The sequence below is a fragment of the Fundulus heteroclitus genome, unplaced genomic scaffold (assembly GCF_011125445.2).
Source record: "Fundulus heteroclitus isolate FHET01 unplaced genomic scaffold, MU-UCD_Fhet_4.1 scaffold_77, whole genome shotgun sequence".
Classification (NCBI taxonomy): Eukaryota; Metazoa; Chordata; class Actinopteri; order Cyprinodontiformes; family Fundulidae; genus Fundulus; species Fundulus heteroclitus.
The window spans coordinates 910,433-1,037,442 of record NW_023397219.1 but is presented as its reverse complement, the minus strand read 5'-3'; the positions used below and the strand labels follow the sequence as shown (position 1 = coordinate 1,037,442).

Genomic DNA, 127,010 nt, shown 5'->3' with positions numbered 1-127,010 from the left:
TATATATATATATATATATATATATTAGTGCTGTCAGTTAAACGCGTTATTAACGGCGTTAATGTAAACCCATTTTAACGCCGACAACTTTTTTGTCGCCGTTAATCGCGCGTCAAAACACACACACTGTTCCCTAATGTTTTTTCCCCCGCCGCGCTCTCCGGACTGTGTTTCTTTTACCCTCGGCGCTTTCCGTAGTTTCAAGAGTGCTAGAAAACTGTAGCAAAACACACCCGCCCCGAAGGGTTTCTTTTACCCTCGGACACATGCGACTTTGGGCTTCTTTTTTCTAAAAGCGCTTCTAAATTTCATGAGTTACGGGTTGCGTTTGTTTTGGGCAGGTTTCTGAAAGTGAAATCGCTTATTTGGGCTCTAAAGTAAGTGACGAAACAGGGTTATTATGAGACCTGCCTGCACTACATTTGAGTGTATCCAGCTGAAATCTCCCTCCGCCATAGGAGGTGACGGTAATAAAGGCAGACAGAGCAACTCTGCCCGTATTTTCTGCAGTTTACGGTGCAATAACCGGTGATAACTGCTGAAAGTAGATTACTTGGTGCAGAATACCATGTCTATCTTTGTTTAAGAGGCAAAAAAATATATATTAGCATGAAAACAGGTATTTATTTACACAATTGTTTACACACTGTGTAAACATCAGGGCGTCATGATTACTCATATAGCCATTATAGTCCAGAGTTTAACATTTGGCACCAGGATGTTTTCATTCCAATTCTGAAAAGTGCTTGAAAAATAACAAAATAAAAATATTTTTTGTACAAGCATGTATTTTATTAGTGTCATTTATTGCAAAATTGCATATTAAAATGCCCAAACAGACTATTACACTTTCAGAAATAAAAGGATAAAATATGCGATTAATTTGCGATTAATCTCGAGTTACCTATCGACATTATGCGATTAATCGCGATTAAAAATTTTAATCGTTTGACAGCACTAATATATATATATATATATATATATATATATATATATATATATATATATAAAATACAAGCTGAGAAAAGGGAATATTATATATATATATATATATATATATATATATATATATATATATATATATAATATTCCCTTTTCTCAGCTTGTATTTTATAATAAAACAAGGTATGACATGAAACAAACATGTTGAAATTATGTTTCAGAGAACTTCAAATGTAAGACAATAAAAGTTAAGAATTACTGCAAATACATTTGAACTTTAAGATTATTCTTTTAAATAGTAATTAAATTGCAGAACTCTGGGAGCTAAATAATTGTGCACAGAAATATCTTGAATGTGAATATGCTTGGAGGATGTTTTTAATAAATGACACATGAATGGGGGTTTTGATAAGAATACTAATTACACCTTGTTTCTGTTCCCCAGTAGAAACAAGGACTCGTGACCATCTTCACAAAGTGTTTTATTAGGGAGAAATGCAAAATAAAATGTTAATTACCCAATCCAGAACTGAGCAATCATTACAATTCAGCTCAATTTTCCAGCCTGCGAGGGAAAACCAAGAAGACTGGGGATGAAGAAGCAAGAGAACTCTGATTTCTTATTCTTCAATGGTACGAGTTGCCTGATGATACCCTTTGCGCCATTAGATTAATTTCTCCCTTGTGCCCTGAATGGACTGAAGGCTTACTTAACTTTGCGTTCTATATTTTTCAGACTCTTTTCACATAGTGTTACTGTTTGTTTATCTGCTCTGTTCAACTGACATGTTTGATTTTTTTGTGTTATGACATCTATACTGTAATGTACTATATATCACAATGGTTTTATGATAAAGAATGGAAACTGTTTGCTTCAGACACACAAAGACCTAAGGTTTATGCAATTCTTGATTTCATATAGGAAGAACCAGGATCAAATTGGCTCTAAAGATCCTTTAATATTAGCTGCTAATGGTAACTCCTACTTTTAATAGAGGTACTTCTCGCTCAAATTGGTCGAGAGTGGGATGTCCCCTGGGGTCACATCAGTTTTTATCATCCTTTAGAAAGGATGAGTTTTTCTGATGAATAAAGGCCTTTCTGCCCTCTGATATCCCACACTGGTGCTCCTGGGTTTCTAAGGTATGAAATTGATGGATGTTTATCTATGAGAATGGAGAACCAAGTGGGGTTTGACAGGGTTGGGGGAAGAGTAGACGGATTCGACCTTGGTTACTAAACAGGTTTAGCTTACCTAGTCTAATATAAATTTAAAATAATGTGCGCATAGGTACCTAAAACAGGCCATACTTAATTACATGAACCCTAAATTGTAGTTAAAAGTTAAACCTTTGATCTTGTGTGATAAAACTCTATGAAGCATTCATGTTGATCTGTACTAAAAGTTCCAGCACTGCCCGGTTCCAACACGGGAACCTTTTGGGTCCCACTTTACAAGTTTACAGAAATGGGTCCTTTGTGTTTTGTTCACATTTTCATGTGATGGGTCATCTTGTTTTGTGTGTGATCACACAGATCCTGCCGATGACACCGTCATTAAAAAAAAGAGAGGAATGTTGTAAGAAATATTATTGTCTATGATAGAGTTTCTTTGTGCAAGACAGGCAGAGGGTGCGATTACTTTCCATCTATGTGATCTCTGCTCTGTTTTTCAATAAAAGTGCTGGAACCTCATCACGGACGTCTCTTCATTTAGTAAAGATTGGAATTATATTATTGTTTAGAATTCCATCCACATAATTGTAAGGGTGTAATGTGTGGTTATAAGATGCTGCAATCATGTGACATAAAACAAGGTTTTACTTTCTTGACCGAAATTAATTTAAATCTTAAGACATGGGAATGTATTTTACATAAAATATGAATAAAATTACTTTATAGTTTAAACATTGTCAGGATTTTTCTTCAAAGAACTCAGAACTACACATGGAGCTAAAATTGAGAGTTTATTGAAAAGTAGATAGTGGTGGATGATGAAAGCAGAGAGTCAGGACTGAACTGGAATGGGAGTACATGAGAGCAGGAGCTGAGGCAGGATGGATACTTGTGGGCCCAGATGACAGCAGGATATGAGATAGGCAGGATGAATAGTTGCAGGCCAGAATGTCAACAGGATATCAGCTCCACCTGAAGTCCACAGGTAATACGGATTAAACCCAGCAGTATGCAGAGACCAACAAATTAAACCTGAGGCAGGAAACAACAGCTAGCAAAAGCAGACGGGAGAGGAGTAACTAAAACCCTAACTAGGAGGAAGAACTGAAAACTAATAGTAAAAAAAGCCAAGACAAAACTAAACCCTGACAAACATTAGTATACCAATGTAATCCAGCTTCTTGTGAAAAGTTAACAAAACCTTTTTAGTTATTTAAAGTTTTTATTTCATGTGTTTAAGGGTTTTGTTTCTTGCATTAAGACGGCTTTTATGAAAGTTTGACAGCTAAATTGGTGGATACACACCCAAAAGTAATGTAAATCGTAACACTTTAGCGGTTGGAATATTGCTGTGTTACTTTTGCAATATTCCACATGTGTATGTTGTGTACCAACTTTCATAATCCTTGCTCAAAGCATGGCTTGGGGCTGATCATTTAAAGTATTCTTTTGATGCCACAGATAAGCAGTTACTGATACACTTGAAGCATTAATGCACACCGGCGGACATCCTTTAATATCCAACTAATACAGTCCATCAGATCTTTGTGTTCCCTATTCCATGAAAACTTCCATCCTCGCCATGTATGTGGCACCAAGATTTTTTAAACTGCACTGTATTTCTTTTTCTTGTAGCAGCTCCCACTGAAAAAAGATTTCCAGACTACTTCAGAAAGTATAACACATCATACTTTGTGTCAGGTTTTGCATCACTTATTTTGAAGGTCATGTTTAATTTAACAATGCCAAATCCTTGAACTTCCACCACCCTGCCATCACCCAGTTTTACAGACTGTTTTTTAGTTTTGAAGAATTTCTTTGTCACAGGTCGTGTTTTGATGCTCGAAAATCAATCAACCACTCATTTTGTCCTGTTCCCTCAGTTAGATTTGCATTTACTGCAACAAAGGCACTCTCATAGGGGTCTTCTTAATTTTCACATACCACATTTTTGGCTTTGTGATTTTTCATTTGTTTTTTCCAGCTTGGACAGTTACGCTTTATGTCTGCTTCTTTGCCACACTTGTAACATCTCCATGAACTCTGTCTTTCTGCATTTCTCTTTGAACTTGTGTGTACACAGCTGATGCACCACCTGATGCAGCAGTTCTGTAGTCATCATTAACATAGACTCTCTTTTGCTCTTCATTGATTAATGCTTGCTGAACAAACTGCAATGTCAAATTCTCCATCTTTGTTTTTAAGAGCCGTGACAAACGTAGCATAGCTTGGAGTGTTACAATCTGATCTTCCTCTTCAATTATAGCACCTATTGCTCTTAGCTGATCAGTCAGTTCCTTCATTCGTTTTAAATTGTCTTTTAAACTGTCCTTTTCTTTCATTTCACATCTGAAATATTTCTCCTTCAAGAACAGTTTATTTGCTAAAGCTTCTCTCTCAAAATGTCCTTTTAGCATGTCCCAGGCCTCTTTTGGAGTTTGATAGCTTGTTATTAAATACAGCTCGGCTGTACTCACATTTAGCACTAACATGGAAAATGCTTTTTGTCTCCCTCTCTTGAATTCTGCCTGAGCTTGTGCTTTAGTGTCCGGAGCTAGCACATCCATCTCCATTAGCATGCCCCATAGTCCTTTAGCTTTTAGCAAATGCTCCATCTGAAACTTCCACGTTGGCCAGTTCTCTGTTCTGCTCAGATTGTCAATAAACATCTTATCATCCCCACAATTCCATTGGGCCCATAACCTGAGGAGAACAGGCATTTTAACGTGCTTAGCGTACGTTTTCATTTTTTTCTTCAGAACCATACAGTACAACTGCAGTACTTAGAAAACACACCAGATGGCACCATCTACCTCTCAAACCTCTTCTTTAATATCCATTGAACAAATTACTGCTTCAAATTTCAACAGCCTAAGTGATCATTTGACCATTGGATATTATAGAAGACCCGATGATGATCAATCACAGAAAGGTTGGTGCCTCTGTGTGTGTCTGTGTAGGAGATATAACAGTTTTGTGTTTCATGACGAGTAGGTGAACTTTGACCCCTGCTAACCCCCCTTCAAAATGCTCAAAAACTCACCGTTTTGATAACTTTTAATTGGGCATGCCTTATGATCAGACTGACGGAGTTTCAAGCCGATCACTCGAAATCCCTAGGAGTAGTTCGATCAAATACCAATGCTGTAAACGTAAGAAATGAGGTCAAAGTACGACCTTCAATCTAAAATGGCCAACTTCCTGTGATACTTGCACTATGACATTAATTGTAAATTCTGAGCGTCTTGTTGAGTTCTACAACTATACCAAATTTCATGTCTCTACGATGAAGTAAGTGAATAGCAAAGGGTCCTTTGAAAATTGCTAGGTGGCGCCGTTGAGGCATTAGATCACGCCCACCAAAGTTTGTTATGGATTCCTGTTGGGGGCTAGATAAGGATGCATCCAAGTGAGTTTTAAGCAGCTCGGCCCAAAAATGTGGAATTCAGAGCCAAACGTATGGCAGCGGCGTTTGAGGTGACTTCACCACGCCGCCACGCTCCCCTGCTCCATCGAATCCACTTGGGGCTGGAATCCACAACACAACAACATGTCTTCTGTCTCTGGACACAGTTTCATATTGATTAGTTCAGAGGGGTAACATAGCGACCGTTTACAGCAAAACATGACACTTCCTGTTGTCAGGGGGCGTGGCCTAAGCATAGTCATCATTTGACCATTGGATATTGTAGAAGACCCAATGTTGATCAATCACAGAAAGTTTGGTGCCTCTGTGTGTTTCTGTGTAGGAGATATAACACTTTTATTTTTTGTGGCGAGTAGGTGAACTTTGACCCCTGCTAACGCCCCTTCAGCATGCTCAAAAACTCACCGTTTTGATAACTTTTAATTGGCCATGCCTTATGATCAGACTGACCGAGTTTCAAGCCGCTCGCTCGAAATCCCTAGGAGGAGTTCGATCAAGTACCAATGCTGTAAACGTCAAAATTGAGGTCAAAATCAGACCTTCAATCTAAAATGGCCGACTTCCTGTGATATTTACACTATGACATTAATTGTAAATTCTGAGCGTCTTGGTGAGCTCTACCACTGTACCAAATTTCATGTCTCTACGATGAAGTAAGTGAATAGCAAAGGGTCTTTTGAAAATTGCTAGGTGGCGCCGTTGAGGCATTTTTGTTTTGATTTTTGTGACGACCTTAAAATACAAAATTTTTAAACAGTCTTCTTGCATCCGCCAAGTTTGGTGAGTTTTTGAGTATGATAAAGCCCCCAAAAAGGCCCCTCTTTGGGGTGGCAGATTAATAATAATAATAATTAAAGCCGCAAGCGGCGATGAGCGGCCCTCGCAGCCAAGCACCGCTGGGGTACGCGCACCGCCTGCCGCCAGCCTCCGCAGAAGCTGTCACGCATTTTACGCGCACGTCCACCGGGCAATTCACACGAACCCGTTCGGCAGTGAAATCAGGTGCAGATCGGTTGATGCAGCAAGGAGATACAGCCGTTGAATAATGATATTGCATTTGGCCACCAGGCCGGACCAAATCGTTCGGCGGGCCGTACGTTTGATACCCCTGGTTTAAACATTAGTTTACTGGTTGAAATGCAGTTCAAAGTCTTCAGCTGATCCAAAATGCTGCAGCAAGAGTTATGGAGATAGTTTCCTGCCAAAAGGTTGTAAACAGAAAAGGTGTTGCACACAAATAAAACTTGTTTTGCACACAAAAAGATGTGTTTCACACAAAAGAAATTGTTTTGCAAACTGTCCGCCAACCTTGCACTCAAAATATCATTTATAAGTTTTCCTCCAGTACAAAATGGTCTCTGCACACACAAAACAGCCTCTGCTCGACTAAGAAACAATCCCACCCACGCTGCGGTAAATTTGTGCCAAAAGTCACGTGATGCATTAAGAGTTGTTGTTCAGACTTCCCGACATTGAGAAGAATTCAGTTATCTCTAAACTATTGGGCTAATTTACTAAATGATTGCATTATTAGGTGCTGTAGAATGGATTGAGGAGGTGAGACCATTAAGAGCTGTCATATGTTCAGATTCAAGTTCATCATTGATCAGTTTAAAAAGAAGTCATTCAGAAAGCCGTCCAGATATCTTATTAGTAATTCAACAAATATTATATCATATTCAGATGATGGGGTTATCAGCTGTGTTTCTTTGGGTTCCTGCACATATAGGAGTGAAAGGTAATTAAATGGCTGATAAGAAAGCTAAAGAGTCGATAAATAAAAGTAAGAGTGATTAAGAATAGACATGGGTAAATCAGAGGTTCAAAGTATTATGCTGCCATCTTGTGGTCAAAAATAATACCCGTTTTTATGACAAAATGACATCTTTGATGAAAATTAATTGACTTTTACATTCCTGCAGTGAAAAAGAAGGTTCATAATAAGTCATTTGGTTGGACAATTATTCAGAAAGCAAGAGAATTAGGATTAAATCATTGAAATATTAGTCCAACAGTACCATTATCAATAACACCACCATGGATCTTACCTGAATCAATAGTAGATTTAACAATATTGGAAAAGAAAAATAGAGATAAAATGTATATATGTAATTCTTTAATAGTGGAGGAATATATAGAACAGTTTTATAATTATGTAAAAATGTATACGGATGAATCAAAAAAATCAATTAGGACAAACTGGAGTAGGTGTAATAATTCCAGAGTTTAAACTGCATATAGGGAAGAAATTAAATGAAGGAATATCTGTTTATACGGCAGAAATGATTGCATTATTAGGTGCTGTAGAATGGATAGAGGAAGTGAGACCATTAAGAGCTGTCATATGTTCAGATTCAAGTTCATCATTGATCAGTTTAAAAAGAAATCATTCAGAAAGCCGTCCAGATATCTTATTAGTAATTCAACAAATATTATATCATATTCAGATGATGGGGTTATCAGCTGTGTTTCTTTGGGTTCCTGCACATATAGGAGTGAAAGGTAATTAAATGGCTGATAAGACAGCTAAACAGTCGATAAATAAAAGTAAGAGTGATTAAGAATAGACATGGGTAAATCAGAGGTTCAAAGTATTATGCTGCCATCTTGTGGTCAAAAATAATACCCGTTTTTATGACAAAATGACATCTTTGATGAAAATTAATTGACTTTCTTTAGGGTTTACACAATTGGTCCAAGAGACTTTTTTGTAGGGACTGAGAAGTTACATCTGCTTACCAAGTTTCATAATTCTCAGACAAAGCATGGCTTGGGGCTTACTGATTTAATGCGTTTTTAATGGTTTTCCACAAACCTGATTTTTGCAATGTGACAGCTCAGGCAAATATGCATATTTCATAAAACCTTTGATAACTTTTAACCCTCAAGGTCTCATCTCCACGCTGAAAAAATTTGAAAGTGATAGCTTAAAATGCCTAGGACTAGTTCGTTAAAGTTTGAGGCAAAAACCGTCAATATTTTACCCTTTGACCCAAAATGGCAGGCTTCCTGTGGGTTTTAGAGCATACCCACAATAGACTTTTTTTCATAACTTTAAGAAAGCTACCTAGGTAAAAAATTTCAGCTTTCTACGTGTTACGGTTTGGCCCAACTCACTCTAGTTGGCGCTGTTGAGCGGGTTTGCCACGCCCGCTTTCAATTACACTAAAATCATGCGATTTCTCACGGGGGACAATTTTGGGCAAAGTTTGGTGAGTTTTCATGCATGTTTAGGCCTCCAAAAAGCCGTTTCAAAAGTCCCAAGAATAAATAATAATAATAATAATAATAATAATAATAAAATCTGCAGTTACAATAGGCCTTCGCAGCGCTTAGCTGCTCGGGCCTAATTAAAACCGCAAGCGGTGATGAGCGGCCCTCGCAGCAAAGCGCCGCTCTGGCCTATTGGCCACCGCTGGGATTTGCGCACCGCCGCCCGCCCGCCACCGCAGATGCTGTCACGCATTTTGCCCGCCCGTCCACTGGGCGATTCACACGAACGTGTTCGGCAGCGCTCCCCCACAACTCACAAAAAATCTGGTGCAGATCGCTCGATGCAGCGAGGAGATACAGCCGTTGAATAATGATAATGCATTTGGCCATCGGACCGGACTAAATCGTTCGGCGGGCCGAATTCGGCCCGCGGGCCGTAGCTTTGACACCCCTGGTTTAAACATTAGTATACCAATTTAATCAAAGGTATCTTACTAGCTGTTAATCCAGCTTAATGTGAAAAGTTAACAAAACCATTTTAGTTTTTTAAAGTTACTTGCTATTTCATGTGTCTAAGGGTTTTGTTTCTTCAGCTTCTCTGGGGGAATCCCAAGGCGTTCGCAGGCCAGCCGAGAGACATAGTCCCTCCAGCGTGTCCTGGGTCTTCCCCTGGGCCTCCTCCCAGTGGGACGTGCCCAGAACACTTCACCAGGGAGGCATCCAGGAGACATCCTAACCAGATGCACAAGCCACCTCAACTGGCTCCTCTCGACATGAAGAAGCAGTGGCTCTACTCTGAGTCCTCCCCGGATGACTGAGCTCCTCACCTTATCTCTAAGGGAGAGCTCACACACACTATGGAGAAAACTCATTTCGGGATGTTGTATCCGGGATCTCGTTCTTTCGGTCACGACCCAAAGGTCGTGACCATAGATGAGGGTAGGAACGTAGATCGACCGGTAAATCGAGAGCTTCGCTTTTTGGCTCAGCTCTCTCTTCACCACAACGGACCAGTACAGCGCCCGCTTCACAGCAGATGCTGCACCAATCCGCCTGTCGATCTCCCGCTCCATCTTCCCCTCATTCATAAACAAGACCCCAAGATACTTGAACTTCTCCACTAGAAGCTGGCTCTTTGGACTTTCCTTTTTTAAAAAGCTTATAGTTAGAGTGGCTCATGTTACCCTGAGCTACCTCTATAGTTATGCTGCTATACGTTTAGGCTACTGCATGACATCAGGATCTATTGTTCTTCAATTTTGAATGACTGTTGTCATTTCAGCTTTTAACCTTTTGATTTTTCTTTTTTCTTCATAGTAGGCACACCTGGTCTGGCGTTCTGTTAGCTGTGGCTTCATCCAGGGAAGACAGATCACCCGCTACTACGATCTAATTTAGAACTTCTGTGCTTTTTTTGTCTCTCTTGTTGTGTCTCTGCTCTGTCTTCTGTAACCCCCAGTCTGTCGAGGCAGATGACCGTTCATACTGAGCCCGGTTCTGCTGGAGGTTTTTCCTTCCTGTTAATGGGGAGTTTTTTCCCCGCTGTTGCTTCATGCTTGCTCAGTAGGTAGGATTGCTGCAAAGCCATGGAAACAGTGTAGACGACTCTCCCTGTGGCTCTACGCTTCTTCAAGAGAGAATGCTACTTGTCAAGACTTTGATGGAATGAACTGGTTCCCTTATATAGGAATTTTTTTGACCAATGTGTATAATCTGACCCAATCTGTATAATCTGATTGATTTTGACTTTGTAAAGTGCCTTGAGATGATATATTTCATTAATTGGCGCTATATAAATAACATTGAATTGAATCATCCCTTTAGACCAAGTAAACTATCACATTTTATGAGACAGTTATCTCATTTTAAAGATATAATCATCTAACGTTATTACTCTTAGCAAGTTAAAGCTCCATAAAAATTTTAGACCAGCTTTTAGTTCCACTCTTTTATTATGCACATCTAGGCTACCTATAAATATAAAGTATGGCATGCCAAAAAACATTTTCAAGAAAAGGCAATTTTAGTAATTGCCTTGCAATTTTATATCTAAGCATTAAAAATTATAATATTTCACCAATTTTCACAGCAAGATGGAAATAACAACTATCCAACATTTTAAGATTTTGTAAAAACTTTTTTCCTCTTTTACCTACCTTTTGAAATTAATACTTGTTTCTACTTCTCCAAAATTATACTTCAAGAAAACTATTGTGCTGTCCTGGGGCCATATGCAGCTAGACAGCTAGGACAAAAGTTCCCCACACAAAGCTTCCTTTTCTTGCGTTGTCTGAATAACCTTTGTTCCCAAATCTGGCTTTAAACATTCTTTTTGTAAAAAGACGAATATTTTCCAAAGCAGAAGCGTGTAGAACAAATTCAACTTCAACATTAGCAGTTTCCCTAGCTTCATAGCTGAAAAGCAGCTTTTACCAGAGCAAAATACGTCAAAGATCTTGTATTTAAGGTGAGAGCACTCACTAGCTCACGTGATTCACATAGAGATCTAACAAAGTTGTGATGTCTCACTCTGATTAAATATGAACCCAAAACGTTTCTAACTGTTTTTACCATGGATTTCCTCTGACTAATAATTAATTTATATCTTATTTATGTAATGTATTCACGACATGAATTCCTTGCTGTCTTAACAAAAGGCAGAACAACTATAGCGTTACTTTCTATAATTATTACAGGTTCTGCTGAGATGTCAAATTCTGGAGAGTGCTTAGACACCCTGACACACAAATATGGATTAACTTCATTTCATGTGCACTCGTGAACTTGTTTTAGTTGATTTAGTTTTCTTGATGTACTGTAGAGCGTGATGAGGTCTGTTGTGGTATTGTGTGCCTGGGGACAGTGCCTGGGGACAGTGTGATTGAGGGGACAGTTGGTGTTGTCTGTCAAACCCAATCTTCTTAAGCTGCAAATTCAGTAAAGTTACAAGTTTTCTTGCAACCTCTCATATGGAACTAGTCTAAAAAATAAATAAACTGATAATTAGAAGATCAGTTTGTACATCCACACCAACTCTAGAACCAAAGCCGTATTCAGCTGGAACTTATCCTGACAAAATGTCCCAATTCAGCCAAATAAACTCCAAAAGCTTAGAGGAGATCATTCAGTAGCTAAGTTCCTCCTCATGCTGTCTTGATGCTCTACCTACAGTTTTCCTTAAGAAAGTTTTGCCTGTCATAGCGTCTGATTTGACTCAGATAATAAACACGTCCCTTCTGTCAGGTGTTTTCCCCCCAGTCCCTGAAAACAGCAATTATCAAACCACTGTTAAAAAAGAACAATTTAGACAAACTACTACTCCAGAACTACAGGCCCATCTCAAACCTCCCCTTTATCAGTAAGATTATTGAAAAAGCTGTGTTTCAACAATTAAACACCTTCTTAACAACGACCAGCCGCTTTGACGTTTTCCAGTCTGGCTTCCGTGCTCACCACAGTACAGAGACCGCCCTTATCAAGGTGTTTAATGACACCTATATAAATACAGACTGTGGAAGAACCACCGTGCTCGTTCTATTGGACCTCAGAACCACCGTGCTGGTTCTGTTGGACATCAGTGCAGCATTTGATACTGTTGATCACTCCATTCTGTTAGAGCGCCTGGAGAACTGGGTCGGCCTCTGTGGTACAGCTCTCCACTGGTTTAAATCCTACTTAAAGGACAGGGACTTTTTTGTATCAGTAGGTAACTTTACATCGAAGATTACAAAAATCACATGTGGGGTTCCCCAAGGGTCCATCCTGGGTCCCCTCCTATTCAATATCTACATGCTCCTCTAGCTCAGATCATAAGAAACAACAACATCAGCTACCATAACTATGCAGACGACACACAGATCTACATCACCATGTCACCAGGTGACTATGAACCAGTTCAAGCACTGAGTAAATGCCTAGAAGAAATCAATACGTGGATGTGCCAAAATTTTCTTCAGTTGAATAAAAACAAAACAGAACTAATCCATGCATTTATAATTAGTAGAATTGATTACTGCAACGGTGTTTTTACAGGTCTGCCTAAAAAGTGGATCAGACAGCTGCAGCTGATCCAGAACGCTGCTCCCCGCATCCTCACTAAGACTAAGAAAGTAGAGCACATAACCCCAGTTCTAAAGTCCTTCCATGGCTCCCTGTATATCAGAGAATAGACTTTAAAAACTTCTGTTCGTCTATAAATCCCTGAATTGCTTAGCACCTAAATACATCAGACTTGTTATCCGTGTATCAACCATCCAGACCATTAAGGTCTTCTGGCTCTAGCCTACTCTGCATACCTAGAACCAGAACTAAACAAGGAGAAGCAGCATTTAGTTCCTATGCTCCACTGATCTGGAACAAACTTCCAGAAAACTGTAAAGGTGCGGAAAGCCTGAGTTCCTTTAAATCAAGATTAAAAACACATTTGTTTAGGATTGCCTTCAACTGTTCTAGTTAACTGAATCACCACTTTTTTGTTCTTTTTTCTATCTACATTTTATTCCTACTTGCTTTTATTCTGTTTTATTTTGCTATATTTTAATCATGTAAAGCACTTTGCATTGTCTTTGTACTGAATTGTGCTATATAAATAAATTTGCCTTGCCTTGCCTTACTGAACAAGACAACTAGGTTTGTGGTTTATTTGTGGTCTCTTGCTGCCACCTGGTGGACAGGTTTGAGCAAATAATGCTGTCAAAAGATTAAAAATATATGGTTTGATGTGACTTCCCCACGCCAGCACGCCGCCCTGCTCCATGGAATCCACTTGGGGCTGGAATCCACAACACACCAATATGTCTTCTGTCTCTTGACACAGTTTCATGTTGATTAGCTCAGAGGGGTAACATAGCGACCGCTTACAACAAAACATGACACTTCCTGTTGTCAGGGGGCGTGGCCTAAGCAATGTCATCATTTGACCATTGGATATTAAAGAAGACCTAGTGGTGATCAACTACTGAACGTTTGGTGGCTCTGTGAGTTTTGTGTATGAAATATAACAGTTTTGTGTTTCATGGCGAGTTGGTGAACTTTGACCCCTGCCAACGCCCCTTCAGCATGCTCAAAAACTCACCGTTTTGATAACTTTTAATTGGCCATGCCTTATGATCAGACTGACCGAGTTTCAAGCCGCTCGCTCAAAATCCCTAGGAGGAGTTCGATCAAATACCAATGCTGTAAACGTCAAAAATCGGGTCAAAATCAGACCTTCAATCTAAAATGGCCGACTTCCTGTGATATTTGCACTATGACATTAATTGTAAATTCTGAGCGTCTTGGTGAGCTCTAGCACTGTACCAAATCTCATGTCTCTACGATGAAGTAAGTGAATAGCAAAGGGTCCTTTGAAAATTGCTAGGTGGCGCCGTTGAGGCATTTTTCTTTTGATTTTTATGAGGACCTTAAAATACAAAATTTTTAAACAGTCTTCATGCATCCACCAAGTTTGGTGAGTTTTTGAGTATGATAAAGCCCCCAAAAAGGCCCCTCTTTAGGGGGGCAGAATAAAAATAATAATAATTAAAACCGCAAGCGGTGTTGATCGGCCCTCGCAGCCAAGCGCCGCTCTGGCCTATGGGCCACCGCTAGGGTACGCGCACCTCCCGCCGCCAGCCACCGCAGAAGCTGTCATGCATTTTCCTCACCCATCTACCATGCAAAACACACGTACGCGTTGGGCAGCGCTCCCCCACGACTCACAAAAAATATGGTGCAGATCGGTCGATGCACCGAGGAGACACAGCCGTTGAATAATGAAAATGCATTTGGCCACCGGGCCGGACTAAATCGTTTGGTGGGCCAGATCCGGCCCGCAGGCCGTACATTTGACACCCCTGGTTTAAACACTAGTATACAAATTTAATCAAAGGTATCTTACTAGCTGTTAATCCAGCTTCATGTGAAAAGTTAACAAAACCTTTTTAGTTATTTAAAGTTAATTATTTCATGTGTTTAAGGGTTTCATTTCTTGCATTAAGACAGCTTTTATGAAAGTTTGACAGTTAAATTGGTGGATACACACCCAAAAGTAATAATGTAAAAGTAACACTTTAGCAATTGGAATATTGCTAAAGTAACACGTTAGCAATATTCCACATGTGTATGTTGTGTAAAAACTTTAGTAATTTCTAACAGACCACTTCACTCTCAGAAAGCAGGTCTGCTGGTGGTTCCTAAAGTCTGTAAAACCAGAATGGTAGGCAGATCCTTAAGCTATCATGCTCCTCTCCAGTGGAACCAACTCCCAGTTTTGGTCCGTGACGCAGACACCCTGTCTACTTTTAAGACTAATCCTAAAACTTTCCTTTTTCCATCCATCCATCGTCTTCCGCTTATCCGGGGTCAGGTCGCGGGTGTAGCAGCTTCAAGAGGGAGGCCCAGACCTTCCTCTCCCCAGCCACTTGGGCCACTTCCTCCGGGGGAATCCCAAAGCGTTCCCAGGCCAGCATAGTCTCTCCAGCGTGTCCTGGGTCTTCCCCTGGGCCTCCTCCCGGTGGGACGTGCCCGGAACACGTCACCAGGGAGACGTCCAAGAGGCATCCTGACCAGATGCCCGAGCCACCTCAACTGGCTCCTCTCAATGTGAAGGAGCAGCGGCTGTACTCTGAGTCCTCCCCGGATGACTGAGCTCCTCACCCTATCTCTAAGGGAGAGCCCAGACACACTATGGAGAAAACTCATTTTGGCCGCTTGTATCCGGGATCTCGTTCTTTCGGTCACGACCCAAAGCTCGTGACCATCGATGAGGGTACGAACATAGATCGACTGGTAAATCGAGAGCTTGGCCTTTTGGCTCAGCTCTCTCTTCACCACAACGGATCGGTACAGCGCCCGCTTCACAGCAGACGTCACACCAATCCGCCTGTCGATCTCCCGCTCCATCTTCTCCTCATTCGTGAACAAGACCCCAAGATACTTGAACTCCTCCACTAGAAGCTGGCTCTTGGGACTTTCCTTTTTGACAAAGCTTATAGTTAGAGTGGTTCATGTTACCTTGAGCTACCTCTATAGTTATGCTGCTACAGGCTTAGGCTGCTGGAGGACATCAGGGTCTATTGTTCTTCAATTTTGCATGACTGTTGTCATTTCAACTTTTAACTTTTTGTTTTTTCTATTTTTTCTTCATAGTAGGTACACCTGGTCTGGCGTTCTGTTAGCTGTGACATCATTCAGGGAAGACAGATCACCTGTTATTACCATCTAATGTAAACAGATTACTGGATCAATGTGTGCTTCTGTGCTTTTTTGTCTGTCTTGTTGTGTCTCTTCTCTCCCTTTTGTAACCCCCAGTCGGTCAAGGCAGATTATGGTGGTGGTGGTGGTGGTTGTAATCAGTGACGTGCGGTAGGGTTCATAGCTGGTGAGGTACTGACGTCATCAGAGTCAGATTTACAAATATATACACTCTACAGAGTAGACTCGTTGCAAAGTGCTGAAGGAGACTGATTGAGCCAAATTAATTCACCAAGAGACATGGAAAAATATTGATTATTTGATGAAAAAATAAAAATAAATTATTTGTCATTTGACTGTAACAGTTTATGAGTTATGATGGATTTCTGCATTTGTAACACATTCTAAAACTATAACCCACATTACGCACATTTTATCACAAAAACAAAACATGAATAAGTATCGCTGTCTTACCTCTACTTATAATTTAAGTCCCTGCGGCGCTCTTTCTGAACAAAAATATCATCATTTTCCGGTAAAAGTTCTTTTTATCTTCTTCAGTTTTAAAAGTCTCTCAGTCTCAGTGGAGCTCACTGCCAGGGAGGAAAGCCTTCCCTTATCAGTCCTGTTCCAGCTGTATGTTTAGAGTCTTTTTAGTGCTTTACTTGTTTAGCAAAACTCGCTAATAATACATCCATAACTTGTTTTGACTCTACTATTTGGGGATCACGAGCGGTGCACCTTGAGCGCCCCCTGCCTAGCGGCCAAGGAACTGTCGACCTCACCTACAACCAGTTCTTTGCTGTTTATGATCAGCCAGCACAACGAAAACATGTTATCTGCACACAGTTTGATGACCAAAACACAATTCGTAATCCACATATATTAAATTGTGGAAAATCTGTTCATAACTGTTTGAACAATTGAATTTATGATCTAGAGACAGGAAGATGCATTCACAGAATGGAAGTCAGCGCAGTTAATATGGGATTGCACAATCCCAGGGGAGGCCAAGCTTGCTGCGGCCTCACCGGCTTCGCTATGAAGCGCCACCAAGGATTTACATGAAAAATAGCAAAAAGTCTGCGATTTTAAAGAAAATATGATCAAAAATTAGGAAATTAGATAAATAAAATACTTATTACAAATGACTGAGTAAATCAAAATTTATATTATGTTATTATATATTTTCTTTCTTTCCATGATAAGTGAGGCCTTTCTCTGGTTCATTTTGTCATTGGCATCCTTTTTTACACAGTGAGTGCACATTAGTCCAATGTTACCCTACAGTATCTGGAAGACTAAATAGATCTGATGAGCAACTTACAATAACTTCTTATAATGATGTAACGTGATAATATGTGTGATTGACCCTGACACCTCTCTTTCTCTCTCTCTCTCTCTGATCTAAGAATAGTTGCTGTGCTGTGATGGAGTTTACATTTTACCGTGTTAATAAATTAAGATTTTAGAAGTATTTTAAGTGTCCACTCTCACTAATTTCCATTAACCTGACCTCAAGGTATTGTACAGTTGGTATACACATTCAGTACACAACAAAATGTGGTGGGCCAGTCTAATCCAAAATGCCAGGGCCGATTTTTTTGTCCCAGTACACCCCTGATGACATGTTTCATGATTTGGCGCTATATAAATAAAAACTGAAATGTATTGAACAAGAGTAAGTTTGTCAGTTTTCAAGCAGGATTTGTATATCTGTTCAACTTAAATATATAAGGAAACCAAAGAGTTAAGATCAGTTACTTACCAAGAGAAATTCCTTTGGGGTTTATTTGTGGTCTCTTGCTGCCCCCTGCTGGACAAGTTTGATCAAATATGATCAAACTTGATGATGATGGTATTTGATACCATGTCAACATGGTGTCAAAATTCAGATTTCAATCTAAAATGGCTTACTTCCTGTGATACTTGCACTATGACATTAATTGTAAATTCTGAGCGTCTTGCTGAGATCTACAACTGTACAAAATTTCATTACTCTACGATGAACTAAGTGAATAGCAAAGGGTCCTTTGAAAATTGCTTGGTGGCGCTATGGAGAAACTAAGTCCTGCTCACTAAAGTTTGTTATGGATTCCTGTTGGGGGGTGGATAAGGATGCATCCAAATGAGTTTTAAGCAGCTTGGCCCAAAACTGTGGAATTCAGAGCCAAACGTATGACAGCAGCGTTTGAGGTGAATATGCCACGCCGCCACGCCCCCCTGCTCCATCGAATCCAGTTGGGCCTGAAATCCACAACACATCAACATGTGTTCTGTCTGTGGATACAGTTTCATGTTGATTAGCTTAAAGGGGTAACATAGCGACCGCTTACAACAAAACATGACACTTCCTGTTGTCAGGGGGCGTGGCCTAAGCAAGGTTATCATTTGACCATTGGATATTGTAGAAGACCCGATGATGATCAATCACAGAAAGTTTGGTGCCTCTGTGTGTTTCTGTGTAGGAGATATAACAGTTTTATGTTTTGTGGCGAGTAGGTGAACTTTGACCCCTGCTAACGCCCCTTCAACATGCTCAAAAACTCACCGTTTTGATAACTTTTAATTGGCCATGCCTTATGATCAGACTGACCGAGTTTCAAGCCGCTCGCTCGAAATCCCTAGGAGGAGTTCGATCAAGTACTACCAATGCTGTAAACGTCAAAATTGAGGTCAAAATCAGACCTTCAATCTAAAATGGCCGACTTCCTGTGATATTTTCACTATGACATTAATTGTAAATTCTGAGCGTCTTGGTGAGCTCTACCACTGTACCAAATTTCATGTCTCTACGATGAAGTAAGTGAATAGCAAAGGGTCTTTTGAAAATTGCTAGGTGGCGCCGTTGAGGCATTTTTCTTTTGATTTTTGTGACGACCTTAAAATCCAAAATTTTTAAACAGTCTTCTTGCATCCGCCAAGTTTGGTGAGTTTTTGAGTATGATAAAGCCCCCAAAAAGGCCCCTCTTTGGGGTGGCAGATTAATAATAATAATAATAATTAAAGCCGCAAGCGGCATCGAGCGGCCCTCGCAGCCAAGCGCCGCTCCGGCCTTGGCCACCGCTGGGATTTGCGCACCGCTGGCCGCCCGCCAGGATCTCGTTCATGTTGATTAGCTCAGAGGGGTAACATAGCGACTGCTAACAATAAAACATGACACTTCCTGTTGTCAGGTGGCGTGGTCTAAGTGATGTCATCATTTGACCATTGGATATTGTAGAAGACCCGATGATGATCAATCAGAAAGTTTGGTGCCTCTGTGTGTTTCTGTGTAGGAGATATAGCAGTTTTTCCTGTTGTCAGGGGGCGTGGCCTAAGTGATGTCATCATTTGACCATTGGATATTGTAGAAGACCCGATGATGATCAATCACAGAAAGTTTGGTGCCTCTGTGTGTTTCTGTGTAGGAGATATAACAGTTTTTCCTGTTTTCAGGGGGCGTGGCCTAAGTGATGTCATCATTTGACCATTGGATATTGTAGAAGACCTGATGATGATCAATCACAGAAAGTTTGGTGCCTCTGTGTGTTTCTGTGTAGGAGATATAGCAGTTTTTCCTGTTGTCAGGGGGCGTGGCCTAAGTGATGTCATCATTTGACCATTGGATATTGTAGAAGACCCGATGATGATCAATCACAGAAAGTTTGGTGCCTCTGTGTGTTTCTGTGTGGGAGATATAACAGTTTTATGTTTTGTGGCGAGTAGGTGAACTTTGACCCCTGCTAACGCCCCTTCAAAATGCTCAAAAACTCACCGTTTTGATAACTTTTAATTGGCCATGCCTTATGATCAGACTGACGGAGTTTTAAGCCGCTCGCTCGAAATCCCTAGGACGAGTTCGATCAAATACCAATGCTGTAAACGTCAAAAATGAGGTCAAATTACGACTTTCAATCTAAAATGGCCGACTTCCTGTGATATTTGCACTATGACGTTAATTGTAAATTCTGAGCGTCTTGCTTAGATCTACAACTGTACAAAATTTCATTACTCTACGATGAAGTAAGTGAATAGCAAAGGGTCCTTTGAAAATTTCTAGGTGGCGCCGTTGAGGCATTTTTCTTTTGATTTTTGTGACGACCTTAAAATCCAAAATTTTTAAACAGTCTTCTTGCATCCGCCAAGTTTGGTGAGTTTTTGAAAATGGTAAGGCCCCCAAAAAGGCCCCTCTTTAGGGGGGCAGAATAATAATAATAAGAAACAACACAGATACAATAGGCCTTCGCAGCGCTTAGCTGCTCGGGCCTAATAATTAAAACCGCAAGCGGTGATGATCGGCCCTCGCAGCCAAGCGCCGCTCTGGCCTATGGGCCACCGCTAGAGGTACGCGCACCTCCCACCGCCAGCCACCGCTGAAGCTGTCATGCATTTTCCTCACCCATCTACCATGCAATACACACGTACGCGTTGGGCAGCGCTCCCCCACGACTCACAAAAAATCTGGTGCAGATCGGTCGATGCACCGAGGAGACACAGCCGTTGAATAATGAAAATGCATTCGGCCACCGGGCCGGACTAAATCGTTCGGCGGGCCAGATCCAGCCCGCAGGCCGTACGTTTGACACCCCTGGTTTAAACACTAGTATACAAATTTAATCAAAGGTATCTTACTAGCTGTTAATCCAGCTTCATGTGAAAAGTTAACAAAACCTTTTTAGTTATTTAAAGTTAATTATTTCATGTGTTTAAGGGTTTCGTTTCTTGCATTAAGACAGCTTTTATGAAAGTTTGACAGTTAAATTGGTGGATACACACCCAAAAGTAATAATGTAAAAGTAACACTTTAGCAATTGGAATATTGCTAAAGTAACACGTTAGCAATATTCCACATGTGTATGTTGTGTACAAACTTTAGTAATTTCTAACAGACCACTTCACTCTCAGAAAGCAGGTCTGCTGGTGGTTCCTAAAGTCTGTAAAACCAGAATGGGAGGCAGATCCTTAAGCTATCATGCTCCTCTCCAGTGGAACCAACTCCCAGTTTTGGTCCGTGACGCAGACACCCTGTCTACTTTTAAGACTAATCCTAAAACTTTCCTTTTTCCATCCATCCATCGTCTTCCGCTTATCCGGGGTCAGGTCGCGGGGGTAGCAGCTTCAAGAGGGAGGCCCACACCTTCCTCTCCCCAGCCACTTGGGCCAGCTCCTCCGGGGGAATCCCAAAGCGTTCCCAGGCCAGCAGAGTCTCTCCAGCGTGTCCTGGGTCTTCCTCTGGGCCTCCTCCCGGTGGGACATGCCCGGAACACCTCACCAGGGAGACGTCCAAGAGGCATCCTGACCAGATGCCCGAGCCACCTCAAGTGGCTCCTCTCAATGTGAAGGAGCAGCGGCTCTACTCTGAGTCCTCCCCGGATGACTGAGCTCCTCACCCTATCTCTAAGGGAGAGCCCAGACACACTATGGAGAAAACTCATTTTGGCCGCTTGTATCCGGGATCTCGTTCTTTCGGTCACGACCCAAAGCTCGTGACCATAGATGAGGGTAGGAACGTAGATCGACTGGTAAATCGAGAGCTGGGCCTTTTGGCTCAGCTCTCTCTTCACCACAACGGATCGGTACAGCGCCAGCTTCACAGCCGACGCTGCACCCATCCGCCTGTCGATCTCCCGCTCCATCTTCTCTTCATTCGTGAACAAGACCCCAAGATACCTGAACTCCTCCTCTAGAAGCTGGCTCTTGGGACTTTCCTTTTTGACAAAGCTTATAGTTAGAGTGGTTCATGTTACCCTGAGCTACCTCTATAGTTATGCTACTATAGGCTTAGGCTGCTGGAGGACATCAGGGTCTATTGTTCTTCAATTTTGCATGACTGTTGTCATTTCAGCTTTTAACTTTTTGTTTTTTCTATTTTTTCTCCATAGTAGGTACACCTGGTCTGGCGTTCTGTTAGCTGTGACATCATCTAGGGAAGACAGATCACCTGTTATTACCATCTAATGTAAAACACATTACTGGATCAATGTGTGCTTCTGTGCTTTTTTGTCTGTCTTGTTGTGTCTCTTCTCTCTCTTTTGTAAACCCTAGTCGGTCAAGGCTGATTACCGTTCATACTGAGCCCGGTTCTGCTGGAGGTTTTTCCTTCCTGTTAATGGGGAGTTTTTCCTTCTGCTGTCACTTCATGCTTGATCAGTATGAGGGATTGCTGCAAAGCCATGTACAATGCAAACGACTCTCCCTGTGGCTCTATGCTTCTTCAGGAGTGAATGCTGCTTGTTACGACTTTGATGCAATCAACTGGTTCCCTTATATAGGAATTTCTTTTACCAATCTGGATAATCTGACTTAATATGTATAATCTGATTGATTTTGACATTGTAAACTTCCTTTAGATGACATGCAGGCATGGACTGGTAATCGGGCGTACCGGGCATTTTCCCGGTGGGCCGACGTGCTGTTTGGGCCGGCAGACCCGACAAGTATATTAATAATATGTATTATTATTATTTTATATATCAGTCTTGTTATATTTGCATAATGCATAAAGAAAAATAAAATCAGCAGTGCAAGAGTCTGTTCCGATCATCCGGCCCTTACCACGGGCTACTGCAGCCCATTGGTTATCATCCCTGACAGTCTAAAGGGCTAGGCCAATCATAAAGTAGAAAAACACCTTCACGCTCCATGTGGAACTTTGTGCAGCGGTGTTCACAGTAGTAATGGATAAGAAACGCAAGGGAGGCGCAGAGAAACTGCACGAAAAAAAGAAACGAGTTCTTCAAACGGACGCTGCGAAATGTGTCGGACTGACTGACATGTTCCCAACAGCAGGCCCTTCATCTGCTCCGTTGTCTGATGTAAAATATGGTGGTGGTTGTAGTCAGTGACGTGCGGTAGGGTTCATAGCTGATGAGGCACTGACGTCATCAGAGTCAGATTTACAAATATATACACTCTACAGAGTAGACTCGTTGCAAAGTGCTGAAGGAGACTGATTGAGCCAAATTAATTCACCAAGAGACATGGAAAAATATTGATTATTTGATGAAAAAATAAAAATAAATTATTTGTCATTTGACTGTAACAGTTTATGAGTTATGATGGATTTCTGCATTTGTAACACATTCTAAAACTATAACCCACATTACGCACATTTTATCACAAAAACAAAACATGAATAAGTATCGCTGTCTTACCTCTACTTATAATTTAAGTCCCTGCGGCGCTCTTTCTGAACAAAAATATCATCATTTTCCGGTAAAAGTTCTCTTTATCTTCTTCAGTTTTAAAAGTCTCTCAGTCTCAATGGAGCTCACTGCCAGGGAGGAAAGCCTTCTTTCATCAGTCCTGTTCCGCTGGATGTTTAGAGTCTTTTTAGTGCTTTACTCGTTTAGAAAAACTCGCTAATAAAACATCAATAACTTGTTTTGACTCTACTATTTGGGGATCACGAGCGGTGCCCCTTGAGCGCCCCCTGCCTAGCGGCCAAGGAACTGCCGACCTCACTTACAACCAGTTCTTTGCTGTTTATGATCAGCCAGCACCACGAAAACATGTTATCTGCACACAGTTTGATGACCAAAACACAATTCGTAATCCACATATATTAAATTGTGGAAAATCTGTTCATAACTGTTTGAACAATTGAATTTATGATCTAGAGACAGGAAGATGCATTCACAGAATGGAAGTCAGCGCAGTTAACATGGGATTGCACAATCCCAGGGGAGGCCAAGCTTGCTGCGGCCTCACCGGCTTCGCTATGAAGCGCCACCAAGGATTTACATGGAAAATAGCAAAAAGTCTGCGATTTTAAAGAAAATATGATCAAAAATTAGGAAATTAGATAAATAAAATACTTATTACAAATGACTGAGTAAATCAAAATTTATATTATGTTACTATATATTTTCTTTCTTTCCATGATAAGTGAGGCCTTTCTCTGGTTCATTTTGTCATTGGCATCCTTTTTTACACAGTGAGTGCACATTAGTCCAATGTTACCCTACAGTATCTGGAAGACTAAATAGATCTGATGAGCAACTTACAATAACTTCTTATAATGATGTAACGTGATAATATGTGTGATTGACCCTGACACCTCTCTTTCTCTCTCTCTCTCTCTCTGATCTAAGAATAGTTGCTGTGCTGTGATGGAGTTTACATTTTACCGTGTTAATAAATTAAGATTTTAGAAGTATTTTAAGTGTCCACTCTCACTAATTTCCATTAACCTGACCTCAAGGTATTGTACAGTTGGTATACACATTCAGTACACAACAAAATGTGGTGGGCCAGTCTAATCCAAAATGCCAGGGCCGATTTTTTTGTCCCAGTACACCCCTGATGACATGTTTCATGATTTGGCGCTATATAAATAAAAAATGAAATGTATTGAACAAGAGTAAGTTTGTCAGTTTTCAAGCAGGATTTGTATATCTGTTCAACTTAAATATATAAGGAAACCAAAGAGTTAAGATCAGTTACTTACCAAGAGAAATTCCTTTGGGGTTTATTTGTGGTCTCTTGCTGCCCCCTGCTGGACAAGTTTGATCAAATATGATCAAACTTGATGATGATGGTATTTGATACCATGTCAACATGGTGTCAAAATTCAGATTTCAATCTAAAATGGCTTACTTCCTGTGATACTTGCACTATGACATTAATTGTAAATTCTGAGCGTCTTGCTGAGATCTACAACTGTACAAAATTTCATTACTCTACGATGAACTAAGTGAATAGCAAAGGGTCCTTTGAAAATTGCTTGGTGGCGCTATGGAGAAACTAAGTCCTGCTCACTAAAGTTTGTTATGGATTCCTGTTGGGGGGGTGGATAAGGATGCATCCAAATGAGTTTTAAGCAGCTTGGCCCAAAACTGTGGAATTCAGAGCCAAACGTATGACAGCAGCGTTTGAGGTGAATATGCCACGCCGCCACGCCCCCCTGCTCCATCGAATCCAGTTGGGCCTGAAATCCACAACACATCAACATGTGTTCTGTCTGTGGATACAGTTTCATGTTGATTAGCTTAAAGGGGTAACATAGCGACCGCTTACAACAAAACATGACACTTCCTGTTGTCAGGGGGCGTGGCCTAAGCAAGGTTATCATTTGACCATTGGATATTGTAGAAGACCCGATGATGATCAATCACAGAAAGTTTGGTGCCTCTGTGTGTTTCTGTGTAGGAGATATAACAGTTTTATGTTTTGTGGCGAGTAGGTGAACTTTGACCCCTGCTAACGCCCCTTCAACATGCTCAAAAACTCACCGTTTTGATAACTTTTAATTGGCCATGCCTTATGATCAGACTGACCGAGTTTCAAGCCGCTCGCTCGAAATCCCTAGGAGGAGTTCGATCAAGTACCAATGCTGTAAACGTCAAAATTGAGGTCAAAATCAGACCTTCAATCTAAAATGGCCGACTTCCTGTGATATTTTCACTATGACATTAATTGTAAATTCTGAGCGTCTTGGTGAGCTCTACCACTGTACCAAATTTCATGTCTCTACGATGAAGTAAGTGAATAGCAAAGGGTCTTTTGAAAATTGCTAGGTGGCGCCGTTGAGGCATTTTTCTTTTGATTTTTGTGACGACCTTAAAATACAAAATTTTTAAACAGTCTTCTTGCATCCGCCAAGTTTGGTGAGTTTTTGAGTATGATAAAGCCCCCAAAAAGGCCCCTCTTTGGGGTGGCAGATTAATAATAATAATAATTAAAACCGCAAGCGGTGATGATCGGCCCTCGCAGCAAAGCGCCGCTCTGGCCTATTGGCCACCGCTGGGATTTGCGCGCCACCGGCCACCGCAGATGCTGTCATGCATTTTGCCCGCCCGTCCACTGGGCGATTCACACGAACGTGTTCGGCAGCTCTCCCCCCGAGTCACAAAAAATCTGGTGCAGATCACTCGTTGCAGCGAGGAGATACAGCCGTTGAATAATGATAACGCATTTGGCCACCGGACCGGACTAAATCGTTCGCGGGCCGCAGCTTTGACACCCCTGGTTTAAACATTAGTATACCAATTTAATCAAAGGTATCCTACTAGCTGTTAATCCAGCTTAATGTGAAAAGTTAACAAAACCATTTTAGTTTTTTAAAGTTACTTGCTATTTCATGTGTCTAAGGGTTTTGTTTCTTGCATTAAGACAGCTGTTATGAAAGTTTAACATCTAAATTGGTGGATACACACCCAAAAGTAATGTAAAAGTAACACTTTAGCAATATCGCGGGGGTAGCAGCTTTATAAAGGAGGCCCAGACGTCCCTCTCCCCAGCCACTTGGGCCAGCTCCTCAGGAGGAATCCCAAGGCGTTCCCAGGCCAGCAGGGAGACATAGTCCCTCCAGCGTGTCCTGGGTCTTCCCCTGGGCCTCCTCCCGGTGGGACGTGCCCGGAACACCTCACCAGGGAGGCGTCCAGGAGGCATCCTAACCAGATGCCCGAGCCACCTCAACTGGCTCCTCTCGACGTGAAGAAGCAGTGGCTCTACTGTCCTCCCCGGATGACTGAGCTCCTCACCTTATCTCTAAGGGAGAGCTCACACACACTATGAAGAAAACTCATTTCGGCCGCTTGTATCCGGGATCTCGTCCTTTCGGTCACGACCCAAAGCTCGTGACCATAGATGAGGGTAGGAACGTAGATCGACCGGTAAATCGAGAGCTTCGCCTTTTGGCTCAGCTCTCTCTTCACCACAACGGATCGGTACAGCGCCCGCTTCACAGCAGACACCACACCAATCCGCCTGTCGATGTCCCGCTCCATCTTCCCCTCATTCGTGAACAAGACCCCAAGATACTTGAACTTCTCCACTAGAAGCTGGCTCTTTGGACTTTCCTTTTTTAAAAAGCTTCTAGTTAGAGTGGCTCATGTTACCCTGAGCTACCTCTATAGTTATGCTGCTATACGTTTAGGCTACTGCAGGACATCAGGGTCTATTGTTCTTCAATTTTGAATGACTGGTTTAATTTCAGCTTTTAACTTTTTGATTTTTCTTTTTTCTTCATAGTAGGTACACCTGGTCTGGCGTTCTGTTAGCTGTGGCATCATCCAGGGAAGACAGATCACCCGCTACTACCATCTAATGTAGAACTTCTGTGCTTTTTTGTCTCTCTTGTTGTGTCTCTGCTCTGTCTTCTGTAACCCCCAGTCTGTCGAGGCAGATGACCGTTCATACTGAGCCTGGTTCTGCTGGAGGTTTTTCCTTCCCGTTAATGGGGAGTTTTTTTTCCCGCTGTCGCTTCATGCTTGCTCAGTATGAGGGATTGCTGCAAAGCCATGGACAATGCAGACGACTCTCCCTGTGGCTCTACGCTTCTTCAAGAGAGAATGCTACTTGTCAAGACTTTGATGCAATGAACTGGTTCCATTATATAGGAATTTTTTTGACCAATGTGTATAATCTGACCCAATCTGTATAATCTGATTGATTTTGACTTTGTAAAGAAAGTGCCTTGAGATGACATATTTCATGAATTGGCGCTATATAAATAACATTGAATTTAATCATCTCTTTAGACCACGTAAACTATCACATTTTATGAGACAGTTATCTCATTTTAAAGATATAATCATCTAACGTTATTACTCTTAGCAAGTTAAAGCTCCATAAAAATTTTAGACCAGCTTTTAGTTCCACTCTTTTATTATGCACATCTAGGCTACCTATAAATATAAAGTATGGCATGCCAAAAAAAAATTTCAACAAAAGGCAATTTTAGTAATTGCCTTGCAATTTTATATCTAAGCATTAAAAATGATAATATTTCACCAATTTTCACAGCAAGATTGAAATAACGACTATCCAACATTTTAAGATTTTGTAAAAACTTTTTTCCTTTTTTACCTACCTTTTGAAATTAATACTTGTTTCTCCTTCTCCAAAATTATATTTCAAGAAAACTATTGTGCTGTCCTGGGGCCATATGCAGCTAGACAGCTAGGACAAAAGTTCCCCACACAAAGCTTCCTTTTCTTGCATTGTCTGAATAACCTTTGTTCCCAAATCTGGCTTTAAACATTGTTTTTGTAAAAAGACAAATATTTTTCCAAGGCAGAAGCGTGTAGAACAAATTCAACTTCAACATTAGCAGTTTCCCTAGCTTCATCGCTGAAAAGCAGCTTTCAACCGGAGCAAAATACGTCAAAGATCTTTTTTTAAGGTGAGAGCACTCAGAGATCTAACAAAGTTGTGATGTCTCACTCTGATTAAATATGAACCCAAAACGTTTCTAACTGTTTTTACCGCGGATTTCCTCTGACTAAGAATTAATTAATATCTTATTTATGTAATGTATTCACGACATGAATTCCTTGCTGTCTTAACAAAAGGCAGAACAACTATAATGTTACTTTCTATAATTATTACAGGTTCTGCTGAGATGTCAAATTCTGGAGAGTGCTTAGACACCCTGACACACAAATATGGATTAACTTCATTTCAAGTGCACTCGTGAACTTGTTTTAGTTGATTTAGTTTTCTTGATGTACTGTAGAGTGTGATGAGGACTGTTGTGGTATTGTGCGCACTGGATTGAGGGGACAGTTGGTGTTGTCTGTCAAACCCAATCTTCTTAAGTTGCAAATTCAGTAAAGTTACAAGATATATATAACGGTTGCAGTTATATATAACGGTTGCAGTTACACCCCTCCCTGGGCTGCCACCTTACCGTGGTGGAGGGGTTTGAGTGTCCCAGTGATCCTAGGAGCTATGCTGTCAGGGGCTTTAAGCCCCTAGCAGGGTCACCCAAGGCAGACAGGTCCTAGGTGAGGGACCAGACAAAGCGCAGCCCAAAACTCCCCTTATGATGAGTACAATTGTTGGACCTCGTGTTCCCTCGCCCGGACGCGGGTCACCGGGGCCCCACTCTGGAGCCAGGCCTGGAGGTGGGGCACGTTGGCGAGCGTCTGGTGGCCGGGCTTTTGCCCATGGAGCCCGGCCGGGCTCAGCCCGAAGAGGCGACATGGGTCCCCCTTCCGATGGGCTCACCACCTGTCGGAGGGGCCAAAGGGGTCGGGTGCAATGTGTAACGGGTAGCAGTGGAGGGCGGGGACCTTGGCGTTCCGATCCTCGGCTGCAGAAGCTGGCTCTTGGGACGTGGAATGTCACCTCTCTGGTGGGGAAGGAGCCTGAGCTTGTGCGCGAGGTTGAGAGGTTCCGACTAGAGATAGTCGGACTCACCTCGACGCACCGCTCTGGCTCCGGAACCAGTCTCCTTGAGAGGGGCTGGACATTCTTCCACTCTGGAGTTGCCCATGGTGAGAGGCGCCGAGCTGGGGTTGGCATACTTGTTGCCCCCCATCTCGGTGCCTGCACGTTGGGGTTTTCCCCGGTGAACGAGAGGGTGGCCTCCCTCCGCATCCGTGTGGGGGGACGGGTTCTGACTGTTGTTTGCGCTTATGCGCCAAACAGCAGTTCAGATTACCCACCCTTTTTGGAGTCCTTGGAAGGGGTACTGGAGAGTGCCCCTCCTGGGGACTCCCTCGTTTTGCTGGGGGACTTCAACGCTCACGTGGGCAATGACAGTGGGACCTGGAGGGGCGTGGTTGGGAGGAATGGCCCACCTGATCTGAACCCGAGTGGTGTTTTGTTGTTGGACTTCTGTGCTCGTCATGGATTGTCCATCACAAACACCATGTTCAAGCATAAGGGTGTCCATATGTGCTCTTGGCACCAGGACACCCTAGGTCGCAGTTCAATGATCGACTTTGTTGTCGTTTCATCTGACCTGCGGCCGCATGTCTTGGACACTCGGGTGAAGAGAGGGGCGGAGCTCTCCACCGACCACTACCTGGTGGTGAGTTGGCTCCGATGGCGGGGGAGGAAGCCGGTCCGACCGGGCAGGCCCAAACGTACTGTGAGGGTTTGCTGGGAACGTCTGGCGGAGTCCCCTGTGAGGCGGAGCTTTAACTCCCACCTCCGGGAGAACTTTAAACACGTCCCGAGGGAGGCGGGGGACATTGAGTCTGAATGGACCATGTTCCACGCCTCTATTGCTGAGGCGGCTAATCGGAGCTGTGGCCGCAAGGTTGTCGGTGCATGTCGTGGCGGCAACCCTCGAACCCGCTGGTGGACACCAGCGGTGAGGGAAGCCGTCAAGCTGAAGAAGGAGTCCTACCGGGCTTTTTTGGCCTGTGGGACTCCGGAAGCAGCTGATGTGTACCGGCAGTCGAAGCGGCAGGCGGCTCGGCTGGTCGCCGAGGCAAAAACTCGGGCGTGGGAAGAGTTCGGAGAGGCCATGGAGAAAGACTTCCGTACGGCTTCGAAGCGATTCTGGTCCACCATCCGGCGTCTCAGGAGGGGGAAGCAGTGCAGTACCAACACTGTTTACAGTGGGGGTGGTGTGCTGCTGACCTCGACTCGGGACGTCGTGCGTCGGTGGGCGGAATACTTCGAAGACCTCCTTAATCCCACCAACACGTCTTCCATTGAGGAAGCAGAGCCTGAGGACTCTGGGTCGGGTTCTCCCATCTCTGGTGCTGAGGTTGCCGAGGTTGTTAAAAAGCTCCTCGGTGGCAAGGCTCCGGGGGTGGATGAGATTCGCCCTGAGTACCTTAAGGCTCTGGATGTTGTGGGGCTGTGTTGGTTAACGCGGCTCTGCAACATTGCGTGGACATCGGGGGCAGTTCCCCTGGATTGGCAGACTGGGGTGGTGGTCCCCCTATTTAAAAAGGGGGACCGGAGGGTGTGTTCCAACTACAGAGGAATCACACTCTTAAGCCTCCCTGGTAAGGTCTATTCAGGGGTTCTGGAAAGGAGGGTCCGTCGGATAGTCGAATCTCGGATTCAGGAAGAGCAGTGTGGTTTTCGTCCTGGCCGTGGAACACTGGACCAGCTCTACACCCTCAGCAGGATTCTTGAGGGGGCATGGGAGTTTGCCCAACCAGTCTACATGTGCTTTGTGGATCTGGAGAAGGCATTCGACCGTGTCCCCCGGGGGATCCTGTGGGGGGTACTCCGGGAGTATGGAGTACCGGACCCTTTAATAAGGGCTGTCAGGTCTCTGTACGACCGGTGTCAGAGTCTGGTCCGCATTGCCGGCAGTAAGTCGGACTCGTTTCCGGTGAGAGTTGGACTCCGCCAAGGCTGCCCTTTGTCACCGATTCTGTTCATAACTTTTATGGACAGAATTTCTAGGCGCAGCCAAGGTGTTGAGGGGATCCGCTTTGGTGGCCTTAGGATTGCGTCTCTGCTATTCGCGGATGACGTGGTCCTATTGGCTTCATCAGGGCGTGATCTACAGCTCTCACTGGAGCGGTTCGCAGCCGAGTGCGAAGCGGCCGGGATGAAGATCAGTGCCTCCAAATCCGAGACCATGGTCTTGAACCGGAAAAGGGTAGAGTGCCTTCTCCGGGTTGGGGAGGATGTCCTGCCCCTAGTGGAGGAGTTCAAGTATCTTGGGGTCTTGTTCACGAATGAGGGGAAGATGGAGCGGGAGATCGACAGGCGGATTGGTGCAGCGTCTGCTGTGAAGCGGGCGCTGTACCGATCCGTTGTGGTGAAGAGAGAGCTGAGCCAAAAGGCGAAGCTCTCGATTTACCGGTCGATCTACGTTCCTACCCTCATCTATGGTCACGAGCTTTGGGTCGTGACCGAAAGAACGAGATCCCGGATACAAGCGGCTGAAATGAGTTTTCTCCGTAGTGTGTCTGGGCTCTCCCTTAGAGATAGGGTGAGGAGCTCGGTCATCCGGGGAGGACTCAGAGTAGAGCCGCTGCTCCTCCACGTCGAGAGGAGCCAGTTGAGGTGGCTCGGGCATCTGGTCAGGATGCCTCCTGGACGCCTCCCTGGAGAGGTGTTCCGGGCACGTCCCACCGGGAGGAGACCCAGGGGAAGACCCAGGACACGCTGGAGGGACTATGTCTCCCGGCTGGCCTGGGAACGCCTTGGGATTCCTCCTGAGGAGCTGGCCCAAGTGGCTGGGGAGAGGGACGTCTGGGCCTCCCTACTGAAGCTGCTACCCCCGCGACCCGACCCCGGATAAGCGGAAGACAACGGACGGACGGACGGACGGACGGTTGCAGTTACAGCTCAAACGTCGTAACAACACTTCTAAATCTGAGTCTGACGCACAATTTCAAATACAAACACGAAGCAGTTTGATTTTTGTCCGATGACGAGCGAGCGAGCGAGAGAGAGAGAACTGATAAAGCAGCACATAGTAACAATAAGTCTAGCGCTCCATAAAGATGTTATTAATTAGGGAAATCTTTCTGATTGTTTCACAGCGGTTACCTGCAGCGGGTAAACACGCCCACGACAACACACTTAGGCTCCCCGCAGCCCATTTCTATCGGAATATGCGCCAAAACTGCCTCTTTAAAATGAACTGCACGGTGCAGTCTGCGCCTGTCTGAATTGCAATGAGAAGTATTACACATCTATGCGTGAGCATAATCAAAAATTCCCCCCAGGAGCAGCGTTTTGTTTTTTTTTCCAGGACCCGCGGTAACGACAGCGGTGTTCTTACGATGGAGTATTAGTGCCACACATGAAGAGAAAAAATAATTTTGCCATGACGAGATTAAACTGGTGCAGATCAGTTGATGCAGCGATGCATTTGGCCACCGGAGGCAGTGGCGACCCACCAGCTTAAAATCTGTGTATTGACATCTTGAAAATGGTTTTATAGGTTAAAAGATCATCCTGTTTTGGTTGATTTTGTAGCCGAATAGAAGAGATGTTCTCAAAGCATTAAATAAGCCTTTTGACTTTTAAAAATGTTGTCCTTTTAAGGTAATTTTAAGTTACTTTGTATTAAATTTGTCAATATCTTATGGAAGTCTGGACATATGGCAGCAGCGTTTCAGGTGACTTCGCCACGCCACCACGCCGCACTGCTACATGAAATCCAGTTGGGCCTGGAATCCACAACCCAGCAACATGTCTTCTGTCTGTGGACACAGTTTCATGTTGATTAGCTCAGAGGGGTAACAGCGACTGTTAACAATAAAACATGACACTTCCTGTTGTCAGGGGGCGTGGCCTAAGTGATGTCATCATTTGACCATTGGATATTAAAGAAGACACGATGATGATCAATCACAGAAAGTTTGGTGCCTCTGTGTGTTTCTGTCTAGGAGATATAGCAGTTTTTCCTGTTGTCAGGGGGCGTGGCCTAAGTGATGTCATCATTTGACCATTGGATATTGTAAAAGACCCGATGATGATCAATCACAGAAAGTTTGGTGCCTCTGTGTGTTTCTGTGTAGGAGATATAACAGTTTTTCCTATTGTCAGGGGGCGTGGCCTAAGTGATGTCATCATTTGACCATTGGATATTGTAAAAGACCCGATGATGATCAATCACAGAAAGTTTGGTGCCTCTGTGTGTTTCTGTGTAGGAGATATAACAGTTTTATTTTTTGTGGCGAGTAGGTGAACTTTGACCCCTGCGAATGCCCCTTCAACAAGCTCAAAAACTCACCGTTTTGATAACTTTTAATTGGCCATGCCTTATGATCAGACTGACCGAGTTTCAAGCCGCTCGCTCAAAATTTCTAGGAGGAGTTCGATCAAATACCACTGCTGTACACGTCAAAAATGGGGTCAAAATCAGACTTTCAATCTAAAATGGCCGACTTCCTGTGATGTTTGCACTATGACATTAATTGTAAATTCTGAGCGTCTTGGTGAGCTCTACCACTGTTCCAAATCTCATGTCTCTACGATGAAGTAAGTGAATAGCAAAGGGTCCTTTGAAAATTGCTAGGTGGCGCCGTTGAGGCATTTTTCTTTTGATTTTTGGGACGACCTTAAAATACAAAATTTTTAAACAGTCACCATGCACCTGCAAAGTTTGGTGAGTTTTTGAGTATGATAAAGCCCCCAAAAAGGCCCCTCTTTAGGGGGGCAGAATAAAAATAATAAGAAACAACACAGAAACAATAGGCCTTCGCAGCGCTTCGCTGCTCGGGCCTAATAATTAAAGCCGCAAGCGGCATCGAGCGGCCCTCGCAGCCAAGCGCCGCTCCGGCCTTGGCCACCGCTGGGATTTGCGCACCGCTGGCCGCCCGCCAGGATCTCGTTCATGTTGATTAGCTCAGAGGGGTAACATAGCGACTGCTAACAATAAAACATGACACTTCCTGTTGTCAGGTGGCGTGGTCTAAGTGATGTCATCATTTGACCATTGGATATTGTAGAAGACCCGATGATGATCAATCAGAAAGTTTGGTGCCTCTGTGTGTTTCTGTGTAGGAGATATAGCAGTTTTTCCTGTTGTCAGGGGGCGTGGCCTAAGTGATGTCATCATTTGACCATTGGATATTGTAGAAGACCCGATGATGATCAATCACAGAAAGTTTGGTGCCTCTGTGTGTTTCTGTGTAGGAGATATAACAGTTTTTCCTGTTTTCAGGGGGCGTGGCCTAAGTGATGTCATCATTTGACCATTGGATATTGTAGAAGACCTGATGATGATCAATCACAGAAAGTTTGGTGCCTCTGTGTGTTTCTGTGTAGGAGATATAGCAGTTTTTCCTGTTGTCAGGGGGCGTGGCCTAAGTGATGTCATCATTTGACCATTGGATATTGTAGAAGACCCGATGATGATCAATCACAGAAAGTTTGGTGCCTCTGTGTGTTTCTGTGTGGGAGATATAACAGTTTTATGTTTTGTGGCGAGTAGGTGAACTTTGACCCCTGCTAACGCCCCTTCAAAATGCTCAAAAACTCACCGTTTTGATAACTTTTAATTGGCCATGCCTTATGATCAGACTGACGGAGTTTTAAGCCGCTCGCTCGAAATCCCTAGGACGAGTTCGATCAAATACCAATGCTGTAAACGTCAAAAATGAGGTCAAATTACGACTTTCAATCTAAAATGGCCGACTTCCTGTGATATTTGCACTATGACGTTAATTGTAAATTCTGAGCGTCTTGCTTAGATCTACAACTGTACAAAATTTCATTACTCTACGATGAAGTAAGTGAATAGCAAAGGGTCCTTTGAAAATTTCTAGGTGGCGCCGTTGAGGCATTTTTCTTTTGATTTTTGTGACGACCTTAAAATCCAAAATTTTTAAACAGTCTTCTTGCATCCGCCAAGTTTGGTGAGTTTTTGAAAATGGTAAGGCCCCCAAAAAGGCCCCTCTTTAGGGGGGCAGAATAATAATAATAAGAAACAACACAGATACAATAGGCCTTCGCAGCGCTTAGCTGCTCGGGCCTAATAATTAAAACCGCAAGCGGTGATGATCGGCCCTCGCAGCCAAGCGCCGCTCTGGCCTATGGGCCACCGCTAGAGGTACGCGCACCTCCCACCGCCAGCCACCGCTGAAGCTGTCATGCATTTTCCTCACCCATCTACCATGCAATACACACGTACGCGTTGGGCAGCGCTCCCCCACGACTCACAAAAAATCTGGTGCAGATCGGTCGATGCACCGAGGAGACACAGCCGTTGAATAATGAAAATGCATTCGGCCACCGGGCCGGACTAAATCGTTCGGCGGGCCAGATCCAGCCCGCAGGCCGTACGTTTGACACCCCTGGTTTAAACACTAGTATACAAATTTAATCAAAGGTATCTTACTAGCTGTTAATCCAGCTTCATGTGAAAAGTTAACAAAACCTTTTTAGTTATTTAAAGTTAATTATTTCATGTGTTTAAGGGTTTCGTTTCTTGCATTAAGACAGCTTTTATGAAAGTTTGACAGTTAAATTGGTGGATACACACCCAAAAGTAATAATGTAAAAGTAACACTTTAGCAATTGGAATATTGCTAAAGTAACACGTTAGCAATATTCCACATGTGTATGTTGTGTACAAACTTTAGTAATTTCTAACAGACCACTTCACTCTCAGAAAGCAGGTCTGCTGGTGGTTCCTAAAGTCTGTAAAACCAGAATGGGAGGCAGATCCTTAAGCTATCATGCTCCTCTCCAGTGGAACCAACTCCCAGTTTTGGTCCGTGACGCAGACACCCTGTCTACTTTTAAGACTAATCCTAAAACTTTCCTTTTTCCATCCATCCATCGTCTTCCGCTTATCCGGGGTCAGGTCGCGGGGGTAGCAGCTTCAAGAGGGAGGCCCACACCTTCCTCTCCCCAGCCACTTGGGCCAGCTCCTCCGGGGGAATCCCAAAGCGTTCCCAGGCCAGCAGAGTCTCTCCAGCGTGTCCTGGGTCTTCCTCTGGGCCTCCTCCCGGTGGGACATGCCCGGAACACCTCACCAGGGAGACGTCCAAGAGGCATCCTGACCAGATGCCCGAGCCACCTCAAGTGGCTCCTCTCAATGTGAAGGAGCAGCGGCTCTACTCTGAGTCCTCCCCGGATGACTGAGCTCCTCACCCTATCTCTAAGGGAGAGCCCAGACACACTATGGAGAAAACTCATTTTGGCCGCTTGTATCCGGGATCTCGTTCTTTCGGTCACGACCCAAAGCTCGTGACCATAGATGAGGGTAGGAACGTAGATCGACTGGTAAATCGAGAGCTGGGCCTTTTGGCTCAGCTCTCTCTTCACCACAACGGATCGGTACAGCGCCAGCTTCACAGCCGACGCTGCACCCATCCGCCTGTCGATCTCCCGCTCCATCTTCTCTTCATTCGTGAACAAGACCCCAAGATACCTGAACTCCTCCTCTAGAAGCTGGCTCTTGGGACTTTCCTTTTTGACAAAGCTTATAGTTAGAGTGGTTCATGTTACCCTGAGCTACCTCTATAGTTATGCTACTATAGGCTTAGGCTGCTGGAGGACATCAGGGTCTATTGTTCTTCAATTTTGCATGACTGTTGTCATTTCAGCTTTTAACTTTTTGTTTTTTCTATTTTTTCTCCATAGTAGGTACACCTGGTCTGGCGTTCTGTTAGCTGTGACATCATCTAGGGAAGACAGATCACCTGTTATTACCATCTAATGTAAAACACATTACTGGATCAATGTGTGCTTCTGTGCTTTTTTGTCTGTCTTGTTGTGTCTCTTCTCTCTCTTTTGTAAACCCTAGTCGGTCAAGGCTGATTACCGTTCATACTGAGCCCGGTTCTGCTGGAGGTTTTTCCTTCCTGTTAATGGGGAGTTTTTCCTTCTGCTGTCACTTCATGCTTGATCAGTATGAGGGATTGCTGCAAAGCCATGTACAATGCAAACGACTCTCCCTGTGGCTCTATGCTTCTTCAGGAGTGAATGCTGCTTGTTACGACTTTGATGCAATCAACTGGTTCCCTTATATAGGAATTTCTTTTACCAATCTGGATAATCTGACTTAATATGTATAATCTGATTGATTTTGACATTGTAAACTTCCTTTAGATGACATGCAGGCATGGACTGGTAATCGGGCGTACCGGGCATTTTCCCGGTGGGCCGACGTGCTGTTTGGGCCGGCAGACCCGACAAGTATATTAATAATATGTATTATTATTATTTTATATATCAGTCTTGTTATATTTGCATAATGCATAAAGAAAAATAAAATCAGCAGTGCAAGAGTCTGTTCCGATCATCCGGCCCTTACCACGGGCTACTGCAGCCCATTGGTTATCATCCCTGACAGTCTAAAGGGCTAGGCCAATCATAAAGTAGAAAAACACCTTCACGCTCCATGTGGAACTTTGTGCAGCGGTGTTCACAGTAGTAATGGATAAGAAACGCAAGGGAGGCGCAGAGAAACTGCACGAAAAAAAGAAACGAGTTCTTCAAACGGACGCTGCGAAATGTGTCGGACTGACTGACATGTTCCCAACAGCAGGCCCTTCATCTGCTCCGTTGTCTGATGTAAAATATGGTGGTGGTTGTAGTCAGTGACGTGCGGTAGGGTTCATAGCTGATGAGGCACTGACGTCATCAGAGTCAGATTTACAAATATATACACTCTACAGAGTAGACTCGTTGCAAAGTGCTGAAGGAGACTGATTGAGCCAAATTAATTCACCAAGAGACATGGAAAAATATTGATTATTTGATGAAAAAATAAAAATAAATTATTTGTCATTTGACTGTAACAGTTTATGAGTTATGATGGATTTCTGCATTTGTAACACATTCTAAAACTATAACCCACATTACGCACATTTTATCACAAAAACAAAACATGAATAAGTATCGCTGTCTTACCTCTACTTATAATTTAAGTCCCTGCGGCGCTCTTTCTGAACAAAAATATCATCATTTTCCGGTAAAAGTTCTCTTTATCTTCTTCAGTTTTAAAAGTCTCTCAGTCTCAATGGAGCTCACTGCCAGGGAGGAAAGCCTTCTTTCATCAGTCCTGTTCCGCTGGATGTTTAGAGTCTTTTTAGTGCTTTACTCGTTTAGAAAAACTCGCTAATAAAACATCAATAACTTGTTTTGACTCTACTATTTGGGGATCACGAGCGGTGCCCCTTGAGCGCCCCCTGCCTAGCGGCCAAGGAACTGCCGACCTCACTTACAACCAGTTCTTTGCTGTTTATGATCAGCCAGCACCACGAAAACATGTTATCTGCACACAGTTTGATGACCAAAACACAATTCGTAATCCACATATATTAAATTGTGGAAAATCTGTTCATAACTGTTTGAACAATTGAATTTATGATCTAGAGACAGGAAGATGCATTCACAGAATGGAAGTCAGCGCAGTTAACATGGGATTGCACAATCCCAGGGGAGGCCAAGCTTGCTGCGGCCTCACCGGCTTCGCTATGAAGCGCCACCAAGGATTTACATGGAAAATAGCAAAAAGTCTGCGATTTTAAAGAAAATATGATCAAAAATTAGGAAATTAGATAAATAAAATACTTATTACAAATGACTGAGTAAATCAAAATTTATATTATGTTACTATATATTTTCTTTCTTTCCATGATAAGTGAGGCCTTTCTCTGGTTCATTTTGTCATTGGCATCCTTTTTTACACAGTGAGTGCACATTAGTCCAATGTTACCCTACAGTATCTGGAAGACTAAATAGATCTGATGAGCAACTTACAATAACTTCTTATAATGATGTAACGTGATAATATGTGTGATTGACCCTGACACCTCTCTTTCTCTCTCTCTGATCTAAGAATAGTTGCTGTGCTGTGATGGAGTTTACATTTTACCGTGTTAATAAATTAAGATTTTAGAAGTATTTTAAGTGTCCACTCTCACTAATTTCCATTAACCTGACCTCAAGGTATTGTACAGTTGGTATACACATTCAGTACACAACAAAATGTGGTGGGCCAGTCTAATCCAAAATGCCAGGGCCGATTTTTTTGTCCCAGTACACCCCTGATGACATGTTTCATGATTTGGCGCTATATAAATAAAAAATGAAATGTATTGAACAAGAGTAAGTTTGTCAGTTTTCAAGCAGGATTTGTATATCTGTTCAACTTAAATATATAAGGAAACCAAAGAGTTAAGATCAGTTACTTACCAAGAGAAATTCCTTTGGGGTTTATTTGTGGTCTCTTGCTGCCCCCTGCTGGACAAGTTTGATCAAATATGATCAAACTTGATGATGATGGTATTTGATACCATGTCAACATGGTGTCAAAATTCAGATTTCAATCTAAAATGGCTTACTTCCTGTGATACTTGCACTATGACATTAATTGTAAATTCTGAGCGTCTTGCTGAGATCTACAACTGTACAAAATTTCATTACTCTACGATGAACTAAGTGAATAGCAAAGGGTCCTTTGAAAATTGCTTGGTGGCGCTATGGAGAAACTAAGTCCTGCTCACTAAAGTTTGTTATGGATTCCTGTTGGGGGGTGGATAAGGATGCATCCAAATGAGTTTTAAGCAGCTTGGCCCAAAACTGTGGAATTCAGAGCCAAACGTATGACAGCAGCGTTTGAGGTGAATATGCCACGCCGCCACGCCCCCCTGCTCCATCGAATCCAGTTGGGCCTGAAATCCACAACACATCAACATGTGTTCTGTCTGTGGACACAGTTTCATGTTGATTAGCTTAAAGGGGTAACATAGCGACCAATTACAACAAAACATGACACTTCCTGTTGTCAGGGGGCGTGGCCTAAGCAATGTCATCATTTGACCATTGGATATTGTAGAAGACCCGATGATGATCAATCACAGAAAGTTTGGTGCCTCTGTGTGTTTCTGTGTAGGAGATATAACAGTTTTATGTTTTGTGGCGAGTAGGTGAACTTTGACCCCTGCTAACGCCCCTTCAACATGCTCAAAAACTCACCGTTTTGATAACTTTTAATTGGCCATGCCTTATGATCAGACTGACTGAGTTTCAAGCCGCTCGCTCGAAATCCCTAGGAGGAGTTCGATCAAGTACCAATGCTGTAAACGTCAAAATTGAGGTCAAAATCAGACCTTCAATCTAAAATGGCCGACTTCCTGTGATATTTTCACTATGACATTAATTGTAAATTCTGAGCGTCTTGGTGAGCTCTACCACTGTACCAAATTTCATGTCTCTACGATGAAGTAAGTGAATAGCAAAGGGTCTTTTGAAAATTGCTAGGTGGCGCCGTTGAGGCATTTTTGTTTTGATTTTTGTGACGACCTTAAAATACAAAATTTTTAAACAGTCTTCTTGCATCCGCCAAGTTTGGTGAGTTTTTGAGTATGATAAAGCCCCCAAAAAGGCCCCTCTTTGGGGTGGCAGATTAATAATAATAATAATAATAATAATTAAACAACACAGATACAATAGGCCTTCGCAGCGCTTCGTTGCTCGGGCCTAATAATAATAATAATAATAATAATAATAATAATAAGAAACAACACAGAAACAATAGGCCTTCGCAGCGCTTCGCTGCTCGGGCCTAATAATAATAATAATTAAACACTACAGATACAATAGGCCTTCGCAGCGCTTCGCTGCTCGGGCCTAATAAGAAGAAGAAGAAACAACACAGAAACAATAGGCCTTCGCAGCGCTTCGCTGCTCGGGCCTAATTAAACACTACAGATACAATAGGCCTTCGCAGCGCTTAGCTGCTCGGGCCTAATAACCTCTATGTGAGAAATCTGCATGTTTAATCAAACAATTTTTTCAGCATGAAATCGAACCTCCCACCCTGGGGCTAGGCTTGACCCTGAGAAACTCTGCCTTTTACCCATTACACGGACTCTTCTGCATCCAGACTTTTTTTTGTTTGTTTGTTTTTATTTATTTTATCCTTTTTTTTGTGTTTTTATTATTTTCTACTCGTCCTTAGCACGATCGACCAACTAAAATGAAAGGCCTCACATCTGATGGTCGGCTTTTTGGTATAATGGTCGGGGTCCCCACTTATCAAAGCTGCGAATGTCTTCGCAACAGTCAAGGACTTAAGCATACCTGCCGCTTTCATCCACAGCCTCTTGTACAAAACCAAGACAAGAGGACTTTAATGGACCAGCTGCAAACTGCTCAGCCGGTCACCTGTTCTCCAGGTGAAAATCATTCTGCCCATCCTTCTCCCAGCATGAGAGTCCGCATTTCAGCTGAAAACGTATTTTAATTAAATTTTGAATTTTAGTTTAATGTTAAAACCTTAGTCACTGTTCTGTATTGCAAATCCTGTTTTATATGCCTTAAGGATTAAATATAATTTATTATTTCTACCGGCTTTTACTTTTACTACCTTTTAGGTTTACAGTTTTAAATTTAAAAATTTCTTGAGGTATACTTTAAAATGGGGTTTAAATTTTAAAAGCTTGCAAGCATTTTTGACCAATTGCGTTTGTTTTTAAAAGAGCTAGAAAATAATCCCCTTACCGTCTCATGAAAGAAAGGTTCGGATCTTCGCGCTGACGCCCAGAGACGCTCCGAGACCAGGAGCTCCTCCACATCCCTTGAAAATCCATTCGGGGTACCAGAGGCCGGATAACCTCTCCGGGTTGGCCAAAACAGCTCCTGTCCTCGGACTCCCTCGCTCGTCGGTCAGAGATCTTGTTTGTTTACGCCAAATTGTTATGGGAGTTTTGGGTGGAATTCTAAACAATAGTAACTGAGTTCCCATCTTTACTAAATGACGAGACGGTGGTATTACGTTTCAGCACCTTTATTGAGAAACAGAGCAGAGATACACATAGTTGGAAAGTAATCGCACCCTTCGGTTCCGCTGCGGTCTGCGTCTGCCCTGTCTCCCCCTGCCTCGCTTTTCGGGCTTCCCCTAATACTGCACCGTGGCCTTGGTTTGAGACATAACAAAGACAGTCTATCGTAAACAATCAGTATCCCTCAGCAGCTGCAGCATTTGGCCTTGCAATCAGAAAACAGTGTATCTTATACACAGACATCAGGTCTCCAGGCCTCCTCTGTCCGAGTGGTGTGAGGCCATAGTGACTTCAGAATAATAATTCTTATTACACCCACCCAGGATGTTCACTTTCTCAGCACTCAATCATTAAACTCAATCAAAAACAAGGATGATCAAAATCAAGTTAGAGATTGAAAAAGCAAAGATTTGTGGTATGAGCAAAACAAAATTTTCTGTTTTGCAAAAACCTTTTCACTTAAACAAAAAGTTATTTAAAATTTTGTTTACAAAACCTTTTTTATTTCAATTTCAAATATAATTTCATTGCAGTTAAAGTTTGATCAAAACTATTTATTTTGATTAAAGTAACTTGTTTGATTGAATATTAAAAACTTTTGATAACATTTAATTACTTTTTGTTTGAATAATGAGAAGACAAATGTCCCTCCATAGAAAAGTTCAAGGCCCATTTTGTACACACAGCAAATTTGGTACCATTAAAATGAAAGGGTAGAGTTGTTGCAATTTGCAGTATTTCAAAAAGAATTGCAAAGGTCAAGATGGTGACATCATTATGGACTAAAGAATACTGCAAAGCTGTTAAATAGACAGCAAGGACAGTGGGCCAAACATTTAGTCTTGAGGAAAACATTTATTGTCTATCGATGTAATAAAACACTTGTACATTTAACACAATCCAACCATGCTATGATGCTCAAAACAATATGCTTTTAATATTTTTATAGAAAATATTGTGCACAAACATTTCTGAACACAGAGCTTTTACAATAGTACACTTGATAAGATTCAGCAGTACCATCAGCAGACTGATTAGGCTTTAACAACAGGCTGATTCATATCCCTCAAACATTTCTCAGAAAACAGTTTGCCAGTTTTCAGCATAAAGAAGGCTTTTAGTTATGTAGTTGTTCGGGTAGCTTCTTGCGATCTTTAAATGAGTTCCTCTTCCTTTTCTTGCTAAGGAAGGTCTCCAATTTGCCCCTCTTCTTCAGTTCCAGATATTTTTCAGCGAGCTGCAGCTTCTTCTTTTCCGCTGTGGAGAAAATGAAAACAGAATATCGTTTACAAACTAGTCTTTTGTTAATTAACTTTTTAAAAAAAGAGAATAATTTGACTGTTTTATTTAAATATGTTTAATTATGTTGCAGCACGCACTCTTTGCCGAATAGATCTTATATAACAAGGTTGTTGCAGTACTTTGGTCAGTAATGTTTTAAACGCTTTCCTTTAAATTAAGGGGCACATTTTGAAACAAAATAATAAAAAACAGATAAAGATTTGGTTACAACTACCTCAAAAGACAGAAAACACACAACCCTGCAGTGACCTGTGAGTATCAATGGACATTCATGGAGAGAATTTCTCCTTGGAGTTGTTTTGGATGGCAAACAGTTTTCGTTTGGACTAATCTGTGAGTTCAGACGACTGTCCAGTTCGGACACAGCTCCGATCTTTATGCACATTTTAGCTTAAATGCCAGATCAGCAAGGCTTTATTATGGCAATAAGGCACAACAAACAGGATATTTTATAGATATGTGTAAACTGATAAATAGGAAATGGTTCCAAACAGTTGAAATCAAATTCATTAAAATAATATACAATAAGCACATCCAGGGGACCACAAGATGGAGCGCCCACATTTAAACACTACTACTTTAATATGATCTTCCAATGTATCCAGTGTATTTGTGAGGTTTTGTGCCAGTTTGGAATCCATCATTGGAATATTGTGCTAAAGTCGCTATGGCCTCATGCCACTCGGACATGTGAGCACGGCCCTGCTGATTACCAAAGCAAAATGCTGTGTAGCTACTGTGCGGGATGATGATTGTGTAGGATAGACGGTTTCTGTTTCGTCTCACACCAAGGCCACTGTTGGGTATTAGGGGAGCAGAGAGACAAAAACAGGGCACACAGGCTGGCGGCCGGACCGTGGAGTGGGATTACTTTCCATCTATACAATCTTTGCTCTGTTTCTCAATAAAAGTGCTGGAACTTCATCACGAACAGAATCTCCGACAGATGAGCCAGGAAGTCCGAGGACAGGAGCTGTTTGGCCGGCCCGGAGAAGTTTTCTCTGGGGGGTACTTGCCCAGGTGCAAGGCACTTAACCCCGAGTTGCCTACCGATCTGCGTATCGTTGAGTGCGATTGGGTGAATGTGGCTATAGTGTAAAGCGCTTTGAGTGGTCAGTTTGACTGGAAAAGTATTATACAAGTTCAGTCCGTTTACAATTTACTATTCCTGCCGCCACCTGCTGGAGCGCAGTGGAATTGCACTTTTTTATCACAACATCCCATACGTCATTGGATTGTTTTACATTAATGGCTCCTAGGTAAGGTAAGTTTATTTATATAGCATTTTTCTATAACAAGACATTCAAAGTGCTGTACATGAACAGAAAAGCATTACTAAAATACATAGGAAAAACAAAGGCATACAATAACTACCGTACAGACAAATTCTAAGAAAGCTACAGTTTGAGGTCTCTGATCTGACCTTTCTGACACTACAACAGCACTAAAATTCAAGGAAAGCTACAGTTTGAAGTCTCTGGTCTGACCTTTCTGACACTACTACAAAAACAGAAAGCAGGGAAAGTGTGTGTGGGCTTGTGTGTTTTAGTGTAATCGTGTGTATGTTTTTCCGTGAACTGTCCCAGACAGCACTTTGCAGCCATCGGTCTTAGTGATGGAACGTTATCAGGCAATTCAGTGAGCACTGTTCAAAGTCACAGATGTCAGATGTCACAGGGCGTCTGGTTTACATAATATCCAGGAGAAATTAAGATTACAGGGGATCCAGTTTGGATAATAACATTTGTTTTGGGCAGGCAGACTTCTTTTTTCTGTCTGCCTTAAAAGTCTTGCTGGTTCTCCTCAAAGGCAATTCTAAATAGCCAAATTTGTGGTCATTCTGCCAGAGTCCAGCTACCATCTTTCTCCAAGATCGTTCCCATCCTGCCAGTAAGTTCAGAAATAGCAAATGGCCTGCAGTTCTGCTTACAGAGCATTTCAGTCTGAGTGCTAACCCCATATCCCTCACATGTTCAGGCAGCCTTGACATGGACTGAAACAGCTGCTGACGTTTTCACAATTTCTCAATACTCCAGGTAACCCAGCAGCTCCAAAAATAAATCCAATTTTGAACAGATTTTTAACATCCTTGACTGACAAAATGGACAGACACACAATCCTTTGCCCACCGTGTGTCCAGCTGCACATGTCCCGTCGGGTACAGGGGCTCTACTTCGCCCTGTCCTCTTGGACTCTTGGGTTAAAGCAAAAATAATCAGTTTGACTGAATTTTTTTTTGAGTCGGCCCATATATATATATGGGCCGACTCATATATTGGCTTCCTGTTAAATCAAGAATAGAATTTAAAATTCTCCTAACATATAAAGCCCTTAATAATCAAGCTCCGTCATATATCAGAGCTCTGATTACCCCATATGTTCCTAACAGAGCACTTCGCTCTCAGACTGCAGGTCTGCTGGTGGTTCCTAGAGTCTCTAAAAGTAGAATGGGAGGCAGATCCTTTAGCTATCAGGCTCCTCTCCTGTGGAACCAACTCCCAGTTTTGGTCCGTGAAGCAGACACCCTGTCTATTTTTAAGACTAATCTTAAAACTTTCCTTTTTGACAAAGCTTATAGTTATAGTGGCTCATGTTACCCTGAGCTACCTCTATAGTTATGGTGCTATAGGCTTAGGCTACTGGAGGACATCAGGGCCTATTTTTCTCACTCTACTGATTTCTACTTTTCTCCAGTCTACTGTTCTCTAATTTGCATTGTATTAAATTGAAATGACTGTTGTCATTTCAGCTTTTAACTTTTTGTTCTCTCTCTTTTTTCTTAATAGTAGGCACACCTGGTCTGACGTTCTGTTAACTGTGACATCATCCAGAGAAGACAGATCACCGGCTATTACCATCTAATGTAGAACAGATTACTGGATCAATGTGTGCTTCTGTGCTTTTTTGTCTCTCTTGTTGTGTCTCTGCTCTGTCTTCTGTAACCCCCAGTCGGTCGAGGCAGATGACCGTTCATACTGAGCCCGGTTCTGCTGGAGGTTTTTCCTTCCTGCTAATGGGTGGGTTTTCTTTCCACTGTCCCTTCATTCTTGCACAGTATGAGGGATTGCTGTAAAGCTATGGACAATGCAGATGATTCTCCCTGTATCTCTACGCTTCTCCAGGAGTGAATGCTGCTTGTCGGGACTTTGAAGCAATCAACTGGTTCCCTTATATAGGAAATTTTTGACCAATCTGTATAATATGATTGATTTGGCTTTGTAAAGTGCCTCGAGATGACATGTTTCATGAATTGGCGCTATATAAATAAATTTGAATTGAAATTGAATTGAGTGGGGAGATCCCTGGTTAGTCGCTGCGTTTATCAGCTAAATCAGTGGAAGCAAAGGAATAAATGCTGACAGGTGACGTGGCCACAGGTGGAAATAACTCATAAATTAACTGCAGGAGCAGCGACAGACACACTTACCGAGGGAAGTTGTTGTCAGCTGTTCTGTCCGCTGAACTTTCTGACCAGCTGGTTCGCATAAATCCAAAGAAAACCTTTGACCATCGCTACTTTCATTCATACCATCTGTGGTCAGTTTGAGATGTTCTTTCAAAAGTTAAAATGACTGAATGCCGATAAACCTCAGAGTGGCAGATCTCCGCTTTGCAAAGTCCATCCCTACTCTCTTTCTGATTGGCTAATATCCAGACTCTGCCAGATTTCATTGGTTGAGCGCAGCTTCTGTTTAAAATCTTGAATAAAAAGTCTACTCGGAACATTTTGCGCTCATTTTCCAAATGACGGAAATACGTCGCAGCGACTGAGAACTTTAACCCCTGAGATATATATATATATAAATCACACAGCTATTTATTTGGCTTATTTATAATACTTGAAAATCTATATATGCACATCTATGTCTAAATACAATAGTCTGTACTGTATGCAAGCTAAAAATCTTGAAAAAGAATGGTCTTGCACAGCTTTTTCCTAGTGTTGCCACTCTGCTGCTTTAGTGTGTCCAGTTTTGCAACATGGTGCAGCCTTAGTTTATAGAAGGCAGATACAAGCAGTGAGATCAGCCCCAATACATTTCCATGCAGCACAGGAATAAGGCATCTTCTCTGATCCACGTTCACTACAACAGAACTTAATTTTTTTTCTGCCACATACAATATGGTGGTGACGTTGACGTGCGAACCTGCGCCCAACGAGGCATGTACGTATATGATGTCTATGCTGCAGGACACTTGTCCTGGTTCAGCTGCTCGTGAGGTGGACGCTGCTGCATATTACCTGACAGCCACTCTGACTGCAGCTCTGCCTTCTTTGTTTCAGAACAGTGCAGGTGGAATTTATTTATTTATTTTCGCTATTCTGAATCGGACCCAGTCACATGTTTCACATTCCGACCCTTCTTCTTCAAGGGTCATGCGTCACGCTAAATTAGCCTGAGCTAGCGCGTTACTCTTTAAATTTTAAATAAAACATAACAGCGAATCATGAGGAGATCCCTGGTTGTTCCCCCACGTTTATCAGTTAACTTACTGGAAGCGAGGGAATAAACGCTGACAGGTGACATGGCCACAGGTGGAAATAACTGCAAGAACAGCGACAGACACGCTTAACGAGGGAAGTTGTTTTCAGTTGTTCTATCCGCTGAATCTTCTGACTTGCTGGTTTGCATATACCAAAGAAAACCTTTGACCACTGCTACTTTCATTCATGCCATCTGTGGTCAATTTTAGATGCTTTGCCAAGAGTTAAAATGATTGAACACCGATAAACCTCAGACTGCCAGATGTCCGCTTTGCAAAGACTCGCCCTACTCTCGCTCTTATTGGCTAATGCCCCAGCTCTGCCAGGTTTCATTGGTTGAGAGCAGCTTCTGTTTAAAACCTTGAATAAAAAGTCTAGACGGAACTTTTTGCGCCCAAATGACGGAAATCTGTCGCAGTGACGGAGAACTTTAACCCGTATATTTCACTCGTCTTCTGTAATAATTTTTTTCTGCATTATCACAAATGCGATTCCTGACTTTTTTTTTTTTTTAGATTTTTCTTTGTCTGCTGGAAAATGTTTAGAAAACTGCGACACAGTATTGTTGCCTGTGTACCGGAAGTAATCCATGTGTCAAAAAAACATGGAAGTGCCAGAACAGAAGTCTATGGCAAATATGCTATACTCGTAAGATGGACGGTCTGTAAATTACACTTCCACCACTTCTGACTTGTGAACAAGAGAGCTAAAAGAATTTTTTTAAAAACAGATACCATATCAACAGATAAAGGATACTGTTAGGGTTAGAGGATTCGTCCCCCTTGTCCCTAGTGTCCTATGCATTTTACGATGGCATGGCGGAGCATGCTCCCTAAATCCAGGGAAAGCATGCACAGCCATTTCGCTATTAATTTGAATGGGCCGCTAGGGCTCATGGAAGACCTGAAGGAGCAGGTGTAATACAGAGCCTTGGCCACTGGATGGCAGCCTTACCTTACGTTTTTGAGAGTGTCACTAGGGTTCACTTGGGTGACATGAGGCTATCAAATGGGTTCTATTGGGTTAGGGTTAGTGTTAGTACTGGTAGTCCAGTATGCGTGTGTGTGTGTGTGTCCATTAGGGTGTGGAGTGTGACATGTGGTAATTAAATGTGTGTTATTTGGTTAGACCAAGTGTTTTGGTACATGCAGTCCAATGTATCAGTGTGTGCGTTATGGATGTGTGTGTGGGTGTGTGTGTGTGTGTCCATTAGGGTGTAGAGTGTGACATGTGGTAATTAAATGTGTGTTATTTGGTTAGACCAAGTGTTTTGGTACATGCAGTCCAATGTATCAGTGTGTGCGTTATGGATGTGTGTGTGTGTGTGTGTGTGCGTGTGTGTGTGTGTCCATTAGGGTGTAGAGTGTGACATGTGGTAATTAAATGTGTGTTATTTGGTTAGACCAAGTGTTTTGGTACATGCAGTCCAATGTATCAGTGTGTGCGTTATGGATGTTGGTTCTCCAGGACCCAGAGTCTGTTCCAGGACCCAGAGTGTGTTCCAGGGAGGGTGTGTTAGCTCCAGGGAGGTTGTTGCGGGCTAGTGGTGCTTCCTTCCTGGGCACATGACCTCCGTGGTGCCCCCCCTGGTTCCTCCAGGACCCTGGAGGTTCTTCCAGGACCCTGGAGGTTCCTCCAGGACCCAGAGTCTGTTCCAGGGAGGGTGTGTTAGCTCCAGGGAGTTTGTTGCGGGCCAGTAGTGCTTCCTTCCTGGACACATGACCTCCGTGGTGTCCCCCCCTGGTTCCTCCAGGACCCTGGAGCTTCTTCCAGGACCCAGAGTCTGTTCCAGGGAGGGGGATGTTAGCTCCAGGGAGGTTGTTGCGGGCTAGTGGTGCTTCCTTCCTGGACACATGACCTCCGTGGTGCCTCCCCTGGTTCCTCCAGGACCCTGGAGGTTCTTCCAGGACCCTGGAGGTTCCTCCAGGACCCAGAGTCTGTTCCAGGGAGGAGGTGTTAGCTCCAGGGAGGTTGTTGCGGGCCAGTGGTGCTTCCTTCCTGGGTAAATGACCTCCGTGGTGCCTCCCCTGGTTCCTCCAGGACCCTGGAGGTTCCTCCAGGACCCAGAGTCTGTTCCAGGGAGGGGGTGTTAGCTCCATGGGGGTTGTTGCGGGCCAGTGGTGCCTCCTTCCTGGACACATGACCTCGGTGGTGCCTCCCCTGGTTCCTCCAGGACCCTGGAATAACCTCCAAGACCCTGGAGGTTGCTCCAGGACCCAGAGTGTGTTCCAGGGAGGGGGTGTTAGCTCCAGGGAGGTTGTTGCGGGCCAGTGGTGCTTCCTTCCTGGACACATGACCTCCGTGGTGTCCCCCCCTGGTTCCTCCAGGACCCAGAGTCTGTTCCAGGGAGGGGGTGTTAGCTCCAGGGAGGTTGTTGCGGGCCAGTGGTGCTTCCTTCCTGGACACATGACCTCCGTGGTGCCTCCCCTGGTTCCTCCAGGACCCTGGAGGTTCTTCCAGGACCCAGAGTCTGTTCCAGGGAGGGGGATGTTAGCTCCAGGGAGGTTGTTGCGGGCTAGTGGTGCTTCCTTCCTGGACACATGACCTCCGTGGTGCCCCCCCTGGTTCCTCCATGGTCCCAGATTTAGCCGAGCCAAAAACCCTAGTAATCCCATGTGGAATGTAATGCTTTTCATGTTGGAGTTTGCCCTGTAATGTAAAATGCCGCCCCATGTCCCATATTAAATGCAGCCTTTTGTACATAGCGGTTCCCCTGGTTCCTCCAGGACCCTGGAGGTTCTTCCAGGACCCAGAGTCTGTTCCAGGGAGGGGGGTGTTAGCTCCAGGGAGGTTGTTGCGGGCCAGTGGTGCCTCCTTCCTGGACACATGACCTCCGTGGTGCCCCCCCTGGTTCCTCCATGGTCCCAGATTGAGCCGAGCCAAAAACCCTAGTAATCCCATGTGGAATGTAATGCTTTTCATGTTGGAGTTTGCCCTGTTATGTAAAATGCTGCCCCCTGTCCCATATTAAATGCAGCCTTTTGTACATAGTGGTTCTGTAAGACCATCATAGTGTAGCACTGTCCAGTCCCTGGTTCCTCCATGGTTCCCCCCAGGCCCTGGCCCTCCTCTGGCCGCCCCTGGTCCTCCGTGGTTCCCCCCAGGCCCTGGCCCTTCTCTGGCCGCCCCTGGTCCTCCGTGGTTCCCCCCAGGCCCTGGCCCTCCTCTGGCCGCCCCTGGTCCTCCATGGCCCCACCAGGCCCTGGTTCTGGTTCCCCCCCAGGCCCTGGCCCTGCTCTGGCCGCCCCTGGTCCTCCATGGCCCCACCAGGCCCTGGTTCTGGTTCCCCCCAGGCCCTGGCCCTGCTCTGGCCGCCCCTGGTCCTCCATGGTTCCCCCCCCCCCCAGGCCCTGGCCCTCCTCTGGCCGCCCCTGGTCCTCCGTGGTTCTCCCCCAGGCCCTGGCCCTCCTCTGGCCGCCCCTGGTCCTCCATGGTTCCAGAATGAGCCAAGGACAATTGCAATCCCATGTGCAATGTATTGTCTTCCATGTTGTAGTTTGCCCTGCAATGTAAAATGCTGCCCTCTGTCCCATATAAAATGCATCCTTTTGTACATAGTGATTCTGTATGATATATCTCCGTGGAAGTGTATGTGGGTGGGAGATGGGCGACAGGCCATGTGCTCACTCCACTTCCATGCAGGGAAAGAGTGGAGCTTTGCCCCGGGTAGAGATGTTCCATTTCCCCCGTTTCTCTGTGTCAGTTCGTGGCCTTTTGAGGCTGGAGTTTCAGCAGGAATGATGACCAAGTGGCAGTATGTGGAAGCAGCAATACATTTATTTGTTGGTAGCAGCATTCACTCTGCCAACCAACTACCAACCAACCAACAACCAACTTGTTTTACAGACACAATCACTGCCTTAAATACCCTCTGCTGATTAAGGGTTAAACCATTCTGCACTAAACAATTTACTATTAACTTTACCTATAAAATACAATATTTACATTATATAAATACACATACACATTCCCACCTATTTTTATAAATATTTTATCTTTTAAACCCACACCTAAAAACCCCTTAAAACAAATGTGCAAAAGTTCCCCCCTGCTTTTCCCATGGTCTCTCCCGGAACCTATAAATGGTGTCTGGACCCCCGGGGAAGCATTTGTCCAAACACCCTGGAGAGGACATAGAAAACAGGTAAGTCACCAACTTCTAATACTTTGTTTAGTCTCACACTTCTCACAGATTCTACACCACCATTTGCTTAAGTTTCCTGACAGTAGACCTTAGCTCTAAACAACAATTCTTCTTTTCACAGAGCCCACACCATTTCCCAATGAGGAGCAGCTGTGCAGAGCCTGAACAAAAGGCTACATGCTAATTATTAAAATATCCAATAAATATTCAATAAATAGTTAAAAACTTCTTGTGTGCAAATGGTTATTTCTGTGCAAAGTCATGCTTAAAGTGCTGTGCAAAACAAAGTGCTAATTAAGGTGCAAGTTTACAGTGCAAAAGTATTCTTAAAGTGCAATACCAGTTACTTCTCCTAAAAACAGTCCCAGTAATGAAGGCCTCTTCATTACATTTCCCCCCTCTTCTTTTCAAAGCACAGTATCTCAATCCTCTGTTATCCTAGATAAACAGTCAGCAACCACATTAGCCTTCCCTGGTTTATACTGAACCGTGAAGTCAAAAGGCTGCAGAGACAGGTACCATCCTGCAATGCGGGTATTGGCATCTCTCATACGTCTTAACCACTGAAGAGCTCGATGGTCGGTCTCCAGAATGAAGTGACGTCCCAGAAGATAATACCTTAGGGCTTCGATGGCCCACTTCATGGCCAAGCATTCTTTTTCCACCGTTGAATATCTTCTCTCCCTCTCAAGCAGCTTCCGACTCAAGAACACCACCGGTTGTCTTTCACCATCCACCTCCTGTTGAAGGACAGCTCCAAGGCCCACTCCTGAAGCATCTGTTTGCAAGATGAATGGCTTGCTGAAGTCTGGGCATTGTAGAACTGGATGTGTACATACTGCTTTCTTGAGGTCTTTAAATGCTTGATCACATTCTTCTGTCCAGCGCACTTTGTTGGGGGCTGACCCCTTTGTTAGGTCAGTCAGTACTGCTGATCTCTCTGCAAAAGAAGGTATAAATTTCCTGTACCAGCCCACCAAACCCAGAAATCCTCTCACCTTTTTCTTCGTGGTGGGAACTGGGAAGGACTGGATTCCCTCCATCTTTCCAACTTGAGGCTTTATCTTTCCAAAGCCAATGACAAAGCCCAAGTACTCCACTTCCCTCTGGGCTATGGTACACTTTTTAGGGTTAATCGTCAGCCCAGCCAGTCGGATGCAGTGTAGCACCTCCTGTAGATGAGTCACATGCTCCTCCCAAGACTTGCTATACACCACAACGTCATCCAAATATGCCGCAGAAAATGCTGACACATCTCTCAGTACATGATCCATCAAACGTTGAAATGTTGCTGGTGCACCCTGAAGCCCAAATGGCATGACTTTAAATTGGTACATACCAAAAGGTGTTTTAAACCCGGTCAGCTCTCTCGCCTCTGGTGCCAAAGCCACTTGCCAGTATCCTTTGCACAGATCCAGAGTCGTGATGAAGTTTGCTGAACCAACTCTCTCCAATAGGTCATCAACCCTGGGCATTGGGTAAGGATCAAAGTTGGACATGGCATTTAAATACCTGAAATCAATACAGAACCTCAGGGAGCCATCTTTCTTTGGGACCAGCACAATTGGGCTGCACCACTCACTAGTGGACTCCTCAATTATTCCCAAATCCATCATCAGTTTTAGTTCTTTTTCCAACACTGGCACCAACCGCTCTGGGATACGATAACTCCTTTGACGGCTTGGTGCATCCTCCTTCAGTCGAATCTTGTGTTGAACCAGTGATGTGAATCCTGGAGTTTCTCGAAAGAGCTGAGGATCCAAGAGAGGTTTTATGGTGCCCTGCTCCATTAGGGACAAATGAGACAGGTCAACTGAAGCACAATCTGACGTGCTAGTTGGGAAAAATTTCTCAGTCACCTCCCCATCCTTAACTGCACGCACAAATAACCCTTGGTGCACAGGCTCCTGTTGGCTATGAAACTCCTTTAACAGGTTGACATGAAATGTCTGATACTTCTTAGCTCTTTCTGGCATGTACAGTTCATAAACGACTTTACTCACTTGTCTAGTGATCTCATATGGTCCATGCCATTGTGTCAGCAGCTTGTTGTCACTGGTAGGAAGTAGTAACAGTACCTTCTGTCCCGGAAAGAAAACCCGGTCTCTGGCCTTCTGGTCATACCAGGTCTTTTGGTGTAGTTGAGCTGCTCTCATGTTATCCTGTGCAAATGATGCCATCTCCTGCAATCTCTCTCTCATATTGATGACATATGCTGCAATATTTTCACCGTCTGACTTGGGGTCTTCCCAGCAGTCCTTCAGCAGATCCAGTGGGCCTCTCACTTGACGCCCATACAAAAGTTCAAAGGGTGAAAAGCCTGTGGAAACCTGTGGAACCTCCCGATAAGCAAATAACAGGTAGGGAAGCCATTGGTCCCAGTCGGTACCGGTGTCAGAAACAAACTTGCGTAGCATATTTTTGAGAGTCTGATTATATCTCTCCACTAGCCCGTCCGTTTGGGGGTGATAAGGGGTGGTCTTAAGTCCCTTAATCCCTAACAACTTGTAAACCTGCTGCAATAATTTGGACAAAAAATTTGTCCCACAATCTGTAAGAATTTCTCTCGGCATTCCTACTCTAGAAAAAAGCTGCAGGAGACAGTTAGCGACATGACGTGCTTTAATGGACTTGAGTGGAAAGGCCTCAGGGTACCGAGTAGCATAGTCACATACTACCAATATGTAACGATGACCTGCAGAACTCCTTTCTAATGGGCCCACAATATCCATGCCTAGCCTTTCAAAAGGTGTTTCAATGATTGGCAGTGGCTGTAGCTGGGCTCGCGCCACGCCCTTGCTTGAAGTCAACTGACACTTTTCACAGGAGCTACAAAACTTAGAAATCTGAGTATACATTCCTGGCCAACTAAAACGCCTGCTGATTCTACTCAGTGTCTTGTGAAAAGCCATATGACCTGCCCAGGGAATTGAATGTCCCAGCTCCATAACTTTAAGTCTAAATTGCTGTGGGAGGGCTAAAGCTTCTGACTTTCCCCTCTTCTGATACAAGATGCCCCCTTTAATTACAAAAACAGTGTCTTCCAGGAAGTTTACCTGGCCGTGAGGAGTTCCCTCCACCCCTGTCACCTTTTCAAACCAGGGCTTTAGAGTAGGATCCTCCTTCTGGAGTGCCCCTATATCTGAGGGAATGTCAAAATCAAAGAGGTTGGATGGTTTAGCCAACTGTGCTGTCCCCTCACTACCTGCACCTTTAAACTTATCCCTTCTTTTCTGAGCTCTAGACTTCTTTGTCTTTCCCAGCTCTGCTTCCAGAGATTCACCAAAAAAAGGCAGCTCTTCAAGATCTCCCCTTGCACTTTGTGCTCTTGTTACTACATGACAGTGTTTTAGGTGTCCCCCAGCTAGCCCTTGAGTTTTATCCACTGAAATCTGCGAGTTTGTGTCACTGAACCCTTGGGTATCATACTCTAACTGGTGTAGAAGGTCAAAGAGTGTGGGGATATCATTTCCAAGAATAACTGAATATGGTAAAAAGGGAACTACAGCTACCTGTACCAGGTATGTTTGACCTCCCACTGTCAAATACACCTCAGCTGTAGGATAAACGTGTTCATCTCCATGTACACAACTTATTTTAGCCCCCACCCCACTAAGTTTCTCTTCTGAGATCAAACTCTTATGCACCAGAGACTGGAAGCACCCAGAATCAAGTAAAGCTTCTTCCTTCTGTCCATTAATCAGAACTGGAACAGTGCAAACTTTCTTTTCTGCCATCTCTCCAGCTGGTCTTGGAACTGAACACAAAAGTGAGGGCTTTGATTTAAGGATAGGGCAAAAGTGTTGTGTATGGCCAAAATTATTACAGTTATAACATCTTACATCTTGGACTGAGGATTTGGAAAATGACTTCTTAACATTCTGTCTTTGGGAAGGGAGATGCCTTAAACTTGAAATATTTCTAGGCTGAACTTGACCAGAGCCCTGTTCACCCCCAGTGGACTTACTTGGTTGGGCATAGTGGGTCTCTCGGCCAAAGTAGGTGCTCTTGCTCCCCTTCCTGGCGGATGTGAAGACCTCTGCAAGGCTGGCTGCTTCTTTTGCCGTCTTCGGGTCACGCTCACGTATCCAAATCTCCAATTCTGGATTAACCATTCTCAAAAACTGCTCCAAAATTATCTGCTCAGATATTTCTTGCACAGTAGATTTTTCAGGTTTAACCCATCTTGAAAACAAGTCTTTCAGTCTTACATAAAGTTCACGTGGCGTCTCACCTGGTTCAACCTTCAGGGATCTGAAGCGGCGTCGATACGTGTCAGCAGTGATCTCATACTTGGCTAGAATTGCTTCTTTCACCTTGTCATAGTTCTCAGAGTCTGCAATATCCATGAGAACGTAGGCTGTGCGAGCTTTTCCTGTCAATAGGGGGACGAGGCGAACCGCCCACTCATCTCTGGACCAACGACACACCTGGGCCATCCTCTCGAACGTTGTCAGAAAATGTTCAATGTCGTCCTCCAAGGATAAGGGAATAAACTTTGGCTCCATTGTGGACCTGGAACCATGGGCCACCTGGACGTCACCCCGATCAACTTCATGGACCTCAGATGTGGTGGGGGAAGGTTGTGCTTCTGATAGGTCAGGTTTGTCAAGTATAGAATTTACTTGAAGTTGAATTTGTTGAAATTGGTGTTGCATGCTTTTCCACCTTTGCTCCTGACGAACGAAGTCCTTCTCCAACTTCTGGTCTCTGGCAGCTTGAGAATGCACAAGAGATTTCACCAGCACTGCCAGCTCCTCCAACTTGTCCCCAGGGTTGGTTACTGTCACGGCTTCCAGATCAGTTGAAGCTCCAACTCCATCATCAGGCACCTCCTCTTGGCCTGGCTTTTTTCCACCTCTCGTCATCATTTTCCCACTGCAGCGTGACAAATCCCACTCCTGACACCACTTGTCGGTTCGTGGCCTTTTGAGGCTGGAGTTTCAGCAGGAATGATGACCAAGTGGCAGTATGTGGAAGCAGCAATACATTTATTTGTTGGTAGCAGCATTCACTCTGCCAACCAACTACCAACCAACCAACAACCAACTTGTTTTACAGACACAATCACTGCCTTAAATACCCTCTGCTGATTAAGGGTTAAACCATTCTGCACTAAACAATTTACTATTAACTTTACCTATAAAATACAATATTTACATTATATAAATACACATACACATTCCCACCTATTTTTATAAATATTTTATCTTTTAAACCCACACCTAAAAACCCCTTAAAACAAATGTGCAAAAGTTCCCCCCTGCTTTTCCCATGGTCTCTCCCGGAACCTATAAATGGTGTCTGGACCCCCGGGGAAGCATTTGTCCAAACACCCTGGAGAGGACATAGAAAACAGGTAAGTCACCAACTTCTAATACTTTGTTTAGTCTCACACTTCTCACAGATTCTACACCACCATTTGCTTAAGTTTCCTGACAGTAGACCTTAGCTCTAAACAACAATTCTTCTTTTCACAGAGCCCACACCATTTCCCAATGAGGAGCAGCTGTGCAGAGCCTGAACAAAAGGCTACATGCTAATTATTAAAATATCCAATAAATATTCAATAAATAGTTAAAAACTTCTTGTGTGCAAATGGTTATTTCTGTGCAAAGTCATGCTTAAAGTGCTGTGCAAAACAAAGTGCTAATTAAGGTGCAAGTTTACAGTGCAAAAGTATTCTTAAAGTGCAATACCAGTTACTTCTCCTAAAAACAGTCCCAGTAATGAAGGCCTCTTCATTACACTCTGGAAGATAAAATCAACTAAAGAGTAAATTTAAACAAAATTAAAGGGAAATTACACTAAAATTACTACACCCCTTTGGCCTATGTAAAACACTGCCGATTGGCCTATTGAACTTACTGCTGATTGTACAGTGACATGGCTATCAGTTAACTATCATTTAGCCTAGCACCCTAACCAAAATGCCGCTGATTGGCCTATTCATATTACTGCCTATTGTACAGTGACATGGCTATCATTTAGCCTAGCACCCTAACCAAAATGCCGCTGATTGGCCTATTCATATTACTGCCTATTGTACATAATGTAAATACTGCCTCCTGTCCAATGTAATATTACTGCCTATTGTACATAATGTAAATGCTGCCTCCTGTCCAATGTAATATTACTGCCTATTGTACATAATGTAAACGCTGCCTCCTGTCCAATGTAAAATGCCGCCTATCGTACATAATGCCACCTGGTGACGGTTTAATGATACTACAACCCCTAACTAAAGTTTTAAGCCATTGGGGACCATTTATTTGTGATTTTGGTAAATTTTGAGTTTTTTGGGGGGCTGTACCGGGGTCCTGGTGGGCTTTAAAAATATGGGACCTTGGGCAGATGGGAGACGAGGGATGGGGCTTTCAGGGGATGGCACCCAGATGTCCCTGTGACTTATGGTTAGCCCCCCAGGATTTTTCAAAAATGGCCCTCGAGTGCTGCCTAATGTACAAAAAAAAAAAAACCTCCCCTAATTAGGGTTAGGTACCCATATTCATGTCTAATGCTTATTTTCTCTAACACCTTACATTGAGTAGTTCTGTATGTGTTAATACTTCACTCAAGAAAAAAAAGTTTGATTCAAATGTGTAGGGTCTTTCTATTTATTGTTATCGATGCATACACAGTTTCATACATAAAAACTTTTTGTGCCAATACAATTTTCTAAATTTCAGAATGTGTCAGCCTTTAGTAGTAAATCCTCAAGTCTTTGTACATGAGACCCCATGTTGATTAATTCTGACTGCTTTATGCCGTGTCTAATTCCAGCGAGGAATAAGGTAAATTTTCATAAACGAAGAAAAAATTTTTGGACTTGTAACCATTTCCACACTCTATTGTCTACGCAGCTTCGGTGCACTTCGCTTGCAAGACCCAGAGGCCGAGGAGGCTGCGGTCACTTCCGGCAACTCGTGCCGGAGTAGAGTGAAGCGGAAGCGGCTGAGCCGGCCAAGGAAGTGCGGCTGTCGCGGAGGGCTAGCAGCTAAGCTAAAGGCTAACCCATTTAGATCGTCACTTCCATCCATCTTGCTCTTCAACGTCCGCTCACTGGACAACAAAACGGACCATCTACAACTCGAGCTCTCTGCAAAGAGGGAGTTTAGAGACTGTTGCGCTTTCAACCTGACAGAAACATGGCTTTCATCATCAACACCCGATAGCGCCGTTAGACTGGAGGGGCTAACCACCTTCCGCGCGGATCGTTGTAAACATCGAAGCGGTAAGGCCAGAGGAGGCGGACTCTGCATTTACATCAACAACAACTGGTGTAAAAATGCTAGAATAGTCACAAGCTTTTGCTCTCCGGACATAGAGCTACTGATTATCAGCTGCAGACCCTTTTACCTGCCTAGAGAGTTCACTGTTATCATCACAGCGGTCTATGTCCCTCCAAGCGGTAATACAAAAGAGGCTATGAGCGTTCTCTATCAGAAAATCTCCGAGCTGCAATCTTCACACACAGAGGGTGTTTTCATTATTGCAGGGGATTTTAACCAGGCAAGTATGAAAACTGTTCTACCCCATTTTTACCAACAGGTGGATTTTGCAACTCAGGGAGAGAACACTCTAGACTTAGTCTACACAAACATAAAAGGAGCATTCCGAGCAGCCCCCCGTCCCCACCTGGGCTCGTCAGATCATCTCACTGTGATGCTAACCCCTGCATACAGGCCCCTGCTGATCAGAGCTAAACCCACAGTGAGGCATTTGAGAGCTTGGTCTGAGGGAACAATGGAGGCGCTCCAGGACTGTTTCGAGTGCTCTGACTGGGACATGTTCAAAGCTGCAGCAACTTATGAGGACAAGATTAACATTGATGAGTACGCCATGACTGTGTCAGCCTACATCAGCAAATGCATCGAGGACGTCAGCGCCACCAGGACCATCATCACCCTAGCCAACCAACAACCCTGGATTACTGCGGAGGTCCGTCAAGCGCTAAAAGCACGGAACTCAGCCTTCAAGTCCGGTGACAAGGAGGACAGCGAGAGCCAACCTGAACCATGCCATCAGGCTAGCGAAGCGGAACCAAAGTCAGAAAATCCAGGAGCTTTTCCACGACGCAAGCAACACCAGAAGCATGTGGAAAGTAATACGGGCGATTACAGAATACAACACGCCCTCCCCCCCGGTGGGTGAAGCAGATGCGGACTTCCTAAATGGACTAAACAACTTCTTTGGGAGGTTTGAGGCATTAAACAGCACGCCAGCAGTGAAAGCTGTCCCACACCAGGAGGAGGAGGTGTTCTGCCTTGACACAGCCGATGTGTGGAAGAGTCTAAGGAGAGTCAACCAGCGGAAGGCCCCAGGCCCCGACAACATACCTGGGCGGGTGCTCAAGGAGTGTGCAGGTCAGCTGGCTGGTGTCCTCACAGACATTTTTAACACCTTGCTGGACCAAGCCACAGTGCCAGCATGCTTCAAGTCTGCCTCCATCATTCCGGTGCCAAAGAAACCTCAAGTCACCTCCTACAACAGGGATCATCGGGGCTCCTCTTCCCTCCATTAAAGACATTTCATCGCAGCGCTGTTTGTCCCGAGCACGTAACATCATCGGGAACCCCTCACACCCCCATCACGGACTGTTCTCCCTGCTGCCCTCTGGGAAGAGGTTCCACAGCATCCGCTGCAGGACCACCAGGTTCTGCAAAAGCTTTTTCCCTGCTGCCATCAGACTGTTGAACTGCTGAAGTATAAAATGGACTGTGTACCACACTCGCTAATTTGCACATTTGTAAATCGTATCCTTATCCAGCATTATAAATGCTGCCCAACTTTAGTCTCTAATATCACTGCTGCACTTTATCCGGAAACTTACTCATATTTGTTTACATTTCAACTGTCTACTGTTAAATCACCGCTGCACTTTATCCGGAAACTTACTGCATAAGCTTATTTGTTTACATTGCAACTGTCTACTGTTAAATCACTGCTGCACTTTATCCGGAAATCAATTGTAATTTATCCTGTAAATTACTGCAATTTATTACTGCATTTCAATCCTGTACTGTAGAATTCACAGCAACGTATCCTGTAGAGTTATTGTAATTTTTCTGAGCTGTATGAAAACGAAATTTCGTTCTGTTTGCACTCTGTGCATACAAAATGACAATAAAGAAAGTCTAAGTCTAAGTAAAATGTGCTTTCACATCAGAGGACACAGCACAACTCAAAAGTCTGTAGTAGGAATGTTGGGCCTATTGGTGGTGCTGTGACACTGCCAAAGAAACATGCAAAAAACACCAGGCATGCACCAAGTAGACAACTTGTGAAATAAACACACATACGTGTCAGGGGATCAGATACAGAGAACACGCTGTGTAGAGTGGGCTAATCAGAAAGGAAGAGTCCAAAGATGCTAGTAACAGCCATAACAACACTGGATGGCGCCATGTTTGCTATTGTTTAAAAAAAGATGTAGCTTGCATCTACACTTGGTAAAATTAATCCACCATTTTGAAATTCATTCACTCTGGGATCCGAATTCAAAATTTATTGTTTCAAGTCTCCCAAAACATCGTATCTATGTGGGCGAACAGCTTAAACGACAAAATACCCTTGTGAATACATCTAATTTAGTCTTTGATGTGATGGGTGTTCAAACCTTTCCACATTTAGTCGCCGTTTCAAATTGCACCCTGCTTGTTCTATACAACAATATATATTTGAATTATTACCTTAGTTTGAATCCCATACACCAATAAAGTAAATTAACTTTGAAAGACCAATTTGGGAGCCTTACACCATGGTCAACTGGACGTATTGGACAGTGCTTAGGGCAAGAATTTGACTTTATGGTTTCCACATTTTACAAGCAGAGGACTGGCCCGCAATAAACTCATTCCTGCCCATCCCACACAACAGCAGTACAGAAGAAGTTAAGTTTTCAAGCCTAAAATTAATGCAGCTTACAACTGAAATCACCACTAAGAATCTTGCTGCCACAGAAAGTAACAAGATACCCAGTACGGATTGTAAAACCACAAGGTGTGTGATTGAGAGGAAACAGGATCCTGGGGATCAGCGGGCCTGGTGCAGGACATGCTCTTACATTTCTTCAGGAAGAAGGGCTGTGCTCCCCGATTGGCTCGTTCTCGCTGCTGCTTTTTGAACTTTAGCTCTCTCTCTCTCTGCTGCTCTTGGCTCCGTCTTGCTTGCTCCTGGTTCTCCTGCATAAACATTTAAAATGAAAAAATTAGCACATATAGCACACATAAGCCACAACTGGTAGCTGGTAGCTTACGACAAAGACATAATTATTCAATGAAAAAATCCTCTTATTGGCAGACAAAAGCCTATTTTGATGCTTGTGTTGTGACACGGAACTGCTTTGGAACAAATTTTAGGCAGTGTCAGTGGAACTGTGGCCTTACTTGCCAAACTGCAGTTCATGAAGCTTATAGTTATAGTGTTATTAAGGAGAATAAGAATATACCTAGATTTCTCTTCAGTACAGTTGCCAAACTTACACAAAGTCATAGCTCTGTTGATCCATCCATTCCCTTAGCTCTTAGCAGTAATGATTTTATGGGATTCTTCATAAATAAAATTGATTCCAATCAAAATAAAATAATTGGCATCCTCCCAAACATGATTACCTCATCCTCAGCAAGTGAGGCAGTGTTGGAGGAATCTTTAGAACCTGTGCAGTGTCTGAACTGTTTAGAAGCAGTAGAGCTTTCTGAGCCATCTAAAAATTTAGCTTCATCTAAACCTTCTACCTGTATGTTAGACCCAATCCCAACCAAGTTGTTTAAGGAGGTATTCGCTCTGATCAGTGGCCCTATTTTAGACACGATTAATCTATCCTTGGTAAATGGATATGTACCACAGGCTTTTAAAGTAGCTGTTATTAAACCTTTACTTAAGAAACCATCTCTTGATCAAGATGAGTTAGTAAATTACAGACCTATATCGAGGCGGACCGACTTGCGGAGGGGGGGGCTGGACGACACGTTTTCCGCGGAGCGACTCGCAGAAAGGGGGGTGGACGACACGTTTTCTGCGGACCGACTCGCGTAGCGGGGGGGGGGGGGTGGACGACACGTTTTCCGCGGACCGACTCGCGGAGCAGGGGGAGGGGGGGGACGACGACACGTTTTCCGCGGACAGACTCGCGGTGCGGGGGTATCCATGTGTTTTTTCCATGCCATTCACGCACGCGCACTTTTGCGCGTGTTAACGTCACTTTTTTTTTTTTTTTTTGGAATGTTGCCGTGGCGGTAGCGTGACTTTGGCGTGGCGGCCGCCACGCAAAGATAGCGCTGCGGGAAACCCTGATATCTAATCTTTTTCTTATCTAAAATTCTTGAGAAAGTAGTTGCTAATCAACTTTGTGAACATTTATAAAGTAATGATCTACTTGAGGAGTTTCAGTCAGGCTTTAGAGCTCATCATAGCACTGAAACAGCTGTGGTGAAGGTCACTAATGACATTCTCATGGCCTCAGATAATGGACTTGTGTCTATACTTGTCCTGTTAGATCTCAGTGCTGCATTTGACACAGTTGATCACAATATTCTCCTACAAAGACTTGAGCATACTGTAGGGATTAAGGGGAAAGCATTAGGCTGGTTTAAATCTTATCTGTCGGACAGATTCCAGTTTGTTCATGTTAATAATAAATCTTCCTCAAACTCTATGGCCACCTGTGGAGTACCACGGGGTTCAGTCCTTGGACCAATTCTCTTTACTATATATATATATAGTAGCCTATGCCTATCACAGCACAACTATAGAGGTAGCTCAGGGTAACATGAGCCACTCTAACTATAAGCTTTGTCAAAAAGGAAAGTTTTAAGATTAGTCTTAAAAATAGACAGGGTGTCTGCTTCACGGACCAAAACTGGGAGTTGGTTCCACAGGAGAGGAGCCTGATAGCTAAAGGATCTGTCTCCCATTCTACTTTTAGAGACTCTAGGAACCACCAGCAGATCTGCAGTCTGAGAGCGAAGTGCTCTATTAGGAACATACGGGGTAATCAGAGCTCTGATTGCCCCGTATGAAGAGGGCTGAACCAGAAGAAGAGGGCTTTCTACTCAGGGGACAGAGAGGAGCAGCGTAGAGTCCAGCGGGAGCTTCAGTGGAAGATCAGGGCAGCAAAGAAGGATTATGGGAAGAAGATGGAGGAGCAGCTGGCACAGAACAACGTCAGGGATGTGTGGAGAGGTCTGAAGAACATCTCCGGCTTCGGGCAGAGGACCAGCAGGGCTGCAGATGGAGACACCAAGTCTGCAGATGAGTTGAACTCATTCTTCACTCGGTTTGACTCCCCCCACACTGGCCCCCTCCTTGCCCTCAACTCTCCACATGTCTCCAACCACCAGCGCTCCAGAGACCTACCATCCCCCCCACCGCCACTCCGATCAACGACTGACCCATCCACACCTTCAGCCCTACCTTCCTCCCCCCCTCACAGTCACACCAATGCAGGTGAGAGGACAGCTGACGAGGCTGAAACAAAGGAAAGCCTCAGGACCGGACGGAATCACCCCCAGGCTGCTGAGGACCTGTGCAGATGAGCTCTGTGAGGTCCTCAGCTACATCTACAACCTGAGCCTCAGCCTGGGGGTGGTGCCCACCCTGTGGAAGACCTCCTGTGTGGTACTGGTTCCCAAAACGCCGCACGCCAGGGAACCGGCCGACTTCAGACCAGTCTCCCTGACCTCCCACCTGATGAAGACCATGGAGCGCCTCATCCTAGCTCACCTGCGCACTGTGGTGAGCCCCACCCTGGACCCGCTGCAGTTTGCCTACCAGCCCAACATCGGAGTAGAGGATGCCATCATCTACCTGCTGCAGCGGGCGCTCACCCACCTGGAGACCACCGGGAGCGCTGTGAGAGTCATGTTCTTTGACTTCTTCAGCGCTTTCAACACCATCAGACCGGTGCTACTGAGGGGGAAGCTGGAGGACGCTGGGGTAGACAAACATCTGGCTGACTGGACCATGGACTACCTCACTGACCGCCCTCAGTACGTGCGGCTGCACGGCTGTCAGTCAGAGGTGGCACTCTGCAGCACCCCTAGGGCACCGTCCTGTCTCCGTTTCTCTTCACCCTCTACACCTCGGACTTCACCTACAACACGGACAGCTGCCACCTTCAGAAGTTCTCTGATGACTCGGCCATTGTGGGCTGTGTGTCTGAGGGGAACGAGCTGGAGTACCGGTCGGTCATCATGGACTTTGTGGACTGGTGTGAGAAGAACCATCTGTGCTTAAACACCAGTAAGACCAAGGAGATGGTGATCGACTTCAGGAGAAGACCCCCACCTCACTCACCTGTGAACATCCAGGGGCAGGACATAGAAACTGTGGAGAGTTTCAAATACCTGGGTGTTCACGTCAACAATAAGCTGGACTGGACTCACAACACCGACGCCCTGTATAAGAAGGGCCAGAGCCGGCTCCACCTCCTCAGGAGGCTGAGGTCCTTTGGAGTGAGCCGGCCTCTGCTAAAAACTTTTTATGACTCTGTGGTGGCCTCAGCCCTCCTCTACGCTGTCGTCTGCTGGGCTCCTGGCAGTGCAGAGCGGGACAGAAAGAGACTGAACAAGCTGGTGAGGAAGGCCACTTCTGTCCTGGGCTGCACTCTGGACTCTGTGGAGGAAGTGGCTGAGAGGAGGGTGTTGTCCAAGTTCACATCCATCATGGACAACACCTTCCACCCCCTGCACCAGACTGTAGAGGAGCTGAGCAGCTCCTTCAGTGCAAGACTTAGACATCCTGTCTGTAAAAAGGAGCGCTACCGCAGGTCATTTATTCCTGCTGCTATAAGATTTTACAATGCTGCACTGTAACTGCAACTGTGACCATAACTGTAACAATTAATGTGCAATAACCAAGGTGCAATAATCTATTTAATACACTGTCCTACAACCCGTGCAATAATCCTGATGTAGTGACTTCTGCTGCTATCATCACCTGAACATAAGTCAGCCCACATGTATGTATGTATGTATGTATGTATGTACAAATGTATACAATGTATATGCACATACATACGCGTAGGTGCGTATGTAAGTAGGCGCATAGATATATGTATACATTTGAGTATATAGATATGTTTATATATATATATATATATATATATATATATATATATATATATATATATATATATATATATATATATATATATAGACCACTAAGAATGTAAATGAGACATCATATGCCCATTCCTATTTCCTTTTTTGTATTTTTTGGTATTCTTTCTGATCCATTGTATATATGAAGATTCACTGTATATAATTGAATGCACCTTCCCTACTCTGCACCTTCTTGTATGAGCCGATGTGACGAGTGAATTTCTCCATTGTGAGATCAATAAAGACCATCTTATCTTATCTTATATGATGTAGCTTGATTATTAAGGGCTACGTTAGAAGGAGAATTTTAAATTCTATTCTTGATTTAACAGGGAGCCAATGAAGGGAAGCTAAAATTGGAGAAATATGATCCCTCTTGTTGACTTTCATCAGAACTCTTTCCGCAGCATTTTGGATCAGCTGAAGACTTCCAACTGCATTTTGTGGACTTCCTGATAGTAAAGAATTACAATAGTCCAGCCTTGAAGTAACAAATGCATGGACTAGTTTTTCAGCATCACCCCTGGACAGAATGTTTCTAATTTTGCCGATATTTCTGAGGTGAAAAAAGGAAACTCTGGAAACCTGTTTAATATGGGATTTAAATGACATGTCTTGGTCGAAAACAACACCAAGATTTTTAACTTTATTACCAGAGGCCAAGTCAATGCCATCCAGATTAAGTGATTGATTAAGAACTTTATTTTTTGAGGACTCTGGCCCAAAGATTACAACTTCCGTCTTGTCAGAATTTAAATGCAGGAAATTTAAAGTCATCAAGCTTTTGATGTCATCAAGACATGACTGAAGTCGAAGTAACTGATTGGATTCATCAGGATTTATGGATAAATATAGCTGAGTGTCATCAGCATAACAGTGGAAATTAATCCCATGCTGTCTTATAATTTTGCCAATCGGAAGCATATATATAGTAAATAGAATTGGTCCAAGGACTGAACCCTGTGGTACTCCACAAGTGACCCTAGAGTTTGAGGAAGATTTATTATTAACATGAACAAACTGGAATCTGTCCGACAGATAAGATTTAAACCAGCCTAATGTTTTCCCCTTAATCCCTACAGTATGCTCAAGTCTTTGTAGGAGAATATTGTGATCAACTGTATCAAATGCAGCACTGAGATCTAACAGGACAAGTATAGACACAAATCCATTATCTGAGTCCATGAGAATGTCATTAGTGACCTTTACCAGAGCTGTTTCAGTGCTATGATGAGCTCTAAAGCCTGACTGAAACTCCTCAAGTAGATCATTACTTTATAAATGTTCACAAAGTTGATTAGCAACTACTTTCTCAAGAATTTTAGATAAGAAAAAGATTAGATATAGGTCTGTAATTTACTAACTCATCTTGATCAAGAGATGGTTTCTTAAGTAAAGGTTTAATAACAGCTACTTTAAAAGCCTGTGGTACATATCCATTTACCAAGGATAGATTAATCATGTCTAAAATAGGGCCACTGATCAGAGCGAATACCTCCTTAAACAACTTGGTTGGGATCGGGTCTAACATACAGGTAGAAGGTTTAGATGAAGCTAAATTTTTAGATGGCTCAGAAAGCTCTACTGCTTCTAAACAGTTCAGACACTGCACAGGTTCTAAAGATTCCTCCAACACTGCCTCACTTGCTGAGGATGAGGTAATCATGTTTGGGAGGATGCCAATTATTTTATTTTGATTGGAATCAATTTTATTTATGAAGAATCCCTTAAAATCATTACTGCTAAGAGCTAAGGGAATGGATGGATCAACAGAGCTATGACTCTGTGTAAGTTTGGCAACTGTACTGAAGAGAAATCTAGGATTATTCTCCTCAAGTAATGATGAAACATATGCTGCTCTAACTCTGCGAAGGGTCTTGTTATACAACAATAGACTGCCCCTCCAGATTAGGTAGGATTCCTCTTGGTGTGTAGAGCGCCATTTTCTCTCCAATTTCCTAACATTGTGCTTCAAGGAACGCAGCTCTGAATTAAACCAAGGAGCAAGCTTCCTGTGAATAATCACCTTCTTTTTCAAGGGAGCTACATTGTCTAATGCAGAACGCAATGACGAAGTCATACCGTTTACAAAGACATCTATTTGTGAATTGGAAGAAACAACATTGCTGCTATCTGCAGGGTATTTCTGCAATACCGACGATATTAAGAGGGGGACAGACTTTTTAAAGTTTGATGCAGCATTGTCCGATAAAGATCTACTATAATGGAACCCTCTTTTGGGGGTGGAGAATTCAGTTAGATTAAACTAAAATGTTATTAAAAAATGATCAGATAGGACAGGGATGTGAGGAAGTACTGTTAATTCTTCACAATCAATGCCATATGTCAGCACAAGGTCTAAAGTATGGAGCCAAGAGTGCGTCGGTTTATGCACATTTTGAGCAAAACCAATTGAATCTAGGATAGTTTTAAATCACCCACTATAATAACCTTGTCAGTGTTTATCACCAAATCAGATAAGAAGTCTGACAACTGGTCCAAAAACTGAGAGTAAGGGCCTGGTGGACGATACAAAACAACAAACAGAAGAGGTTTTATTGCTTTGCAGTTTGGATGAGGGAAACTGAGGGTTAAATGTTCAAAAGAACTGTAGTTATTAATTGGCCGGGGACTATTTAATAAATCAGACTGAAAGATGGTTGCTACTCCTCCTCCTCTTCCCACAGATCTGGGAATGTGGAAATTTGAATAATTGGAGGGAGTTGACTCATTTATACTAACGTAGTCCTCTTGTAGCCAGGTTTCTGTGAGACAAAATAAATCAATCTGTTTATCAGAAATCAATTCATTAACTAACAAAGTCTTTGGAGGGAGAGACCTTATATTTAATAGACCACATTTAATTGTTTTATTTTTAGGTTCAAGGTGAACCGTATTGATTTTTATTAGGTTTTTATGATTTGTTCCTTTTAGATAAGTTTTTGATCTGTTAAGTTTTGGCTGTGGGAAAGACACCGTCTCAATAGGATAATGGATGGGTAACAGTACAGAAGCTGCAGAGAGGTGTGTTAAACTACGGCTCTGCTTCCTGGTCTGGACCCTGGGTTGTCAGCATTTAGGAGAACTAATAAATCCGGCCAGATTTCTAGAAAGAAGAGCCGCACCATCCAAAGTAGGATGGATGCCGTCTCTCCGGATCAGACCAGGTTTTCCCCAGAAAGTTCGCCAGTTATCAATGTAGCCCACGTCGTTTTCAGGACACCACCTAGACAACCAGCGGTTGAATGATGACATGCGGCTAAACATGTCATCACTGGTCAGATCAGGCAGGGGACCAGAGAAAATTACGGAGTCCGACATTGCTTTAGCAAACTCACACCCCGAAGCAACACCAACTTTCAGTTAACCAAGCCAAGACGACCGTTTACACACCACACTATCCCGGTTCCTTGGTTGCTCCTTGCCTGCTAGTGGCGATCTGCGGTACTACCGCTCTCTGGGATTGAAGGCGGAAGCAGCAAAACAAAACGGCGCCGCCCGTAACATTCAGGATGTTATGATTGATATTGTGATATTTCGGTGTTTGCGGAGAGTCAGGGGAAGAAGGCAAGCATTGGTGAATTTACTTGAGTCGGCTTTTGGGAAGTGGATAAGACAAACAAACGTCTAATAAGGATTTACAGACACAGGAAACGACAGACACTAAGGTTCATCACGCTGCTAAGCAGAAATATCACTGGAAATCGTGTGGCATGGTAAGGAAGCTGGTATTATTATGAATGTCTGAAATTTGTCTGAATGGACTGTGAATCGGGACGTGCAGCCAGACACGGCGGAAAAAACGCAGACAGTCAGCTGACTGTAAGAGGATGACGCGGTCTGCTCATGCGCTCTTTATCAGAAAACCGGGCCAGGAAAAAAAAACAGGCCGAGACCTACTCAGGAACTGCTCTGCAATTAGCACGGTCCGGTTATGTTTAGCGTGGTCCAGTTCCGTCTGCTGACCATTTACACACAAGAGTTATCTCGGTTACCGAGCTCAAACGTTCTCTTGCTAACAGCATTATAAAGTCATGAGTTACTTCTTCAATGACATGTTCCTCACAAAGGTGATGCTGTTCTGCTGTGTACTTTTAACAAAGTACATTCATAAAAATGCCTGTTCATAAAATATCCATTCAAATATTTCCATCTTACAGGCTACTTTTATCATAAACGATTGTTTTCAACAGCGGACAAACTAAACTAAACAGACGCCAATGTCAAACTGAACTCACGTCAACAGGAGACATCAACTGAAATAATAATAATAAAGATAACCTGAATTTAACAGAACGTCAACACATTCCATATTCCGATTTACTTTTTAGGCTACTTATACACAATTTAAACCTATTGCTATTTTAACAACCAAGCATTTTATTATTATCCCTTATCTGATGTTTGGCACTTTGTTTTACCTTTTGTTAAAGTGCTCTTTAAATAATGATAACAATGATGATGATTATGATCAGAATAAACTTTTGCATCACCTCCCAGAAGCTGTAAAGAAAAGAGACAGAAATATGTTTCACACCTCACTTAGTAACTAATATTTTAGTCTAAATATTTTAGGCTAAAATATTAAACTTTTTATTTGTTTTTCTTTTTTTTCCTTCAATCCCACCGTAATGTTTAGTAATTTCTGCCAAAGGCTGCAGCATTTTGATTTAATCCATCTGAATGCAGTATTTGCAAGCCCTACTCTGATTGGATGGAAAAAACCTGTCTGCCGAGTGAGCGGTCGAAGCGCACAGCTGTTGTTGAGCGTTGAATGAGCAGGTGCGCGCGAGCTGAGATGGAAATGAGCGCGAGGACAGGGTGTTTTTCAGAGTTGAGCGTGCGCCAGACCGGTTTTGAGCGTTGAGAGTTGTCTCACTGCGCGCTTGATTGGTTCCTGCGCGCTCAAACAGAAGGCAAAAATATCGCTACATTTCACAGAGCTGAGCGGCAGTGCTGTCTTCTTCTGTCTTCTTCTCTGTCTTCTCGCACCTCCCCTGTGACTCTTTGGCGCCCCCCAAGGGAGGCGCGCCTCACCTATTGAAAACCCCTGGTCTAGACAGTTTGATCTAGACAGTTAAACATTAAGATATAAAGTACAATGCTTAATCTGTGACGATGAAACCGTGCAGTCGGGCACCTCATTATGCACTTGAAGTAAGATGGGACAAAACGCAAGAGGCACAATGTGCCTCCAAGACTAAAACCCCCTGTCTTAGGAGGAAGCATGTTTATTAGTATTGCACATTACAGCAACAAGACAGAGGTAATGGGACTATTCTTAAATGCAAAAGCTTACAATCCAAATTGGAAATAAATATACTGCAACTGAGAAAAAAAAATTAAATCAAGCTAGCAATACAGAACACACAACAGCTTAAAGTAATCAGAGGGACGTTGCGGTTTAATTGCTGTAATGCAGATAAAGATTTTCCTAATAGTTATTAAAAATGGTATGAATAACTTGCCATTTTTAATAAAACTTGAGACCGGAAAAGAAGTTGGTTTGAATTTAAATTCTCTTTACACTGCTTTATTATCTTCAGAGGCCAGTCTAATTTCCTATTAAAAGTACATTTACTGGCTGACTAAAAAAATAGTTTAAATCAAAATAGGTCAGGGATATGGATAATATTTGGCTTAAGTGTATTCAAGCATTATTTATTTTCATTTAAATATTATAGCTTAGAGTTAATGAAAACCCAGAGTAAAATTTTTCTGAAGTTGAAATAATATATATGACCAATTCAAAAAGTCAATGCGATGTGACATGGAGGCAATCAGCATGCAGTTCTATCAAGGTGTTAGAATGAGCAGTTAGGTGCTGGATTTACTTTAATTTACTTGTAGAAAACATAGTAGAAAAGCATAAGCAGATGACATGGCTCCAATAGTCATCACTGATTGTGAAAATATCACACTGTACTTTGTGCAACATAGATTCTGTGCCTCTCTTCCTTCCTGACTCTGCAACTTTAATTCCCAAAGAAACAAAATACTAAATTAACTTTTACCTGAAAGAAGAACTTTAGACCACAGAGAAACAACCCCATCCTTTTTTTTCTCTGTATTCAAAGGAAAATTTGTCTGACGCCGTCTTTGGTTCAGAAGTTATTTCCAACAAGCCAAGTGTCTGTTGTAGCCAATGTATTTCTATGTCTGTGTGGGGGTTCTAGAATTTCTGACTACTAGTGGGCCACAAGCCATGATGGCTGGGGATTAGTGGGTAGGCTACTGATTTTGTGGCTCACTCCACAAATATAATTATTTATTAGGGCTGACAGTTTTAACGCGTCATCTTTGTTAGACTATAACAAAGACAATTTTTTTTGTTGCCCGTTAATCGCACGTCAAAACAAACACACCATTCCTTATGTTTTTTTCCCCACTGCGCTCTCCGGACTGTGTTTCTTTTACCCTCAGCGTTTTCCGTAGTTCCCAGAATGCTAGAGACTGTTAGCCTCGTGAGACCATCCTGATCTCGCGAGCTTTCAAGGTTTCACTCGCAGATCAGTCTGGCTACTCTCCGTTAAAGAAAATTTGGAGCCGTTCACCAAACGAACGTCCAATCAGCGTTGGCTTTGAGGCGGGTTGAGGTGTGACGCAACGAGGAGCGCGACAGTTCAGTCTAAAGAACATGGCGGCTTCAGCCGATGAAACTAGTGTTAGCGTGGCTATCGAGCAAGTTTTATCGGAATTACAGAGTATTTCTTTGCTGAGCTAACGAGCCTTTACCTGCAGCAGCAAGAGTAGCTTGGCTTGTGGTTGTGTTTTCGTCGTCGCTCGTAAGCGACGACGAAGCATGTTGACGAGTACGTCATATGCTTCGTTGATCTGATTGGTTTATTTGGCCCGTCTATCACCAACATAGGCCAATCAGCTAACCAGCATTTTCGCCCCTTCCCAAAATTACTTCAACGGAAGGTTTCCAGATGGATATGCGAAGCAAATCTATCTGGCGGCGTCAGGTTAAGAGACTGTAGCAAAACAGACCCGCGTTCACTGTTGCCAAAGTGCTTATTTCATGTGACTTTGGGCTTCCTTTTTACAAAAAAAATGTCACATCATTGATCTCACAATAAAGAAATTCAGTTCTGCATTTTTACCCATCCACTTGGGGAGCTGTGAGCTGCAACTGTGCGGCATCCTGTGCAGACATCCATCTTTTGTGGTAAATAAGTTCAATTCTGCAGTTTTGAGATGAATTCTTTTAAGGTCGGTCATTCTAACCCCATACTGTTTGCTATCATCTACTGCCCACCCAAATACAACAAAGAATTTATCAGTGACTTTTCTGAATTTCTGTCCGGGTTTTTGACCGGATATGACCACATCATTATTTCAACATACACATTTGTTACCCAGATATACCTCTGTCTGGGTATATCTTAGTATATCTGGGATGTTTCAAATCTGTACCCAGACCTGGATGGACTGAGTAAATCAGATAATTCGTTATAAACAGACCAGTCGAAAGGCTTGTATCCTATGGTGCAGGTCGCAAATCCTAATGTAAGAGCTCAGCAGCCTCAAACAATCCCAGTTTTCCGTCCGTGCTCGTTAGAGGAAACCAGAAAGACTGTAGAAGGTTTCTTTTCTCCACAGGAAGATCCAGAAATATGGACCCAAGACATGGGGGAAATTTATAACTCATATGGTTTAAATGAAAATGAGTTCGGACAAGCCTTACAGTCGTCAGTGGGAAAACATTGGGAAAAAGTAAGGGCGAATTATACAGGCAGAACCCCACAAGGCGGAATATTTGAACATCAAGCGCAACAAAGGCAGAAATGGACAGCCCTAGCAAAAGCAGCATGTACAGTTTTCCGCAGGAGAGCGGATTATGGACATTTGGGGTCCATAGGGGAAGACGTAGACAAGTTCAAAATACGTTTTGAAAAAGAATATAGGTTTCACAGCGGCATCCCTCCCGCTGACGGAGATGAAACACCATATCAGCAACAGCTAAAAAAATGTTGATGGGAGGTTTCCAGTCATATATCTCCGCGTGGGTTAGAAAACATTTAGCTACACTGGCAACGTCTAATGTAACCACAGTTCTGTAATATGCGCGTCAAAAAAGAGAAACACGTAAAAAAGGGAGGTGGTGCGTCTGGCGGTCCTAGCGACCGAGGGGGCTTTCAGCCCAAATAAAAATAAATAAATAAAAAATGGATGGAAGATGCAGGAATAATTGGACCATGCCCAGTGGGTGCAGAAACAAGTACAGTTACAGGCCATGTTATCTCAGAAGAAGGTAAAAAGATAAAGGAAGAAAAAACTCTATCAGACTACATGAGAGAAATGTTGCAGTCTAAAGAAGTGTCCAATGCAAATTTACTGCCAGGAGAACCTTTTTCTCCACAGGAACCACAAGCAGTGAGACCTGGAGACTGGGTGTTAACTGGGTGAGCCAAACGTGGGAAGGACCATTCCAAGTGCTCCTGATGACACCAACAGCTGTAAAGTCCTGGATTCACCTCATCCACTGTAAGTTACAGAGAGTGTTAAATACCTAGGTTGGAACAGTGGGGAAGTCCAACAACAAATGGGTTTGGTTTTTTTGAGCCACTCGTCTCAACGTCGGTAAAGAAATCAACTGATCCCTGTTGTTTAGAGTCCTGGGTAAAACTTAAAATCTCTGTTAACCTAGCAAAAATGGGGTTCCCATGGAGATGGGGCTTCCTTTGCGTTGTGGCTGTTGCGTACATTATCTGTTTGAGTCCAGATCCGCTGAGTGAGAGAGGAAAGAGGTTCATCCACTCCACTGCCATGAAGATTTGGCTGGGAAATCTCCCAGACCATCACCCAGACAACTTGTGGCAGATGTATGTGACGATGTTGGCTGAAGAGAATAACATGAGTAACTGCTACGTATGCTCTGCGATGCCCAAATCCACCAGACAACCCACCCTGTATGCTAAGAGCATGCCGGCAGGAGAAGGAACGTGTTTCCTGAGGACTGCCCTCGTACCTGTGTTTGCACCTGGCTACATAAAAAAAAAGAAAATTGCACGGCTCATTGAATGGATCATACTGTGATGTGAAGTTATTTTCCACCTGCAACACCACCACCCGGATCTTCCCTTTCACCGAGAAAGTCAGAAACTATATGTAGGAAGCCTGAAGGCCCAGGTGCATCGCTGTGATAAACATCCGGTGTGCATACAGTCACCCATCAAACCTGGCTGCAAGGCAAGGCAAATTTATTTATATAGCACAATCCAGTACACAGACAATGCAAAGTGCTTACATGATTAAAATACAGGAGATTAAGCAGAAAAAAGCAAGTAGGAAAAAGCAGTTGGATTATATAAAAAAACAAATAATTGCATTCGACTAACTAGTGCAGTCGAATGCAGTCCTAAAGAAATGTGTTTTTACTCTTGATTTAAAAGGAACTTAGGCTTTCAGCATTTTTACAGTTTTCTGGAAGTTTGTTTCTAGATAAGTGGGGCATAGGAACTAAATGCTGCTTCTCCGTGTTTAGTTCTGGTTCTAGGTATGCAGAGTAGGCTGGAGCCAGAAAACCTGAGTGGTCTCGGGGTTGATACACTGATAACAAGTCTGTGATGTATTTAGGTGCTAAGCCATTCAGGGGTTTATAGACTAACAGAAGGATTTTAAAGTCTATCCTCTGAGATACAGGGAGCCAGTGTAAGGCTGCAAGAAACTGGGCCAGGTACAGGGGTGCCAGGCTAACCTCACTGATCTGTTTCCAAATTCCACGTTAACCCGGGACTACGTAGTGTGGGCATCTATACCTACAGAAGGAGGATGGTTCCTGTGTGGTGGAAACAACATGTACCCATCACTGCCCCTCAGCTGGTCAGGTACATGTGCACCTGTGTTTGTTTCTGACTAGGGCTGGACAATATAGAAAAAAAGCTTATTCATCGATATCGATAATTATTGAAAATATTAAAAAACATATTTTATGTGCAGCTCTGCCTGGACATTTTATGATATTGCTAAATAATTTAATTTTAATAAAGAACACACAGAATTCCAATTAAATCTTTATTTGACCAACTTTTTTAACCGTAACAGAATTATTTTTAAGAAAAATAACTTAAGAGACCTGACTTATGTTATTAAATAAAGACTTTATTATTAAATAAAGACCAAAATAAATATACCAAATAAATAAATAAATAAAATAGCCTATTAAGGTGGGAATAGTACACTAGTTACTTAGGTTTCATAATTGAGAGGCTGACGCAGGCCGAGGTTGTGGCGTGTAAGGACACAGACTGCAGCTCATTTTGCACTGATTCCCGGCACTTGTTGCACAATTTAGAAAGCGCTGTTAAAGAAAAACTTGCGTCCCGGAACTTTATATCGTGGACTTCATACTTCGCGGAGTGGCAAGTAATTGTTTGAAGCCAGGTTTTTTTTTTAACTGCAGACAAAAGCAGCATGTCCGCGGTGTCACGCAGGGCTGCACAGCTCGCGCAGCAGCGCGTGCGGAGTGAGCGGCTGAGTGGCTTACGTGATGAAACAAGTTTGTTGCGTTACCAGACTTTGTTTTTACCGGTTCCTTGCAAGTTTTACAAATCACTGGTTTATTTCTGCCAGACTGGCGAACTAGTAAAACCCCGTTTTGGGACCGTTTCCTCCGCCGCTCCTTGCTGCGATATATTCACATGCTCTGTGTTGTGGTTTGAGAGGGCGGCGCTTTGTGACGGCGTGACGCGTGCCTGGGTCCGCGATTACGATTGGTCGAGAGGAAATAGTGAACTAATATGATAGGCTGAAAGGAAGGAAGGAAAACTGTTTCTATCGAACTTTTATCGACCCTATTTTTTCCTATCGCGCCACACGTCTATCGATTGATATATATTGTTATTGAATTATCGTCCAGCCCTATTTCTGACCACACTATCATCATCTCAGCTCAGGCTGTTAAGCACCATCACTCCGCTAATAGGAGGAGAAGAGGACTCAGCTCCAGCTCTGGTTTCCAACCACATGATCCCATATGGGGTTTCAACGTCCCCTCTGAACATAGGCACTGGAGCACAGCGAATAAAAAAGGACCTTCACTTTTCCCGTGGTTTGGAGTTGGTAAATCTATGCTGATGAGACACTGGACTACAGAACATAAACCCTGGTGAACATGACGATGGACATCAATAAAGGACAAAACAAACAATTAAGTGAAATGGATCTTGGTGGCACCTCTTGCTGAAAATAATTGCACCCATTATTGTTATTATTATTATTATTATTAGTGTTTTTACTGCTTGTGTAATCCCATGCCTAAAATCTATGATCGCTAAAACTATGGGAAATATAATGTTTCAATATCAAATGCTTTCACAAATCCCTCTTGAAGAAATACAACCCGTATTTTAAGTTTTCCCGTGTTAAATGCTTAACAAAATGACAGTCTCATTAAAAATGCAAAATGCAAGAAATGAGTGCTTGAAGTAGGTGAAGTTAAGCTCAAATTGTAAATAAAATGATTAAAAGTAGGGCTATGTTAAAGAAATGTGAATGTAATAATTTTCTTTTTATTTAGGAATGTTCTACTATTTTAACTTCACACAGGAAGAAACAGATGTTTCTCCTAAACAAGGAATCTCTTGCTGTATATGTTAATCCTACACCTCTTTGTATGCCAAACCCATGTTGTAAAACCCCTCTTGTCCTTTCTTTTGTTTCTTAACCCCCATGTTGTGAACTTCTGACTCCTCCTGCCCCTTCTTTGGTGTCTGATAATAAAGGCAAAGAGACAGATGGAGCCAGCGCAGATGGAGCCGAGACTGATGAAAAAGGCCTCACGTTTCTGGCCCTCTGCCCTCTTTCTTTATGAAGAGTCTAAACTTGTGTTTGTGCTGGTTTTCTTTCCAGGATAAAAAGGTTATTAAGCTAAACTCTATCACTGGACAGAGCTCACAGTGGTAAGTTAAAAATTACCTTATCTGCTGCTGCTGTTTTTTAAAAGTACGTTTTTAGATCGTTTGAGGCAACAACATTATACTTTTAAGCTTTCCTATATGGCCCGTTTACAGAGTTGGTGTGTAATTAAAAAGAAAAAGTCCAACGTTGAGCGGACCAGAGTGACCCGCAGACCTCCGAGCCAAACTGCAGCCAGGGCTAATGTTAGACGGTCTGTAGTACCCTTCCCTCGGCCTAGTCGTGTGTGAGGTACCGCTGGTTCTGATGCCGTTTTTTGTTGTTGTTTTTAAGTCGCCAAAACGTTCATTTGTTTTTCAGTTCAGTTCATCTTACTGACTTGTGTTTCTCTGCTAGCCCATCTGTGCCAACTGGTAGGCATTTTAAGATTAACAGCCTATTTTCTACTTTTAAAACATTGAGAATGGTATTACACAAGTGATAAGGTTGAAATTGTGACTAATTCTCTATAAATCATTAAAATGAAAACACAATTTTAACATATTAGTAACAGTATGACAGCCGGGTTAAGGCGCTTTGTTGCACCACAGCATTAATCATTAAGAAAGGAAAAGTCATTTCTGTCTGCCCACCTTTACAGTGATTAATCTATAATTATGTGCAGTTAGTTCAGTTCATTCTTTTAGTGAAATGGTAAAAAATAATCAATACATCTTACAATGAGAATCTTTACATTATAGAAAACACTATAGTTAATACCAGAGAAGGGAAACCATTTGTTACATTTACTATACTTGACTAGTTTTACAGGACATTTTACATTATACTTTTTCTTTCTTGAGAACTATATTAATCTGCATGTTAACCAGGTAAAGATTTATGATGTGAAAAGGTGAGAACTGAAAAACCAATTATGGTAACATTTGGCATTTTTTATTTACAGGAAGAAACACCAAACAAAATATGTGAGGATAAACACCTCTGTGCCAATCCTCCAAATCTTTTTTCTATGAAGGGGACCACTAAAACTGGAATTATTTAGTTCCACTTTCAATAAAAATTTATAATACAAAACAAGTGGGTTAAAATAAGTCAGTATAAAAGCAAGAAGAAAAGTAAAAATAAAAGTTTATGTTAAAATATCTATTTTTGATGAATAATTGATCAATTGTTGAAGAAATAGCTTCTTTCTATTATTTTGTGATGTGAAAAGAGACAGATGCAGCCGGATGAATTCTGAAGTGTATAGGGATATATTTTCTGCTCAGATTCAACCAAATGCAGTCAATCAGAATCAGACATACTTTAATAATCCCAGAAGGAAATTGCTGTTTCAGTACCATCACCATTAAAGGGTTTCCCACAGCGCTATCTAGTCACGCTACCGCCTCGCCAACTCGATATGCTTGCATGTGTATTTGACGTTAACACGCGTTTTTTGTTGTTGCTTTCGCGCGTGCATATAGTGAATGGCAGGAAAAAAAACACATAGATACGCACCCCCCCCCACTCCGCGCGCAAAAGTTGTCGTCGACCACCCCCACCCCCGCGAGTCGGTCCGCGCAAAACTTGTCGTCTCCCCACCCCCGCTCCGCGACCTCGCCCGCGCAAAACTTGTCTCCCCTCCCCCGCTCCGCGAGTCAGTCCGCGCAAAACTTGTCGTCTACCCCCCGCCCCAACCCACCGCCTCGCCTAAGCAAATTCAAGCGGGAAACACTGCATTACATATACATCACAAACATTGCAGGGGGGAGACGGTTCACTGAGGCCATGCAGCCAAGGACAATACTGTCCACAAGGCGCTGCCTTTATCTGTAGAAGGAAGATTACAACAACATGGGGGGAAAAGGGAGGGAGAAACAAAAGGCAGGTGTTTGACAATTTATGCTCTCACCAATAAAGAGTCAAACAACCGATAAAAAAACCCTCATAGCACAAAAAGCACAAATAACACAAGACACATATATGCAGAAGGTAAACATTTGAGACCTGTCGCGTGTACGTAAGTTCATCAGTTTTATGAGTATCAGTAATGTGTGTGTGTTTGGGTGAAAGTGTTTATATCTCCGTGAACACTCTCCAGCGGCCATTGTCCTTTATGTTATCAGCCGGCCAACAGTTCAGCAAAAGCATCCACAGGTGTCCGCGGGGATGGGGGGTAGCCGGGAGCTTTTCTGAGCATTCTCCGCCATAACAATCCAGGAGTAGAGATAGGGAGGGCATAATCCAAATATGTTATTTGTTATGTGGGCAAGCTGCACTGCCTTTCCTGTCAGCTTTAAGTTATTTTGCTGGCTCCAAATGGTAAATCCAATTATCCGAATTGTTGGGCTTTTCCGCGCTTTACTTCAACATTTTATCCCATCACCCCCTTGAGTTCAACCACCAAAGCCAGTCTGCTTTCCAGCACAGCCATCTTGCGGCTCTGCTCCTTCACCTTCAAGGTTTGTCCGTTCACAGCCATAGTGAACGCGTGATATGCAGCCGACAGCATGATCAAGGCCAAATGGCTACCGACCTCCGCTGTATTTGCTGATACTTCAAAAATCTACAAAACCAATAAGTAGAGATCCAAGTATCCTTAATCCATATGTAAAAGTTTCAAACGTCCAGTAATGAAAAAGTCGAAAGACACACCGTTTTCCATCCAGGAATTTAGGGTGTATCTCACAAAATGAGTCAAATCAGGACTGGACGGGTCCCCCTTTCATTGCCTACCCGTCGAAAAAAATGTATCAATAGTATTGAGAGACAGAACAGAAAGTTGTTCAAAGCAAAGTTGATTGGATGGCGCTTCACAGTACAGATGGACAATGATCCAAAACATACAGCAAAAGCAACCAAAGAGTTTTTTAAAGTAATAAAATGGAATATTCTGCAATGGCTGAGTCAATCACCAGACCTCCACCCAATCGATAATTAATTTCATTTGCTCAAGACAAAACCTAAAGCAGAAAGACCCACAAACAAGCACCAACTGAAGTTTTCAGTCGGCTTTCTGCAGCTGTCATTTAAATCCCATATTAAACAGGTTTCCATGGTTTCCTTTTTAACCTCCGGATTATTGCCAGTGACACTGAAAAACTAGTCCATGCATTTGTTACTTCAAGGCTGGAGTATTGTAATTATTTATTATCAGGAAGTCCACAAAATGCAGTTCAAAGTCTTCAGCTGATCCAAAATGCTACAGCAAGAGTTCTGATGAAAATCAACAAGAGGGATCACATTTCTCCTATTTTAGCTTCCCTTCATTGGCTCACTCTTAAATCAAGAATAGAATTTAAAATTCTCCTCCTCATGTATAAAGCCCTTAATAATCATTTATTTCTAACAGAGCACTTCGCTCTCAGACTGCAGGTCTGCTGGTGGCTCCTAGAGTCTCTAAAAGTAGAATGGGAGGCAGATCTTTTAGCTATCAGGCTCCTCTCCTGTGGAACCAACTCCCAGTTTTGGTCTGTTAGGCAGACACCCTGTCTACTTTTAAGACTAATTGTAAAACATTCCTTTTTGACAAAGTTTATAGTTAGAGTGGCTCATGTTACCCTGAGCTACCTCTATAGTTATGCTGCTATAGGCTTAGGCTACTGGAGGACATCAGGGTCTATTTTTCTCACTCAGCTGAGTTTTCCTACTGTTTCCCAATTCGCTTTGTTTGTAGTTATTTCAACTTTTAACTTTTTGTTTTGTCATTTTTTTCTTCATAGGAGGTGCACCTGGTCCAGCGTTCTGTTAACTGCGACATCATCTCAGGGAGACAGATCATTAGTTATTGTGAGCAGAGAACCTTATTGTTTTTCGTCTGTTTTTCCATTATTAGGTGCCCGCCTATGCATTGAAAATGCATGGCGGCGGCCTTATACTATGCACCTAATAAGGGTTTCTTTATTTTTATTAGGCGCCCGCCTATGCATTGAAAATGCATGGCGGAGGCCTTATGCTATGCACCTAATAAGGGTTTCTTTAATATTATTAGGCGCCCGCCTATGCATTGAAAATGCATGGCGGAGGCCTTAAGTTATGCACCTAATAAGGGTTTCTTTATTAGGCGCCTACCATAGCATTTGCAATGAGGAGGCAGTGCTGTGCGAAGCATAGCACTGCCTCCAATGCAAATGCATGGAGGCACCTATTACTATGCACCTCTAAACGGACTCTTTATTATTAATATTCCAGTTTCTTCGTGCGTTAATGCGGCCCGAACCGTAGCGTGCACCCCCACAATATAGGTATCAAAACGTGTGGCTCGGTCTGGAATGGTGTGCTACTACTTTTATTGGGGTTTCGAGTTACCATGGCAACAAAATTAGCGAAAAACCAATCCCCAAAAAACCCATAATAATCAATGGAGTCCGGTCGAAAGAAAGCCTCAAAAATGCCTCAAAATGACCATTTTCAAAGCTGTACTGTGTCGTCATGCTTTCACCTATGAACACCGTTTAACTTCCAGTTTGTAGATATATCTGTGACCTACTCAGAAGTGAAAACGGCATGTGGATATCTTTTATCGTCTCTTCACAGTTACTCCTCAAAGCTCATGTCCAAAAATCAGCGAAATCATCGTTTACAATGAAAGTCAATGACGGAATTCTCCAACCGCTAGAGTGGCCCACTCTAGCTTTTTTAAAGATTTCAAAACTCCAAACAACTTGACCTTACTCGCTCAATTTTCACTCTACATAGACAAATTATACATCAAAACGTAGGTATTTTTGTCAGGATTCGGGAAATGTAACCCTCATTGCTGTGGCATTTATAGATTTTTCGCAAATCACCTCAGACCGACACAAACCCGAAACCTCCCCCATTCATTTCCTATGGAGCGCTTTTGAAAAATGACGTCTAAAAATCCAAAACATCACATGTTTTCGCATCGTCGCTACTCCTAAACCGTTTTATGTACAGACATGAGACTTTCACACATGAATGTCCCAACCCTTCTGGCACTCATAAAAAAGGAATTTTGTGGATAACAGTTACGGTTTTTCCGCAGGAACAATTTGTTCGGGAGTAGCGAATGTGCAAAATCCTAAAAACGCTTTGGAGCTGCATTTTACCACAACAACAACTTTTTTACATCGTCGCTGTGTCTACACCGATTTTTGTACAAACATAAAAATGAGCTTCATGGTCCTCAAAAGCCTGCTGATACTCATGGTGAAAGAATTATTTTGATATCTCTTATACTTTTTGAGTTACAGCGATTTGTTCGGAAGCGTTTTAAGAGGATTTCTGAAAATCCATAAAAATCGCCTTTATATCATAATTTTTTACGCCTTTATTAAACTTTTTCCAGCAAAAAACGATAGCTTTTCTTCTTCCCCTATCCGTTACGAACTAAACGCAGAAAAAATTACGTCTCTACCATTTATAGATCAGGAGATATGAAGCGTTGTTCGGGGCAAAGTTCTCCATTATAATCCAATGGGACTTATTGTGAGCAAAGTCTCTGCACTTCGGTAGACTGGCCGCTGCAGCTGTGTCAGTGAGTCTCCATGACGACGGAACTCTGAGGGCCAGAGGGGGACGCTCCATTGAGATACAATGGCAACTTTCATCGCTCACTGCAGTGGCTGTGATTAATGTAGAAATCTGAAATTCTCACAGTCACTTCCTCTTAACATTTTAAAATTTTCATGTGACTTTCAGCCATGTGTCAGTTTTCTGTGCCATTTTGGATTTTACGTGCTTTCCTATTGGGCCTTTGCTTCCAACAGGACCTGGCATGATGCCCAGACACGACCCAATTGGCCAATACAGCACCACCCACATGTGGGAAATGGCACTACACACCATTTTGGTCAAATGTTGAGTTCTGGGCCCAGATGTGGTGAGGCTGAGTTGCTAAAGGAGGCCAATGTGACCCATGAACTTTGGTCACGTTTGGTGACATTAAGTATTGGCACCCCTATTTGAGGCACTTCCCAGTACAGGATTTGGACCAAACTGACAGAGTACAATCACCCGGTGGTACTGAACACAACCTTGTTAGCGGCTAACTGTTAGCATGTTGCTAACCGAAAGTAGCTCAAGGAAGGTCTCACCAACTTTTGCTTCACAGAGTCTGTTCTTCCTTTAGAGAGAAAGCTCCACAAGAAATTTGGGCTACGTCGCATAAAGCATCTCCAAGCTATGAGGTGTCAAACATCCAATGCTTTTCAATGGGGGACCAAACCCCTTATGGTCCCAATAATGTATGCCCATATATGGCGCTACTGTATAGCTCAGATGGAAAGTGCAGGCTTTGCATGCAAGAGGTCGTGGGATTGATTACCGGAGTGGGAGACTAAGAGTTTTGTATTATAATCCCGACAGTGTGTATATTAAAACATGTGTGCTGATCCCATGAAGTATTTTTTGTACCACCCGCCATTTTCAGTTACCATGGCAACGTTACAAACGACGTTTTTTCTCCCTATTTGAGGCTCATCCCAGTACAGGATTTGGACCAAACTAACAGAGTACACTCACCCAGTGATACCAAACACAACCATGTTAGCGGCTAACGGTTAGCATGTTGCTAAGCGGAAGTAGCTCTAGGAAGCCTGTACAAACTTCTGCTTGACAGATTTGGTGAATTTTAGGATTTTCTCCCTTTTTAGGCACTTCTCAGTACAGGATTTCAACCAAACTAACAGAGTAACATCACCCGGTGATGCTGAACACAACCATGCTAGCGGCTAACCGTTAGCATGTTGCTAACCATAAGTAGCTTTAGGAAGGTCCTATGAACATCTGCTTAGCCAGGGTTCTTCTGCCTTTACAGACAGAGAGGGCTGCAGCTCTCAGTGAGTCTCCATGACAACGCTGCTAGCAAGAGGCTCCTAGGAGGTCCATTGACTTAACATGGCACCTTTCGACGGCCGCTGCGAGGGCTGTGAAGACCGTAAGAACCTGAAATTCGCAGTGTTACTTCCTGTTAGTATTTTTGACGGTACGGTACGCACCAAGAGGCAGGCGCCTTGCTAAATTTCTTCAGAAATTTTCTAGTATTCTTTACTTCTTCTTCCGTCACGATTAATGCGGCCCAAACCGTAGCGTGCACCGCCACAATATAGGCATCAAAACGTGAGGCTCGATCTCGAGATGTGTGCTACTACTTTTATTGGGATTTCGAGTTACCATGGCAACAAAATTAGCGAAAAACAAACCCCCAAAAAACCCATAATAATCAATGGAGTCGGGTAGAAAGAAAGCCTCAAAAAAGCCTCAAAATTACCATTTTCAACACTGTACTGTGTCGCCATGCTTTCACCTATGAACACCGTTTGACTTCCAGTTTGTAGATATATCTGTGAACTACTCAGAAGTGAAAATACTCAGACCGACACAATACTCAGACCGACACAAACCCGAAACCTCTCCCATTCATTTCCTATGGAGCGGTTTTGAAAAATGACGTCTGAAAATCCAAAACATCACATGTTTTCGCATCGTCGCTACTCCTAAACCGTTTTAACGTACAGACATGAGACTTTCACACATGAATGTCCCAACCCTTCTGGCACTCACAAAAAAGGAATTTTGTGGATAACTGTTACGGTTTTTCCGCAGGAACAATTTGTTCGGGAGTAGCGAATGTGCAAAATCCTAAAAACGCTTTGGAGCTGCATTTTCCCACATCATCCACTTTTTTACATTTTCGCTGTGCCTACACCGATTTTTGTACAAACATAAAAATGAGCTTCATGGTCCTCAAAAGCCTGCTGATACTCATGGTGAAAGAATTATTTTGATATTCCTTATACTTTTTGAGTTAAAGCGATTTGTTCGGGACCCTTTTTAGAGGATTTCTGATATTCCATAAAAATCTAATTTAGATCATAATTTTTTACGCCTTTATTAAACTTTTTCCAGCAAAAAACGATAGCTTTTCTTCTTCCCCTATCCGTTAGGAAATAAACGCAGAAAAAATTACGTCTCTACCATTTATAGATCAGGAGATATGAAGCTTTGTTCGGGGCAAAGTTCTCCATTATAATCCAATGGGACATATTGTGAGCAAAGTCTCTGCACTTCGGTAGACTCGCCCGCTGCAGCTGTGTCAGTGAGTTTCCATGACAACGGAACTCTGAGGGCCAGAGAGAGAAGCTCCATTGAGATACAATGGCAACTTTCATCGCTCACTGCAGCGGCTGTGATTAATGTAGAAATCTGAAATTCGCACAGTCACTTCCTCTTAACATTTTACAATTTTCATGTGACTTTCAGCCATGTGTCAGTTTTCTGTCCCATTTGGGATTTCACATGCTTTCCTATTGGGCCTTTGCTTCCAACAGGACCTGGCATGATAACCAGACACAACCCAATTGGCCAATACAGCACCACCCACCTGTGGGAAATGGCGCTACTGACAATTTTGGTCAAATGTTGAGTTCTATGCCCAGATGTGGTGAGGCTGAGTTTCTAAAGGAGGCCAATCTGTCCCATGAACTTTGGTCACGTTTGGTGACATTAAGTATTGGCACCCCTTTTTGAGGCACTTCCCAGTACAGGATTTGGACCAAACTGACAGAGTACAATCACCTGGTGATACTGAACACAACCTTGTTAGCGGCTAACAGTTAGCATGTTGCTAACCGGAAGTAGCTCTAGGAAGGTCTCACCAACTTCTGCTTCACAGTTTGTACTTCCTTTAGTAGTTTGTAATGCCTTTAACATTGGTGAGGCTTAGTTGCTAAAGGAGGCCGATCTGACACATGGCCTTTGGTGAGCTTTGGTGACATTAAGTATTGGCACCCTTTTTGAGGAACTTCCCAGTACAGGATTTGGACCAAACTAACAGAGTACAATCACCCGGTGATACTGGATACCATAGACATAATATAAGAGTAGACGCGTCATTGGGCGGGTTCTGCCTATGCTGCGATGCGTCAGAGCGTCCGCCATCTTAAATGTGGCAAATCTGCAGTTACTCAGTCACTTAAACAGTATCAGAGGGACTTTAATCTCTGAATATACTTTGTATTCATAGTATTTTTTTGTAATAGAAGTTTATTTTCGTATCCCTTTAGCTTCATTCTCCTGAATTTATTCTCCTAAAGAATAAAAATATTTAAAATAATCTAACCTGGTCCTATTACTCCAGGAGTGAAATAATTCTACAAACTGTGATTATTCTGGAAATGTTCCCCCTTAATTCTCATAATATGATGTTTTTATCATAACATTATCACTTTTGTGTTTGTTTGATTATTTTTACTTTATTGACCTAGGACTTTTTTTCCTCATATTATTAATTTTACCTCTTTAATACTCACCCAAAAAGTCTGTTCCTAAAGGTTCACATGTGACACGGTTTTATGAAATAATGAAGACCACAATGTTTAGATTTAACAAATTGATCCTTATATTCATAATACACACACACACATATATATATATATATATATATATATATATATATATATATATATATATATATATATATATATATATGTGTGTGTGTGTGTGTGTGTGTGTGTGTGTGTGTATTTATTGCAGCACAAGAATGAGGCATCTTCTCTGATCCACGTTCACAATAACAGAACTCAACTTTTTTCTGCCACATACAATATGGCGGTGACGTTGACGTGCGAACCTGCGCCCTATGACGCGTCTACGTATATATGATGTCTATGCTGGATACAACCATGTTAGCGGCCAATGCTTAGCATGTTGCTAACCGGAAGTAGCTCTAGGAAGGTCTCACCAACTTCTGCTTCACAGTTTGTACTTCCTTTAGTAGTTTGTAATGCCTTTAACATTGGTGAGGCTTAGTTGCTAAAGGAGGCCGATCTGACACATGGCCTTTGGTGAGCTTTGGTGACATTAAGTATTGGCACCCTTTTTGAGGAACTTCCCAGTACATGATTTGGACCAAACTAACAGAGTACAATCACCCGGTGATACTGGACACAACCATGTTAGCGGCTAACGCTTAGCATGTTGCTAACCGGAAGTAGCTCTAGGAAGGTCTCACCAACTTCTGCTTCACAGAGTTTGTACTTCCTTTAGTAGTTTGTAATGCCTTTAACATTTTTATTCACATATTTCATTTTTTCATGCTACACTGAAGTATTTAATCATGTTTTAATAACACCAATTTTCCATGCTGCTTGGATGCAGACCTTCTCCTGTCGGCTGGTTTTGACGAAGACAAATCCTTTTCACACTCAGAAGATTTGATTTAAAATCCCCAAGTGATAAAAGCCTACGACCAAGGAACTTGGAAGCTTTGCCTTTGACGGTTACGTGCACCACCAGGCGGGCGCCTTCTTCAACTTCTTCAGAAGTTGAACGATTCTAGTTTATTATTAGGGTTCCAAGCCCGCAGAGCAGTAAGAACGGTCTATGCAAGGCAAAGCCGTTCGTCTGCTCTGTGAGCAGAGAACCCTATTGTTCTTCGCCTGTTTTTCCATTATTAGGGTTCCAAGCCCGCAGTGCATAGAACCCTGTTGTTTTTCGTTTGTTTCTAAATTATTACGGTTCCAAGCCCGCAGTGCAGGCGAATGGCTATGCCGTTCGTCTGCTCTGTGAGCAGCGAACACTATTGTTTTTCATGTTTTTTCATTAGGGTTCCAAGCCCGCGGTGCAGAAAGAACGGGCTTTGCAACGCATAGCTGTTCGTCTGCACTGCAGTGCAGAGAACCCTATTGTTTTTCGTGTGTTTTAAATTATTTATTATTATTATTATCATCATCATCATCATCAGGGCATAGCCGTTCGCCTGCGCTGCTCAGGATGTGACGTCACATTACAGGATGTGACGTCAGATCCCGTGATGTTTCTGCGCTGCTATTGCTATTGCTGCGCTGCTATTGCTATTGCTGCGCTGCTATTGCTATTGCTGCGCTGCTATTGCTGATTATTCTAAAACCCTAACAGATTTTAACATGTCCTTCATAACCCATACTCCAAATAAGATTTTGCACACGTGTCCCGCGTTTGATGATCATCCATCACTAGGGGGCGCTGTGATGTCAAGAAATCTACTACGCAAGAATGGCTGATCGGATTTTTACAAAACCTTCTTCATCCCCTTCCAGTCATAGCTCTGAACTTAAGTATTAAATATGGTAATTATTGAAACAAGTGAGCGGGGCCTATTTCCAAAAGTGTAAAAACCACCTTAAAAACTTCAAAAAAATTACCAAAACTCAATTTTGTGGTTTAACGATCTTGGATTTTCAGGATGTATTCCTTGATTAGGGTTCTCTCACTGCATGTCCTGATGTTCATGAAAATCCCACACACTGAATTTTTAAAAGTTTGTGAAATGCAGAAATCAATGTATTTTCCACAAATATTGTTCAATCCCAATAAAAATGGCCACTATTAGTAAAGCACAGAATTTTACGATCTGTTCACAGCTCTCACCATCCACAGCTGTGAACAGGGTGGCCATTTTGTTTATATTTGGGCACATCACAGGATGTGACATCAGATCCCGTGATGTTTCTAAGCGGAGCAGAAACCTGAAGAGGGAGGATTGGCCTGGAAGTAGCAACACGGAAACCCTTGGTCGGTTGATCTACTAAGCTCCTGCAGAAGGGTTAGTTTTGTGTTGATTTTGGCGGTTGGCAAAACTAGAGTGTGACTGGATTGGGATGACAAGTAAGGTAGATGGGGGTGGTGAGGATGATGATATGGCTTTTGATGAATGGACTCCGGTAGGCAGAGGTAGAGGTAGAGGTAAGGAAAAAAGTTTGAAAGATGATAGAGAGATTGCTATCCAAATTAGTAGAAGTTTAGAAGATTGTAGTTCAGATGAAGAAAACAGAGTGGTGAGGAGGAAAGTGACAAATGAGGAATTTAAGGTAATACTTAAGTTTAGAAAGGAAGATGAGAACATAAATCTAATTCCGATAGCAGTTTCTAGAGAAATAAAAAAAGAAAATGGGGGAGGTGGAGTTAGTTAAAATCTTGCGAGATGGAAACATGTTGATAAAATGTAAATCTGACGAACAAAAGAATAAAAGCATGCAGATTGATAATATTTGTAAAAAGGTTGTGAGTGAAAGGAAAGTTGTAGGAGAAAATAGAGTATCACGTGGTGTAATTAGTCCGTGGGCCAGAATCTGTAGGACGCTTCCTTAAGAAGTTTCGTATGAACTGTCAGGGGGCAACTTTCTTCCATCGGGAAAAGTTGCTACACATAGCAGTGAACTCAAAACACCAATGTTCCCACGTTTTCTCTTGCACATTAATAAGTTATAACCGATAAAAAATCTAAACTGTGGCGCTCCGGTCGAAGAGGTCACGTGATTCGATTTTTGCTGCTCAGCCAATCAGATCGCTGTATTGTCAGCTGTGCGCGTTCACCAGTTCATCATGGCTGCGCTCGTAAGATGTTTGTATGCATTTGTTTCCAGACGAAGAAAGCCCAATAATAGCATTTTCTGGTGCCAGCTGGCTGAGATCTTGATGGCAAGAAAAAAGAAATAGCCCAGACCATCCATCCATCCATCCATCCATCTTCTAACACGCTTATCCCCGCTGGGTTTGCGAGGTGCTGGTGCCGATCTCCAGCTGTCAATGGGCGAGACGCGTTGTATAAACTCGTTGTGCCAAACGAGTTATCCCCTTCAGAATTTGTAGAATTTTGTATTGTATTTTTGAAATCAATAAAAGTTTTAACCTTCAGCTTTGTGAAGTTAAAATATTATTAAATCTGATAATTTTGGCTGTACCTTTATTCAGTGTTCATTTGATCACACGTGAAATCCGCTCTATATGATCCATTCATGCGGGTCAAAAAGAAAAGAAAAATTTTTGGTTTAAGCAGACAGACATGCGACAATCTAATAACATAAAGCTAATATTTTCGTGACACATGTGAAAATGACCACAGAGCCGTTTACTTTCTCATAGCGTGTTATATTGAGTGATCAATCGAGTTTTAACCGACATAGCAATCCTTTATGATCGCACTAAAAAGTGTTACATTTTCAGTTTTTTCACACTAACTGAACGATAATGTAACGACACCATTGCTATATTTCGTCAAGAAAAGTAAAAGATCTTCATTTCCACGCCTAATAGGTTGGAAATGAGGCGGAGTTGACTGGGTTCATTCTTCCAGATGAATGCGCTCCCGACGCAGGGAATACAAATTCTGGCGGGGATAAGTCGTTTGGCACATCGACACCTGTTGCCTGTGCTATTCTAGCGCAGCAGGTCTTGGTGATATCACAGTAAATTGGGCAAAAGTCTGGACTATTTCTCCCCTGCGATGGACTGGCTACCTGTCCAGTTTATACAACGCCTCTCTCGCCCATTGACAGCTGGAGATAGACACCGGCACCTCGCGAACGCAGGGATAAGCGTGTTAGAAAATGAATGGATGGATGGATGGATGGATGGATGGATGGTCTGGGCTTTTTCTTTTTTCTTGCCATCAAGATCACTGCCAGCTGGCGCCAGAAAATGCTATTATTGGGCTTTCTTCGTCTGGAAAAAGATGCATACAAACATCTTACGGGCGCAGCCATGATGACGTGGTAAACTCGCTCGGCTGACAATACAGCGATCTGATTGGCTGAGCAGCAAAAATCGAATCACGTGACCTCTTCGACCGGAGCGCCACAGTTTAGATTTTTTATCAGCTATAACTTCTTAATGTGCAAGTGAAAATGTGGGAACATTGGTGTTTTGAGATCACTGCTATGTGTAGCAACTTATCCCGGTGGAAGAAAGTTGCCCCCTGACAGTTCATACGAAAAGTCACCCTACAGATTCTGGCCCACGGCCTAAATCACTGGTATTCCATCAAACTTAAAAGAAATATACATGGTGGTGAAGTGTGTAGGTTAAAAAGATTGTTAAAATCTGTGGATTGGGAAAAATAGTCTCTCGATACTTCTGGAGTTTCAAGGTGGCGTTCTTCCTGATAAGGTAAAGATTGGCTTTATAAGTTTTCCTGTTTGACATTATAAACATTGCAAAGGAGGAGAGATATAATGCCTAAGGCTTGGTCACATTGCAGCAATGTGTAAAGGGAAGCAAAGATGTGCAAAATGTGGTGGAGATCATGGATATGAGGAATGTGGAGCGGACGTTCAGCTGAAGTGTTGTAACTGTGGTGGTCAGCATAATATAGCATATGGAGGTTGTGAAGTAAGGAAAAGGGCAGCAGAAATACAACAGTTGAAAACAGTTAAAAATATTACTTATGCAGAGGCAGCAAAAAGTGTTCTAGAAAAAAGAACAGTTCAGAAAAGTCAACAAGTGACTTCTAGTCCAAGTCCTGGGCCCAATCAAAGAACAATGGCAGGAACGGAAATCACAATGGATAAATTAATCTTATTCATGGCATATGTTTTCAATTGTACTGATCAAGTGAAGCACAAAACTGAAAAGATCAAAATTATAGTGAAAGGTACAGAAATATTTTTAGCTGTGAAAGATTTATCTTGGGAGTTGATAAATAAAAGGCTTGAAACAAATGAAAAACAAGGTGGAGGAAGACTTTAATGTTTATTTTACAATGGAATGTAAGAAGTTGATTAGCAAATTGAGAAGAATTTAAAGGATATTTAAGTTATTAGGAAAATAAACCAGATGTTATTTGTGTTCAAGAAACACGGCTTAAACCAGAGTTGGATTTTGTTATAGCAGAATATGATAGTATTAGAAGAGATAGGGAACAAGCAAGTGGAGGAGGATGTGTAATATTTATTAAAAAAAAGGAATACAGTATAGATTTCTAGGAAAAGGAACAACACTAGAATGGTTAGCTGTGGAAATTTGAATTAATAAAGAAAGTATTAAAATATAAAATTTTTATAATCCGTGTAAAAAACTGTATTTGGATGAAATGAAGGAAATGTTAAAAAATATAGGAAGAAAGATAATTTGTTGTGGAGATTTTAATGCTTTTAGTACTTTGTGGGGTAATGGGACTGATGGCAAAGGTAGAAGTAGTGGAAGAAATAATGGATAGAAAACAATTGGTTTGGCTTAATAATGGAGAAGGGACAAGGATTAATATTAGAAATGGATGTGAATCTGCGTTAGATTTAACTTTAGTCTCAGAAAATCTTTCTGGAATTAGTAATTGGAAAATATTAAGAGAATCAACTATAGGAAGTGACCATTATCCTATACTTATTGAAAGTGGTTTAGAAGTGGTAAAAAGTGATAATGAAGGCATAGAAAGATGGATCTTTGAAAATGTTGATTGGGAAAAATACAAAATACTAAGTGATAAAGAAATGCAAAAGGTTAACTTAAATTTGGATATCGATAGGGTAAATTTTTCTATTTGGGAAGCCATTTTAGGTGCTGCACATGAAACAATCCAAAGGAAAAGAGGAAAATATAAGAAAATAGTGCCATGGTGGACAAAGAAATGTGATGTTGCAATTAAATCTTGAAATAAAGCTTTTAGGTTGTTAAAGAGAAATCAGAATTTTAAGAACTTTATTGAATATAAACGGTTACAAGCTCTTGTTTAAAGAACTGTGAAAACTGCAAAAAAGGTTAATTAGGGAAATTTTTGTAATTCGGTATGTAGGGAAACAAAAATTTCCAAAGTTTGGGGAATGATAAAGAGAATGAATGGAATTAGACGTGATTATGGATATCCAGTTCTGAAAGATGGAAATGTTATTGCTGTGACTGAGGAGGAGAAGGCAAACATGCTGGTTCAAAAATTTGTTAAAGTTCATAGTTGTAATAATTTAAGTACAGACGAGAAACGTAGAAGAGTGTACAATTAATGAAAATGTTAATTTATTAGAAGAAAATGTAAGATATAATGATTTATTAAATGGTCCTTTTTCTTTATTTGAATTAAAAAATGCTTTAAGGAAATCAAAATATGCATGTCCAGGAAAAGATAATATTACTTATATTATGGTTAGTAAGCTTACTAGTAAATATAAAAAGGTTTTGTTGGAATTTTGTAATAACAAATGGGAAGTGGGCTTTTTACTTAAGGTATGGAAAGAAGCAATCGTAATTCCAATTTTAAAGCCAGGTAAAGAGAGGTCAAATCCAGCTAGTTATAGGCCTATTTTTTTAACTTCACATATATGTAAAATAATGGAGAGAATGATAAATTAAAGATTGAACTATTTCATTAAAAAGAGGGGATACTTATCAACATTTCAAAGTGGTTTAGGAAAAGGTAGAGGTACTTTGGATCCTATTCTATGTTTAGAACATGAAATTAGAAAAGGGCAAGTTAATAAGGAGAGTGTGGTGGCTGTTTTCTTTGATATAGAGAAAGCCTATGACATGATGTGGAAAGATTTTTTTAATTAAATTGAAAAAAATGGGTATTAGTGGATCAATGTTTTATTGGATAAAACATTTTTTACAAGATAGATCAATACAAGTAAAAATAGGACAACATTTGTCAAAGATTTTTGTTGAAAATGGTACACCACAGGGAAGTATAGTGAGTCCTTTGTTTTTTTCTATTGTGATTAATGATATGTTTGACAATTTGAAGAGTGGAATGGGGTTTTCTTTATTTGCTGATGATGGAGCAATTTGGAAGAGGGGTAAAAATTTTAATTTCATTGTTAAAAAGATTTAAGAAGCAATTAACAATATAGAAAATTGGTCTTTTAAATGGGGATTTAAAATTTCTATAGACAAAACAAAGACTTCATTTTTCATGAGGAAGAAAGTATCTGAAAATTTTAAATTGTTAATCATGAATTAGAGGGGGTAAAGGAATTTAAGTTTTTGGGTTTATTGTTGGTTGAAAAACTTAAGTGGAAAATTCATATTCAAAAAGTAGTGGATAAGTGTAAGAGTTTTAAATGTAATGAGGTGTTTGGTGGGGAGTGAGTGGGGTGCTGAGAGGAAAGCATTAAAAGCAATATATACTGGTTTAATAAGGTCGGTATTTGATTATGGAAGTATAGCTTTTGAAACGATACTCAAAAAATTTGATAATATTCAGTATCAAGCCTTGAGATTATGTACAGGAGCTATCAGAACAACTCCAACGTCGGCTTTATTAGTAGAAATGGGAGAGTTACCACTTTATCTTAGAAGATTACAGTTAAAGACTTATTATTGGTGTCATTTAAAGGGACATAAGGGAAATCATCTATGTCAAGAAATTTTAAAAACTAGTTGGGAAAAGGGAAAAAAGAATTTAAAATCTTTTGGTTGGGATATAGAAAATATTATAAAAGAATTTGATTTAGATTATATAAATATTAGTCAAACAGTTCCTCTTACACCAGTTCATCCGTCTTTATTTCCTAATAGTGTTGTTGATTTAACTTTGTTGGAGAAAAGGAAAAAAGGAAACTATTTAGATTCTAATTCAGTGCAATCATATTTAGACAATAACTATTATGGATATATACACGGTCTTACAGATGCTTCAAAAAACCCAAATAGCAATAATGGGATGTCATTCATTGTCCCAGAATGTAATATTAAGAAATGTAAAATAATTTACAATTATTCATTTTGGTTTAATTATTTCTAAATTCCAACGTGACATTATTCAACTAGACTGAGTAATAATTATTTAATTTGTGGGCAAAAGATGGACTAAACTCGGGACTAAATCAGGTGCTTAAAGTAGAGCAAACAAGGACTAAAACTTACTAAAACAACACCAGGTATAGAGCCCACCAACAATTCTCAGGACATGCAGCGCTGGGATGAAGTGTCCTTGATGGAGGGAAGAGGCGCCCAGATGATCCCTTATGCTGTCCTCACCACTCTCCTCATGTTCTTCCAGTCTGAGGCGCTTCAGCCTCCACACCACACAGAGAGACAGCTGGTCACAATGCTCTCTATGGTGCTTCTGTAGGTCGTGAGGATGGGCCAGGACAGATGGGCTCTCCTCATCCTCCGCAGAAAGTACAAGCGCTTCTGTGCCCTCCTCCCCAGTGACGTGGTGTTCACAGACCAGGTGAGGTTGTGCGTCATGTGCACCCCGAGGAATTTGGTGCTGCTGACTACCTCCACAGCTGAGTGGTTGATGAGAAGTGGAGTGTGGTGAGGCCGGTTCCTCCTGAAGTCCATGATGATCTCCTTCGTTTTCTCCACGCTAAGGATCAGTCCTGGTCGTTGTCGTCTCTAATCAGGCCCACCACCGTCATGTCGTCTGCAAACTTCACGATGTGATTGGTGGTAAACCTGGGGACGCAGTCGTATGTCATCAGGGTGAACAGCAGGGGGCTCAGGACACAGCCCTGAGGGGAGCCCGTGCTGAGGGTGAAGACATCAGAGGTGTTTTCTCCGACCCGGACCAAATGAGGTCAGGAGGTGAGGATGTCTAGCAGGCAGTTGCGAAGGGGTGTACTGAAGCCCAGATGTTTCAGTTTTTCCGCCAGATGCTGTGGGATGAGGGTGTTGAACGCTGAACTGAAGTCCAGGAGCATGCTCAAAGGGGTGGGGCGTGGGTGGGCTTGGAACACGTTAATAACTGCTTTCAGTTCTAGTTATCATTTAACATAGAAAGGATTCCTATATCAATGTGTTCTTCTGTGCTTTTGTGTCTCTGCTCTGTCTTCTCTAACCCCCAGTCTGTCGAGGGAGATGACCGTTCACACTGAGCCTGGTTCTGGTTCTGCTGGAGGTTCTCCATCCCTGTTAAATGGGAGTTTTTCCTCTCCACTGTCGCTTAATGCATGCTCAGTATGAGGGATTGCTGCAAAGCCAAAGAAAATGCAGACGACTGTCCACTGTGGCTGCCGTTTGTCAAGACTTGATGCAATCTACTGGGTTTCCTTAGATAAGAAACTTTTTGACCGGTCTGTATGGTTTGATTAAATTTGACTTTGTAAAGTGCCTTGAGATGACATGTATCATGAATGGCGTACCGCGAGCGAGCTATTTTTAGAAACGTAACGTCACAATGACGTCACATCACGTGGTACGCAGTAGGGCAAGCTTGCATAGTCTGCCGCTGTGTCGCTGTAAAAGAGACGTGCGTTACCCTTGGTTTTACTCGGTAAACGACTGCTTTTTCCAAATCTAAAACCATGGTTTTTAAACATTGTTGCTATGGAACGTGCAACAGCGACTCGAGGTACGCTGATCGGCCGCATATGAAGGATGTTTTCTTCAAGACTGCCAAGGAGAAATGTGTGCGCTGGGTACACCGGTGCGGTCAGCCTACACAACAGTTCAACCCGGAAAAAGTTACCAAATTCACGTACATATGTAGCAAGCATTTTGTTGGAGGAAATGGCACAACCGAAGAACATCTTGACCCAATTCCAGCGACATCAAGTAGTGAACAGGTAAGAGTATTTTGGTGGCCGACATGTTAATAATGAAGCGCCTGCTACCATGATAGCATATAGGCTATCATGGTAGCAGGCGCTAACTTGATACCCTGCTACCAGGATAGCTTACTCAAAAACATTTCAAATAAGACAAACATTAAACATATGCCGATCCCTGGACGGTGATTACAAACAAAAAAAAAAAAACGGCAGACGACGCCATGACCGCCGCGCAGGAAAAAAAAAAACAAAGCTTACCGTTCAATCAACTCGGCCCGTTTTCCGTTTTTTTTAAGCCCTTGACACTCAAGCCATCGTTTGAGCTGAAGGTTGGTGTGTTCTTCGACAGTGCGACCAGTAATCCGTGCGCCTGGAACATCGTCTTGGGAAAGTTTAACGGCTGCAAAGTCGGTCATATCGCTGGTTCTGTTGTGCGTGTAATAGCTGGTTGCTACGGGCGTTCTCTACCTGTATGCCCTAACTAAGCGGCAAAAGGGGCGTTGCTCTTGAGTCGGTGACGTCACGTGCGTGGTACGCCATTGGCACTATATATACCATTTATAGAATTGAATACTTGCAATTTGGCTTGACACTGTTCTTCCTCAAATTATTTCACAGGAACAGAATGGATTTATTAAAGGTCGACAGTTGTTCTTTAACATTCGTACACTGTGAAACTGAAGTTTTTTCTGCTCATTGCACCACATCTCCTGAGCAGTGTTCCCTCTAAGCTGCACGCATGCACAATCGCACACGGCATCTGGATTCAGCGCGCACAGCAAATCTATGCAGCGCAGTAAATAAAATCCAAGCTGAACTGTAATAATAAACTTATTTTGTACCATTTTTTAACTCTGATGAGACGGTGTTCTGCGGCACAGCTCTGTGAGCGCACTACTGATTGATGGGTGGGGCAGACGCCTTTATAGTTCGGCAGGTTGCGGTGTGCGTCTTCATTCTGGGCTCCCTTTCAGACAAATTACCGATCTACTCTGAGTAGAAAACTGCTGCTCTGAGTAGTTCTACCTCACTCTGTCATACTCAGTATTCCCAGATTCAGAACAGGTGATATCAATCACTCGGATAACTAAACACAGCATCAGATCAACCCTGAGTTGACCGCGAGCACGAGCATGGAACGCGATTCACCATGAAAACGGAAGGAATAAGAAGTCTGGAAGTGCTCATTTCCCACGAGTGGAATTAGAAATCTTTAAAGAAGGCATATGGAGAATATTAAACCATAAGAAACAATGCTGCCACTGTGGAAAAAGTGAGTGAGAATAGCTGAAAAAGTCAATGCATGAGTGACATGAGAGTTACTTGACAGAATTAAAGCTGTTTTCTCACACTTTACTCATTCAACACAAAGCACGAAGTATACTATATACAACATGCAATTAATGATGGGATGGTGGGAGTTATTGAAATAATACTGTTCATCTTTTTGCCAGCATTGTTCACCCAACCTTCTAAAACTGAGTTGACACTGTCTTATAAGTGTTTACTTTGTGCCAACCTCACTTCATATTAATCATATAGGCCAGTGGTTTTCAATAGGTGAGGCGCACCTCCCCTGGGGGGCACCAAAGAGTCACAGGGGAGGCGCGAGAAGACAGAAGAAGACAGCGCTGCCGCTCAACTCTGTGAAACTATGTAGCGATATTCGTGTCTTCTGTTTGAGCGCGCAGGAACTAATCTAAGCGCGCAGTGAGAAAACTCTTAATGATCAAAACTGGTCTGGTGCGCGCCTGACCAGTTGAAAAACTCTTTTCAACCCATTCTCTTCACACTCAGTTCCATCTCTGCTCGCGCACTACTTTGCTAGTGCGCACCTTCTCATTACACGCTCAAGAACACAGCTGTGCGCTTGCTCGGCTCGGCTGTTTCTGCGCTCACAACTTCAAAAACTGTCCACTTCACCAGCCAATCACAGACAGGTTTCTTTCCATCCAATCAGAGTATGGCTTGCAAATACTGCATTCAAATGGATTAAATCAAAATGCTGCAGCCTTAGGCAGAAATTACTAAACATTACCGTGGGATTGAAGAAAAACTAATAAAAAGTTTAATATTTTAGGCTAAAATATTAGCGTTACTAAGGGAGGTGTGAAAAATGTTTTTGTCTCTTTTCTTTCCAGCTTCTGGGAGGTGATGCAAAAGTTTATTCTGATCATAATCATCAATATTGTCATTATTTAAAGAGCACTTTTAAGAGCATAAAGTGGCAAACGTCAGAAATACATCAGATAACAGATAAGAGCTCATAAAATGCTTGGTTGTTAAAATAGCAATAGGTTTAAATTTTGTATAATTAGCCTAAAAAGTAAATCTGATTATGGAATGTGTTGACGTCTGTTAAATTCAATTTTTTATTTTATATTTCAGTTTACATCTCCTGTTGACGTGAGTTCAGTTTGACATTGGCGTCTGTTTAGTTCAGTTTGTTTGCTGTTGAAAACAATTGTTTATGAATTTGCCCTAATGACAGTTCAATTTTAAAAGTAGGCCCTCTGTTTGTGATGTTTCAGTAAAAGTAGCCTGTAAAATGAAAATATTTGGATGGATATTTTATGAACAGGCCTTTTTTATGGATGTACTTTGTTAAAAGAAAAAAAAAACAACATGTGTTGGGCTATCAGTTGTTTTTGAAACAGCATTCCAGGAACACAAAAGAAAGATGCATTTACTGCAGGGACCTGTGTGCGGTGGGTTTGTGGTTGGTGGGGGGGGGGGGGGTATCTTTACCTATTCCAGGGGAAGGCTCACATTCAATGAATTTGAAAACCCCTGATATAGGCTATATGTATATTTGCAGCTGAAGTAAAGATGGTGCTACTTAAGTGAGAAAATCTGCCATAGCCCTAACGGTGTTGGAGGGGAAAACTATATTAATAGAAAATTAGAGCTGGAAATGCCAAAATTTGATACAAAATAAATTATTGCTTTCATTCTGTGTAGTTCTGTTATTAATCTTGTGGGTCTCTGACTATGGAACACCTTTAAACTGTAACTGAGTGCAACAGTAGCATTCCTGAGTGGGACATACAGCTGCCTCTGAAAGATTTTATGTGTCTGCTAGGTTATTAAAAAGCTGCCGTTGGCTTGAAAAAGAAGAGCAGCACAAAGAAATTGTTCAGAAGTGAGAGTGTTCCCTCGTGGTGTTACAAAAGCGATGTCTGAGCTGAGAATATTGAAATAAATTAGCTGATGACCCCAAAGCATTTTACAGTGGTCAGTCATTCACCCATTCATTCACACATTCACACCCTGATGGTGGTGAGCTACATTGTAGCCACAGCTGCCCTGGAGCAGACTGACAAAAGGCGAGGCTGCAAAATTCCACAGGCTTGTGCTAAATCTCACTGCAGAAAACGTAAATAATTTAATGGCTATAAAACTGGAACTCTGAAAGATCTACACATCTCTCAGTTCTTCCTTAGCAGGACCCCTACTCTGAAATAAAAAATATGCTATACAACTATTTAAAAAAATCTAAGACTTTTGTGTTTTTCATGTAATCAGGCTAAATCAGTTTTATCCAAACTAATAATCTAAAAGAAATTATTGCTGTAACTTGATTCTTTTAGTAAGCCATGTAGCTTATTATAACCCCAGGTTTTGGACAGTCTTATGTAGCTTCTGTGCTCACAGAGGTCAAGTGAACACTCAGGGAGTTTGTGTGTTTGCTCAGACACATGAAAAATTAGGTGGAACATTCCTCCTAAAGGGAAGTTTTTTCTCTTGATGAGAAAAGGCATTTGATTGAGTCAAATGAGACTACCTCTTTGCCGTTCTCTATAGATTTGGTTTTGGGGAAAGGTTTGTGTCCAGGATTAATCAAGGAGGCGGAGGACATTGAGTCTGAGTGGACCATGTTTTGTGCCTCTATTGTCAAGGCGGCTAGTCGGAGCTGTGGCCGCAAGGTTGTTGGTGCATCTTGCGGTGGCAACCCTCGAACATGCTGGTGGACACCAGCGGTGAGGGAAGCTGTCAAGCTGAAGAAGTCCTATCGGGCTTTATTAGCCTGTGGGACTCCGGAAGCAGCTGATGTGTACCAGCAGTCGAAGTGGCAGGCGGCTCGGCTGGTCGCCGAGGCAAAAACTCGGGCGTGGGAAGAGCTCGGAGAGGCCATGGAGAAAGACTTCCGTACGGCTTCAAAGCGATTCTGGTCCACTATCCGGCGTCTCAGGAGGGGGAAGCAGTGCAGTACCAACACTGATTATAGTGGGGGTGGTGTGCTGCTGACCTTGACTTGGGACGTTGTGCGTCGGTGGGCGGAATACTTTGAAGACCTCCTTAAACCCCAATTCCTCATCCCCAATACATCTCTTTTGGCTTGCTTCACTCTATCCGCTTTGGAGGCCAAGAAATTGGGGTAAGCGAAGAAGGAGACGGCAAGGCTGCTGACTCGGCTAAAAACTAACCCAAACAGACCAACACTCCCGAGCCTCATTCTGGCCTATCTCAATGACTTCCGCCCCATCGCTCTGACCCCCGTCATCATCAAGTGCTTCGAGAGAATTCTCCTAAAGTACATCAAAGACACATCCCTGCTGGCCTGGACAGCCTGCAGTTTGCCAACAGAGAGAGTTGCTCCACAGAGGACACTGTCTCATTAGCACTGCACTCAGCTCTGACTCATCTGCAGCATCCCGACACGTTTGTTAGGATGATCTTTATGGATTTCAGCTCAGCCTTCAACACAACTGACATACTGGCTCTGAAGCTCCACAACCTGGGATTATCCACACCTCTCTCCTCCTGGATCAGTGACTTCCTCACCAACAGACCCCAGGTGGTGAGAATAAGGAAACACACATCTACTCCACTGATCCTCAACACAGGAACGCCGCAGGGTTGTGTCCTCAGCCCTGATCTCTTCACCCCTTTCACCCAGGACTGTTCTGCTATCCACCCCACAAACATATTGGTGAAGTTTGCAGATGACACCACTGCAGTGGATCTGTTCTACAACAATGATGAGTCCCACTACAGGGATGAGGTCAGTAACCTCACAGTGGTGCTCCAGGAACAACCTGATCTTGAACACCAGCAAGACCAAGGAGGTAATAATAGACTACAGGAGGTCCAGGAGGACTGAACACACTCCTCTCTACATACAGGAGGAGGTGGTAGAGCGTGTGGACAGCATTAAATTTCCGGGGATTCACATCTCCTCCAACCTCTCCTGGACTGTGAAAACTCCCACCTGGTGAAGAAGGCCCAACAACGGCTCTTGTTCCTCAGGAAACTGAAATGGACTGGACTATCCACTAAACTGCTAAAGAACTTCTATAGAGCTGCCATAGAGAGTGTGTCATGTATCAACATAACTGTATGGTATGGGAGATGCACAGATCAGGAGAAGAAGGACCTAGCACGGGCGGTGAGAACAGAGCAGGGGATTGTGGGATGCCGTCTGGAGGATCTAGACTCTATGCAGAATGAGTCCAGAGAAGGGCCAGACGCATCTCCACTTATCCCTCCCACCCAGGCAATGCGCTGTTTGCCCCTCTCCCATCAGGTAAATGCTTCAGAAGCCTCAAACCCTCAAAGCCAAAACAAATAAGCTTAGAAACAGCTTTTTCCCCAAGAGCTGTGAGGGCAATCATCCCCTGATGGGAGACCACAGTCCAACGCTTCAAAACCCCCCGCTGCGACTTGCCCGTCATACGTTACAATTCACCTTAATGTTATTGCCTACAGTATCATCTGAGAATTTCTTAATGTACATTTCTGTAAATGAAGCCTCAAATCATAATTGCACAATAAGCACCTTATTACCTCATTATCTTTTATCTGTAACTCATGAAGGTCAAGTAATTTGAAAAAACTTTTGAATCATTCTGTTGGGATTAATGTTTATACTTCATTAATCGATTCATCTTGTTATGATGTAGTAATGTAAGCTTCTGATATAATCATATTACTCACATGATAGCTTAATCATGTCCCTGTGAAGAAACAGAAGACACTCTGTTTCTTCTCTTCCTGAAACAAGAAGACTCAGCTACAAGATTATGTGCTGACTGAACGTGATTGCTCAGCTGTGTATCTTTGTTGACAACTGAGGCTGTAGACTATCTGTTCCCCCACCCTTCGGTACAGCCTCAGTCCTGTAAATAGGGAAACGCCCCAAACTTAATAAAACCGAGGAGAACGCTGAGACCGGCAGAGTGGGTTGGAGATTGTAACTGTACAGTCTCTTCCTACTCTCCTCGCGAGCCAAACCAAACTAATTGTCTTTGTGCCTTTCTTTGCCTGTGTTGTATGATGTTTTAGGTATTTAGACCTAACACATTCTTTTATTTATTTTTAAACCATCTGGAATGCTACAATGAAAAAAAAGAACAACACTGTAACCTTTGTTCATTGTGTTTTTGTTTGTTTTTCTGCCTTCATTATGTGCCCTCCGAGCGAGAGTCGCCAAAACGAAATTTCACCACGGTAACACGCGGGGATAATAAAGAATCTTTGAATCACAACATGGTGGCTTTAACTGGGAGCTACAGGTACCTTTTACATATTCAGTATGAAAAATTAATTTCCTTCCTATTTCAAACCTTTCAATTTCAGAGGGTCAATACAGTTCCCAAAATCTGTAAAAAGAGACATTAGCTCCACAAATGAATCCTCAGGTTCCCCCAGAAAGATCAAAACATCATCTACAAACATTGCAACCTTTTGTTCCTCCCCACCCACAATAATATCTTTAATCTCTTTAGTCTGTCTTAATATTTGACCAAGGGGTTCAATATAAAAATCAAAGAGGAGGGGAGAGGTCGGATACGCCTGCCTAGTCCCTATCTCCAAAATGAAGAAGTCTGAAAGATCACAAACCACAGCTTTTGAGACAAATTTGGGTAATGTCAATTCTCATATCAGACTTGGGATTCACTGCTTTGGATCATCGAAGAGTCCAAAAAAAGGTAAACTGTCAAGACTGCTTACCAATCTCCTCAGCAGGAACTGCAGCCTCTCCTTCCTTTGGCTGCCGTTCTTTGTCTTCGTTAGCTGCTTCTTTATGATCTGCACAGAGGCTACATGTTAGCAGCTCATCTCTTATGTTCTACAACAAGAAAACAAACATTTGAAGGTCAACATCCTTTTTATGCCAGTAGACTCATGTTTTCTCACCTCTTTCTCTCTGTGTTTGAGGTCATTAATAAACTTGTAAGTCTTCTCAAAAATTATTGGTTTGTACTCCCCTGACAGGCTGTCAAATCGAGGGTCTCTTCTGGTCTACAGCACAAAAATCCAACAGGAATGTTTTCAGCAACCAGACGATTTGAGGTGTTGTCAATACTGGTTTTACTCACAGATTTTTTGACAGGGATGACCTGACGTAGGAAGGATGGTGAGTTCTTTGCTGAAATTTCCATCGGTCTACAATCAAACAATGCATGACAATCTGATGGCGAGTGGGTTGGAAAAGTTCTTGCAGCTTGCAGTTTACATGCTTGTTCTTTAGTGTTTAAAGAGCAGGCAGCCGCACTTCTAAAGTTTGACCACTCAGGATTACTAAGAAGAAACAGACCTGTTCTTGTTCAGTCGTTTCTTCTTGCTGACCTCTCGAGCCCCTTTTCTGTTGTACGCGACCTCGTTAAACACTTTAGTTCCCACCTTTTGCTGCAGCTCCATGATATCCTCAAAAGGCATAGTGGACAGTTCTGCATAGGAAGAACACATCATGCAAATACATTATAATTGTTGTGCAATCAAGCCACTAGGAAAAATCAGACTAAAGTTTAAAGCTACTGAAATGTAGGACTTTTACAGGGCCCGAGGTGGACTACCCATCCCCGTAGGGGGTCCGAATAGGTTTCAGAAACCCATAAACATTTGCAGTGCCTGCCAGGTAAAGTCTGTTTTCTGTGAAATCAACATTGTAACTTGATAGCCGACTGCCCTGGAAACGGTCTACTTGTAACCTTACTTGGCTGTTTCAGGATAGCGTGGAGCGGTCTCCATTCCTGCAGCCAGGCCAAGCTAAGAGGAAAGCTGATCTGAAGTCACCCACTGCAACCAGCACAGGCCTTCACAAGAAGCAGCTACACCAGGGAGGCCGAGCGGAGGTCCCAGTTTCCACAGACAAGCGCACCCCCTCCCTGGAGCTTGGTACAGCTCGCCCATGCCTGCTTTCTCAAATGGTAGCCGTTTCCCCCTTCGAGCTAGCCACCTGCTCACTGCTCAGTTAAGCAGCTTTACCTTGGAGTAATTCGATGCAACCAGACAGCCTGTCGTCACAACCAGACAAAGATAGAGGTTTGGCAGAGAAATCATAGTGAGAGTCATAGAGGATTACACATTTAAAGTGGTTTACTTAATGTGTTTTCAGTGTGTTTTTAAAACTTGGCCGAGCTAACATGCAAGCCCCTCTAGCATTCTGGAAACCAAGCTTAACCCTAATGCTGCAGGAAGAGTTCTGAAGAAAATCAACAAGAGGGATCATATTTACCCAATTCTAGCTTCCTTTCACTGGCTTCCTGTTAAATCAAGAATAGAATTTAAAATTCTTCTTCTCATGTATAAAGCCCTTAATAATCAAGCTCTATCATATATCAGAGATCTGATTACCCTGTATGTTTCTAACCTATGTTGTGGTTAAAATAAACAACCGCTAAATGGTGCAATGGTTCACTCGCTGGGAAAAACAGGAAGTCAATCCAAGAGGAAAGAAAAAAATCCAATCAAGCCCATAGACATAGGTAAACACCCCATAAACTGGTGCTGCCTATTGGAGCTGACGTTTCAGAACAACTGTTATCTTGGATGGGTTTCTCAAGTGCCCCCAGAGCATTTATTGGTATTGAGGAAGCTGTTTGCCCAACTAAAATAAATCATAACTCCCTAAAAAAAACATATTTCATACATTTATGCTCTTTGACAGACATATAGCATTATATTGTATAAATACATTATTTCATACTGAAATACTTTGTATGCTGTTTAACAAAGAGACATGGTGTGGCATATTATTAAATATGTAAAGAAATATGTGCTTATATGCTGACATATTTTGTTTTATGCTCTTGAATCAAAAAGACATGTGGTATTAGGGCTGGGCGATATAGAAAAAAAGCTTATCGCTAAAAAAATGCATATTGATCGATATCAATAATTATCAAAAAGATTTAAAACCTGGCTCTTGTTATATTGCTAAATCACTTACTTTGATAAAGAAAACAAACACTAAATCTCAATAAGATCCTTATTTAAACAACTTTTTTACCCATAACTGATTTTTTAAAGAAAAATAACTGAACTTAAGAGACCTGGGTGATGTTATTAAATACTGACAAAGAATAAACTAAAGTGACCAGTAAAATGACCAAAATAAATATAACAAATAGATAAATAAATAGAATAGCCTGTTTAGGTGGGAATAGTACACTAGTTACTCCTTAGGTTCCATTCTCTGTCTATATAGTCAATTGAGAGGCTGATGCAGGGCTGAGGTCCGAGGTTGTGACGTGGGAGGACACAGATTGCAGCTCATTTTGCACTGATTCCCTGCAGTAGTTACACAATTTAGAGAGCGCTGTTAGAGAAAAACTTGCGGCCCGGAACTTTATATCGCGGATCAAGAGTGGCAAGTAGATGTTTGAAGCCAGGTTTTTCAACTGCAGACAACAGCAGCATTAATCACTATGAAGCATATTACTGCATGCCTAATGTCCTTATGCCGCTTGGACGCTTTGTCATGTTTATCACAAAGAAGGGAGCCCAGTTTAGCTGCTTTACCTGCTTTGTTTTGGAAGAAGTTTCATAAGATTCCTCCGAGGACGCGGAGCCGCGCGGGGCTGACACTGTGGTTGATTAACTTCAGACTGGCGAACTAGTAAAACCCCGTTTTGGGACAATTTCCTCCGCCGCTCCTTGCTGCGACATATTCACGTGCTGTGTGTTGTGGTTTGAGAGGGCGGCGCTTTGTGACGGCGTGCCTGGGTCCGCGATCACGATTGGTCGAGAGGAAGTAGTGACTGTAGCGTCAACGAATATGATAAGCTGAAAGGAAGGAATGAAAACTGTCTCTATTGCTGCGTCTCAATTCGCAGGCTGCGTCCCAATTCGCAGGCTGCATCCTTCGAAGGACCCAGCCTACACAGCCTTAAGGCCCATTCATACCCTACGTTTGGCCTACACATCCGTATTTCTGTCCGTACGTTCTATCCGTTGACTCCTTCATACCTCCGTCCGTTGAGGTGCGCAATAACCAGTATGTCTTCTAGATGGCAGTGCTGGGCGCCAATGATTCGTCACTGATCAAACATGGCGACGGTCCAAGACGTGATTTTGTTGTATTTGCTCCGTAAGTAAACTTTTTGTTTGTCCCTGTGCCCCGGACACGACACATCATATATGTGTGGGTAGTTGCGGACAAGCTCAGCAAGTCGTTCCTCGAATCCCGTCATTGTTTAAATCCCAGAATTCTAACCTTCTTCGTGATTTTGTTGACATTTTGTGCTACAAACTCAATAGCGCCCCCACCGTTTCCGGTAGTATTGCTCCTTATTGCTCCGTTTCATCCGTAATCGTAAGCTCCCAATGTTCGTGTCAAAATACGGACGAAATCGACGGTTAGAACGTATGAAACACTCCACACGTATCCGTATCCGTCTTTTACGTGAGGTATGAATGGGCCTTTAGGAGGATCCTCAGCCGTTGGTAAATGGAACGGTCTAGCCTTTGGAGCACTTCCTGGTGCTCCAACAGTATGAACACCGTAGATTATAATAGATCTGTCAAACGTACGGCCTGCGGGCCGGAACCGCCCCCGTGGACAGTATGTCCACGGGGGCACTGTGTTTTATTCAGAGCAGCAGCATGATGTAACACTGCATCAGAAGAAATAGCAGCTTCAGGTTCTGTTGACGGCTTCGATTCTATTGCTTTACCAGCTCTTTATTTTGGCCCTGGCAACCTCATCACGAAATGTCTTTGTCAAAAAAGAGAAAGGTAGACATGGAGTGTCGCATTTTGCAAGAAAAATGGACTTCTTCTTATTTTTTCATGGAGGTGAATGGAAAGCCCGTATGCCTTGTGTGCCTGCAACAGGTTTCGGTGCTTAAGGAATACAATATTCTGCGCCACTATGAAACTCAGCATGGTGAAAAATACCAGCATTTGCACGGAGAACTGAGAAAACAGAAAATAAATGAAATGTTGACGGGTCTGAGAAAACAGCAATCTGTTTTCACCCGGAGTCGAGAGGTCAGTGATGCTGCGGTGAAAACCAGCTACCTAATTGCTAGCGAAATAGCGTTGGCATCAAAGCCTTACTGCGAGGGAGAGTTCGTCAAGAACTGCATGCTGAAGGCTGCCGAAATTGTTTGTCCCGAGAAGCGACAAGCTTTTGCCAATATTAGCTTGTCGAGAAATACCGTGGCAAACAGGCAGATTTGGACAACAAACTCAAACGCAAAACGGAGTCATTTCCCGCATTTTCTGTAGCAATTGATGAGAGCACTGATATTTCGGACGTCTCGCAGCTGGCCATAGTCATTCGTGGAGTTGACGAGACACTGACTGTCACAGAGGAGTTTCTCGAGTTGGTGCCGATGACCGACACCACAACAGCTGAAGACATTTTCTGCTCCGTTGTTGGAGCGCTGGACAGAGTCGGGGTGGACTGGTGCGCCGTCAATGATCGGGAAAAAGGCTGGTGTTGTGACAAAGTTCGGAGAGAAAGTACAAGCTGCAAATAAAGGGGGTGAGTTTTGGACATTTCATTGTATTTTGCATCAGGAGGCATTATGTGGCAAGTCGTTAAAAATGGATCACGTCATGGAGGTGGTTATCCGAACTGTTAATTTCATCCGAGCCAGAGCTCTCAATCATCGTCAGTTTGACAGCCTTCTCAGTGAATGCAACATTGGCTATGGTCTACCATACCACACTGAAGTTAGATGGTTAAGCAGAGGTGCTGTACTGAAGCGCTTCTTTGATCTACGTGGGGAAATTGGACAGTTCATGGAGAAAAAGGGTAAACCTTTTCAGGAATTACACTACCCACTATGACTGCAGGACCTTGCATTTATGGTTGATATCACAGGACACTTGAATAATTTGAACGAAATGCTGCAAGGACACAAAAAAATTGTAACAGTATTATGACAGCATATGTGCATTCAAATTAAAGCTGATGTTATGGGAGACGCAGATGGCAAGCGGGGACCCTGCTCATTTTCCCTGTCTAAGAGATATGTGCGCAGCAAGCATTAATTGTGATGTGAAACGGTACAAAGATACAATTTCAAGGTTTCTGGGTGAGTTTGAGAAACGATTTCAGGTATTTAGCGAACTCAAGACAGAATTCTCAGTTTTTCGCTCACCATTCACAGTCAGAGCTTCTGAGGTGCCTGTTGATATGCAACTTGAAATCATTGATTTGCAGTGTGACGTGGAATGAAGAACAAATTTGCATCAGTTGGCTTAGACACATTTTACAAATGTCTCCTACCAGGATATCCTAAATTGACAGCACTGGCTGCAAAAATGTTGTCCATGTTTGGGACTACCTACCTTTGTGAGCAGATTTACTCACTAATGAATATAAATAAAACAAAGCTGCGCTCAAAGCTCACACATATGCACTTAAATGAGACTCTGAAACTGGCTGCTGCTCAGGACATGATGCCTGATATTGATGGACTTGTTCAGGCTAAAAGATGCCAAGTTTCAGGGGCAAATACTGAGTAAAACTAAATCCTATGGAATGTTACTGTCAATGTTGCACTATAAAAAATTACAGCTTTGAATAGTTGCTGAATTTCTTCTGTTGAAGTTATTGATAGTCAGTTACAGATTTACAACAAAAGAGTTTTGTTGAGTAAAATATTTCTCATACATGCATTACATGTTTTGTATGCAAGTTTTTCTATATGTACACATTTTATGCATAAACAAGAAAGGTGGCAAATGTACTTAACCAAATGTCTGTTTAAAACAGCTAACACTTAAGATTTCAAATGTGTGAAGCCAGATAATATGTTCATATTGCTTCCCATATGTGGAAAATTGATTTAAAATAATTTCTTAATTTTTATGTTTGATGTTTTTGTCATACAGGACAGTGTTTTTAAGTTCCAAAAACAGTGAATTAATGTTTTGCAACATTGTATAATCACTGTGATCAGTTCTTAAGCATAATACACTTTAATAAATGTTTAACTGAGTAAAGGTATTGTTGAAATTGCATATACTTTTCTTAAAAACTCTGAGGTTATTCATAATATATTTGTAAAAGTGAAATTCATTCAATATAGAAATCAACAAGTACACTTTTATTAGTTCTATTTAATCTTGCAATGAGTTTACTTGTGTGGCCCTCTTGAGATCAGGTTAAGCTGAATGCGGCCCCTAGACCAAAATGAGTTTGACACCCCTGGAGTATCCACTGTTGGCTCGCCTTGAAAAGCATTATCTTTGTGTCCCGGGGACCAGTATTGCATCGGAGAAGGTATTTTCAACAGCTGGTGACATTGTCACTGCAAAAAGATCATGTCAATGAACTTATTTTCCTTCACAAGAATCTCACAATTAATGAGAAGTGAAAACACAATAATTTGACTTAGCAGTTTAATTTATTTTGTATTTATTTGCCACTGTTTATTGGCCCGTAAAAGAGAAAATGCCTTTATGCAAATTGCAGTGTTGTAGTTAAAGTTAAATACTTTTATTTGTACAAATTTGCACTTTTGAGACTTGGGACAGTTTTGTTTACATACCAAGTTTAAACTGTCTTTCTTTACAAGTCTGCACTTTGTTTGCACTTTGTGTTTAGTGTGAAGTGAAAAAATAAAATACATGTGTATTTTGCAACACAGTTGAGCCACTTTTATTACTGTAAGAGCAGATCGACTCGAACTTAATCGAAATGAATTGATTCATAGCTGTATGAATCGAAATCGAATCGATTCAGGACTTTGGTCAAAATACCCAGCCCTACTTGTAACATCGGGAGCTTGAGCTCAGACCCCTCATTCCTCCTCTTCCCACAAAAGGAGCCCATTACACTCTGTATCTATGCATCTTCCCCACTGTTTATTTCTCAAACGCAGCGGACCAGTGGGGTAACAAATCCGCCCGCCTCACCGCATCAAACCAGTATCAGTAAGTATAAATTATGCAGGTACCAGACGTTACCAAAAAAGTGTTTTATTCTACAGTTACGTAGGAACATGTGAGGCGCATAGCTTGAAAAGCTTCATCTATACTGATAGAATCTGGGGTTGCAAAACATGTTTGGAGAACAACTTCAAACTGAGCCTTAGGCTTGCGTAATTATGCAGTAAAGCACCCTCTGCCATAGAGATTTGTCTGGTCAGGGCAGAGGCTGAGAAAAGAAACCTGTCGCCGTGAAAGGTGATGATGGTTATAAACTGTAACAGGCTAGAATTGCCTGGAGCTGAAAAGAGGGAAAACATCAGCAGGTGGATCATGTGTAAAGACGCAGCGTGAACCCCTGTGTGCTTCAAGTGTTGCAGCTAAGGGGAAAATGTCGGACTATATACATGTGATGAAATTCAGCCTCATTCACCAATGAGGATATAGATGTTAGGGCTGGACGGTAATTCAATAACAATATATATCGACTGATAGACGTGTGGCGATAGACGATAGGAAAAAATAGGGACGATAAAAGTTCAATATACAAACAGTTTTCCTTCCTTCCTTTCAGCCTATCATATTCGTTGATGCTACAGTCACCACTTCCTCTCGACCAATCGTAATCGCGGACCCAGCCACGCCGTCACAAAGTGCCGCCCTCTCAAACCACAACACAGGTTGTGAATATGTCGCAGCAAGGAGGGGCGGAGGAAACGATCACAAAACGGTGTTTTACTAGTTCGCCAGTCTGACATAAATCAACCACAGTGATTTGTAAAACTTGCAAGGAACCGGTAAAAACAAAGTCTGGTAACACAACCAACTTGTTTCATCACGTAAGCCGCTCACACCCGCAGCAGCGCGAGCAGTTTCAGCCCCGCGCGACTCCGCGTCTTCTTAGGAATCTTCTGGAAGTTCTTCCAAAACAAAGCAGGTAAAGCAGCTAAACTGGGCTCCCTTCTTTGTGATAAACATGACAAAGCGTCCAAGCGGCATAAGGACATCAGGCATGCAGTAACGTGCTTCATAATGAGGGATATGCTGCTGTTGTCTGCAGCTGAAAAACCTGGCTTCAAACAATTACTTGCCACTCTTGATCCGCGATATAAAGTTCCGGGACGCAGGTTTTTCTCTAACAGCGCTCCCTAAATTGTGCAACTAATGCAGAGAATCAGTGCAAAATGAGCTGCAATCTGTGTCTTCCCACGCCACAACCTCGGACCTCAGCCCTGTGTCAGCCTCTCAATTATGAAACCCGTGAAATAACTAGAGTCCTATTCTCACCTAAATAGGTTATTTTATTTATTTATTTGGTATATTTATTTTGGTAATTTTACTGGTCACTTTAGTTTATTCTTTGTCAGTATTTAATAACATAACTGAGGTCTCTTAGGTTATTCTTCTTTAAAAAACATTCTGTTATGGTTAAAAAAGTTGGTTAAATAAAGATTTTAATTGGAATTCTGTGTTTGTGTTCTTTATTAAAATTAAATCATTTAGCAATATCATAAAATGTCCAGGCAGAGCTGTACATAAAATATGGTTTTAAATATTTTCAATAATTATTGATATCGATCAATATGCATTTTTTCTATCGATAAGCTTTTTTTCTATATCTTCTAGCCCTAATAGATGTACACTGATAAACAAACCCATAGATTAATGATAATAGGAGGTGTTTTCATTGCCTGGATGTGAATTCATTTATAATCAACTACAATATTTTCTTTTTAAAGTCAGGGACAAAACAAGAGGGAGCGTGTATATGACGCAGGTCTGACAGATCCTGGAAAGTAAGGCTATGAAGATATTTAAAAACAAATAAAAGAATTTAAAAAAGGGATCCAAATGTGAACCAGCAGCCAATGAATTGCTGCTAAAACTGGAGAAATGTGCTGTCATTTTATGGGAGCAGTTAAAAGAAGAGCAGCAGCATTTTGGACCAGCTGCAGTCAAGCCACAAGAGTTTCATTAAGGCCAGAGTAAAGTGCAGTGCAGTAATCTAAGCAAGTTGTAATTAAAGCATAGATCAAAATCTTTAGTCAGCTGTCTCAGTTTAAAAAAACTGGACTTGACCACAGACTTTAACTGTGCATCAAAGTTAAGATTACCATATTCTCTAGTCTTACACTGTAGCAGTCTGTCTCAGATACTGACTTTAAGGTCCTAGGTCAACACTGATGTTAGAGATATCAATGCACCCAAACAAAATAAACTTTTGAGATGCTTATTTTTAGGGCAACTATTTTCCTTTTTAGTGTCATAAAGGTTTGACTGTCTTCTGCCTAAAAAAGAAGGCTAAACAACCGTTTCTTATAACTGAATCCTGAGGGACGAGGTAAAGAGAGAGCCTTGAGGCACTCTGCAAGAGTGGGACTTTTTACTAAATTAAAATACAAACAGCAGTTCTCCATTCTAAAAGGAGTGTAATATTACCGTCAATAACTTAAAATTACTATATTACTTTATTCAGTATTATTTGTACATTTGAACAGTTGTGTTTTTTTCTGTTTTAACGCACTAACTGAACAATAACGTGTTAACACTCTTCTCTTTTACTTTTTAACTAAAGTAATACAGGTCTACTTCCATGTCTAGTCGGATAAAAATTAGTTGGTCTATCTGTACCCGCTCTTCCAGCGTCCAGATAGCGACCCGCCCAACGAAAGTAAAAATAATCTTACTCTTAAACTTCCATAAAAGTTGAGAGACCTGCTTACTACACTGCTTGCAACCACGGCTAGAACTTACAACCCTTGAAACAGAGCAGTTTTGCATAGCTTCGTTCATGTGTTGGTACTCTGTAACTTTATGGTAATTCATTTAGCAACAGAATTTAGCCTTAGTTTCCGAAATACAGAAATAAAAAAATTAATAAGCATAAAATTATGGTCCATCTGTTAGGTTTCTGCATTGTTCTTACCAAGTAAAAACTCATCTTCAGAACCAATCTCAGCCTAAAATGTACCGCGTCATCTACTTTCATTAGTTATCCCCAGTTATTGCAACTGTAGGCCGTTTGTCAATTCACAAGAACGTGAGTGCGGACTTTGGAAAGAACACAGGAAGTATGGACTTGGGGAGAATGGGAGCACGCAGAACATATCTCTGTGTATTGGAACAGAAGCGTACTCATGACATCACCACACGCACAGCTTGTCTGGACCTGCATTTCAACTCCTGTTATTAGTAGTCTTTAGATGATAATAAATCATTACTTATATTGATCATAAAATTAAATAATTGTATGAATAATGTATTCATTGTTGAATGTGAGAGGTAATATTTTGTGTTAGATATATTATAATTTAAGTTCTTTAGCCTTTTTTTAACATACACAACTACTTATACACTGCACCATATTTTAAAACAATAATTTTTTTAATATATAAAAAAGCCTAAAAAATAATCTAAAAACGATCTGAAAACGTACGTTTGAAGAACAGCAGCAGAAAAGGGAATTTTTAACTTACCACTGTGGTAATAATTCAAAATGGTAATTAAGTGGGAAGTCTACCAAAAAACTAAAATTATAAAACAAATTAAAGCCGTAAGCAGCGTCTATCGGCCCTCGCAGCCAAGCGCCGCTCTGGCCTATTGGCCACTGCGGGAGTTCGCGCAATGTCAGCCACCGCAGAAGCTGTCACGCATTTTTCCTGCCCGTCTCCTGGACGATTCACAAGAACGCGTTGGGCAGCGTTCCCCCACGACTCACACAAAATCTGGTGTAGATCGGTCGATGCAGCGAGGAGATACAAACGTTGAATAATGATAATGCATTTGGCCACCGGACCAGACTAAAGCATTCGGCGGGCCGGATTCGGCCGTACGTTTGACACCCCTGGTTTAGACATTAGTATACCAATTTAATTAAAGGTATATACTAGCTGTGTATATATATATATATATATATATATATATATATATATATATATATATATATATATATATATATATATATGTAAATCACAGCCATTTATTTGGCTTATTTATAATATTTGAAAATCTATATATGCACATCTATGTCTAAATACAATAGTCTGTACTGTATGCAAGCTAAAAACCTTGAAAAAGAATGAATGGTCTTGCACGCATCTTTCCTAGTGTTGCCACTCTGCAGCTTTAGTGTGTCCAGTTTTGCAACATGGTGCAGCCTTAGTTTATAGAAGGCAGATACAAGTAGTGAAGTCTATGGGGTGCCCCCAGAGACATAAATCAAAATTAACTTCCATATACACATGTTAAATTAAACTCTTCCATATAATATAGTGAAAACCGTGCATAAACACTAGTGAAAAGCTCTCACATACACTAGTGAAAACATTTACCTCTAACCTACTCAAACGTTCTCATACAATGTAGTGAGAACTGTTCATATAAACTGGTGAAAAGCTTTACCTTTCATATACACTACTGAAAAGCTTTCATAAACACTACTGAAAAGCTTTCATATACACTATTGAAAAAGCTTTTATATACACTACTGAAAAGCGCTCACACACACTACTGAAAAGCTTTCATTTACACTACTGAAAAAGCTTTCATATACACTACTGAAAAAGCTTTCATATACACTACTGAAAAAGCTTTCATATACACTATTGAAAAAGCTTTCATATACACTATTGAAAAAGCTTTCATATACACTATTGAAAAAGCTTTCATATACACTACTAAAAAGCTCTCACACACACTACTGAAAAGCTACGGATTTCAGTTGAAACGGAAGGTATTTCAGTTGAAACGGAAGGCATTTCAGTGAAACAGGAAGGAGTGTCATTAACCCGGAAGTTATTGTAAACAGAGGTCACTCCGGTTAGCTCCGTACATTTTGTGCAATCTCCGGCCAGTATTTTATCAAATATAATTATTGATTACTGCTGAGTAGTGATGGGTCCGGCAACACCGATGCGTCGGTGCATGCGTCGAGCTCATAGAGCAAAACCCGTGTCGATGCGCGTATCGCTATGGAAAAGTCACGTGATAGATACAGGAACAGTTTCGGACTGACGCGCTAAACTGTGTTTATAAGCAGTGTTCTGTTCCCTCTAAGCTGCGCACGCGTTCATTCGCGCATCTGGATTCAGCACGCACAGCAAAGCTATGCTGCGCAGTAAATAAAAGGCAAGCTGAACTGGTCGTTTTTTTTAACCATTTTACAACTCTGGTGAGACGGTGTTCCGCAGTCTCGCTCTGTGAGCGTCAGGTGCTGATCGGAGCGCACCACTGATGGATTTGGCAGAAGACTTTATGGTTGGGCAGGTTGCGCTGTGTGTCTTTGTTCTGAGCCTTGTGTCAGAAAAAACTGCTGATCTACCCTGAGTGGGAAGCTGCTGCTCTGAGTAGTTCTCCATCACTCTGTCATACTCAGCGTTTCTGATTTCAAAACAGATGATATAAGTCAGGTAACTAAACACAGCGTCCGATCAACCATGAGTTAAACGTGAACACGAGCATGAAAAAAAAAGCCCGATCAATGGAACGCACATAACTTGATTCACCATGGCAACGACAGAAAAGCTTTGGAACTGCGCATGTCCTGCGAGTAGAATTAAACATTTTTAAAGAAGGCATATGGACAATATTAAACCATAACAAACAATACCGTTGCTGCTGAAAACTGCAAGAGAAAATTTTTGAAAAAGTCAATGCATGCGCAATATGAAAGTTATGTGATGGAGAATTAAAGCAGTTTTCTCACACTTCACTAGTTCAACACAAAAGGTTGTGGGGGGGGGGGGGGGCATTGATTACTAAAAGCATTGAAAGGACATGGCAGCAAATCATGATAAAATACAGTTTAACCGGGCAAGGTTAAGTTAAAAGTTTTATGTTTAACAGTACTCAACTAAAGCATTAATTGGCTATATTCAACATATGCAATTAATGATGGGATGGTGTGTGTTATTGAAATAACTGATATGCTCATCTTTTTGCTATTGTTCACCAATCCTAAAAATGAGTTGACACTGATTGTCTTGTAGATGTTTAATGTGCCAACCTCACTTTACAACTACATAGGCTATATCGAATGGGAAATTAGAGTTGGAAGTGCCGAAATTTGATACAGAATACATTATTGCTTTCATTCTGCGTAGTTATTTTATTAATCTTGTGGGTCTTTGACTATGGAACACCTTTTAAGTGTAACAGAGTAACATTTCTGACAGCGCAACATACAGTTGCCTCTGAGAGATTTTCTGGGTCTCCTAGGTTATTAAAAAGCTGCCGTTGGCATAAAAATGAAGAGCAGCACAAAGAAATTGTTCAGAACTGAGCGTGTTCCCTCGTTATTTTAGAAAAGCGATGTGCGGCTGAGGATATTCATCTGACGACCCCAAATGAGCCCCAGCCAGGACCATCTTCACAAAAGCTGTCTGCCCCTACTTCAGGCATGTTATTGGGCAGTTTCTTGTTATAAATCAAGAACTAAAATGCCAATTTGTTCTTTTTACATAACATTTGGCAGTGTCAGTTAACGCTGTCAACTAGGTTGACTAAGCAGGTGTCGGTATTCAGTGACACAGTATCAATACAGTTTGGCAACGTGTCGAAACATTTCATGACGCCTCATCGACCCATCGCTACTGCTCAGCTACCCGCTGAACACCTCACAGAAGCAGGGGCATTACTCAACTTTATTTTAGCTTATCCTGTCAAATGCTACAATGCTAAACCGCTATTTCAGTAGTGGGTGTGAAAGCTTTTCAATAGACCCCTTGCATCTGACGTCACAGTCACGTGATCGGGGGTGCGCGCCTCCATCTTGGTGGGCAGGCTAGCCTGACAGCCCATCTACTACATGACAAAACGGGTGATTTAGAGCGTACTTTTAGTTAGTTTATTTTTGGAATCTAAGCAATGCCTACGACTTGTTGTGCTCCCGGTTGCACAGAGAGGCATTCCAAATCGTTGGATGTACGTTTCTGTCGTTTACCGAAGGATGAGGAAAGAAGAAAGAATTGGATATTTTCAATGAAAAGAGCGCAGGCAGACACTCCCAATGGACTGGGGGAGCGATCATTCTACGAGAGAATTTGCAGTCTACACTTCATCTCCGGTAAATTACAACTTAATTCTGCTCTAGTCATTGTTCTACTTAAATAGCGGCGGAGGGGAGGTGGCTATCGCTACACGGGCCGGAGAAGCCCCCAGTGTAGCGATAGCTACCTCCCCTCCGCCGCTGTCTGAAGCAGCAGACAGCGGCGGCTCTCCGGCGGCGGCGGAGGCAGCAGCCGCGGCGGCTCTCCGGCCCGTGTACCGATCGCTACACGGGCCGGAGAGCCGCCGCTGTCTGATGTCTCCGCCGCCGTCTGGAGCAGCACCCGCTTCCTGCTGCTCCAGACAGCGGCGGCTCTCCGGCGGCGGAGACAGCGGCGGAGGCAGCAGCCGCCGCTGTCTGGAGCAGCACCCGCTTCCTGCTGCTCCAGACAGCGGCGGCTCTCCGGCCAGTGTAACGATCGCCACCTCCCCTCCGCCCGTTCATGGGCGCTAGTATGTCTGTGTTTACGCTGCAATGTCGCCGACACCGCCACCCATTTTAACAAGACAAAAACGCCTAAATAATCCGTAGTGAGTGATGTTTTTTTAACCTACCGGGCGGGTCTTCCTCTCTGCTTTCTGCTGTTACACAAACATGTCTGAACATCCATCCATCCATTTTCTGACCCGCTTAATCCCTCATGGCGTCGCGGGCGTTGCTGGAGCCTTTTTCCTGATATAAAATAATTGCAGCCGTCCAGTGGTTTCAGGGGCTTTCGTGCTCTCTTGTCCGTACTCGCCTGCGTGTTTATAAAGCAGCTGTGTCGCGGTACGAAACCCTTGGCCAGCATTTCACAGACTCGCTCCGTCCCTTCAGGCTTTTGCTGTGTGGATCTGGCAATCTGATACCATCAACCATCAACTTACTCTTAAAACGATCTTGTGATACGTTATCTAAAGAAGAAAAATACGTGGAGAACTAGTCATTTCGTCAAATGGCGTGCCAACCAATATGGCCGCCACGCAAGGGGTTCTGGGTAACGGAGTCACGTGGTTGCAAGGGGTCTATTGTGTTTATGAAAGCTTTTCAGTAGTGTATATGAAAGCTTTTTCAGTAGTGTATATAAAAGCTTTTTCAATAGTGTATATGAAAGCTTTTTCGGTAGAGTATATGAAAGCTTTTTCAGTAGTGTATATGAAAGCTTTTCAGTAGTGTATATAAAAGCTTTTTCAATAGTGTATATGAAAGCTTTTTCAGTAGTGTATATGAAAGCTTTTCAGTAGTGTATATAAAAGCTTTTTCAGTAGTGTATATGAAAGCTTTTCAGTAGTGTGTCTGAGAGCTTTTCAGTAGTGTATATAAAAGCTTTTTCAATAGTGTATATGAAAGCTTTTTCAGTAGTGTATATAAAAGCTTTTCAGTAGTGTATATGAAAGCTTTTTCAGTAGTGTGTCTGAGAGATTTTCAGTAGTGTATATAAAAGCTTTTTCAGTAGTGTATATGAAAGCTTTTTCAGTAGTGTATGTGAAAGCTTTTTCAGTAGTGTATATAAAAGCTTTTCAGTAGTGTATATAAAAGCTTTTCAGTAGTGTATATGAAAGCTTTTTCAGTAGTGTATGTGAAAGCTTTTTCAGTAGTGTATATAAAAGCTTTTCAGTAGTGTATATAAAAGCTTTTCAGTAGTGTATATAAAAGCTTTTTCAGTAGTGTATGTGAAAGCTTTTTCAGTAGTGTATATAAAAGCTTTTTCAGTAGTGTATATAAAAGCTTTTCAGTAGTGTATATGAAAGCTTTTTCAGTAGTGTATATGAAAGCTTTTCAGTATTGTGTGAGAGAGCTTTTCAGTAGTGTATATAAAAGCTTTTTCAATAGTGTATATGAAAGCTTTTTCAGTAGTGTATATGAAAGCTTTTCAGTAGTGTGTGTAAAAGCTTTTCAGTAGTGTGTGTGAGAGCTTTTCAGTAGTGTATATAAAAGCTTTTTCAATAGTGTATATGAAAGCTTTTTCAGTAGTGTATGTGAAAGCTTTTTCAGTAGTGTATATGAAAGCTTTTTCAGTAGTGTATATGAAAGCTTTTCAGTAGTGTGTGTGAGAGCTTTTTCAGTAGTGTATATAAAAGCTTTTTCAATAGTGTATATGAAAGCTTTTTCAGTAGTGTTTATGAAAGCTTTTCAGTAGTGTATATATGAAAGGTAAAGCTTTTCACCAGTTTATATGAACAGTTCTCACTACTTTCTATGAGAACATTTGAGTAGGTTATATAAGAGGTAAATGTTTTCACTAGTTCGTGTGAGAGCTTTTCACTAGTGTTTGTGCAAGGTTTTCAGTAGGTTATATAAGAGGTAAATTTTTTCACTAGTGTATGTGAGAGCTTTTCACTAGTGTTTATGCACGGTTTTTACTATATTATATGGAAGAGTTTAATTTAACATGTGTATATGGAAGTTCATTTTGATTTATGTCTCTGGGGGCACCCCATAGAAGTCAGCCCGAATACATTGCCAAGCAGTACAACGGGAATGAGGCATCTTCTCTGATCCACGTTCACTAAAACAGAACTTAACTTTTTTCTGCCACATACAATATGGCGGTGACGTTGACGTGCCGGGAGATGTCTATGGTCTACTCTGTCTATGGTAAAGGGGAGGTTCAATAATTTGGCAACAACCGCCTGATAAAAATCCGAGTTCTCCGTTTGTTATGCACCCACACCAGGACAGCTGTGCGGTGCTCTCTACAAGTTCCCTTTTCCATGTAACCAATGAATGTGCTTTACTATACTTTTAACATGTTAATAAAATAAATAAAGGTTTCACTGATTCAGCAGCCGACGGAGCTTGTAACAGTGCTTCCTCTACCGAGAATATATTTTTTAGAATTTTACGAGAAATCCATATGATGTTTACATTAGCTGCTCCACAGTAACATATTCCGTGTGCGGACCGATCAGACCTCACATCCTATATGGGGAGTCACTCTCACCTTTCCCGATGTGTTCCTTTGTCTGCAACCCTATGCCACCACCTGTATATTGTTCTTCCTCTTCCCCACTGATCCCCTCAGATTCCTCTGCTTCTTCACTGCCACCACAGTCCTCGCTAGCCTCTCCACCAGATTGGTACCCAGCTTCATCGCCGTGTTCTCGCCGTTGCGGTTCCACTGTTTCTGTAAGCAGATTGACCTTTTTCTTTGCATCGGTGTCTTCCTCCCCGCAGCTGTTTACAGCCATCTTCTTTCCTTTAGTTTCCAGTCGCTGCTTCTCTGTGCGTCTCATTTTCAATTTTCTCCTTCTACTACTACTGTTGTACAGAACTGAATTCACAAAAAACAGTGGCAAAAGAATCGACCGCACAAAACCTCCTTCACATGTCTAAAATCCCGGAAGCTCTTCTTCTTCTTCTTCTTCGTCTTCATCTTCTTTATGGATTTTTTTGGCGGTTGGCACGCAACGAAATGGTGCATTACCGCCACCAGCTGGTATGGAGTGTGGATCAGAATTACCACTACTTATTTATATTAAACAAAACAAGTCACAATCAAATTAACAAAACAATATCACCAAAACCAAAATAAGATTCAGATCCTCTCAATTACATTTATTAATCTAAGATAATGAAAAACAATTACATAACACTTATCTCTTGAGTTTTTTCCAAGTATTTCTATTAAATCAAATTGTATTCTTTCCAATTTTAGATTTTGAACCATTTCTCTCCTTTCTCTTATACTTCCCACAGTGTACCATAACGTGTTCAACTGTCTCTTGTTGCTCAAAGTATTCACATCTGCCATTGTTATGTTTACCTATTTTGAATAATGTACTATTTAATCCTGTGTGCCCAAATTTAAGTCTTGATATAATTGTTTCTTCTCTTCTGTTCCTCCCTGCCCATCTCATTTCTCCCACTCTCCTCTGAATCATGTAAAACCATCTTCCTTTCCTCTCTTTCTCCCATTGCTTTTGCCACCTTTCCTTCATCTTCTGTTTAATAATGCTCTTTATTTCCATCTTACTAATTTTAACTGACACATCAATGTCTTTTCTCGTCGTAGCCTCCTTTGCAGCCTTATCTGCCATTTAATTTCCTTTAACTGCCATATGTGCTGGTACCCACAAAAATAGAACTGTAATGCCCATCATTTGAATTCTGTATAATGTTTGCTGGATTTCTATCAAAATATCTGGTCTACTGTCTGAGTGACCTCTCTTTAAACTGATTAGTGATGAAGATGAATCAGAACAAATAATCACTCTCAAAGGTCTTATTTCCTCTACCCATTGCACTACAAACAAAACTGCTAGCATTTCTCTTGTGTATACTGATATATTATCACTGGTCCTCTTTCCTACTGTAATATGAAACCCTGGAACAATAAAATATACTCCTATCTTGTTATCTAAACTTTTTGATGCATCTGTGTAGATCTGAATGAAACTGTAGTAACTATTAATATATTCCCTGTATTTTATTTGAATTCAAAATAAACCCCCTGACCTTGTTTCCCTTTTGTAATAGTGTAATATCTACTTTAGCTTCAGGTAGTATCCAAGGTGGTACTGCTGGCAGTGGTACTGTTGGACTGAACATTAAATCAGTTAATTCTAACTCCATTGCTTTTTGTTTAACTGTCCACCCAAAGCTTTTTCTCTCCCTCTTCTCCATTTACCAACAAGATGTTTAAGTGCTTTGTGCAGGATGATCTTCACTATGGCCCTGTAAATTAACCCAATAGTTAGTAGGGATAACTGAATTCTTCTCAACTCAAATGGCATTTCTCCCATTTCTACCTGTAATGCTGTCGTTGGAGTTGTTTTAAAAGCCCCTGTGCATAATCTCAAAGCCTGAAACTGGATGTTATCTAACTTTTTTGGAGATGAACTTGATGCAGATCCATATACTACACAACCATAATCCAGTACTGATCTAATCAATCCACAGTAAATTGCCTTTAACGCTTTTCTGTCAGCCCCCCAATCACTTCCCACCAAACATCTCATAACATTTAACACCTTCCTACATTCATAGACATATATAAAGATATAAAGAGTAGACCCCGCATCGACCGCTCTCGCCTATAGGCGCTGAAGAGATTTATGGGCGCCATCTTGGAGCGGTCGACAACTCCGCTCAGTGTCATGTGTTAACCAGGTGCACAATCAATTTTAGTCAACTATACTCGCTGATTATTGAACTTATTTTCACATTGATTTTTTTCTGAAAACTTTAAAGCTATAGCTATTATAATTAATGGTTCAGTGCATTTAAATGTTCTTAGTGTGGTTAAAAGTAATTGAATATTCTGACAGAATTTATGTATGCTGCAAAACACAGCCACTCACACACAGCCACTCAGTTAATTGGCTTCTCCAAATTGTCCTTAGGTGTGTGTGTGAATGGTTGTTTGTCCTATTTGTGTTGCCCTGCAACAGACTGGCGACATGTTCAGGGTGTACCCTGCCTCTCGCCCAGTGAACGCTGGAGATAGGCACCTGCGACCCCATGAGGGATTAAGCGGTTTGGAAGATGGATGGATGGATATATATTGTTACGGCCCAAGGCCTTTTCTCTGAGTCCCTGTGTAGAGCTTCTAATTGGTGCTGGTTTGAAGTAGAGGCAGCTGGCCAGACTGACGGCAGCAAGCTTCCTCACCTGACAGCGCAAGCCCAAGCTCCGCTCCAGCCCAAGCACCAGATGATCAACCCCAGCTGGGAGCAGCTCAGATCAGACCAGCTCGGATGAGCTCAGTTCATTCTTTCTCTCTCTCTCTCTCTCTCTGCCACCTACTGCTCTCTTTCCCTCTCCTCTCCAACAAGTTATGATTTTTGTTAAATAAATCCCATTTTAAGTTATCCCATGCGCCAATGTATGGCAGCCTTGCCTGTCAGTCTGCCCCTGGCAAGCTGTAGCTACAACTGTCAATGTGTGTGTGAATGAGTGAATGACTGCTTATAGTGTAAAGCGCTTTGGAGTTGTCGATCCATTTACCAAGTAAGGAATAATAAGAAATAAATCAACTGTAAAACTCCAAAGCTGGTTATCATCTACTATTATTTATCAGTTGAAACAAAATAATGTATTAATTGGTCCTTTAAAAAGCAAACAAATTTACAAGAAAGGCTGGATAGCATATAACGGAGGACAGAAAGGGCATTGTGAGATCTAGAAAATGATGGGTTCAGAATCTAAATCATTTTAAGTTAGAAAAGTGCAGTTGTGGGCACAATCACGCTAATCCACAAAAAGTTAGTGGTGCTAATTTTTTGGTATCACTGGAGACAAATGGGAGGCTTCAGAGCGTGCAGTCCTTGCTTGCCCTTCCCTCAGGTACCTCCTTGCCCCTGTATGACTTCTCTGTGACTCCATCAGAAGATCGTCCACTCCACAGATCTATTCTGAGTCCAAAGAGCCTTCCTGGAACTCCAGTCAACCATTCCTCCGGTCCTGCTGGCATCCTTGGCTACAATTACCAACAGGCCTGCTCCCTCCAACGTGGAAGATATATCAGCGCTAAACCACACCTTAATCAAAGCAACAGCTCCCTGTCTTGTCACCTTCAGCTCTCCATTCACCGTCCAACCTGTAAGTCACTCTCTGTTACTCCATCATGTTGGAACCCTGCTTGTTGTTGGTGCTCAATTATATCTTTCACTTTTCAAATTTCCCTCTCTTAGGACTTTCTGCATACTGGGAGCAGAAATTAAAATCTTGATATAACATTTAACTAATTGTGCATAAACAATGGTGTATATACACCCACACAAGATAACTGGTTTAACCATCATGGAGGAAAATTGACAAAGACAACAGATTTAAAGTGTGATTACAATGGAAAGTAAAATTAATCAAATGCAACACAGGGGAGTGTAATACAGAACTAGGACTTTAAAGTGCTTTTATAAGATTTATTTTTGTGATATCTGTTGTGATCTTATGCAGTGCAAGTGGGCGTGGCATAGTGGTGGTTCCTTCCTGGTTTTGTGGTGCAGCTGCTGGCAATCCTGAAATCAACCTGACAGTATTTAACCCCCTGAAACCAGACAGCAGGCGCCAGTTTGTTCTTCTTGATTTCGTTTGGAGAAGTTGGATTCTGCTCAGATCACTCTGCCTGCCTCCCAAACAGCCAGCCAAACAGCCAGCCAAACCCACAGCCGAAGATACATGCAAGTAAACTGGAGAGTTTTGCCTTTTTTTCCAAGTCCAAGTTTGCAAGTTCTTGAAGAGTCTAGTCCTGTGAGTTTCCATGCGCAAGTTAACTGGAGAGTCTTGCATCCCTTTGTTTTCCTTCCCTTTTTGGAAGCGCCTTATGTTAAAATAAATTATTTATTTTTACATCCTGAGTCTGCATTTGAGTCTGTACAAAACTAACCATAACAATATCTTTACATGTATTTAATTGATGCAAACCCCTAAAAACAACAAAAAAGCCTGACTTTGTTGACCCATAAGACCATGATAGGTTTTGTTTTGCTGAGGAAGTTTCATTAGGAGGAGCTCATCAAAACCAAAAATACTCAGTCTGCAAAACTCTTACATATTATTTTGGATTACCAGACTTTAACGCTGCTTTTCAAAGTAAATCATTTTAGTTTTGTACTGTTTGTTAGTAATATGTTTTACACATTTGCGTTAAATGCGATGTTTGATTACTAATGATTTTTCACAAACCTGTTTTTTTTTTCTCACCAAATGGTATTATTTCTTGTCCCTTCCCCCCCATCTTACTATATAAGTTTGATAGAGTAAATAATGTAAAAAGCATAATTATACACTCTTAACATCTCTTGGTGCCCCCTCATATCTGTGTGCCTAGAACCGGCCCTGCCATTCACATTAAGTTTATAAAATGTTTGCATGAGCAACTACTTTTGCTGGGTTTAACATTCAAAATATACCATTGTGTCACTGTCCTGGCTCTCATTACACAATACACATTCACACAGACTTAACCACACAAAGTAGCAGTCATGGCTCCACAAAACATTTTTTTTAATAGCTGTGCAATTTTCTTACCTTATAGGTATTATGCGGTCTTAATATTGTCGGCTCTCATTGTTCAAACTTTTTTTTCTCTGTAAACAATGTGGAGCTATGTGAGATAGTGGACTCTAGGTACCTGGGTGTTCACTCATTATACTGATGCTCTTTACAGGAAGAGTCCGAGCATTCTCTACCTGCTGAGGAGCCTGAGGTTTTGTGGAGTGCAGGGGACGCTCCTTAAGATCTTCTTTAATGTTGTGGCGGCATGAGCCATCTTCTATGGTGTGGTTTGTTTGAGTAGCAGCTTGACTGTAGCCGGGAGGAAATGGCTTATTAGGAAAGCCAGCTCTGTTCTGGGATGCATGTTTTTATTTTTTATTAATTACAATTGAAAAGTACAAAGTATTACAAATAGCAGGGTTTTTATGTCAAGACAAACATTTAAATCAAACATACAAGGAGCCATAGAAATATGAACAACAAAAAGGCGGATGCAATTAGAATAGCAGAAGTTGGACTCCCCGGACTCCTCCCTCTGCCTGCTCCATCACGCCGCCACACATGTAGGTCATGAGGGAGGGGGCGTTACTGGAGGTTGCCACTTTCTGGTGACGCCCCTCTCCCCAATTTTATTTTGCATCTTAGACACTTTCACTTCAAACATTTTTCACATCACACACTCATATAGGCCATGGTAGGGGGGGGTGGGGGGAAGACGTCTGGGAGGGGGCTTATGTTGTGTGGGCCTCACCTCGGACGGCTCCCTTCACCTCCTCTCCCACTTAGACATTGAGGGTTCTGGGCAGTCACACGGAGGGGGTGCGCTGGCAACAGCTACCTTCCGAAAGGGGGGTGGGCTGTGCCGTGCATCCCCTTCGGCGCTCCCAGTTTTTAAACGCACTTGAGAACAACATGCAACAACACAACATTTGAGCAGGCGTAGGGAGGGTCGGGGTCTTCTGCACACCCCCGTTCTCCGATGGAGGCAAGGAGTCTGGGGCCTGGAGGAGGTGCGGGCCACTGTGTCCGGGGTCTT

At 42.3% G+C, this 127,010-nt stretch overlaps 1 protein-coding gene across 1 annotated transcript; it reads right to left on the bottom strand.

Annotated features, from left to right (window-relative positions):
- Nucleotides 1-42,649: 42,649 nt before the first annotated feature.
- On the bottom strand, nucleotides 42,650-121,400 carry rrp36 (ribosomal RNA processing 36). The gene is made up of 7 exons (XM_036134224.1): nucleotides 120,978-121,400; nucleotides 104,438-104,570; nucleotides 104,220-104,286; nucleotides 104,038-104,142; nucleotides 103,852-103,929; nucleotides 61,813-61,930; nucleotides 42,650-43,071 (listed from the first exon to the last, which is right to left on the bottom strand). Exons 1-7 carry the CDS (start codon nucleotides 121,267-121,269, stop codon nucleotides 42,932-42,934), a joined length of 933 nt encoding a protein of 310 aa, XP_035990117.1. The 5' UTR covers nucleotides 121,270-121,400; the 3' UTR covers nucleotides 42,650-42,931.
- Between the last annotated feature and the right edge of the window lie 5,610 nt (nucleotides 121,401-127,010).

Excerpts from the sequence above, each read along its gene's own strand:
- rrp36 (XM_036134224.1), bottom strand. The coding sequence starts at position 121,269 with ATGAGACGCACAGAGAAGCAGCGACTGGAAACTAAAGGAAAGAAGATG. Across the intron at positions 104,571-120,977 it reads AAAGGAACACATCGGGAAAG|AACTGTCCACTATGCCTTTT; the intron begins GTGAGAGTGACT and ends CTTCCTATGCAG. Across the intron at positions 43,072-61,812 it reads GCCCTTCTTCCTGAAGAAAT|CGGAAAAGAAGAAGCTGCAG; the intron begins GTAAGAGCATGT and ends TTTTCTCCACAG.